A 144179-nucleotide genomic window follows, 5' to 3' on the forward strand; every position below is an offset into this window, starting at 1 on the left:
ATTGATAGACGCACAATTAATCTCATTGAGAAACTGCACATAGAGTGTGAAATGCTTTAGAAGCTACTAATGTCATGAATGTGCCTGCCGCTCCAAATCATCCTTTGCTAAACACTAAGGCCCATAACACCTAGTGTGCATGCATTTAGCAAAAATAGATCCGAACCTACATATCCATGACCATACTTGCCAACGCTTATGGCTAACATTATGCTCATTGCCCATAGGGAAAGAATTGAATCCTTTCCCCTGCAATTATGTGAAAGCCATGCTAACATATTTGGATTACAATAGAATATGAAAATGAATCACATTTAGGTACCAAATGAAAATTTCTCATTACATGTGTAAACAACCATCCGTTAAAGTTGTTTAACAATACTTGTAACCTTAACAAGCCTTACCAAGTCAAAAAATTCTAGCCACCATTGAAATTGTTCCCGATATGATATGCTCAAAATGGTCTAACAAACGGATGTGACTAGCACCTAAGCACACTATCGTTACATATAATTGAATTAAGGGACGTCAGTGTCAGTCCCAGATACTCATCTCCACATGTGGAATATCTCATGTAAGGATGTCCCGAAAAAATGTAATCCATCAAGTACAAGATGTACTTGTGTGTGGAGGTGACTATAAACACTCAGCGACATGAGTGAGAGGGAGCCTCATAAACCGTGCTCCACTCTGGCTAAACTGAACTCCATGAGTTCCTATACCATGTTGTATCCCTTGTGACAACATGTGCCAAACAAAATCCAACCATGTAGGTCCATAACTGCATAATGCAAAAATGTACTGGGGACACTACGACCCAAAACTCTTTACCACTACATGACCTTGTCATGTCTTTGAAGAGCGATATGGATGAAAGCATTCAAGCTTATATATCCTACTTAATCAAGTAGTATTGAACTGGTAACCCTGGGTGTCGCTTTTGCAATTCAAACCTCTTGGTTAAAATCTGCAATGCCAAACCCCTTGGTTACACTGCATGGAAACCGTTCAATTTAGCAGTTAACAATGACCAACACACTCTATCGTGTTCAAAAGTTTGGAATCAACTTGGAAAGTTGAATTTTTTCACTACCCCTTGGTAGATTGTAGATTACAACTGGGATCGGATCAAACCATGACCCTCAACACCTATGGAGTGATTGTGTATAAGCTTGGGTCATACCCCTGAAAGTACCACTCCTAGAAACACAATCAATGCTGCAATTAAGCAATAGTTCTTCTCAAGTTGGAATCTTGTTCACAACTAGATCTTGAAATAATCTTATCTCTCTATGAACAAAAGAGAAAGATGTCCAACACCCCAAAGATGGTAGTCATACTAAATTTTCTTGGGTGTTCAAACAAGAGTGAGGCTCTCTTAGTCTATTCATGTCATTCCATGAATTAATGGCTTGATAGCAAGGCCATGCCTACTTACTAACCACAAAAAACATCAACCATATTGGTTGCACCTTGTTCCAATGATGTAAAGTACTCCCCACTATAGAGATATACAACAATCATAAACCGCTCTACCAGCCTCAATTCTTCCTGAACAGAGACTGATATCATAGCGAAAGTGTAAACAATGAATCCAACTGTATTGGCACGCCATGCATGTATGTCAAAAAAATAAAGCGATAAGCCCTTGGCTTCATTGATGATCTCAACAGTGTGAGCCAATGCCAAATGTGCCTTGCACGATGTGTACTGGCATGGATACATCACAATTCGTCATTGCTAAATGTAATTGTGAGCTTATATCCTATTATTGCTAGTTTTCTAAACCTATGTGCCATTATCCTTAATCCTAGTCAATGGATAGGACTTTGGTACGGAATGGACACCTTACTTCTCTCTAAGTCTATCAAAGCACTTTGCTTTGCCAGCAGAGATATCTTTTTCAAATGAAAAGTTAAAAACAAAAAAACAAGTAGAACTAGAAATTGTCTAACCTTGCACCCCTTGGAGAGCAATTGCCTTTTCTTGAATGTGGATTATGGCCATGTATGCTGATAAATTTAGAGTTTTTTGGATGGACCCTGCATGCCCTCGTGGTTCATACCGACCTCTAGTGAAAAATGAAGGAGACATGTTGCAAAGTTTCCCCAAGTTCATATGTTGATAGCATATTTCAAACTTTGAAAACTTCTATGCAATATGCTCTAAAGTGAAGCCTTGCTTCGTAGAAGTCCATTGAAAAGATGAGACTGAACGAACCCTGAGTGCTCATAGCTAACACGTGCTCCTGTTGGCACACAAACTCCAAAGCACAAGAAGATTGACCTTGTCAAGCTTGCATAGAGAGTTGGCCTTGCCGAATCATACCTCTTATTGAGAATCTTGAGATTTCCCAATTGTAACAATAGATAGCTCAAGAAACATAGCTATCAAACGTCATCTAACTGCCAAACTCTGCTTGATTGAAGCAATCTTTGCTTGTCAAGTTGGCACTGTAAAAAATTTCCTTCAAGATTTGAAACTTAAGTTTAATGTACTTACCAATTTTATGTAATCATTGTCCTTGGCATCGGAGTTCGTATTCCCCTTGGTATGGCTGGCTTATACATAATGTTGCATATGTAAAGAAACCGTGCCACAACCTAGAAAATTGTCTTGATCAATGTAAGTGCATAAACATTTTGCCCACGAAAACCATGTCCTTGCAAATATTCAACCCCAAAACTTGGAGATGTAGAAAGAGAGACTCTTGTCAGCTTTGTGAATTGCAACAAATGGTCGGCCATGCCGTGCACCTTTGCTACCCGTCAGCCTTGCCGAGCACCTTTGCCGCCTTTGGTAAACAAAGAAAATTGACCCGGCACATAAGCTTTGCTCGTGAGAGGCTTTATATGGAGCCTTGCTCCTAGGTCCAACTATGATCACATGTAATGCCTTGCGATGTTCATCAAGCATGGTATTCCTCTGCAAAACAAACTTGAGATCAAGCTAAACAAAAATAGACCTGCTTACCCACGACTGTGTTGACCAATTGCGTTTGTCCTTCTCAATGCTTGATTATGTACTCCATAATCAAAACATGACCAATGTACCTTGGTCGTATGGACGTTGTCAAACACAACCAATACATTGTGGCCAATCTGACGGGCCTTCCATTGTCGATACACCCATATGATATCCTACTTCCATGCTAAAATCATGACTAGAGAGATTTAAAATAAGATTGAGTTGGTTAATCCTTGATTGTGTCGAGTAAGATGCAATAATGGAAGCAAAAAAAAAAAAAAACTACCACGAGTGCCTATCAACCAAGCGTACCTTGAAATGATAAAACATTCGGAACCTTGCCGACTGCAATTTGTAGAATTCAAGTATACCTTGATTCGATGACCATGATTTCTTGCTTCCTTTTGTATCTTTTCCATTGCACATATGTTTGCTAACTTGCTGAAGATTTTTGTATACTTCGTGTAATTGGGTCATAGCCTCGAGCTCCTCGTGCTACAATCATGCCGACAAGCATTAGCTCATCCCACATCATAACACGTCAAGGTTATTACCTATGGAGATCACCCCCTGAAGGGTTTTTGGGCGCTTTAAAGGCTAAAAATAGAGGCACCCAATGTGAAGGCAATGTTGAAGCACGGCCTCCACAACACAACAACCTACACCCTGTGTACTTTTGCTCGCCACTGTTGCTACAAGCTCCTGCAGGATGCACTCAAGAGACAAAAAGTCCTCCCAGCTGGCAAGGCAAACCTACCAAGCCAGGTTTTATGTAGATCCGCCATGGCCCCTCTTCCACGTAAGCGGCTGCTCCCGTGGTCTTCGGCTTTTGACTTCCTTGCTTACATATATATGAAAGCCATGCTTCCCACGCCCATCTTCAACCCACAACCATCCTTTTTTGCTTGGCTTCAATCATGCTTCGCATGAGCAACCGCATGGTGCCCTAGTAGTAGGCAGTCAACCTTCTTCTTGTTCGAGATCCCCCCTCCATCTCCAAAGAGCTCTCCATGGCGAGAGAGAGAGAGAGAGAGAGAGAGAGAGAGAGAGAGAGAGAGAGAGAGAGAGAGAGAGAGAGAGAGAGGACAAATGTCCATGAGAGATTGGAGAGAGAAGGCAAGCATCCCTAGAGATCCATGCTTTTCCTCCTCCTGTATCACCATTCTCCCCTAACCTCTAATACCAGTGTAAGAGATTGGGGTAGCACATGCAAATAACCACACAACCATGCCCTATATAGGCCCTTCGCTTTGCTATATATAGGACCCCCTTTACCACATGTCTGTCATGACCCTTGGCTTGCCCGGTCTTACCCTAGGCCTGATAGTACATATATATTCACCCTCCACTTGGTTATTTCTTGAGTACGCTTTCATTCATACACATTCAGGGGTAGCACTAGTTGCTAGGTACCTCTGGATGCAGTCCATCTCAAGGCTTAAACTCCATGCTAGGTCAAGTGATGAGAACTCCTCCCCTATGCAAATGCTTCCGCAACTCTTATGTATATTGAAATTGTATAAAAGCGTAAATTGTATATATCTTATAGACCCCTTGGGAGGGGTATCTCTCAAAAACAACATTCTGTTTCTTAAATTGTTTTTGAGTTCTCATATTGTTTTGTGCATAGAATGCTATTTTAGACCTACAGTGGGCCAATGTGGTCTTTTAGACCCCTCAGGATACTTAGGTGTGCTTAAAGATCCATTTGGATATCAATTGCAAAAAATAATTTGAGATAAATCTAGGGTGAAAGTTGAGGTTTTGCTAATGGTTAGTGTACAAAGATCTTCAATGTGTCTAAAGCTGCATAATTTGCCAAAATGCTATATTGGCACAAAACAATCTAAGCTATATTGCCAAAATGCTATATTGGCACAAAACAATGTAAGCTAAGATCATTCTGGGGCCCTTTGAATTTTTGGTAAAATTTTACAATGTTAACTCTTTGTGGCTCTCCTCTCAAGGTCAGGGACCATAGGTTGATAAAACCTTGCCTTCCGCATAAAACGATCTGAGCAACAGAGGGGCTCCAAAATGATATGAACCTTTGCCTGCTATCCAAAACAATGTGAGTCACACACGAAGAGGAGAAGCTCACCCCTCCTCCTCTCTTAGCCATAGCGCCTCCCGAAGAACGGAAGACGACACTAAAATGGGTGCTTCCACGATGGAAACTTGGAAAAAGTGCAATAGTGAGACCAATAGCCAAATGATGAATCAGGACTTTGCCTAGATATACGTGGAATTTGAGACAAAATGAGAAATAATGCCTATTCCAACCTTGGTCTCACCTTCTCATCCCAACCCAACCTCTTGAAAACAAACTTGACAACCTCTACACTGTTATTTCCGCTCTTATCACTTGTATACTTCCATTCAAAGATTTGCTTAAAATCGAGTGTGCATTATCGAAGGATGTAACACAAACAAGCCTAGTGATAGAATACTACATGAAACACGGGTTGGACCAAGAATTCCTTAAACCTACACCAAAATGGAAACAAAAACCAGTGCTAGTCCATAAAATCTCCTACAAAGATGATGATGCCACCAAGGGCAATACCACCCTACCAGTGGAATACAAGGGCCATAATTTTTTGACAATTATGAATATAGGAAGGGCAATACCACCTTGCCAGTGGAATGCAAGGGCCATACTTTCTTGGCAATTCTGGTGGATACACAGCATGAGTGATTATAGAGACCAAAACCACATGGTAAAAATGGAGAGAGGCTGGCTCTCTGCAAAGTGTGGATGGTCCTCCAACTAGCATATGGAAGGCTTAAAACCCCCATATAACTACTAGAAAAAGTCCAAGCCACTAGCTGTGGGGTGTAGTACATTTTCCATAGTATACTTTGGAAGAGCCCCTAACTATCATGTATACTAAATAAACTATTCATGCAGCTCATGGTGGTGCAAGACTAGGGTTATGGCTATCTCTGTTTGCAACATGAGGGCATAGCTATGAGAGTCAATCCCTGGGTTATGGTTATCTTTGTTTGCAACATGAGAAGGTAGCTATGGTGGTGCAAGATTAGGGTTATGGCTATCTTTGTTTGCAACATGAGGGAGTAGCTATGAGATTCAATCCCACAACGCACAATTACAAGGACACAGCACCCACAAGTGGTTATATAGCTACAACTCATTTTTTGTGTGATGAAGACGGCTATGCAATAATCATGATAAGCATGGTGTCAAGCAGCCAAAACCTTGTCGATAGAGAGTGACAACAAATTAATCTTCAGCATGATGAAAACTAATCTTTTAACGTGTCTCCATGGGTATCAATAGGCTTGGAGTCCTCCAGACCAAATCTATGTAGAAATGTCCCAATGTACTTTGTTTGACACAAAGCAATACCTTCATCGAAATACTTAAACATTATGCATACGTCGGCAACATACTAAAGAATGATCAGAACTACACCATCCATATGCTTGACATACAAAGCACTATCCATTGGACTATTCAAAAGAACTATGCGCAACCTAATAAGCATATATTTTCTCTTACTAAGTATGTGGATTTTGCTTTTAACCTATACACTTTTGTTTTTGTGTCCTTTTTTTAACAAGCCACTAGGTTGTGCTACAGACACTTTCTCATGTAAATCAATGTACAAAAATAGAGTATTAATGTCCAATTGATGCAGATTCCAACCATTATGAGCTTCCAATGCACAAAAGCTACAAATTGTTGTTATATAGCAAATGGGAGCAAAAGTGTCAACAAAATCAATACCCTTCTCTCGAGCACAACCTTTTGTCACAAATCGAGTCTTATATCAATCAACACTAGCATTATGCATACGCTTGAACTTGAAAACCTACTTAGTACCAATGAGTTTTTTCCCAGGTTCAAGTTAAACAAAGGTTGCGTGCCACTCTTCATATTGGTATTATATTCACGGATTGCATTGCAACCGTTTTTTTGAACTTAATGCTTCATTAAATGACAAACGTTCTTTCTCATTATACTTGGCACACCCAAATCATAACAATATGATGGATAAGTGGCATGCTAAGAACCTAACCAAAATACAACTAAACAAAAGTGCACTGAATTTACTATCACATAAAGTTTGAACCAGCCATTTTGGCATACCTTTAGCTTGCTCATTTTCAGTCCTATTCTCAACAAGTACATCTTGTACATATGCATCAATAATTGGCTAACCCATAACATCATTTAAAACTTGCATAGGTTGTACATATGCCTTGTTACGACATACATTAAAACTCCCACCATGAAATAGAGGCAACAACATATCATACACATTCTGGAAGATTACATATGTCTCCTTGCTACATGCTTACAAAGGCTGAACTGCATCTTCAACAAAATCTACATCTTGATTGATCAAGGTAAGCTTGCTTTGCAGATGATACAATTTGTAACTTTTCTTTCTATACTATAAAAAAGAATTACATTTCATAGTCTTATCATCTAATTTTCTACGTTTTTGTTGATGGACCAACAACCAAAGACACACGATTGAATTGTAGATGACTTTATTTCCATGCTAAGATTCATATAAACAGGGATAGACTGCAACGCTTCAGTGGGACAATTCTTTAGCACATGTCAAGCCAAAACGTATGCGGCAAAGCTTAGCTATTGATCATGCATCATGCCACCTTCATAAGTGACCTATTTTTTCTCTCACCAATGCCATTTTGTTGAGAGATAAACGATATTATACATCGGTGATTTATCCCATAATTCACCTAAAAAGAAAAAGAATTGACATTGCCTCCCCGGGATCAGAATGAAGGATGTCCATAGAGCAACCAGATACAGTTTCAACCATAACCGATTCTCTCCATAAACAATGTGGAATAGATTAAACCCAGTACAAATCTTTTCAAAGACTCTATAAATGCATAATGCTCTATCTAAGTACTCATCCCAATCCTTTGGATGGCCTTCAACTAGCTTGAACAACATCTTCTCCAAGATTCCATTAAAGCTCTCAACAAGTCCATTACATTGTACAAACCTTTGAATGATGTTCAATGCTTAAGTAAGATTCCTCACCATAGCCAACTCTAAGAGCAACAAAACATTTCAGACGACTGATGTGGATTCTAAACTTATGCCTACCACTGTAGTTACTGGTAGTTGACGATTGTCTTGCAAACTTGTGCAAAGTCTTATACTGGGCCTACTTTAATCACCTCAGAACTCACCAGGAGCTGAGCGTGTTCCCTCCTCTCTCTCTTTTCTCTCTCTCTCTCTCTCTCTCTCTCTCTCTCTCTCTGGCGATGGCGGAGCCATCCAAAGTTCTGCACTTCCGGAATGTGGGTTCGGAGATTTCTGAGGTATGTGAGAGTGCAGGTGCGCCACTGTGTGAGAGAGAGCGAGAGGAAAAAGTTTTAAATTTTGCGCACGCGGAAATGGGGGGGGGGGGGGGGGAGGGGGGAGTGGCGGGGGATTTCTGAGGTATGTGTGCAGGCCACAGAGAGAGAGAGAGAGAGAGAGAGAGAGAGAGAGAGAGAGAGAGAGAGAGAGAGAGAGAGATGTTTTTGTGTATGTGGGTGGGCTTACAGGAGGACCTCAGCCAGCTTGTCAGACCTTTCGGCAAAGTTATAAAACTGGTGATGCTTCGTGCTAAGAATCAGGTACATGCAAGTAAGCACGAGCTGGGATGCAAAGAGCTGCTGAGTGTACTGTTTTTTAACGCACTTTTTGTTTTTATTGTGTGAGAGTGCAGGCTTTGGTTCAGATGCAAGATCTCGCGTCTGCTAGAAGCGTTGTGGAGTACTATGAGAATGCACAAGCAAACGTGAGGTGATCATTTTGCCCTTGGACAATCAGAGGTTATGCTTTTTTGAGCTACAAAAGGGTTATCAGTAGGAATGCATGAGGTTAGAGCAAGTGGCGCTCTAGCTGTTTGTACCAGTTTTCATTTCTGTCTGCATTTATTAGCTTCAAATCTTGTTGTGACTTGGGAGACTTAAACCCATATTTGCAAAAGATGTTTCCTTTCTTTGTGGCTACTAGCAATTTCATGTAGGTGTATTTAACCTTTAGCAAACTTTATAGAAGCCGATAGCAATGTGTACATCAGGCTAGCAGGTTTTCAACTGTATTATAGAGAGAAGGAAAATTGGATAGGGAACAAACTAGTGTACATAGAAGTTAGGAGTTGGACCTTATATGCTCTTTGGTGCACCCAGCACCCTTCAGTAGTTTTTAATGTTTTTTTCCTCAATAAGTATAATAAAAAATCATTTCTTTAGGTACAAAATGCTGCCCATGAGCTACAACTCTCTCAATAAGTTCAGAGACCGCAAATGTACAATGCAAAATAGGCAAGACACGCTGCCCATGAGCTACAACTCTCTCAGTATGTTGAGAGACCACAAATGTCCAATGGAAGAATTGTAACAATGTATTGGATTTTTATGGCTAATGATCCATATTATTGATTGTTGCAAAGGGATTAAGAGCAACAATTAATTAAATTGACAATCAAGAAACCCAAAATTGAGATTGACGCATGGTTAAGGACAAAGTTTCACGAGACCGGCTTTCGTTGGAAGAATTTATGAACCTAGAAACCTTTGAGCATACATTATGTAGAGCTCTCTTGAGAAGTGTTGTGGATGATGAAGTCTTAGAACTTCACAATCCACCACTTTCATAGCTCGAATTACTAAAACAATTGTTGAAAACAATTTGTGGTTTCATTTTGACTCAAGGCTATGGCACTAAGGATTGTTTGTGGTGCAAAGAGAGGGGAAGGATGTGTGGAGGATGCTAGGTGTACAAACTCATGTATTCGGCCATGGCAAGATATTGTGGTAACCTTGTAAGTGTATCCGTTTTAAATTGTCAGCATGAGGTGCTAGGTGGTGAATAACTAAAGTAGACATGAAACATAATAGCAAACTAGTAAAACCACTATCCATGAGAAATTTGCAAAATCCATATGTGAGATGTGGAGTTCTCCTTGGACAAGATTAATTGTAATTTTTTTATTAAATTGAAGTGTCAACTTGCTTGTAGAGTCCACTCTCAAAATCTGAGTACAAGTTATACTGAGGTCTCATATTTAAATCATTTGGTGCTAAAAGCAACCCTTACAAGCTCTATTTTAAAAACTTTTTAGTAAAAGCAATATGTTGAGTACAAAGCATCAACGAGGGTTTCTTTTTATGTTAGCTCTGCCTTGCCACCACCCGTCCTCTTGATTATTTTGAGATTTGCGTTGCGATTTGCGTCGGAAATCACATGCTCATACAATCAACCGATTGTGTTGACACTAATTATTTATGCGTACAATGCTTGCATAAAATGCCTTCATGTTATGTGATTTGCATGCCATTGGTGAAGCTTTAGAATGCTGAAGACTAGTGACTACTGATATGTTTTAATTAGTTTAGTTTAGCGACTTTACTTTTCTTTTAGAGGAAGTATGGCCGATATTAGATTTCTTTCGTGTCAATGTGTTATGCTCATTGACGGTCCCAACTTTGACTCTTGTAGATCCTCAACGTGTAAGGTGCAGCGGAAGTGAATGTCTCAAGATGAGTGCTCCGAATTGTGCTCAAGGGTTCCTTTTACTTACGGAAGGGAGAGCATTCCGTTCCTTTAGTGAGAGAGTGCAAATGATCACAAATAAAGTGGTAAACATTGTGAATGAAGGTGCTGAGACTGAGAGATAGAGAGAGAAGAATACGACACTAGAATGTTGTCAAACCGTCCTCCAAGGGCCCCACTCTCTATGGCGAGAGCGGTCTACTATTGATTGCACAAATCTCTACACTGGTCTGAATGCAATGGTCTCGCCGACGATGTCCACGGCGACGAGACGGGATGAAAACTAAAAACACTAAGGGGCTGAAATCTGCAAATCTTGTATCTGTTGAATTCTGACTCTATGTCGGTGACGACGGCGTGATGATGATGCCCTGAAAACGCAGATGCTGAAATCTGCGAATAGTATCACAAACACTTGCTAGGGCTGGCTGAGCAGACTTGCAGTGACACGTGGCAGTGCAACGTACGGACAGGTTCGCAGATTGCGGCGCAAATCCCGGAAGGCAATGTAGGGAATCCAAGCTGACGTGGCAGATTTCCGTACAGCAGCTGTACTGCAGTTTTTACGTTAAAAAAAAACTGCCAGCTTTTATTTTTATGCAAGGCATTAGAAAGAGAGAGAGCTTTGCTTTATTTTTAAGCCTATTTTAAAAGGGCTTTTGACACTTTTGGGGCTCTGCTTTTGGCATCCCTTGTAAAATCTTTATAAGTGTGGATGGGCCTCCCACTTCTCAAAGCATCTGGACGCAGAGTTTGAGAGTGTGAGTCTCCCACTCCCTTGTACTTTGAGTTGCAGATTAATACAAAAAGAAATACCGAAAGGGGCGCTAGTCTTTGGGGCCAATATCTCTAGGCACGGGACTCCGCCGGGCCGTGTCAAATCCATTGTGAACTGGTTTGAAGTGATTCCTGTCGTGTCGCGGTAGAATCTTGACTTGGAGTGTCCAAGTCTGTTACAGTGGTACCAGAGAACGATCGATTTCTCTTCTACCGGGAAATCCGATCCTTTTTACGCGACACTTATAGATTTAGACAGAGATCAATCGACTTCCTGTGCATCCGGAGATGCGGGAAGAGATCATGAAGAAGATTCACGTGAGGAGTACGACCCACCTTGGCCTACTCATGCGGAGCTTGAAGAGATGGAGCATCGACGATTGATCAACGATGCAACAAAGATGATGCTAAATTTTGCGAAGGACCCAAAATTTGCAAAATTTATGAGCCAGACCTCCTTTGAGGAGGTGCACTCACAGTGGCGGCAAACCACGGAGCCACCCCTCAAACCGGCACTCAAGAAACCTCTTACTCCAAGGATGTTTACAGAGCAAGAATTAGAAGAGATGGTTGAGACACGGATTTCTCAGCTTTTTGACGTGCAGAACAAAGCCCTAAAGCACGACAAAAAGTAGAAGGAAAGGCACTGACTTCCCGAGTTATTTGGGTCGTCAGTCTACATTTGCCTCGGCAAGAAAGCAGAAGCATGTGCGATTTGAAGGAGTACCCAGTTCTTCTTCTTCTTCTGACAGTTCTTCTAGCTCCTCTGATTCGAGCGAAGAAGACAGAAAAGGGAAAAAGCGAAGCAAAAAGCAAAGCTTTGGAAAGGGCAAGAAAAAGGCAAAGAAGTCTAAATCTCGCCCAGTTGTTGACAGTTCTACAGAGGACTCGTCTTCGGATAGTTTGGACTCTGATGACAACAGCTTTTATGCAAAGAAGAATAATTTTTATAAAGCCAACCAATATGACTTTCTGGAGGATAAAAGCAAGAGAGTCCGAGAGTTTAAAGAAGGTGGACAATCAATTAAATTTGACACGTTTTCTGGATATCGAGATGCTTGGAAGGCTTTGGCCTTCATTCAGCAGTTTGACATAGCTTTCTTCTGAGGGCGTTACTCAGAGCACTCCAAGATTCGAAGGGCTACCTCTTACTTCAAGGGCAATGCTCGAACTTGGTGGTCCACGCTTCTATTGAACAAGATAGCGCTAGTTAAATGGCTGAAATTTAAAAGGCTTTTTATTTCTTCTTGGTTGACTTGGGAGTATGAACGCGACATACGAACTGCTTGGAACCATCTTCGGATGACCAAGAAGGATACATTGGACGCATATTGCGAGAGATTCTAGAGATCTTTTCTACTAGCCTCTTCATTTAAGATCTCGTTCAAAGAACAGATTGAGCGGTTTACCTTGGGACTTCCTACAGAGATCCGAGTTCACTGCTTAGAGCAAAAGTCAGATTCCATTCAGGAACTGATGAGTCATGCGAAACGGGGTTTTGCCATTCACCACATATGAAATCATGGCGTAAAGGACCGAACAGACTTCGAACAATGAAAGTAGAAAGAGGAAGAGCAACCCAGAAAAGAAACAAGCTCACTCTTCGAGAGATAGCCCTTTACATCAAAGAGGGGAAGTGCTTTGGATGCGGGGAAACTGGGCATATCTCCGCGAAGTGCCCTAAAAAAGCACCGAAAGAACAGAACGACACGGATGAAGACATGCCAGAGGGTTCGAAAGCAGCTGAGGAACGTGGATGAAAAGGCAAGATGAAAGCAGGACTGGTTCCAGATTGCATGGGTACTGACCCAAGCACGATCGACGAGAGTACAGAACTTTGCCGAGCTTCGGGCAAAGGGAAAGACCAAGAAGCCCTGATTTCTTTTGATGTAGGAGCGAAGGCCAACTTCATTTCACCTGAATTGGTGGCACGGCTCGAGATCACACCTGATCGGATGGGACCACTAGCAGAGGCAGTTCTAGCGGCACCCGACAGGGATGTAGCCATTACACCTATCATTAACAAACTTCGGTTGCATTGCCAGGGGTATTTGGGGCATGAGACTTCTACATAATGCCCTTGGAAGGTTGTGATGTCCTCTTGGGAATTCCCTGGTACCATAAGAACAACGCCGTGGTCGACTATCGGGCGAGAAAAGCGACTTTGACTACAGAAAAGGACCGAACTATTGTACTTGATGTAAAACTTAAGGGCGAGTCTGTCCCTATTGTATCGGCTTTGGCCGTTTCAAAATTAATGAAATCCAGTCTGTTTGTTTACTCGATCTTTTTGAGAGATTTGAATGATGAGAATAGGACAAATCTGTTTGAACTTGATAAAGAACGCCAAGATTTTCTCCACACTCATGCTGATTGCTTTTTAGAGGGCCTGCCAGACGAGTTACCACGAGCTCGTCCTGAGGATCATACCATTGATCTAATACTTGGAAGCACTCCACCGAACCGGCCACCTTATCGTGTGAGCCGAGCCTAGAACAAAGAAATTATGAACCAAGTGAAAGACCTCTTGGAAAAGGGTCTTGTCCAGCCTAGTACTTCACCGTATTGCTCTCCAGTGTTGTTGGTTTTGAAGAAAGACGGATCTTGGAGAATGTGCATTGATTATAGAACTCTCAACAAAATCACCATCAAGAACAGATTTTCGATTCCGAGGATCGATGATATTCTTGACCGACTACAGGAATCCTCGTGTTTTAGCAGGATTGACTTGAAGAGCGGATATCATTAGATCCGAATCGCGCCCGGAGATGTCTACAAGACAGCTTTTCGGACGACTTTTGGGTTATTTGAGTTTTTGGCGATGCCTTTTGGCCTAACCAATGCTCCAATGACATTTAACTGGATGATGGACATGATTTTTTGACAGTATAGACTATTTGTTGGCACTTTCTTTGACGACATCATTGTTTTCTCCAAGAATGAGGGAGTACATAGAGAACATTTGGTATAGGTCTTTCAGGCATTACGAGATCACAAGTTGGTGATTAATGCAAAGAAAATTGAATTTTTCCTACCAGAGATACACTTTTTGGGACACATTGTGTCAGCAGTAGGAGTGCAGATGGAACCGGCCAAGATAGAGACTATTCGTGATTGGCCCGATTTGAAGAATGTCCATGAGGTTAGAACTTAGAAGCTTCATGGGCTTGTGTTCGTACTACTAGCGGTTCATTAGAAAGTTTGCAGAGGTTGCTTCCCCTTTGCATTTGTTGACGCAAAAAGGAGTCTCTTTCTCGTGGGGACCCACAAAGGTGATTGTGTAACGAACTGCTGACGTGTCAAAGCCTAAAGAATGGAGCCAACTTATAGATGTGGCCGAGGGGCCTAAACTGTCACAAAGTGATGACGTGGCTGTCCCATAGCAGAAACCCTAACCCTAATTTCTGCAAGAAACCCTAACTGTTGAAACCCTAATTTTGAAAACCCTAACCCTAAAACCTGCAAACCCTAATTCTAGAAACCCTAATCCTAAAACCTATAAACCCTAATTCTAAAAACCCTAACCCTAAAATTTGCAAACCCTAATTCTGGAAACCTTAACCCTAAAACTATAGAAACCTTAACCCTACCCTTGAGGCCAGCAGGGAGATTTTCAAAAACTGCGTTGGCTGATGACGTGGCAAGTTGTATGGATTTTCCTGATTTACGTTGGCAGCTTTTTGGCTTTGCTTTTGGACCAGATGCTTTTAAGTTTGAAGGCTTTTTACTGTAACTGCTTTTCAGGCCAAGGGCCTTTAAATATGAGGCTAGGGCTCATTCTCTGGCATGCTTCCTGGCGAAGGTGCAGAGTCTGGAGTACCAGCTTGTACTGTGTTGATGCAATATAAAGAAATACCGAAAGGGGCGCCAAGGTTTGGGGCCAAAACTCTCTTGGGTGGAATTCCGCCGCTCCGTGTCTCGTGTCGTCTCTCTCTTTCAGTTCAGTTGTTATTGAAGTGCTAAAAGTCTGTTCAGTCTGTTCTTTTCTATTGTCACGTGGTGCCCATCTTCTGACAGTGGTATCAAAGTATCAAGCATTGTGCTTTTTTGAAAGCATACCGGTCCTACAAAAGAGCAGATAGAGCTATTGACTATTGGAATTTTATTTGAGGTATCTTTGCCCTCCAACCTGGGCTTATTAGCCACTCCCACCCTTACTTCATTGCGCATCGGGCGCGGTCCCGTCTTCACCGCTCATGTCTTACAGGGCATAAGCCAATGAAGATCACTTGCAAGAGAAGGATCTAGATTTGTTTCAAGTCATTGTTTTTCTCAGAAGCAGTGCCATGCAGATGTTGATGTCTACAGCTACCAAGCAGCATACTCCAAGGACTTGGCAAGCTTTCAAGCAAAATTTTTGCCCGAAGTTATATGGTTTCTGACATCTTCCTTCGGAGTGCAACTTTTGGCAGAGGGGTATCCTGAAATGCTTGCTATGGAAACCCTAGCAGATTATATCTTGAAATTTCTCGACATCTCTCAATAGATGTCTCTTCTCGAGTTGATGACCTTGGAGGTTCGGTGCGATTGCTATCTTGGGACTACCATTGCCGCCAAAGAAACACTATCTGTCCAAGAGCTGATGGACCATGCTGTGCTCGGCTACGACCTTACGGAATGAACCTAACCCTAATTTTTGGTGCAAGTTTCAAGATGGAAAGTCAATCGACTTTTTGAGCTCGATTGATGTCGAGATTGCTTTTTAAGTTTGAGTTCTGTTTGATCTTGTTTGGTGATCCTGTTTGGAATTTGTTTGAAATGGATGTATTTGTTTTGGTGCCGATTTGAATTGTTTGACTCTGGTTTGATACTGGTTTCAATGATTGGTGATTTTACTCCCGGGTGGAGAAGTGAGAAATACTGTTTTGGTATTATATGAACCTCGGAACGACGTAGGCCGATGCTTGGGGAGCGTTTTGTTGTATGTTTGGAAACCTCGGAATGACGCAGGCCGATGCCTGGGGAGCGTTCCGTTGTATGCTAGAAAACCTCCGAACGACGCAGGTCGATGCCTGGGGAGCGTTTGGTTGTATAGTCCTCTGAGCTCATGGCCCGGACCTTTTTAGGTTATTTGCGAGGGGAGTGACGAGGTAGTCATTGAGTAGCTTCATACCGCAGATCGTTTGTCTCGGGGGAGTGCTCAGCGGCGCTGTTTGTTGTGTCTTGTAACATGCATATGTAAGCATTTGTGTTGCATTGTGATGTACCAATTACTGAATATTCCTAATTGGATGGGATTGCCTGGGTATGTAATTTTAGTGCATTAAGACACACGTGGAAGATCAGTACGGTCTAGATGGCTAATTTTACTACGTCGGAATATCAAGAGTTCCGATCTGGACGAAAGGAGAAGCTAGCTCCTTGATCAAAACAGCCGAAAGGAGAAGCTAACTCCTTGATCAAAATAGCCGAAAGGAGAAGCTAACTCCTTGATCAAAAGAGAAGAAAGGAGAAGCTAACTCCTTAATAAAAGAGCAAATTGATTGTCCCTCGGAATGTCCCTGGGAATGACCCTCGAAATTTTTGAGCTAAATTGAGTTGTTTTGCAGAGATGCTGTAATCGTAGAAACCCTAACCCTAACCCTAACCCTAACCCTGAGGGCAGCAGGGAGATTACCGAAAATTGCGCTGGCTGATGATGTGGCAGGCTGTACGGATTTCCGTGATTTATGCTGCCAGCTTTTTGGCTTTGCTTTTGGACCAGATGGTTTTAAGTTTGAAGGCTTTTTACTTTAACTGCTTTCAAGCCAAGGGCCTTTAATATGAGGCTAGGGCTTATTCTCTGGCATGCTTCTTGGCGAAGGTGCAGAGTCTGGAGTACCAGCTTGTATCGTGTTGATGCAATATAAAGAAACACCGAAAGGGGCGCCAAGGTTTGGGGCCAATACTCTCTAGGGTGGAATTCCGCCGCTCCGTGTCTCGTGTCGTCTCTCTCTTTCAGTTCAATTGTTATTGAAGTGCTAAAAGTCTGTTGAGTTTGTTCTTTTCTATTGGCACGTGGTGCCCGTCTTGTGACAGACTGCCTTTCAGTCATGAAAGAGAAATTGACTACAGGACCAGTTTTGACTCTGTCGGACTTGTAGAAGTCATTTGAAGTATATTGTCGTAGTCTGGGTGCAGTCTTAATGCAAGAAGGCCATGTCATTGCCTACGAGAGCCGATTGTTCTCAAGGTCGGAATTGACAACACAAATTTATGAGAGCTTTTGGCACTTATCCATGCTCTTACTTAGTGGCGACATTACCTACTCAGAGCAGATTTTACTGTCTTCACAGACCTTCAGAGTTTACGCTACTTCTTGTCACAGAAGCAAGCAACTATCGAAAAGCAGATGTGTGGGCGAACATCTTGTCACAGTTTCACTTCCAGATAGTCCAATGTCCATGTGTAGGGACATAAGAATTTGGTGGCGGATGCTTTGTCCCGGAAGTCGTTGGTTCTGGCTATTTCCGCAATACATCATACGAGCTTCGAGGATATGGTCGATCAGTATGCCATGGATACAGATTTTGCAGATATTTTCACTTGGATACGGAATGGGGAGATAGTAGCGGGATATTCCATTCGGGATGGCTACTTGATGAGGAAAACGATATTGTGCGTCACACAATTGTTGAGGGAAAAGGTTATGACTGAATGCCACTGTCCACCTTTTATGGGTCACCGCAACATTGCTACCACCTTGAAAGGTGTGGAGAAATACTTCTTTTGGCCAAGACTCAAGAAGGACGTGGATGATTTTGTGCGCAGTTGCTTGGTATTCCAGAAGGTCAAGTTTGATAGGCGTAAAGCACAGGGATTGTTACAACCTTTACCCATACCCACCCGCCCCTGGGAAAGTATTGCAATGGATTTCATTTTTGATCTCTCGAGAACACAGAGTGGTCACGATGGTATCTGGACTGTTATTGACAGATTTAGCAAGCAAGCTCATTTCATTCTAGTGAAGAAAATAGTCAAGCCGGATCACTTAGCGAGACTATTTGTGGCCCAGATCTTCAGATTACATGGCATGCCTGAGACGATTGTCTTTGACAAGGACCCCTAATTCACGAGTTTGTTTTGAAAGGCTATTTGAGAGAACATTCGCACGCTGTTGCAGTTCTCGTTATCTTTCCATCCGCAGACTGACGGGCAATCCGAGATTGCCAATTCAGTGGTACTAGATTTATTGAAGTCTTATATCTTGGATCAAAAGACTCAATGGGAAAAGTATTTACCTTTGGTGGAATTTGCCTACGTGACAATTCACAATGCTTTTGTCACGTGACACATCCAACCCTATGTGTCCGTGGACAAGCTACAACATGACCAGGGTTCAGTTCAGTCAAGTCAGTCTAGGATAGGAAGCGATTTGGCACTTTTGTGAGTCTGTTCGCAGACCGTGCGTGTCCATACACTTAGATTAGATGCATATCCTCTGGTTGCACACAGCATGACCATCATATTCGAGTCAGATCCCATCAGTAGCATTTTTACAATGCATAGACCGATTTTCCCTATTTTTGACATTTTTCACTTATTATTTTTAAGTGACTTTTGTTGGAAAGTAGGTAGGGCAATTTTGCTAAGATAATATATAAGCAAACCAGAGTTAGCACTTTCTGACAGAAGAGGCAACAGGAGCATTGCTCAACAGGCACCTTCTCAAGCAAGAAGACTTTGGCGATTTCAGCCCACAGATCAGCGATTCCCTCATGCATACTAGCGTTTTGGGCAACCTCTGGCCAGCGTTTTCAGCACGGGACTTCGGCAAGCAAAGGACTAGCAAATGTAGTGTTTTCAAATAGCCTCCGTAGCGTTTTTGCACAGCCATACCAGTGATTTTCAGCAGGAGATTTCAGCCTTTAGACAGCGTTTTGCAAACTCTGCATCAGCCTTTTACATGCAGCCATTCCAGCATTTTCAGCATGGTGTTTCTGTTAGCAAGGGGACACCAAAACAAGGACAGACCCAGCCAGCAGATCGGCGTTTTTAACTCAGCCAGTCAGCGTTTTTGATCCAGCACATCAGCGTATGTAGCAGCAGGAACCAGCGTTTTGCAATAGCATATTCAGCCAAAGGACCATCGGACTTAGCGGATAAAGGACAACCCGACAAGAAACATCCCAAAGCATTCAGTTTTCAGCCATAGTCTCGTCCTCGTCATCCACACCGTCGACCTCGACATAGCCCCATTAGATTTGCATCAGCATCTTGTACCAGTTTGTGCAAACAATAGTAGACCACTCTTGCCATCGAGAGTGGGGCCTTCGTAGGAGGGTTTTACACCGTCCCGGTGTCGTATTGTCTTCTCTCTCTATCTCTCAGTCTTAGCTGTAAAACCGGCCTGTTAACTTCAAAAAGGGCGGTAGACTTTACTTCAAACCTTGATTTAGCTTTCACCCATTGTTAGTCGTCTATTCTACCTGTGCTATAATGACACAAGAGAGGGGAATGGGATACAGATGCTAGAATGCATCTCTATGCGAGTCAGACACTAGATTGGCCCCTAAATAGGCGCCCCTTTCGGTATTTCTTTATTCTTTGAGAGGGTAAATTTACAAAGTAGAGTCCTGGGAATCCTTTGTCTATATCCAACTAGATACCACTTGATTTGGCCAAATTTCGGCAGCATAACAGCCCCAAAACTTGCGCGAAACCAATTCCCCTGCTGGAACTCACTTCCACTCGCATAAACCCTCTGATTCCAACTCAAAAAGAGCAATTACAGCTCGTTGGAATTTCTGTTTTTTTTCACTTGTTTTGAGCCCCAACACTTCCCAAAAGTGTTCTCTGACAATTGGGCACTGTTCCCAATGCACCTGGCATCCAAACGGTTGCAAAACAGTAAATTTCAGACCGCTGTATTTTCTGGTTAGGACCTGTTTTTGACCTAATTTCAGCTATCAACTGTCCCTGCACTGTTCCCAATGCTTTGGACTACGTGCCCCTTGATTCTGGCATGATTCCGAGCACAAAACAGTCCCAAAACAGCCCAAAATCAGCAATAGAACAGTGCTGATTTTTGTGTGTTTACTTGAGAGGTTATCACTCTCTCGTTTCCCTGCTTTGGAGTAGCAGTTAGCTACTCCTGTTCTTTTTCAGGGAGGCTCTTGCCTCAGCAATAGAGCATCAAACCACAAGACTGTACATGGTCAATCTGATGAGCCCACTAGAGGGGCATAACCATAAAGAATAGGGGAGAGAGAGAGCAATGAGAGGTGCGCAGGTCATGGCATCTTGCACCTCATTGTACATAGAGGGTAAGCCAGCACTCCATTGAAGCTCTCCCACCTGTGACAGCACTAAAAAACGAGCTCATGCTGAAAATCACGTTTTTGCCTTCTCTTTAAGTAGTAAACTGGCCTCAGAGTGCCAAGTGTCACTCATTTGTGCATTTTCCCGCTTTAGATCCTCGGGTCTAAAAATATCTTACCTGCAGCCTCTGTTGACTTGGCCACAGAGTAACAAAATGATCCCCATGTCAAACTGCACGTAATGACGTGAAACATTTTGCCGTCCAAAAATAGCAGTCCCTAAAATTTAGGAGTTTTTGCCATTACATTCTTTTAGGTCATCTGACCCTCTTTGTACACTGCAGCCACACCCAGAACTGAAATGTAGCCTATGTAGCAAAGGATTCCGCTTTGGCTGGCCAATGACCCCACTTTGGCTAACCATAGTCCTTGTCCAACCTTAGTGCTCTTTAGCCCTCAGGCCTAGACTCTCTCTGAACAGTTCCACATTGGCTATGCAACGTAGGGCAGTTAGATTTCGAGAGGGGTGTTTCCAAAAGGTAAAACAAACGAAATTTCCCAAAGAAAGAGAAAATAAACAAAAATGGAATTGCCACTGGCTGGTGACATACCCCCCCTCTTGAAATCTCAAACGTCCTCGTTTGCACCTATGTCGTACATGGTCATAGTCAACCCTGGTGTATTCAACACCTCGTCGACACATGTACGACATATACATGCTCATTGTCAACCCTGGTGTATTCAACACCTCGTCGACACATGTATTGCCTGCGCATGAACCCTGTCCCAATGACATAGTGGTAGCTTCGCACTCTGCCATTTCTTTGAGTCATTAACTTTCCAATGAGAAAATGGTAGCGACGCGTTTTGCCATTGTCTTTTAGTACACGTTGGATCCAGTAACACTTTCGAGCATACCCAAACCGACAGTTTAAGATGCAGTTACACATGTACCCTTTAATAGAAGCAATTACTGTATCCTTGACAAACTGACAAGAAATACTCACTTCTATAGCACTAACCAAACTTTTGGACATTCCATAAGAGCAATTGCCAAACTGACAATCTGTACAGCTCTAACATTCATGTAGCATGCACTTCATTTGAGCTCATTGTAAGTAACATGTACATCATTTCTTTCAGAAGCCATTGTCACACTGACGATCCATGTAGCTCTGAATCTCAAGGGGTCAAGGTAGGTTGCAAACCAAGGTTTTAAGTTCCCATACTTATAGTGACTCTGCAAGTTCACTTTTTTCCATCCACTTGACATCCAGAGGTGAATAGCTTTTGAACTTTACCAAACAGCACCTTACAACCTTGCCTTTTCTTTTCTTTCTTTATTTGCCAAAATCTCTTCCGGGACCAAGATCTCGTCAAGTTCCTTGACTTCCGGCTGATCTTCAACTGGCATATCTTCTGGCACATCACCCACATAGGGTCTGAGAAGACTCACGTGAAACGCATTGTGAATCTTCCAACTCTCAGGCAATTTCAGCCTTTATGCAATATCATTGATTTGCATACTGAGCATCGAGAACAATCTTTCTCTGCTCTTCATCTTGATCTTTGGAGATTAACCTGTGATCTACCCTTATGCTGTCACTTTTATTGGGTTGAGAATTCTCTTTTTGACCCAATTTTGGCAGCATAACTGTAGTAGAAATCTTCACAACCAAAAATCCACATATCCAAGTGATTATCCACGCATAATAGAGCACTTTTGCAAACCTATCCTGGAAATTCAGCACGCTGAATTCTCTGTTTTTAGCTCCTAAAATGCTCCAGATCACTTGTATTACTGTCCTCTAGCTTCCCCGAAGCTCTTGGGACAAAAAGGCATCAAATAGGGTCAAAATCGTAAATCTGCAGAAAAATACAGCAAGTTGTATTTTCTTCTTTCGGGCTCTGTTTTGCGTGCCAATCACACCAATTCGTAGCCTTTGATCTTCTGCATCAGTAGGACTACTTGCCCTTTGATTTACACGAGATTTCTCGCAAGAAATCTTGTTAAATCATCCTGTACCTGTTTTGAATTAGCCTTTAGCTAATTCGGTACCTGTATGAAATCATTCCAAGTGGAAGGAGTCTGTCCTTGTAACAACAGTGTATTCCACCACTGACTTGCATTTTTTTTTCCAGAAAAGTGGCAGCTTTCCTGACTTTAATTGTTCCTTCCAACAAATGCTTTGTCAAACTGTTCGAGGAAAGAGAAAACCTTTGTCCTCTCATCAAAGCCATTGAATGTGTCAATGGACTCACTGATCATCTTCTTTGTATGGCTTTAGCTTATCCATTGACTCCAAATTGTTAAAAGAGACAGTTTGCATAATGGTACACCTATGGGAGCCATCTGTACTCCCTGGCCAGTAACATGTTGATGTCCAGGTGTCATATTCACTGATGGGATTGAAAAACCAGCCATACCCAAGTTGCCTTGTGACACCCCAAACTGACCTTGTGTGCCCTGAAATCCTGGGTGCAAACCAATGTTTGCATACATGGGGTTGGGCACCATGCCTTGCATACCCCTAAACACTGTTCCTGGCATGCCAAAACTGCCTTGAACTTGATGTGCTATTGATGAAGATTGTATGAACTCCATAAATCTTGGATTCTCCATCAATTGCTTGAACATGGTCACAACAGTAACAACCTGCAAAGCTTTCTCTGCTTGGCTTGAACTCTCGCCAATTTCATGTGCAGTTGGAATAAGCTGTCTATCCTCTGAAGAGGAACCCTCTTCCTTGTTGCCATCCATCCTGTATCCAAAGAAAGACTCGTAGCCTTTCTCACCTGTAAATCCAAAGAAAGACTCGTAACTTTTCTCACCTGTATCCAAAGAAAGACTCTCGTAGCCTTTCTCACTTGTAAATCCACTCGATCTACTTTCAAACTCTCTGTGTTTTCAAGAAACTCTCTATGTCTTTAACCCAAACTAACCAAGGCTCACTTTCTGAGGAAAAAGTGATTTAATCCCGTCGATGGAACCATGTAAACGGCGTGTTAACTTCAAAAAGGGCGGTAGACTTTACTTCAAACCTTGATTTAGCTTTCACCCATTATTAGTCGTCTATTCTACTTGTGCTATAATGACACAAGAGAGGGGAATGGGATACAGATGCTAGAATGCATCTGTATGTGAGTCAGACACTAGATTGGCCCCTAAATAGGCGTCCCTTTCGGTATTTCTTTATTCTTTGAGAGGGTAAATTTACAAAGTAGAGTTGGGAATCCTTTGTCTATATCCAACTAGATACCACTTGATTTGGCCAAATTTCGGTAGCATAACAGCCCCAAAACTTGCGCGAAACCAATTCCCCTGCTGGAACTCACTTCCACTGGCATAAACCTCTAATTCCAACTCAAAAAGAGCAATTACAGCTCGCTGGAATTTCTGTTTTTTTTTCACTTGTTTTGAGCCCCAACACTTCCCAAAAGTGTTCTCTGACAATTGGGCACTGTTCCCAATGCATCTAGAAGTGTTCTCTGACAATTGGGCACTGTTCCCAATGCATCTGGCATCCAAACGGCTGCAAAACAGTAAATTTCAGACCGCTGTATTTTTTGGTTAGGACCTGTTTTTGACTTAATTTCAACTGTCAACTGTCCCTGCACTGTTCCCAATGCCTTGGACTACGTGCCCCTTGATTCTGGCATGATTCCGAGCACAAAACAGTCTCAAAACAGCCCAAAATCAGCAATAAAACAGTGCTGATTTTTGTGTGTTTACTTGAGAGGTTTTCACCCTCTCGTTTCCCTGCTTTGGAGTAGCAGTTAGCTACTCCTGTTCCTGTTCAGGGAGGCTCTTGCCTCAGCAATAGAGAATCAAATCACAAGACTGTACATGGTCAATGTGATGAGCCCACTAGAGGGGCATAACCATAAAGAATAGGGGAGGGAGAGAGCAGTGAGAGGTGCGTAGGTCATGACATCCTGCCCCTCACTGTACATAGAGGGTAAGCCAACACTCCATTGAAGCTCTCCCACCTGTGACGGCACTCAAAAAACGAGCTCACAGCTGAAAATCACGTTTTTGCCTTTTCTTTAAGTAGTAAACTGGCCTCAGAGTGCCAAGTGTCACTCATTTGTGCATTTTTCCTCTTTAGACTCTCGGGTCTAAAAATATCTCACCTGCAGCCTCTGTTGACTTGGCCACAGAGTAACAAAATGATCCCCATGTCAAACTGCACGTAATGACGCGAAGACATTTTGCCGTCCAAAAATACCAGTCCCTAAAATTTAGGAGTTTTTGCCATTACATTCTTTTAGGTCATCTGACCCTCTTTGTACATTGCAGCCACACCCAGAACTGAAATGTAGCCTATGTAGCAAAGGATTCCGCTTTGACTGGCCAATGACCCCACTTTGGCTAACCGTAGTCCTTGTCCAACCTTAGTGCTCTTTAGCCCTCAGGCATGGACTCTCTCTGAACAGTTCCACACTGGCTATGCAATGCAAGGCAGTTAGATTTCCAGAGGGGTGTTTCCAAAAGGTAAAACAAACGAAATTCCTTAAAAAAAGAGAAAATAAACAAAAATGGAATTGCCACTGGCGTGGCTGGTGACATCAGCACCTTCACGCACAGTGTCTATTCACTTTGTTTGTGATCACTTGCACTCTCTCATTAAAGAACGGAAGGCTCTCGCTTCCGTAAGAAAAAGGAACCTTGAGCACAGTTCGGAGCACTCATCTTGAGCAAAGTTCAACATTCACTTCCGTTGCACCTTACATTGGTATCAGAGCTTTGGCAGTGTTCTGTATCACTCAAGGAAAGAACCACAAGAACCACATAATTTTTTTTGCTTGTTGCGATCGCACGTAACCTAAGTCCTCTTGGGTGCGTCGATTCCTAATCGTGTTTTTGAAGAGTGATAGGAAACCCAAGAAAGAAGGGCTTGTCCAGCCTCCCCTTGTGCCTCTTTTCACTCATTGAGAGCGGACCGTGCACTTAGTGGCCGGCCAATTGACCTGAGGTGGGAAAAAGCAACCTTGGTGCGAGCGTAAGGCCGCCAAGGGGTGCGCCCGCGGAAAAGAGCAGAACTCGGGTGAAGAGAAGTTCCTTCTCTAACACAGATTGCAAGTGAAAGAAGAACCTCAAGAACCTCAAGAACTTAAGATCCCCAAGAACCCAAGAACCCAAGACCCACAAGAACCCAAGTTCCTCGTGAACTTAAGAACCCAAGACCACAAGAACCCACGACTTCAATGGATGGTCATCACTCGAAGCGGAAAGGATACTTCGCTTGGAGGTGATGAGCATGAGAGAGGCGAAGAAGAATTTTCCCCACGAGGAGGTTCCCCCTTCCCCATCTACGCCAAGGATTGCACCAGATTCTATGGAGGAATTGGAGCAGTTGTTTATGGAAAGAAAGGTAGAACGCGAAGAAAGAAAAGCAGAAAGAGAAGCAGAAAAAAGGCCTACGAAGAACGAAGGGCAGCCATAGATCGTGAATATGAAGAAAGAGTGGCAGCCATAGAGCGTGAAGCACGATTGGAAGCCAAAGAAAGACGAGCAGAATTTGATTGCGAGAACAAAGCAAGAAAAGACAAGAGCGACCAACACATGAAAGAGTTCTTGCGACTCTTTCAATTGTGCAGGCACCGTTTGAACAGAATCCGGAAAAGGAGACTCTCTCCGTCTCTTCTTCTCCAAAGCATGACACGTGATTTGCATGATTATGAGCATGATGATTTGAATGACAATGATTGACATGATGATAAACATGATGAATTGCATGATAATGATGAGCATGATGATTTGGATGATAAGGACAAGCATGATGATTTGCATGTGATTTCTCACAAGCATGATGATTTACAAGATAAAGATGATGTGATTGTTCACAAGGATGATGGCTTAGTTGATGCTTTTTCTGGGAAAGCTAACCTTGTTGCAGATTCGATCGATCACAAAGAATCGATCTTGGCTTTTGAGTCGAGGTCCCCCCCCCCAGGCAGATTCGATCAAACACGACGAACCGATCTTGGCTGTCGAGCCTAGGTCCAAAGAACCCTCACAGGAAGTACTATGTGTTCGAATGATTCGTCAGCACGCATTGTTCGAGTGTTTCATTCGTGATTGTTTCCTGTATTTTAGTCAGCGTCTTTATGTGATCCCTTTTCCTAGGCATGACATATTGTACGTTGAGCACGTTTCACTCATGAATGAGCACGGATGTATGCGGCTTTTTCATGCCAAGCTGAAAAGTATGCATTCAAGGACGTCACATTCCATGTCTCTTGTCACAAGACGGGCACCACGTGTCAATAGAAACGAATTGACTGAACAAACTTTTAGCACTTCAATAACAATTGAACTGAACGAGAGAGACGACACGCGACACGGAGTGGCGGAATTCCACCCCAAAGAGTATTGGCCCCAAACCTTGGCGCCCCTTTCGGTATTTCTTTATATTGCATCAACACAGTACAAGCCGGTACTCGAGACTCTGCACCTTCGCTAGGAAGCATGCTAGAGAATGAGCCCTAACCTCATATTTAAAGGCCCTTGGCGTAAAAAGCAATTACAGTGAAAAGCCTTCAAACTCAAAAGCATCTGGTCCAAAAAGCAATGCCAAAAAACTGCCAGCATAAGTCACGGAAATTCGTATAGCTGCCACGTCATCATGCCAACGCAAAACGCGGAAATCTGTACAGCATGCCACGTCATCATGTCAGCGTAATTTTTGAAAAACTACCATGTCATCAGTTTGCGGGTCCTGCTTTATTTTAATCCTTTATGTCACTTGGATCCCCATCGGACGGGGTCTCCATAAGTTGGTAGGACTTCTTCTTCTGTTACTTGTTCTCTTAGGGTTTAGGCCCCTCGGCCAGCATCTGCAAGTTGGCTCCATTCTTTAGGGTTCTGACACGTCAGCAGTTTGTGACATTCTCTTCCTTGGTACGACACATTTGTAGAAAGAGCACAAGAAAGTATGAGCACCAAGCATAGGCATTTCCGTTGGGAATTGCCACAGTTAATTGATTTAGTTCAGAAAGACAAGATTCAATCTCATGGTTTGCGTTTGTGTGGTGAACGGTTTGGCACTCCGTCTATTTGTTCATCTACATTGCATGCACAGCTTGTTTAAAGGAATAGAATTTTTCCAGTCACTTTACATGGTATGGGTATGTTCATGGTTTTGTGTTTGAAGTGGTTTTAGGAATTTTCATCCTCGGAGATTCTTGAAGAAGGTAGACGCATGACTATAGACGAAGTGGAAGCATTGAAGATGACTTTGTGTCGCTTTCGGCGCGGCCCAAAGAAGCAAGCGTTGTAGACCTTTATGAAGTTCAAGTATCGCACGATCCACACATCAGAGTGGACCGATGAAGAGTCCTTCACAGGATTCCGCATGCTATTACCGATCTCCCTCGACGCCATACAGTTCGGTACCTGTACCTCACTTTGAAAAGGAGGGGAGTCACGTGACACATCCAACCCTATGTGTCCGTGGACAAGCTACAGCATGACCAAGGTTCGGTTCAGTTCAGTCAAGTCAGTCTAGGATAGGAAGTGATTTGGCACTTTTGTGAGTGTTCGCAGACCGTGCATGTCAAAACACTTAGATTAGATGCATATCCTCTGGTTGCACACAGCATGACCATCAGATACGAGTCAGATCCCATCAATAGCATTTTTAGAATGCATAGACCTATTTTCCCTAATTTTGACATTTTTCACTTATTATTTTTAAGTAACTTTTGTTGGAAAGTAGGTAGGGCAATTTTGCTAAGATAATATATAAGCAAACCAGAGTTAGCACTTTTTGGCAGAAGAGGCAACAGGAGCATTGCTCAACAGACACCTTCTCAAGCAAGACCAACTGCAAGAAGACTTTGGCGATTTCAGCCCATAGATCAACGATTCCCTCATGCATGCTAGCGTTTTGGGCAACCTCTGGCCAGCGTTTTCAGCAGGGGATTTCGGCAAGCAAAGGACCGGCAAACACAATGTTTTCAAACAGCCTCAACAGCGTTTTTAACACTTGCTGTCTAACGTTTTTGCACAGCCATACCAGCGATTTTCAGCAGGAGATTTCAGCCTTTAGACAGCATTTTGCAAACTCTGCATCAGCGTTTTACATGCAGCCATTCCAGCGTTTTCAGCATGGTGTTTCTGCCAGCAAGGGGACAGCGAAACAAAGACAAAACCAGCCAGCAGATCAGCGTTTTTAACTCAGCCAGTCAGCGTTTTTGATCCAGCACATCAGCGTATGTAGCAGGAACCAGCGTTTTGCAATAGCATATTCAGCCGAAGGACCATCGGACTTAGCGGATAAAGGACAACCCGACAAAAAGCATCCCAAAGCATTCAGCGTTTTTGATCCAGCACATCAGCGTATGTAGCAGTAGGAACCAGCGTTTTGCAATAGCATATTCAGCCGAAGGACCATCGGACTTAGCGGATAAAGGACAACCTGACAAGAAGCATCCCAAAACATTCAATTTTCAGCCATAGTCTCGTCCTCGTCGTCCACACCCTCGACCTCGACATAGCCCCATTAGATTTGCATCAGCATCTTGTACCAGTTTGTGCAACCAATAGTAGACCACTCTCGCCATCGAGAGTGGGACCTTTGGAGGAGGGTTTTGCAACGTCCCGGTGTCGTATTCTCTTCTCTCTCTACCTTCACTCACAGTGTCTATTCACTTTGTTTGTGATCACTTGCATTCTCTCATTAAAGAACGGAAGGCTCTCCCTTCCTTAAGAAAAAGGAACCTTGAGCACAGTTCAGAGCACTCATCTTGAGCAAAGTTCAACATTCACTTCCGTTGCATCTTAGAGCTTTTCATGTGAGTCTCTTGAAGCCTTTTAAAGGCGACGTGTCCGAAGATGGGGAGTCTGATGAGCAACCTGAAGTGGAAGAACCTTGTTCCAGAATAGATATTGGCACATAAGGACAGAAAGATTAAGGGTAAAGTGATAAGGCGGTTCTTGGTTAAATGCAAGAACTATCTTGCATTGGATGCGAAGTGGATGGAGGAGGAGGACCTAGCAAATACTCCTCAGATCGTGAATCTTCACCCTGAAGCATTTGGATTAAGATAGTCTATTCTAGATGGAACCCCGAACTTAGCTTGGGCGGAATCTGGTGCAGCGGGTATGCACAAGAGGGGAGTTGCTTCGCTCCTTTGTCAACAGATTGCCTCGATTTTTGATACTAAAGTCACTGATGTCTCTTTGAGTTTCAGGGATACTGTGAGCTGACAGTATTCTGCTGTATGACTTTATGAATTGGAATTCCCGATAATATGATACTGATTTATTCTTGACTTGTTTAAGTGCAGGAACTGATAGACGAAATGACTGTAGCATTTTGGTCTGAATGATCTCGATAGACATGGTTGCAATAGGGATTAGTCAATCGGGCATCTATGAGGTCCTGAGTGGATCTAGATACGATTGCTAATTGCGTTGGCGATAAACCATGGTCTGAGATCCAAATGAATTTGTGAATGTGATTTGTCATGTGATGTCCTGTGATGTCAAGTGATATCCTGTGATGTCGTGTGATGCGATTGTCAATTGGTACATGTGCTAGATGTTTGTTCCTAGTGCGTTGGTACTAACAGTCAGTGTCTGCTAAGACAATTTATGGCTTCTATCTGTCTTGCAGGCATATCGAGGGTGATTACAAGGCTTTCAAGAGAGGGTATGTCACAGACTGGTGACGTGGTTGCCCATGGTACACGCACACTTGCTAGGGCTGGTTGAATTGCTGACATGGCAATAGACCTGCAGTGACACGTGGTAGTGCAGCGTATGGATAGGCCCGTAGATTGTGGCGCAAATCTCGGAAGGCAGCGTACGGAATCCATGTTGATGTGACAGATTTTCGTACGGCAGCGGTACAGTTTTAACGTAAAAAAAAGTTGCCAGCTTTAATTTTTACGCAAGGCATTAGAAAGAGAGAGCGCTTTGGTTTATTTTTAAGCCTATTTTAAAAGGGCTTTTGATTTACAGCTTTTGGGGCTCTGCTTTTGGCATCCCTTGTAAAATCTTTATAAGTGTGGGCATGCCTCTCACTTCTCAGAGCAGCTGGACGCGGAGTTTGAGAGTGAGAGTCTCCCACTCCCTTGTGCTTTGAGTTGCAGATTAATACAAAAAGAAATACAGAAAGAGGCTCCAGTCTTTGGCGCCAATATCTCTAGGCACGGAACTCCACCGGGCTGTGTCGAATCAATTGTGAACTGTGAGCTGTTTTGAAGTGAAATTCTTGTCGTGTCGCGGTAGAATCTTGACTTGGAGTGTCCAAGTCTGTTACAAATAGCGAGCTGAATCTGCAAACTCTAGCTGATCTGACCGTGCGGCGAGAATCTGCTGCGGGAAGGTGAGATCTGCGAGGTTTGGGGGCGGCGGTACGGAACCTAATTGCTGAAAATGCAAAACGTTGATGTAGAAAGTGGTTCTGTCGCCAAGGAACTGCAAAACGCTAGGCTGATTTGTTGTTCCACAAACGCTAGGGTTGATGTTGATATTTGCTGCAAAACGCTTGGGAATTTGCTTTCGCTAGGCTGATCTGCAACTTGCAAAACGTTGGGGCTGATCTGCAAATGCTGAAAATGCTAGGCTGTTCTTGATGGCTGAAAACGCTAGGTTGTTCTGCCGGGGGTCTTGCTGAGAAGGTGCACTGCCAGACACTTAGTCCTTGCTGCCTCTTCTGCCAGAAAGTGCTAGCGCTAGCTTTTCTTATATACTAACTTACCAACTTTGCCCTACTAATAGAGTCATTGATGCCATCTATTCTAGGCCAAAGTCGCACAGCATGGTTACGCCAGTGTTCTGGGTCCTTGCTGTGCCCGGAGGGATCGGCGAAGACGCGAGAAGCATGATCCTTCCAAATGTCTCGGATCTTCTCTTCGTCCGCCTGCAGCTCGCCGTTCTGGTCTCTTAGGGTTGAGCGGGCCCTCCTTTTCTGCTCCCCCCTAGAACGGCTTTCATATGCTTCCACCAAGCATACCATTCCTTGCGTCTTGCCAATTCGAAGCTCTTGAGCATGAATCGTTTGAGAGCCTCTCTCTCGCTTCTCTTCGTTTCAGCTCGCGCCTCTTTTCGGCACTCAACAAACTTCCTCCACGCCCTATCTTCACTAGAGGAATCACTCTCTGCATGCCGCAGAGACTTCCAAGCTTCCCGTCTTTGGTTGATGGATCTCTGGGCTCTCGGGTCTAGCCTAAAGCCTCTATTTGGCCTCTTGGGGGGCCTTACGGAGAACGCACCAACATCTCGTGAGACTCTTTCAGCCGCCTCCTCAAAGCTCTTCGACTGGCGGTTCACCGCCGCCTGCGTGATTTCCCCTTCCTCCGTTGCTTCTGGTAGGGAATCCCAGAAGTTGTGATGCAAAAAGAGTTGAGCCGCCGGTTCAATTCTAGTCGCATCAATGGAGGGGGGGGGGGGGGGGTGGTGGGGGAGGCTCCACACACACCGCATCACAAACCAACTTCACCTTAACAAGCCAATGGTCCGACAAATCCACCGCTCTCTGGACACTGGCATGGTCGAGGAACTGAAGGGCCAGATCATTGGCCAAAAAGAAGTCAATGTCTGATCGCCCTTTACCACGGGAAGAGTGATACGAGAGTCCAGAGCCTCTCGTTTGGACAATCTTAAAATCAAGGTCTTCACTCCCCAGCCATCTCTTCATCGGGCGCCGTCTAAGATTCCAATCCCCTCCTACCAGGAGAGGAAGGCCCTTTCTGCCCAACCTACGAAGCTTCGAAGCTAACGCGCTTAAAACGTCTGCTCGCTCATCCACTAATTGCCTCTGCGGGACATAAACATTTCTGTAAATCCAACCGTCCTTCATATTTAAAGGAAAGAGTTGGACAAACAAGGAGTTTACGTCCGACATTCCCAACTCAAAGGCTCTGAGTTCCTGGGAGACCAAGGTCAGAAGTCCCCTGGCCCCTGGCTTATCAGATCCTGGCACTTGGAATGTCGAATACCCCGCCATTCTAAGGGGCCATGCACCCTGGAATAGTCGAGTCTCTTGGAGACCCACCACATTCCAAGTCTTTTGTAACATTACGTACTCCAACTCCCCCCGCTTCGACCGGAGTCCATTAATGTTAAGCGTGGCAAAGATCGGCGATTTCAACACTTCCATCGCCGGCATCAAACGGTTCCTACCTCTCCTTACGAAAGGAAGCGAGATCTTAGCAAACCACCTAAGCCTACTCTCCGCTTGGATATTCTGGAGGATATCTAGGGCTGCTTGTTTACTAGAAGTGAAAACATCGAAGCGGGTGCTCCCCGTCCGATTGTTAAGGAATCGATCCAAAAGCTCAATACTTGCAAACAGGGAGGTTGATCTTAGTGCGCGCTTCAAGGCCTTGCTGAATGACACTTCGTTGTGTTCATTAGCGCCCCAAATGCACAGCTTGCCAACCGTCCCTCCCAAGCCTGCTTCTCATCATTACCCGTTCCTCTCTAGCCGGTCTGCTTGGGGCGGCGACCGGGTCAATCTCGGGTATCAACAAGGATCTTAGCCTGTTGTTTTGAAGTTGATCGGCATTCATGACCTCAATGTACCGTACTTCCCTTGTTGAGCTCTGTCCATCCTGGTCTATGCCCCCGCCCCTCAGCTCCTCAGACGGTTGCCCGTCCGAGTTAACTGTGAGGCGTCCAGTCTCAGCCATAGCTAGTGAGTTTCGCTGCCCCGCTACGCACTGGTTCATCCCGTCCTTCCCGGTTTCTGTGAGTTCGGGTTCATCGTAGCAACGACCAGCGGGGCCCCGCTCCCCACTTTCTGGGGTGCTGTCGATCGTTGTACTCGGAGCGGCTCCTAGCGCCCGCCTCCCCGAGGGTACCTGGTAGCAGCCCTCTTCCACGTCAGCCCAGATACCCTTAACTGGTGCTCCTGGATCGTTGATATAATATGGTTGTGAATTCATAGAAAAGATACGACTATACTTAACGAACAGGTTGCTCACCTTTAATTTGGAGGGGTCCGGGTTAGGTACGTCGTTCTCGGGGGATCGACAACCCACTTTCCGGACTGTGGTTGTCCTGCATGTAAGATTTCATGGTCACAACTGCCAACGTGTTGACGAATCAACTCCATCCTCTAGACTCGTGGATTCACATGTAGTATCGGTACAATCCGCACAACGTTCGCTTCTCAATCGGTGGGCGAGGCCGAGGGACAAGCGGGTCCTTGATCTGGGTGTGGTCCATAACGGTCCCGTGGTTAGCAAGACTTTAGAATCCACACCCTATTGTAACTCATCACGTAGTTGGTACACTTGCGGGTGGATCACCAAGCCCGAGGGTCCATGATTTTGGCTCGAAGTAGAGGGTGTTTCGTGAAATGGGATGGGTCAGGGGAACTCGGCGCCTCACCTCACCCGTCTCCCGTTTCACAGCGCACCCACCCTTCCACAAGCGTTGACTGTTCCGTGGAGGGTGACATTGGCACCGCCCCGAGGGAGGGTGAATCGTGAAATGGAGTGGGTCAGGGGAACTCGTCGCCTCACCTCACCCGTCCCCTGTTTCACAACCCACTAGTCCGTCTCAGGACGTCACCGCCACCCCTTTAGTTTGGAGTTTACTCTCTCCATGAGTCAAGGGGGGGACCAGCGGAAAGGTTACACAGGGAGCGCCTTCAAGCGACATAAAGCAGCTGGGATAGATGGCATTCCCCCTGAATTTTTCAAGATCCTTATGCAAGATAAGGGAACTAGATCGGATCGATTTAAACCAAATACAGACATGGGAAGAGCAGTCTTCAAACTGCTGTGTACTTGGTTTGATTCAGGGAAGTTGCCGGAGGCATCATCTACCTCGGTAGTGGTGTATATCCCAAAGAAGGGTGATCTTTCTAATCCGGACAACTACAGAGGGATATCTCTTATTCCAATCTCTCTGAAGCTCTTGACCTCACTCGTGATCAATAGGATCTCAATGAAACTTGAGGAAAGAAACTTCTTCTTGCGTGGTCAAGCCGGATTTCGGACTCAGGAGGAATGTGTGGCACAAGTGATTGCCTTGAAGGAGATTGTGCTCAGACGAAAGGTTGTTAAGAAACCGACGTTTGCGGCATATATTGACTTTGAAAAGGCATACGATACAGTGCCACACGAGGCGCTCTTTTTAAAGATGGAAGCCATAGGGATTGGAGGTCGTTGCTTGAATTTCTTTCGAGCCTTGTACCAATCTTCCAAGGTCAGAGTGCGGGTGGGAGCGAAGTTGAGTGAGGAGGTCCAAATCGCCCGTGGCGTGTGTCAAGGGTGTCCCGCGTCGCCTACTCTCTTTAATATTTTCATTAATGACATCCTGGATGAGAGTGCGACTGACCTTGTGGTGGCTATTCCAGGCCTACTCCTGAAGATCCAGGGCCTGCTTTTTGCAGATGATTTACTTTTATTTGCGGAGTCTAAGGAGGAGTTGCAGGCTAGTTTAGATAGATTGCATAGTTGGGCAGAGAAGTGGGGGATGAAGTTCGGCATAAAGAAATGCCAGGCGACCGTGTTTAACGGGGACCTTGAGGAACTTATTGCCTTCAAGCCTCACATCGGACCTGAGGAGATTCAGGTAGCTTCGGAGTATAGATACTTGGGCATATTAATAGACAATGAAGTCTTGATCGATACTATCCTTAAAGATAGGATTGAAAGTGCACGTAAGTCTCTGTATGCCCATAAACATCTTCTGTGCTCTAAGAAAATTCCGATGTGGTCAAGGTTGGCCTTTCTCAAGGCGTGCGTCTTCCCAGTGGCGACTTATGGAGCGGAGATTATGGGTTCACATGACATGAGGAAGTTGAATCCATTAGAGACGCTTATAGCAACTGGAATGAGGTGGGTAGTCGGTAAGGCCGCGAAGTCGAGTTTTGTGGCAGCAGCAACTCTTCACCGGGAGTTAGGGCTCCTCCCCGTACTAGCTTACTGTGCAGGGCAGAGGGTACGAGCTTTTACCAAATACGCAGGTCTAAAGACTTGGATTGTAGATTTGGTTAACAATATACCAGACTGGAACCAATTCAAGAAGTGGACTTGGTGTAAAAGGACAAAGTTTTGGGGGGAGAGGTATATCAACGGCGCTTCTGTTGAAACCGCAAGACAGGAGAGCTGGAAGCTTTGGGAACACTCACATCAATGTGTCTCCCTTGATCCTTATATCGAGAGGAAGTATGAGGACACGCGTGGATACCTCTTTAGGCAGAGCATTGGGAAGAACCCCGGTGGGATGGAGGAGAAAGTCTTGTTACTAGCAAGAGTGGATGGCTTAATGCTTAAGGATAAGATTGAACGGGCACAGTCGAGGACTTGCCCGTTGTGCGGAATGGAAGAAGGTTCAAGGTCACTTACGCACCTGTTGGTACAGTGCCCAGAACTGGACAATCTCAGAAGCTCAATACGACCCTGTTTGGAACATGCTAGACGGCTGTTAAACAATCCTAGCGGTGAAGATACCGAAGTGTTACTCCTGGGAGGGGAGATTAGCGGAAAGTGATTGCCAGGTTGGGTTGTCCCTCTTGGTGCCCATAATGGTCGTCGTGGACCGCAGCTGAGGAGTGCCTATGCGGATAACGTTGCAGCATTCCTCTGCGGGGCCATACCGCGATACTACAATGCTTTGGCCCATGAGGGTGTTTGAAGCTCGTAGGGCTTGTAGTTATTGCGTACGGTGCAGTCTCGCCTAACATGGTCTTGGGGCTTTCCGAGTGGGCCTTGGTGACCATGGTTGGCCGGATCGGGATGCCTCCTTTGAGCTGACGCCCACTTTGGGTATGGCAGTCCTATCGGACATCCGCTGGACGGGGGCCTTTTTCTACTAGGCGAAAATCCTGGAGTACCTGGGCAGGATTCAACACGGTCTGTGAGTTACAAGGGTTTGTCCCTCTCTCTCAGCCTTGGTCCTTAAGTGCATCATTGAATTCGTTTGGTGATTTCCCGACGTTATCCTCGGGTGGCGTGACTAACAAGGGAACATGGACTGACTAACATGGCATGAAAAGACTTTTTACTCCCCCGAGGGGGAAACTTGCTTCCATTCCCCGTTGACATGCCATGATACGACATGGAGGCGCTTTTCCCCTTGTCGGCAAGTCCGTAAGATAACTTGTCTTTGACTCGTTTGCGTGCACGCGAAGCAAAGGCAGTTCCTTGCTGGCTTGCCGGCTCTAGCCCAAAAAAGTAAAAAGTAAAAAGTACATTATGGCATGCCTATAAAAGGGAACACATAAAGACGGTGACTAAAATATAAGAAACTGTCACGAATGAAACACTCGAACAATGCGTACTGACTAATCATGCGCATACACAATACTTCCTGTGGGTGTTTCTTAGAACTTGACTCAAGAGCCAAGATTGGTTCTTCGTGATTGATTGAATCTGCAATGAGGTTAGCTTCACTAGAAAAAGCATAAACTAAACCATCATCCTTGTGAACAATCACATCTTTATCCTGCAAATCATCATACTTCAGAATAATCACATCTAGATCATGCAAATCATGTGTGTCGTGCTTTGGAGAAGACAAGACCGAGAGAGTCTCCTTCTCCTGATTCTTTTTAAGCTTCGCCTGCACATTAGAAATGAGAGATGAAGAATGAACAACTTCCTCCCCATGAATGACAATGGGAGAGTCGCTTTTGGCATTGAAAGTGAAAGTATTCGCTGCCCAATCAATGAGAGGGTTATGCTTGCGAAACCATCGAATGCCTAAAAGCATATCACATCCTGAAAGAGGAGATACTACAATTTTTTTGCGGAAGGACGCTTGTTGAACAGTGAACAACACATTGAGGCACTCTTTGTGTGATGAGAGAGTCCATACCGGGAGCGAAGCCCGACACCTCGAAAGGAGATGTCTTGCTAACCTCCAAGCGGACTCTTTCGACAAGAGTCACTTATCACATTATGCATACTGCCTTGATCAAACAATATGACAAAATGCTAACCCTTCACATGACCATAACACTTAATGAGAGACTCATCAATGGGCGGATCATGAGAAACTTGGGTCACACTCGTGTTCTCATTTATGGCATTAACAGAGGATGTGGGTTCTGTGGGTTCTTTAGATTCGTTAGCTTCAATCTTAGGACATGTTCTTTTTATGTGATCCTTGATGTGACAATGATAACATCGACCTTCCTTAGAATTAATGCTTTGTTCTTCTGACATGATGTATCCTCCTAAAATTCCTTGTGTTGCTTTTTCATATGGAGTGAGCTTAGGTTTAGCAATTGTGTTAGCTTTACCCTTAGATTCATTGTGTTAATTCTTTCCTGAGAGACTAGAGGAAGATTGGTTAGAAGAGTTATCAGTCTTACCATTCTTATCGTTCGTACCGTTGTGAGGGTTCCGAGAGGTACTTTGAGACGACTTGTTCTCCTTAGGCTTTCCCTTATTGTGCTTCATCTCCTGTGCGAGAGCAATCGCTACCGCCTTGTTGAGATCGATTGGATCGAGTACCTTGATATCATACTTGATATACTTGTCCAATCCAAAAAGAAATGCCTCCTTGTGCTTACCATCCGATTTGCATAATTGGGAGCCGGGCTGCAAAACACGATTAGAGAAAGACATGACTGGCATACCATTTTGCTTGAGGCTACGCCAATCGTCCTTCAACAGTGCTAGGTATTGTGGTGGCATAAACCGCGCCTTGAGCTTGTCTTGGAAGTCGGCCCAATTGAAGGAAAGGGGCGCGTTTTCGTTGGCTTCCTCTAGGTGCGCGGCCAACTGTGTCTCTTGCCATGAGGGGTACCAATTAATGGCATCACCGACAAGGTACATGGTTGCCGTCAAAACCTTGCTATTCCCTGTCTTCTTAGTTGTCGCAAAATAAGCATTAAATTGATGCAACCAAGAATAAATGACACTAGCATCCATCTTACCGTCATACTTACTGAACGTGATGGCGGGGTTGTTGGAGTTCGAGTCTCTGCTACTTGATGAACTACCAACATCTTTGACCGGCTCGGGTTTCGAGGTAAGTACCTGTAGGACCAACTCTTGCATGCGTTGGTCTTTGCGTCTCATGCTCTAACTCCAACGCCGCTCGTTTATCTTCGGCCGCCAAGCGCGCTTGCTCGCGCTCATGCTCACGCTCCAAGGCTAACCGTCTTTCTTCGCGCTCACGATCCAATTCTGCCTTTCTTTCTTCGTCCGCCAAGCGCGCTTGCTCGCGCTCACGCTCTAAGGCTGCTGTTCTTTCTTCGCGTTCGCGATCCAATTCTGCCTCTCTTTCTTCGTGCTCACGCTCCAAGGCGGCGCATTGCGCTTCTTGTTGTATCATCATGTCCATCATCGTCTTGACCAAAGCCTCCATAGGATTTGGTGCAATCCTTGGGGAGGGTCGAAAAAACCTCCTGGTGGGGAAAATTCTTCTTCGCCATTTCCATGCTCATCACCTCCATGCGAAGTATCCATTCCGCTTTGGGTGATGACCATACACTGAAGTCGTGAGTTCTTGAGTTCACGAGGAACTTGGGTTCTTGTGGTTCTTGAGTTCTTGAGGGTCTTGAGTTCTTGAGGTTCTTCTTTAGCTTTCAATCTGTGTTAGAGAAGGATCTTCTCTTACCCGAGCTCTTCTCTTTCCCGCGAGCATACCCCTTGGCGGCCTTGCGCTCACACCAAGGTTGCTTTTTCCCACCTCACGTCGATTGGCCGGCCACTGAGTGCACGGTCCGCTCTCAATGAGTGAAAAGAGAAACAAGGGGAGGTTGGACAAGCCCGTCTTTCTTGGGTTTCTTGTCACTCTTCAAAAACACGATTAGGAATCGACACGCCCAAGTGGACTTGGGTTACGTGCAACCGCAACAAGAAAAATAAATAAATTCTTGTGGTTCTTTCCTTGAGTGATACAGAACACTGCCAAAGCTCTGATACCAATGTAAGGTGCAACGGAAGTGAATGTTGAACTTTGCTCAAGATGAGTGCTCTGAACTGTGCTCAAGGATTCCTTTTACTTACGGAAGGGAGAGCCTTCCGTTCCTTTAGTGGGAGAGTGCAAATGATCACAAACAAAGTGGTAAACACTGTGAATGAAGGTGCTGAGATTGAGAGATAGAGAGAGAAGAATACGACACTAGAATGTTGTCAAACCCTCCTCCAAGGGCCCCACTCTCTATTGCGAGAGCGGTCTACTATTGATTACACAAATCTCTACAATGGTTTGAATGCAATGATCTTACCGACGATGACGACAACGACGAGATGTACAATGGTCTGAATGCAATGGTCTTGCCAACGATGACGAGACGGGCTGAAAACTGAAAACGCTTAGGGGCTGAAATCTGCAAATCTTGTATCTTCTGAATTCTGACTCTTATGTCGGTGACGACGGCGATGATGACGACGCGACGACGATGCGCTGAAAACGCAGATGCTGAAATTTGCGAATAGCGGGCTGAATTTGCAAACTTTGGTTGAGCCGACCGTGCGGCGAGGATCTGTTGCGGGAAGGTGAGATCTGCGAGGTTTGGGGGCGGCTGTACGGATCCTAACTGCTGAGAATGCAAAACACGGATGCAGAAAGTGGTTTGGTCGCCAAGGAGCTTCAAAATGTGCCTGGCGTTGGAGCCCTATAAGGAGGCCGGCTTTGAACAAACACGCGGATACCTGCTGCAGCTCAATAGGAGCAATATAGTGAATAGGAAGGAGGAGAGAATGCTGGCTCTCGCGAGAGTAGGTGGGCTCAAACTGGCGGATAGCTACATGCGCGGACACAGGATTTGCACGCTGTGCTACCAGTTAGAGGGTCGTTCGCTTTCGCATTTGCTAATGAACTGTTCGGCGGTTGATGAAGCCAGGGGGAGGTGGCTAAACCGATTCAACTACACCTTCAACGTAATCGACCCTTCGTTGGACCCTGAAGAAAGGACCGTTATCCTCCTTGGTGGGGAGGCTCGCGGGAAGCGAATGCCCTTTTGGGTACGCCGTGATCTGCACTTGAGGGATGGAACCGCAGGGCACGTGCCTGTGGCGAAGTTCCTCGGTGAAGTTGTACCTCGGTATTTGGGTGCTCTGCATAGGTGGATGGGGAGATAATGCTCCCCTTCCTATGCTATTATTTTGAATCGATCCCTTCCGGGGGAAATGACGTAATTCTCCCCAAGCGAAGCCAGATGAGCTACAAGAGCGCCCAAGTGCCATTCCCCCCCCCCCCCCCCCCCCCCCCCGGGGGGGTCAACTTCACCTAAAAGGGGTTGGGAGGTGCAAACGAGAGACACCACCAAACTCAACGGACGCCACCTATGAGCCGACGCCCTTCCAAGCGGGTATGGCATTTCCTAGGGGAAAACCGTCGGGTTTCAAAGGCAGTTTAGTGAGGTGAGCGATAAGTTACCTAGAGGAGGCAACTCCAAAGGGAAGACCGAAGCAAGTCCTGCAGTACCTGGGCCTCTGAACAAAGGTACTTGGTCGTTGTCGCGGCCAAATCAAGTTGGCGAAATGGGTCTCTCAAGGGATTAGTCATGGCCCGAAGAGTGTAGATAATTCTGGACTCTCGTAGTCCAGAGGAAACTAGTGACAAAGCGTCTGCCTTCGGTTTCTGGGTGCATAGTCGTGGTCGTTCTTCTTGTATACTTTTTTGGTGTATGAGGGGAGCGGCCGGGCGTGCCCTACCCGACTCCGAAAACAAAACAAAACAAAAAAACTGCGAAACGCTAGGCTGATTTGTTGTTCCACAAACGCTAGGGCTGATGTTGATATCTGGTGCAAAACGCTAGGGAATCTGCTGTCGCCAGGCTGATCTGTAACTTGCAAAACGTTGGGGCTGATTTGCAAATGCTGAAAATGCTAGGCTGTTTTTGATGGCTGAAAACGCTAGGTTGTTCCGCCGGGGGTCTTGCTGAGAAGGTGCACTGCCAAACACTTGGTCCCTGCTGCCTCTTCTGCTAGAAAGTGCTAGCGCTAGCTTTTCTTATATACTGACTTACCAACTTTGCCCTACCCAGTTTCCCAACAAAGTCACTTAATAATAATAAGTGAAAAATGGCTAAAATAGGGAAAATGGGTTCTATGCACTGTAAAATGCTCTGATGGGTATCTACTGTAATCTGATGATCATGCTGTGTGCAACCAAAGGAAATGCAACTACTCTAAGTGTCTGGATATGCACGGTCTTCGAACAGACTCACAAAGGTGCCAGAACACTTCCTAAGCTAACTGAACCCTGGACCTGAAGTAGCTTGTCCACATGCACATAGGGTTAGATGTGCACGTGACACAACCGTTTGAGAGATTTTTAGGATACTCTAAGACGTATATGATCCTAATGTTTGCACTCTCCTTTGTGTACTTTCTTGAAGCCTCTTATGCTACACAATAACTGTCTAGATTCTCTCTCCTCTGTTCTTCTTCTCTTTCTAAATTTCATTTTTCTTGCTCTCGACTATTTTACTCAACCAGTTTTCTCGTCTTTGGAGTACTTTCCAAACTTGCTCCTCTCTCTACATGATAGAGAAGGATTTCTTGTTGGTTACTTTTCTGGAAAAAACATTTGCTTTTTTTCTTTCTCTAAAAAGCACTTACTTTCGAAAAGCATTCTACTTTACAGCCCTCCCGCGAGCATTTGTAATTCCTAACTTGAAGGATACTATGTATGTTCCTTGTGAACCCAAGTTGGTCACTAACCAAAGAATAAAGCAACATAAAATTCGTCGAACCTCTTATATAGAGTATTCTATCAAGTGGTGATGTAGACTTGAGTAAGTTGCGTCTTGGGAGTCAGTGAGGTCTTTGTGCCACAATGTGATGATGTGGCAGTGCCCTACCAATCCGAGAGAGAGAGAGAGAGAGAGAGAGAGAGAGAGAGAGAGAGAGAGAGAGAGAGAGAGAGAGAGAGAGAGAGAGAGAGAGAGAGAGAGAGAGGACTTTCATCTTGCAAGGCCGTCAAGTAGCTGAGGACTCACATTGATTGGGCTAGATGGGACGATGGACTGGCAAGCTCTTTATGTCGTTGGTTAGATGCTTCCGTGGTTGGGGCACAAGTTATTGGCGCAACCTACGGGAATCGTAGAGGGGTTTTTGCCCATACGAGAGATTGATAAGGCCATTCCACGTGATTGGCGTGCCTTGATTGACGGGCAAATTGCTCTCCCTTCCCATCAAGGATGGTGGGTGTACTTTGATTCCATCTCCGGAGACCCGATTCTTGCTCAGCAGGGGACTCTAGTCTTTAGCATTGCTATGATTGGCCATCATGGACGTCACATCAGATTGGACTTTAATGTTGAGGTTTCACCTGATCGGAGGTTGACTGCCCATTGGCAGCCTGCTAGAGTGGTTGGCTCTTTTCAGAGGAGATCTGTGTCGATCCTGTTTTCACTACTGAGGAGGCTCTACTTTGGAAACTATGGATTTGGCAGGGCAAGCCCCTTGTTCAATTGGACTGGGATCCAGGAGAGTGGCAATGGCCTTCATTGAGTGATGAGATGACGCCCCTCTATCCTTTTTTGAGACATGGTCTCCCTTGGAAGGAGGCTCCTTTTGCGCATCCGGCATCCACCTCATCGATCACGCCAATCTGAGGTGTGGCAGGATCAACGCATCTTCCTAGCTTTCCAACGACATTTTTGGTCATGCATCTGGACCCTCCGGATCAGCCGCCGCAGGATATGTTTTTTCATGTGGATGCTAGCACATGCTGGATTGGCCGTAGGTACTTGGTCAGCAGTCATTGGTCATGATCCGATTTGTGAGAGATGTACTCTGGAGCCTGAGTCTTTGAGACTGTTTCTGGATTTGAACTTTGTCCATATGCGCAGCTAGTGTGGATGGCAGTTTGTTGTTTGTCGTTTAGAGTGGGCATCCATAATGGGTTTGTGTTGTGGGGGGTAGTTGCATGGCTTTTGCAATTTCCGATGTCACACCTTTTGCAGGGCTTGCCGACAGATCCGGTCTTTCTGCTTACTCCCTTAGGATATCGACCAGGTACTTTACAAATGATACCAGTTGGATTTCTACCACCGTGACACAGTTTTCACCACGATACGTAGCATCACACTTTGGACATCCCCTACATCCGGATTCTTCAGTAGGCTCCTCCAAGGCAGCGGAGCAGTGTTGCTGCGCCTTTCTTCACAGATGCGCGATAGCGTCAGTTCTTTTCCGTTGCGATTCCCGTGGTCCCGTTCCGTCCCGTCAACGCGTCCGTGCACCCGTCGCCCCGCGCCGTCCCGTCAACGCGTCCTGAGCACACCGTCGGCCCCGTCCGCGCTACTGGGGCCTCAAGCACCCGTCGGTACGTGCCGTCCCGTCAACGCGTCACGAGCACATCGTCGGCCCCGTCGGTGCTACCGGCTTGGTTAAGCACTCGTCGTCCCATTCCGTCCCGTCAACGCGTCCCGAGCACACCGTCGGCTCCGTCCACGCTACCGGCTCGGTTAAGCACCCGTCGTCCCGTTCCGTCCCGTCAACGCGTCCGTGCACCCGTCGGCCCACGCCATCCCGTCAACGCGTCCCGAGGACACCGTCGGCCCCATCCGCGCTACCGGGGCCTCAAGCACCCGTCGGCCCGCGCCGTCCCGTCAACACGTGCCGTGCACATCATCGGCCCGTCAACACGTCCCGAGCACACCGTTGGCCGCGTCCGCACTCCCGGGGCCTCAAGCATCCGTCGGCCCCCGCCGTCCCGTCAACGCGTCTCGAGCAACCCGTCGGCCCCGTCTGCGTTACCGGCTCGGTTAAGCACCCGTCGCCCCGTTCCGTCCCGTCAACGCTCAAGGCCCTGCACTCTGCAGCCTGCGCGCCCTGCACTTTGCTTGCCGCACGCGCCCTGCACTTTGCTTGCCGCACGCGCCCGGACTGCCCTGTTCCGCGCCCTGCTCCCTGCCTGTCGTGCGCTTAGCCTGCTGCCTGCGTGTGCTCTACTGCCTGCACTCCCTTGCTGCCTGCGCGTGCTCTGCTGTCGGCGTAACCCTAATTCCTTGCAGCCCTAACAGTCAGCTTTTTCGAAACCCTAATTCCACGAAACCCTAAAAATCCAAAAACCCTAACTGTCCCAAACCCTCACCGCGCGCCTCTTTCAATCGCCTGCAAGCGAAAGAGAGAAAGAGAGAGAGAGAGAGAGAAAGTGTCCAACCTTCAATTCAGGTCGTGCTTTTCCCGTTTGCCAGTTTCGCCCATTCTTCATGGCGGCTTTGTCGGTCTCGAGTGCTACACGGCGCTCCATCACCACTTGCCTGTCGCGTGGACTGTACTGGCGATCTGTTGACACACATTGACTCCAAGAGGAGTTTGACAGTCGACACCTTATTCCCAGATTCCCTCTGACCCTCTCCTTCCCAGATATGCCTCTTCATTTTATTGATGAGCATCTCCTTCAGATGATTGCTGCTCACTTTGGCACAGTAGTTCCAGGATCCTGCATCTTCTCATCTGGACCACCTCGCATTCAGGTCTTGGTGTTGGGGGATACTTCATTACCAGATTCAGTTACTGTGGCTGTGCGCGATCGAGACTACTCTTGCCGAATGGTAGTCACTGGCCGTCCAGGGCAGTGCTTACGCTGTCACGAGATGGGACACTTGGCGCGAGAATGCCCCACACTGCCACGCCATCGGCGACAACAGCAGCAGGCTCGTGGCACTCATGCTCAGCCACGTGGTCAGCGCCAACAAGCGGCTCCTCCTACTACTACTCGAGCACCTCCTCAGCCTGCAGGTGCTCCTAGAGCTTCGACCCTCCATGTTCCTCCCTCCGCTTCAGCTCCTTCTGAGGCAGCATGGCAGACAGTGGGTCGTAACCATTCCTTCCGTCCTCGTCCGCAACCTCGAATGCATGCAGCCCCTAGTGTTACCTCTCCTGCTCCCTCTCAAGTTTCCACCACCCCCTTACCTCCTGCTTCTCCTCACCAATCTTCTTCTTCAGCACAGGATCACTTACCTCTGCTACCAGCTCCTCCTTCACCTGCTGTTCCTCCACTCGCTCCGTCCCCTCTTCCCGAGGCTCCTATTCCCATGCAGATGGATCATTCACCGCTACTACCTCTCCCTCCTCCTCCTCTTCCTCCTATCCTTGCTCTCCCCCCTCCACCTTCTGGTCCCCCACCTCCCTCAGCAGCTCATACTTACGTCCCACGCAGTTTTCTCAGCTCTTGCCCTCTTTCCTGGGGCACTCATCGGGCTGAGATGTGCGGTGACTCAGACGGACCATTGCGGGTACAACTCTATCTTATGCGTCACAAGACAGGTTGTGTTCCTTCTTTGATTGGCAGTCGCTCTCAGCCTACGCATTCCTTTTTCCTTCCATTCCACGCTGCTCAGGAATGGTCCAAGGATCAGGTTCTCCATTTTGTGCACGCCCAGACTATGGCTCAGCTACATTTATGGTTGTCTACTTCTGCCCCCGATGTTTTGTCTCCTCACTATCCTTCATGTATTGGTGCTATGGAGTGGAGTGATGTTTATGCTTGCTATTCACTGCCTATGGTCATTCATGTATCCTCAGATGTGGTGCTTCCTATGTCTATGCGCATTTGGGGTGTCAAGGCTGCAGCATCGGTAATGCAATGTAAACAAGCTGAGGTTCGCAGTTGGTGCAATGAGACACCATATTTTAGAGAGGGCTTGCGGGTTGCTTTCCTACCGCGTGAAGCTCACCCCTTGGATGGTCCAGCTGCCTCCAAGAAGATGCGTAGTTAGTCAGATACTATACCTACTCTTTCATGCAGTCTATGGATTTACATGTACTTTCTTGGAATGCTAATGGTTTACAGACTTCTCGGGTAAAAGGTTCTCGTAAGCTTTTACTTCGCAGAGATTTACACACTCATGTAGTGGGCACTGTGGATATACTACTAGTACAGGAGCATAAGATTGCCACTCCTTTTGGCAATCTCATGCCATCGGGCGCCCGCACTTTTTGGGAGCTTTCTTTGGGCCTTCATGGTCAGAGTTGCGGTGTATGCATCTCAGTGGGGCCACGTTACTTGGCCTCAGTTCAGCAGCATGGCACACTAGTCGCTGGCAGAGCAGTTTATGTTTCTATTCGGTTTCGGGAATCTATCATTGGTTTTATGTCAGTTTACGCACCCACTACCCCTCGGGAGAGGGCTACTTTTTGGTCCTCCTTGGCTGTTGCTCTACTTGCTGTAGACTCTTGGGTTGTTGGAGGTGACTTCAACAACATTGAGAGTGACTTTGATTGGCGAGCCACTACACCTCCCGTTCTATCATCCATTTCTCCCGATGAGCAGCTAGCTTGGGATCGATTTCTTCTAGCTATTCAAGGTGTTGACGCCTGGCACATACCCTCTTTTGGTCATCACCCTGCTACTCTTCATTACTCTTGGGGTTTCAGCGACAGCAGGGGAGATTATTAGAGCGACTTGATCGTTTTTACATTGGCCCTTGGGCAGCAGCTCTAGGCGGATTTACTACTATATGGAGAGGAACCAGCCTCTCAGATCATTTTCCCACATCATTATTTATCTCCTTCACTCGATCCTCTGCTCAGAGACGAGGCTGCCGCATCCCTGACAGTGTTCTCACCACTCAAGTATTGCAGCAGCAGATTCATGACTTGTGGTCCACGGATACTTCTTATTGTGGACCCCCTGGAGAGTTTCTTGCTCATTGTATTTCTCAGTCTAGTATTTACTGCCGTGATCAAACTGCTATCATTCATCGTCAGTTGAGAGTACGCGAGTCTGATCTTCACATCCCTCTTGGTTCCACTCAGCGCTTGCTTAAGGAGTGGCCTGAGGATGCTTATCTCGCTGCTAGACAGACAGAGCTCACAGAAGAGATTCGTCGCGTACAGGAGGCTAGGTCTGAGTTCACGCATCATGCTTCAGTGTCTCATTGGATAGCTAAAGCTGATCGAATGAATAAAGACTTCTTCGCGCCGCATAAAGAACGCCCTTCTGGCACCACTCTGTGGACTTTGTGCGATGCTCAAGGGACACTACATATGCATCCTGATGTTATTCTTGATATGTCTGTAGATTATTTTGAGACAGTTTTCACTGTTGATGTATGCACTCCTGAGGTTTTACTTGCCCGTGAGAAAATCTGGCAGCACACTCGACATCGTTGTACAGACACTATGGCAGAGATCTTGTTGGCGCCGTTCACACTTACAGAGCTCCATGTTGCTATAGAGAGTCTTGATCCATCCTCCTGTCTAGGCGAGGATGGCCTCACTAGAGCCTTCTTTTTGACATATTGGGATGTATTGCATATACCACTGCTTCGCGGTTGTAAGGACATCTTTGCATCAGGATATATGCATCCGGCTCTTTGTTCAGGTCTCATATCTCTTATTCCGAAGGGGGGTGACACCACTCAGCTCCGACAGTGGAGACCTATTACCCTACTCCCTTCGGTCTATAAGATATTAGCGTTACTGATCAGCCATCGCTTACGGTCGTTCTTACCAGATATTATTCATACTTCTCAGACAGGCTTCGGTATGGATCGATGCATCCTGGATAATATCTTCACTTTTTATGAGGTAGTAGAGTGGGCAAGATCATCTTCTGAACTTCTCGCTTTTTTCATCCTAGACTTTGAGAAAGCATACGATCGTGTTGACTGGGACTTTCTCGAAGGATCTTTAGCCAGGATGGGTTTCCCTTTGAGATGGATTTCAGGTACTTCCGCTCTCTTCAGAACTGTCAGCAGCGCTATTACTATTGGTGGCTGTGTCAGTCGCAGTTTTGAGCTTTCTCGATCTGTCCGTCAGGGATGTCCTTTAGCAGCATATCTATATCTGTTTGTGGGAGAGACTATGTCTGACTTTCTTCGTGCTCAGAGTCATGCATTTTGGGGATTGACCATGCCAGTACCTACAGCTCCAGACCTTATCGATCAAGAGTTTGCTGATGACACTATGCTCATGTTGCGCTATTTGCTATCCGCTCTTGATGCAATGCGGGAGGCCCTACAGGTTTTTTGCATTGCCAGTGGTGCACGCATTAACTGGCATAAATCCTTTGGGTTATTGGTTGGCAGTGATGACATACCTACTTGGGGGGTAGCTAATGGTTTCACATGGCTACAGCAGGGTCAAACATGCAGATACCTGGGCTTTCAGGTTGGATTTGATGTTTCCTCGCAGCAGCAGTTTGCACCCGTACTACAGTCTATTCGCAGGAAGCTATGCCATTGGTCTTCACGTCATCTGTCGTTGGCTGGCCGTGCATTGGTCGCCAACCAAGTCATTCTGGCTACAATATGGTATACGGCTTCTTGTTGGATGTTACATTCTGGTGTGATAGCTCAGCTCCGCCGAGTAGTAAGGAACTTTTTATGGAGTGGCACAGATGGGACTATTGATACTCGTGCTAGAGTTCGCTGGTCCACGATCATTCGTCCTACGTCAGAGGGAGGCCTTGGCATCATTGATCCAGAGTTACAGAGCCGCGCACTTCTTACCAAGCTTATTGTTCGGGGTCTTTTTCCCGGCCAAGAACCTTGGAAGATGCTTCTTCAGGTTGCTCTTTGCACAGTGACTCCACGACTCGGCACTAGAGACGGTCATACTTGGCATTCAGGGTATCGTTTTCTCTTTACGGATGCTCCCTTGTCCACTTCCACCCTCTCACCCTTTCTCCGATCGCTCCTTCAGATTTGGGTTTCCATGAGACGGACTATCGTACGCTCACCTCCCTCATGTTGTGAGGAGATTGAGCGCCAGCCTCTCATTTGGAATGCTACAGTTCTTGATTCTTCGGTTAATCCACCTCGTCAACTTGGAGAGAGGACTCACATTGATTGGGCTGCTTGGGACTCTGGCCCTGCTGCCTCTATGCGGTTGTTTTATGAGACGTATGCTGGATGCAGATTTTGTGGCAGAACATTATGACATTGGTCGCGGGGTGCCAGACAGACTGCTTGAGATCGATTCTGCCGTTCCTTCACAGTGGGATGCAGTCATGCGCGGCACGGTTCAGATGCCCCCTCATTGTGGCTGGGAAGACCTCTTTGACCAGAGCACTCTCTTATTAGTTCGTTTGGACACCATGCTATTCACAGTTGATACTGACACCTCTCAGGGGATTCATGCTAGATTGACATATGTTGCCACTTCTCCACTACTTATCTCCTCCAGCGCCCGATGGGAGGCCATACGAGTAGTTGGCTCACGCGGGAAGCGTCGTTGTGTTGACCCCCGTTTTGCTTCCGCTGATGCTGCACTTTGGAGGCTTTGGGTGTGGGAGGGCCGTGCCCTATCGCAGCTTTATTGGGACCCAGGAGAGTGGCATTGGCCTCACTCAGATCCCACAGGTGCACCTGTATCCTTCTTTGAGTACACTGTCAGGATTGGAAGATTAGCTTTGATGAGACAGCAACCACAGCAGCCCACTCGTATGCGTTTCTGGTTACATTCAAGCCTCTCTCATGCCTATTTGCAGCAGTTTCGCGATCTGGGATTTACATGTTGCTCGTTGTATTTCCTTTTTCATGTGGATGATTGCTCATGCGGGACTACCAGTTGGGACTTGGCTAGCTACTATGGGTCATGATCCGTTATGTACTCGCTGCCCTTTGCGCCAACTTGAGTCACCTGCCCACTGTCTTTGGTCATGCTCAGCTTCCCATGTAGTGTGGCTTGCAGTTTGCTCTCTACTCAGCAGATCAGGTGTTCAACATGGATTTCTTACTTGGGGATCTGTCTCATGGTTGATGTCGATGCCCGGCCCGCATCTTTTCTACGAGGGCTCAGCCACAGATCCAGCCTTCATGCTTACCTCGACTGGTTATCGACGAGGGACTTTGGCTATGCTACCACAGATTGCTTGGCAGGGAGATACGCAGACACGTGATGCAGTTTTCTCAGTCATCACTAGTATTACACTATGGAATATTTTGAGAGCTCGTTGTCTTCACATTCTCAGTGCGGCTCCACAGCTCCTTCAGGATATCCTCACTGCCATTTGGCTAGACACCATTCACACCCTGATTTGGCAGTGGGATTCGTCCTCCGGTACATCTAGAGCAGCCGAGGCTCGTCGATTTGCCTTCCTTCGGCGTTGGGCACGATCCCCACTCTTCTTCACACTGACAGGTGGTCAGATTACTTGGCATTATGCCCCTCCTCAGTGGTTTCTCCTCCACTCCTCACACCGACCACCATGAGATTGTTCTAGTCCAGTAGTCACTATAGTGGCTCTCCTCCTTTCATTCAGCTTGTACACCCCACGTGATAGGCTATTTTGGCATCCGCTGGGATTATTTTGTACTCAGTAATATATAGCCCTGACTTTTTCCAGAGAGAGAGAGAGAGAGAGAGAGAGAGAGAGAGAGAGAGAGAGAGAGAGAGAGAGAGAGAGAGAGAGAGAGAGAGAGAGAGAGAGAGAGAGAGAGAGAGAGAGAGAGAGAGAGAGAGAGAGAGAGAGAGAGAGAGAGAGAGAGAGAGTACTTCCTCTGGGTGGGGATAGGCCATTGTGCATCTCCAGAGGTCTTTTATGTGCACAGAATACAACCCCCCTTTTTCGCCCCCCCACACACACACACAGATTGTTCTAGAAGAGTTGTCACTATAGTGACTATCACCCTTACATTCAGCTTGTACACCCCACGTGATAGGCCTTTTTTGGCATCCGCTGGGGATTATATTGTACTCAGTAATATACAGCCCTGATTTTTCAAAAAAAAAAAGAGAGAGAGAGAGAGAGAGAGAGAGAGAGAGAGAGAGAGAGAGAGAGAGAGAGAGAGAGAGAGAGAGAGAGAGAGAGAGAGAGAGAGAGAGAGAGAGAGAGTTAGTTGTACAGATGGCTGCTTGGAAAAGGTGTCGCAAATCGCATCCCAATTCACGAGTTTGGCGTGGTAGTATGGACGGTCACTTTTTAAAGAGAGAGGGAAAGCCAGAAGACAAACCAAAGACATTAAAGGTAGCTGGGAGCAAAGAATGGAAATACCAAAGCGGGACTTGTAACAGATTTCATGGGGACGCCCAAGGATTGAGAGTATTGAGGTCACAAAGTGATGACGCGGCATGACCTAAAGGACAAACTCCGGACACAGAGGGGTCAGAGCCCTACTGAAAGATGCAGAAGAAGCTGTACCAACTTGCAAAATTGATCTGAGAAGCCAAAAATGGAAGGACATCCAAATTTATAAGTTGTGCTAACTTATGGGGTCCTGTCCCGTGGGGCCCAAGGGATTAAAGGCTAAAGAAAAGATGTGAAAAGGTTGATGACGTGGCAGTCGTACAAACCTCCTCGATTTGCGCTGTTGACGTGGCACTTGTACAGATTTTTGCAAATTGCGCTAACAGCCCTAGCGCTAGCTTTTGGGGCCCAGATGCTTTTAAACTTGAAGCTTTTCATATGTACTGCTTTTGGAAGGCCTAGGGCCTATAAACAAAGTGCAAGGGCCTCAGTTTTAGGAAGATAAGCTTTGGAGCACTGCTGAGACGAGGACCCTCGGACATTGTACTTTGTGAAGCATTAATAATAAAGAAATACCGAAAGGGGCGCTAGTCCTTGGGGCCAATCTCTCGTGGAGCGGAACTACGCCGTGCTCTGTCATCTCTCTCTCTTAGTTTTGTTTAGTTCTTTCAGTTTGCTCTCGTGTGTTGTGGTAGATTCCCGACTTGGAGTGTCCAAGTCTGTTACAGTGGTATTAGAGCTTAGTCGCTTATGCGGAGTAGGTCTTGAATTTAACCAAGAACCGTCATTTCGCTTTACCTTCTTTCTTTTTGTGCCAATTTCTGTTTTGGAACGAGTATCTGCTCGTTTTCGTCCATTTCGGGTTGCTCATCATCGGGCACATCGCCTTCAAAAAGGCTGCAAGAGACTCACATGAAAAACATTGTGAATCCTCCAAGTATCTGGCAGCTTAAGTCCAAAGGAGACATCATTTAATTTTTTAGAAAATCTAGAAAGGTCCACACTATCTCATGCTAAGCTTTCAAGAAAGCCGCTCCTTTTTCTTTTTCTTTCTCGGGCGTGCCTTCCCAAAATGTAAGAGCACCCAATAATTCTCCTTCAATTTCAAATCACGACCAAGTCGATCTGCTACCTTTTTTTGAGATTTCTCGAAAGCCTTCCTGACCAAGTCCCTCGTGAACTGGTCGGCTTAAAAGAAAAAATCTTATCTTTCGTGCTAAGGAAGGGTGGAACCTTCATAGCAAATTCAATAATCTCAAATGGCACCTTCCCCATCAAAGAGTTAATCGTGTTTCTGTAGGCATATTCAACCAAAGGTAAAAACCTTTCCCATCTAGTCTTCTGATCCAACGAAGAAGACTTCAACAAATCCAGTACCACTGAATTAGCAATCTCTGATTGCCCGTTAGTCTGCGGGTGGAACGATGACGAGAATTGCAACCGCATGCCTATGTTCTCCCAAATAGCCGTCCGAAACAAACTCGTGAACCTGGGGTTGCTGTTGGAGACAATCGTGTTAGGCATGCCATGTAATTTGAAGATCTGGGCAATAAACAATCGTGCCCACACTGAGTCTTCGGGAGATCGAAAATGAAATCCATTGTAATACTTTTCCAGAGGCGGGTGGGTATGGGTAAAGGCTGTAACAATCCCTTTGCTTTATGCGTGTCAAACTTGATTTTCTGGCATACCAAGCAATTGCGCACAAACTCGTCCACATCCTTCTTGAGTCTCGGCCAAAAGAAGTATCTCTCTACCCCTGTCAAGGTGGTAACAATGCCGTGGTGACCCGTAGAAGGCGGACAGTGGCATTCGGTTAGAACCTTTTTCCTCAATGATTGTGTAACACACAACATCGTTTTTTGCTATGCAGAATAGAATAGTCCGCTACTACCTCCCCATTTTGTATTCAACTGAATACATCTGCAAAATCTGTATCTGTGGCGTATTGACCGACCATATCCTCGAAGATTCTATGATGTATCGCGGAAATAGCCAGAACCAATGGCTTCTGGGACAAAGTATGTGCCACCGGTTTCTTCTGTCCCTGCACATGGACAATCCGGAAGTAAAACTGTGACAAGATGTTTGCCCACCGCATCTGCTTTTCCGAGAGTTGCTTCTGTGACAAGAAGTAGCATAGACTCCAACCATCTGTGCAAACCGTAAAATCGGCTCCGAGTAGGTAATGTCGCCACTGAGTAAGAGCATGGATAGCCGCCAAAAGCTCTTTCTCACATATCTGTCCTGTCAATTTCCGGCCTTGAAAACAATCGGCTCTCATAGGCAATGACATTGGCCTTCTTGCAATAAGACCGTATCCAGACTACGACCACAAGTATCACAATATACTTTAAACGACTTCTGCAAATCCTGCAAAATAAAAAAAACTGGTCCTGTAGTCAACTTCTGTTTCATTTCCTGAAAGGCAGTCACTTCTGTGGATCCCCCACGAGAAAAGGACTCCTTTCTATGTCGACAATTGCAAAGGGGTAAACAACCTCTGCAAACTTTCTGATGAACCGTCGGTAGTAAGAACATAAGCCCAAGAAGCTTTCAATTTCATGGACATTCTTCAATTCGGGCCAATCACGGATAGTCTCTATCTTGGCCGGGTCCATCTGCACTCTTGCTGCTGAGACAATGTGTCCCGAACATGTGTATCTCTGGGTTTGGCTCACACGATAAGGTGGCCGGTTCGGTTGTGTGATTCCAAGTATCAGATCAATGGTATGATCCTCAGGACGAGCTGGTGGCAACTCGTCTTGCAGGCCCTTTGAAAAGCAATCGGCATGAGTGTGGATAAAAATCTTGGCGTTCTTAGTTCAGGTCAAAAACATATTCGACTTTCATTCATCGTTCAGTTCTCTCCCAAAAGAGAAAAAAAGTGAGTAAAGAAACTGAAGTTTATCAAGTATAATCTCTGAGGCCTTCTTTTGTCAAAGTCGCTTTCTCGGCTAGGTAGTCAACCATGGCGTTGTTCTTGTGGTACCAAGGGATTTCGAGTAGGACGTCACAATCTGGCAAAGAAAATACGTAGAAATCCTCGTGCCTAGTCACCCCTGTCATTGCAAACGAAGTTTGGCAATGATCGGTGTAATGGCAACATCTCGTCCGGGTGTCACTCGAACTACCTCCGCCTGTGGCCTCAGCCTGTCGGACGTAATTCCAAATCGAGCCGCCAATTCAAGTGAAAAGAAGTTGGCCTTGGCTCCTTCAAAAGTGCTTCCTGATCTTTCCCTTTGCCTTGAAAATGGCAAAGTTTGTACTTTCATTCATTTGATTCGGTTCAGGCTCCACGCAATGTGGTACCAGTTTTACTTTTTTTTTTTAATCTGCCTTTTTTGCCACGTCCCTCAGTTGCTTTGGAGCTTTTTGGCCTTTCTTCATCCTGTTCATTCGGTGCCTTGTTAGGGCACTTCGCGGAGATATGTCCAGTTTCCCCGCATTCAAAACACTTCCCCTCTTTGATATAGCTGATCCTCTCTCGACGAGTGAGCTGGGGCCGTGCATCCTTTTCTTTCGTTTCTGGGGTGCTCTTCTTCTTTCTACTTTCATTTTCCGAAGTCTGTTCAGTTCTCTGCGTCATGATTTCATCTCTGGGGTAGGTCAAACTGCTAGTGTGAATGGCAAAACCCCGTTTTGAATGACTCATCAACTCCTGAATGGAAGCTGACTTTTGTTCTAAGCAATGATCTCGGATCTCTGTAGGAAGACCCAAGGTAAACTGCTCAATCTGTTCTTTGAACGAGATCTTCTTAAATGAAGAGGTGGGTAGAAAAGAGCTCCAAAATCTCTCGCAATAAGCGTCCACTGTATCCTTCTTGGTCATCCGAAGATGGCTCTAAGCAGTTCGTATGTTGCGTTCATACTCTCGAGTCAACCAAGAAGAAATAAAAAGCCTTTTGAATTTCAGCCATTTAACTAGCGTTGTCTTGTTTAATAGAAGCGTGGACCACCAAGTTCGAGTATTTCCCTTAAAGTAAGAGGCAACCCTCCGAATCTTGGAGTGCTCTGAGTAACGCCCTCCTGAGAAAGCTATGTCAAACTGTTGTATAAAAGACAAAGCTTTCGAAGCATATCTATAACCAGAAAACGTGTCAATTTTAATTGACTGTTCACCTTCCTTAAACTCTCGGACTTTCTTGCTTTTATCTTCTAGAAAGTCATACTGGTTGGCTTTATAAAAATTCTTTTTCTTGCTGTAAAAGCTGTTGTCATGAGAGTCCAAACTATCTGAAAATGAGTCCTCTGTAGAACTGTCAACCACGGGGCGAGATTTAGGCTTCTTTGCCTTTTTCTTGCCCTTTTCAAAGCTTTGCTTTTTGCTTCGCTTTTTGCCTTTTCTGTCTTCGTCGCTCGAGTCAGAGGAGCTAGAAGAACTGTTAGAAGAAGAAGAAGAAGAAGAAGAAATCGAACACGCTTCTTTTGTTTTCTTGCTGACTCAAATGTAGATTGACGACCCAAATAACTCGGGAAGTCAGCGCCATTCTTCTGCTTTTTGTCGTGCTTTTTAGCTTTGTTCTGCGCGTCAAAAAGCTGAGCAATTCGTGCATCAACCGCCTCTTCTAATTCTTGCTCTGTGTACATCCTCGGAGTAGGAGGTTTCTTCAGGGCCAGTTTGAGGGGTGACTCTGTGGTCTGCCGCCACTGTGAGTGCACCTCGTCGAAGGAGGTCCGGCTCATAAATTTTGCAAATTTCGGGTCCTTCGCAAAATTTAACATCATCTTTGTTGCATCGCCAATCAATCGTCGACACTCCATCGCTTCGATCTCCGCCTGACTAGGCCGAGGTAGGCCGTACTCCTCGTGTGAATCTTCGTTGTGATCTCTTCTCGCTTCTCCGGATGCAGAGGAAGTCGATTGATCTTTGTCTGAAGCCATAAGTGCTGCATAAAAAGGATCGGATTTCCCGTAGAAGAGAAATCGGCCGTGCTCTGATACCATCGTAACAGACTTGGACACTCCTAGTAGAGAATCTACCGCGACACCACAATAAATCACTTCAAAACAGTTCACAGTTCACAATCGATTCGACACTGGCCCGACGGAGTTCCGTGCCTATAGATATTGGCCCCAAAGATTGGCGCCCCTTTCGGTATTTCTTTTTGTATTAATCTGCAACTCAAAGTACAAGCGAGTAGTCGGGACTCACTCTCAGACTCTGCGTCCAGATGCTCTGAGAAGTGAGAGCCCAAACTACTAATCTATAGATTTACAAGGGATGCTAAGAGCAGAGCCCCAAAAGGTGAAAATCAAAAGCCTTGCCAAAAATAAAGCAAAAGCTTTCTGTCTCTCACAAGCTCTCTTGAGCCTAAATAAAGCAAAAACGAAAGAGCTCTCTCTCTCTCTCTCTCTCCCCCCCCCGCAATTTGCGTAGCCAAATAAAGCAGGGCTGTTTTGCGTAGCTAAAAAGCTGGCCAAAGATTTCCACGCAAACTGCTTTTCTTCCGTACACTGTTGCCACGTTAGCAACCCGCGTTCTCAGCCGCATTTTGCGTCGCAATGTGCGGGCCTGTCCGTACGCTAGGCAGCCACGTCACCATTTCTGCTAGTATTTCCACGTCAAAGGGAAGGTGTGTGTGTGTGTGTACTGGGCAGCCACCATAGCAGCTAAAAAACACGTTTTTTAAATAGAGTACAGAACGGGACGTTTTAAAACGTTCAGTACGTTGCTTTGTTAAAAAACGTGGGCAGTTTAGAGACTTTGATAAAAGTTGACTTGCCTTACAGTTTAGGGTCTATAGATGTCAACTTTTCATTTAATTATGTGCAACATTTGCCTTCAATAAATTATATACCTTTGTGTGGACCCATGTAATATAATACTTGTAAAAATATTTATATTTGAAAAAAACCGACGTATTTTATTTTGAACCTCAAAAAATACGTCTAGTACGCGTTTTAAACGCGCCGTATAAAACGTCCCGTCCCATACCTTAGCTGCTATGGCAGCCACGTCACCAGTTTGTGACGGAGTTCTCCTCCAAATCAGCCCCCTTATCGAGTTAGTCTAATGCAGCAAGAGGAAATCCTCAAGCAGGTCAATGAACTTTTGGAGAAGGGTCTAATAAGGCCTAGCACTTCTCCATATTGTTCACCTGTCTTGTTAGTACAGAAAAAGGATTGCACATTCCGTATGTGCATAGATTATAGATCTTTAAACAAGATCACAATCAAGAATCGATTCCCAATCCCTGGGATTGATGACATTTTTGATAAGCTACAAGGAGCCAGTGTCTTTCGTCGTAAAGACTTTTTTTCTCGAGAAAAAGATCTTTAGTCGTAAAGACTTGAAGAGCAGGTATCATCAAATCCGCATAGCTCCTCAGGGTGTGCATAAGACTTGATTTAGAACAACCTTCGTGTTGTATGAATTCTTAGTATGGCTTTTGGACTCACTAATGCACCAACCACATTCAATAGAATGATGGATAGAATCTTGCATTCATATAGAAGATTTACAGAAGTCTTCTTTGATGACGTCTTAATCTTCTCAGAGACGGAAGAAGAACACTACAACTTGGGCCATATAGTATCTCACAACAAAGTGGGAATGGACCCTGATAAGATTCAAGCAGTTGTAGAATGGCCTAGACCAACTACAGTACATGATGTACGAAGTTTTCTCGGCCTCTGTTCCTATTATCGGCGTTTTATTTGAGCCTTTGCCGCCATTGCGGGTCCTCTCCATGATCTGACAAATGAGTGGATTCCCTTCTATTGGGGACCTGGACAAAAACAAGCTTTCGAAAAGCTTAAGTATCTACTCAATCACGGACCTGTTCTCACCTTCCATGATCTTCGCAAACCTTTCGAGGTGTACCGTGATGCATCTGGAGATTGTGTAGGAGCAGTTTTGAACCAAGAGGGTCACGCCATAGCCTACGAAAGTCGACGCCTTAAAGATGCCGAATTACATGCTTCCATTTATGAGAAAGAGCTGATGGTAATAATTCATGCTCTTTCCATATGGAAACATTATTTGTCAGGAGCTGATTTTATAATGAAGATAGATCATGAGAGTCTTCGCTACTTTCTCACACACAGAAAATCATAAAATCAAATGAGATGGGCCAATTTTCTTTCAATGTTCCATTTTTAGATTTTACACACTTCTCGAACAAAGGATGCGGTTGCAGATGCTCTCTCCAAGCGTCCAAAGATCAATGCAATGACATCTATTTATCATGAGGAACTAGAATCTCTCAGTGAGATGTATCCTCAAGATCCAGAATTCGCAACAATGTGGCCAGATCTTCAAGCTGGTTATTCAAGGCCATCTTATTCCACCAGGGATAATACACTATATCATCAACAATCAATATGTATAGCTCAACCCTTAAGACAAAAGGTGATGGATGGAGCACATAATTGTTAGGTGCAACGGAATGAATGTTGTATTTTCTCAAGATTAGTGATCTTTATTGCTCAAGGTTCCTTTTAGTTCTTAGGGAAGGAGAGAGCCTTCCGTCTTATGGAGAGTGCTATGATCACGAACAAAAGTGAGTGGATTGTGCGTGCAGTGAATGAGATTGAGAGAAGGAGAGAGAAGAGATACGACACCCAAGAGGTTGTAAAACCCTCCTCCGAAGGCCCCACTCTCGTCGGCGAGAGTGGTCTACTTTGATTGCACAAAGGTGTACAATGCGAATGCAATGGACTGATGCAATGGGACTATGCTGATGACGACGACGGTGATGACGACGACGACTCGATGGCTGAAATCTGTAGGCTTCTAATCACTGAATTTGGGGACTGTTTCGGTGGCTGAAAATGACTGTTTTGGCTGCGTTTTCTTGGGCTAAACTTGGGGGATCATCTGCAACTGAATGGGGCTGATTTGCTACTGTTCTAACTGCTGAAAACCTGCGTTTGTCAATGGCTGAATTCTGCGTTTTTGTCAAGGTTGGAAACGCTGGAATAAAGCTGCAAAAACGCTGATGCCAAGGGGTGCTTTTGCTATAGGCTAGGTGAATCTGCAACCGCTAGGTGACTTGGGGCTTGATGACGATCAAGCATGGGCTGAAACTGCTGAGAAAACTGAGGTCTTGCTGGCGTTTTTGGATGAAAAACGCTGGCTGAAAGTAGGGCCTTTCTGCAAATGAAAACGCTAATGCTGATGGTCCTTGCGCGGCATCAATCTGCTAGAGAAGAAACGCCAGAGATGGTGGTTGCTGCTGGGAACAGAAACGCTAGGGGTCTGTGGGGGGTACTGCTGAGAAGTTGCCCGCTGAGCGGGAAGCTCCTGCTGCCTCTTCTGCCAGAAAGTTTGAACTTTGGTTTGCTTATATATTAACTTAGCAAAATTGCCCTACCTACTTTTGTAGGAAAGTCACTTAAAAATAATAAGTGAAAATCCCAATAAATAGAAAAATAGTCTAAATGCACTGGAAAATTCCCCTAACTGATGCTAATGGATTCTGATGGGAATTCCGATGATCATGCTGTGTGCAACTGGAGGATATGCATCTAAGCTAAGTGACTGGGCATGCACGGTCTACGAATAGACTCACAAAAGTGCCAGATCACTGCTAATCTAGACTTGACTTGACTTGACTGAACCGTGCTGTGGTGTAGCTTGTCCACGGACACATAGGGTTGGGATGTGTCACGTGACATCCCCTCCTTTTCAAAGTGAGATACTGGTACCGAATTGTATGGCGTCGAGGGAGATCGCCAACAGCATCCGGAATCCTTGAAGGGACTCTTCGCCGGCCCACTCTGATGTGTGGGTCATGCGGTACTTGAACTTCATAAAGGTCTGCAACGCTTGCTTCTTTGGGCCACACCGAAAGCGACACAAAGTCTTCTGAATCTCCTTTCTTGCTTCAACTTCGTCTAGAGTCCTCCTTCTTCCGTCTTCAAGAATCTCCATGGCTGAAAATTCCTGAAACAATCTCCAACACAAAACCATGAACATACCTATTCCATGTAAAGTGAAGGAAAACAATCTTGTCTTCTCTGAAGACTGTGGATGCAATGTAGATGAACATCGAGACGGAGTGACAACCCATTCATCAAACACATGCAAACAATGCGTTCTGTTTGATCAAAATCAATCAACTGTGGCAAATCACAATGGAAATGCCCATGCTTGGTACTCATCCTATCATGTACTCGTTCGAAAACTGTGTCATGCCAAGGAAGATACATGGAATGCGACTTCCTTACATACAAACTTTTCAACTTTTCACGAACAATCCGCATACATTCGTGCTCATCCATGAGAGAAACGTGCTCAACATACAATATGTCATGCCTAGAACAAGGGATCACATAACGATGTTGACTAAAATACAGGAAACCGTCACGAATGAAACACTCTAACAATGCGTGCGTATCAATCATGCGAACACACAATACTTCCTGTGAGGGTTCTTTGGACCAAGGCTCGAGAGCCAAGATCGCTTCTTCGGAATCTATCGAATCGTCTTGTGGGGGATCTGTGGACCTCGACTCGAAAGCCAAGATCGATTCTTGGTGATTGATTGAATCTACAACGAGGTTAGCTTTGCTAGAAAAAGCATTAACTAACACCTCATCGTGGTGAACAATCACATCTTCTTCATGCAAGTCATCATGCTGGTCTTTGTTATCCAAATCATCATGCAAATCATTATCCTTCAAATCATCATGCTTCACACAATCATGCAAATCCTGTGTGTCATGCTGTGGAGAAAGAGAGACTGAGAGAATCTCCTTATCCCGAATCCTTTCAACCTTGTCCTGCATAGTAGCAATGAGAGATGGAGAAGGAGCAATGTCCTCTCCATGAAAGACAATAGGAGAATCACTTTCGACATTGATAGTTACAGTGTTAGCCTTAAATTTCATGAGAGCGTCATTATCACGAAACCATCGAATGCCTAAAATCATATCACATCCTGAGAGAGGAGAAACAACAAATCTTCTAGTGAAGGCAGTCTGTCGAATTGCAAACAACACATCAAGGCATTCCTCAGTGATGAGAGCGTCCATACCAGGACGAAAGCCAGAGACCTCGATAGGAGATCTCGGACTAACTTCGAGGCGGGCTCTCTCAACAAGAGAGGAATTGATCACATCATGCATACTACCTGGGTCAAACAATATGACAAAACGGTGCCCCGACGTACGACCATAACATTTAATGAGAGAATCATCAATGGGAGGGTCCTGAGAAACTGTGGGCACAATCGTGTTATCATTCATTGCATTGACAGATGTAGCGGGTGCTGTGGGTTCTTTAGATTCATTCGATTCAAGCTTAGGACATGTTCGTTTTATGTGACCCTTAATGTGACAATGAAAACAACGACCTCCTTAGAATAAGTGCTTTGTTCTTCCGACGTGATGTATCCTCCTACAATTCCTTGTGCTACCTTTTCATCTGGAGTAAGCTTAGGTTTAGCGGTTGTGTTAGCCTTACCCTTAGATTCATTGGAAGAATTCTTTGTTGAGATACTGTTGGAAGATTGGTTAGAAGAGTTATCATTTTTACCATTCTTACTGTTCTTACCGTTCTGAGGAGCCTGCGAGGTACTTGTGGAAGTCTTGTTCTCCTTAGGCTTGCCCTTGTTGTGCTTCATCTCCTACGCGAGAGCAATCGCTACTGCCTTGTTGAGATCGATTGGATCGAATACCTCGACATCGTACTTGATATACTCGTCCAATCCAAAGAGAAAAGCCTCTTTGCACTCATCATCCGACATGCGTAATTGGGTACCTAGCTGCAAAACACGATTAGAAAAAGACATAACCGGCATACCATTTTGCTTGAGAGCGTGCCAATCGTCCTTCAATCGTGCGAGGTACTGAGGTGGCATAAACCGCGCCTTGAGCTTGTCTTGGAAATCAGCCCAACTAAAAGAGAGGGGCGTGAAATCGTCGGGCTGCCTCTAGGTGCGCGGCTAGCTGTGCCTCTTGCCAAGCGTGGTACCAATTAATGGCATCACCGGCAAGGTACATAGCTGCCGTCAAAACTTTGCTATTGCTTGTCTTCTTAGTTGTCACAAAATAAGCATTAAATTGATGCAACCAAGAATGAATAACAGTAGCATCCATCTTACCGTCATACTTATTGAAAATCAACTTTTCTGTAACTGGGTGGTTGGAATCCGCGTCGTGGCTTGCGCCACTTGACGAACTCCCACGATCTTTGGGTGGTTCGGTCTTCAAGGCGAGAACTTGGGCAAGCAACTCTTGAGTGCGTAGCTCTCGTCGAGCTTCACGCTCGGCCTCCAATACTGCGTTTCTTGTTGCCACTTCTTCCTTCCTTAGTTCTTTTCTTTATTTTCTTGCGTCGCGCTCGCGTTCTAAAGCAAGGCGCTTGTCTTCTTGTCTATCCATCATAGCCATCATCTGCTTCATCATTGCCTCCATAGGGTCTGGCGTAAATGGCGAAGGGGGAGGGTTGGAAAAACCTCCCGGTGGGGAGAATCCTTCTTCGCCTCTCTCATGCTCATCACCTGAATGCAAAGTATCCATGCCGCTTCGGGTGACGACCATGCACTATGGTCTTGGGGTCTTAAGCTCGCGAGGAACTTGGTTCTTGAGGGTCTTGAGGTTCTTGAGGTCCTTGATTCGTGAGAATCTTGGGTTCTTGAGGTTCTTGAGTCTTGAGGGTCTTGGGTTCTTGAGGCTTTCTTTTGCTTGCAAATCGCGTTGGAGAAGGATCTTCTCTTCACCCGAGTTCTACCCTTTTCTGCGGGCGCACCCCTTGGAGGCCTTGCGCTCACACCAAGGTTGCTTTTTCCCACCTCACGTCGATTGGCCGGCCGCTAAGTGCACGGTCCGCTCTCAATGAGTGAAAAGAGACACAAGGGGAGGCTGGACAAGCCCTTTTTTCTTGGGATTCTTGTCACTCTTCAACAAAACACGATTAGGAATCGCCACGCCCAAGTAAACTTGGGTTCGTGCGATCGCAACAAGCAAAAAAAATTCTTGTGGTTCTTGTGGTTCTTTCCTTGAGTAATGCAGAACACTCCCAAAGCTCTGATACCAATGTTAGGTGCAGCGGAATGAATGTTGTATTTTCTCAAGATTAGTGATCTTTATTGCTCAAGGTTCCTTTTAGTCTTAGGGAAGGAGAGAGCCTTCCGTCTTATGGAGAGTGCTATGATCACGAACAAAGTGAGCGGATTGTGCGTGCAAGTGAATGAGATTGAGAGAAGGAGAGAGAAGAGATACGACACCCGAGAGGTTGTAAAACCCTCCTCCGAAGGCCCCACTCTCGTCGGCGAGAGTGGTCTACTTTGATTGCACAACGGTGTACAATGCGAATGCAATGGACTGATGCAATGGGACTATTCCGATGACGACGACGGTGATGACGACGACGACTCGATGGCTGAAATCTGTAGGCTTCTAATCGCTGAATTTGGGGACTGTTTCGGTGGCTGAAAATGACTGTTTTGGCTGCGTTTTCTTTGGCTAAACTTGGGGGATCATCTGCAACTGAATGGGGATGATCTGCTACTGTTCTAACTGCTGAAAATCTGTGTTTGTCAATGGTTGAATTCTGCGTTTTTGTCAAGGTTGGAAACGCTGGAATAAAGCTGCAAAAACGCTGATGCCAAGGGGTCCTTTTGCTGCAGGCTAGGTGAATCTGCAACCGCTAGGTGACTTGGGGGTTGATGACGATCAAGCATGGGCTGAAACTGCTGAAAAAACTGAGGTCTTGCTGGCTTTTTTGGATGAAAAACGCTGGCTGAAAGTAGGGCCTTTCTGCAAATGAAAACGCTAATGCTGATGGTCCTTGCGCGGCATCAATCTGCTAGAGAAGAAACGCTAGAGATGGTGGTTGCTGTTGGGAACAGAAACGCTAGGGGTCTGTGGGGGGTACTGTTGAGAAGTTGCTTGTTGAGCGGGAAGCTCCTGCTACCTCTTCTGCCAGAAAGTGTGAACTTTGGTTTGCTTATATATTAACTTAGCAAAATTGCCCTACCTACTTTTGTAGGAAAGTCACTTAAAAATAATAAGTGAATCTCCCAATAAATAGGAAAATAGGCTAAATGCACTGGAAAATTTCCCTAACTGATGCTAATGGATTCTGATGGGAATTCCGATGATCATGCTGTGTGCAACTGGAGGATATGCATCTAAGCTAAGTGACTGGGCATGCACGGTCTACGAATAGACTCACAAAAGTGCCAGATCACTGCTAATCTAGACTTGACTTGACTTGACTGAACCGTGCTGTGGTGTAGCTTGTCCACGGACACATAGCGTTGGGATGTGTCACGTGACAATAATTCTCCCTATGCTAGGAATTGGGGAGTTGCTACTACCACTAGTGCTCTTGAAAGATATTTGTTTTGGCCAACACTCAGGGCGGAGATTGAAAAATATGTATGCGAGTGTTTATTATGCCAAAAAGTGAAATATGATCGACATAAAATTTATGGCAAGCTTCAGCCACTCACTGTGCCTAACACGCCATGGGAAAGTATTGCCATGGATTTTATTACGGATCTTCCTAGATCCAAGAATGGAAATGATGCAATCTGGACTATAATAGACAGATTTAGTAAGCAAGCACATTTCCTTCCAGTTAAGAAGACGATCAAAGCTGATCACATGGCTAGAATATTTCTAGCTCATATTTTTATACATCATGGATTGCCAAAGACTATTGTTAGCGATAGAGATCCTTGCATGACTAGTCTATTTTGGCAAGCATTGTTCGAGAATTTGGGAACACAACTTATTTTTCATCAGCTTATCATCCTCAAAGAGATGGTCAAAGCAAAATCGCTAATGGCACCATAGCAACTAAAATACGCTTATTTTATTTAGAATACACGACGTCTCGTATTGAAACATACAAAGACTATTGTTAGCGATAGAGATCCTTGCATGACTAGTCTATTTTGGCAAGCATTGTTCAAGAATTTGGGAACACAACTTATTTTTCATCAGCTTATCATCCTCAAACAGATGGTCAAAGCGAAATCGCTAATGGCACCATAGCAGCTAAAATACACGTATTTTATTTAGAATACACGACGTCTCGTATTGAAACATACAATATGTTTCGTAATGTTTTCTATCCTAACGTTTTTTGCTCAAAACGTATGTCTTTTTCTAATCGATCAATAGTGTTTTAGAGCTTCATGGTGCTTGTTTATGTATGCTATGGCTAAATATTGAAGAGTCGTTGAGGAGGTCCATGAACTGCTTCATTTGTTCTTATTAAAGTATCATACCTAAAAAAGTTGACCTATTTTATTTTTGATTCTCAAAATATGACTCGTACGCGTATTGTACACCGCGTATTAAACGTCCCGTCCCGTACCGTAGCTGCTACGAATGCCACTGTTTTAGATCTTCTCAAGTGCTAGGTTTTGGAAAGACAATCCGAATGGGAACAATACTTACCCTTAGTTAAGTTTGCGTATAATAATACCATACATTCTTCAACTGGTAAAGCTCCCTTCGAAATTGTTTATGGAAAGCCACTCTCACTTCCTATTATGGTTACCAAAGAAAACTTCTTTGCGGCAGACGAATTTGTGCGCGATATTGATACCGCCTACAAGCAAGTAAAGCAAGCGATTCTTTGTACTCAAGAGCAACAGAAGAGAAAAGCAGACAACACAAAAGGAATCTCAATCTTGAAAAAGGACAATACGTCCTGCTTAAGTTTGAGAAAGCTAGATTGAAAAAGCGGGTTGGAAAAGGGAATGTTGTTAAACTTTCCCATAGATTTTACGGCTCTTTCAAGATTACAGATAAAGTCAATGAAGTGACTCTTTAGATTAGATTTACCTTTTCATTGGCGCATCCATAATGCTTTTCATGTAAGTCTCCTCCGACCATAAATTGGTTCTCCTCTAGCGGCTCCAGTACAAGAAGATTCTCCAGAAGTCGAAGAGACTGAGGAAATCCTTTTACCAGAACAGATAATACACCACTTCGAGAGACAACTGAAGTCCGGGAGACTACATCGAAAGTATTTAGTCAAGTTCAAGAATTACACCCCTTTAGATGCAAAGTCGATGACTGAGTCTGATCTCAAGGACTACCCAGATATCTTACACAATTAGTCGTATAGCGAACTTGTAGACTTCAGATTGTGAAATTTTTGTCCGAAATACAACCAATTGGTATGGTGCTAATTCTTTCCATCTTTTGTGGTGCGTATGCCCTATCAACTATCTCATTTTTGTGCTAATTTTTTCGATTTAATGCTTCTTTTAGTGCTAGGCTTGATTATGTTAGTACCTAGTTGTACACCCACTATTGGGCATTGACGATGTTAGTGGGGATGTCGTGATATGTAGTCAATACTATGCATGATGGAGCTGATGGTTATATTGTCTTGTGGGTGACTATCATGGGTCTATACCTTGCACTTTTCTTCAAGCGTGAATTTGGGCTTATCCTGGATTCATCTAGGTATATATCTTGCACAATTTTGTTGACGCTCTACAGTTGAGGTCAACTGTTTAGAATCAAGAGGGATGTAACAATGTCAGATTTTGTAAATAATTAATTTATTTTTGAGGTCAACTGTTTAGAATCAAGAGGGATGTAACAATGTCAGATTTTGTAAATAATTAATTTATTTACGAGGAAATAGTTATCTAATTAGTTGTGTGCACATTAGAATACAACTAGCAGTTCTAGGACCTCAAGTGCGCCCAAACTTGGGCGAGAGTACCTCAAGGAGACCCTAGCGGAAAATACCTTGAATCCCTAGTGACTGGGAAATCGGGTCTTCAATAAGGGGTGATTTCAGGTTCAGAAAATTACGCGTGTCAGTGCGAGCACATGAATGAGATGGGGTCCTTAGAATAGTAACCCTAAGGCTTGAATTATTTTTAAGGCCTTAGGATGAGTCAATTAAACTAATTTAAATTGTTTGTGCCATACCAGATGGCCGGACAAGTGCGAACAGGTAATGCCAGAGCAGCGCCGGTACGGCATTGTGCTGGGGAGCAGCTAATGTTTTTATTAGTAGTATCCATGTGTGCAATTGTGAGTTAATTTTCACATTTTATTAATAGCCTAGGAACTTTTCAAATGTGAAAGTTGAATGGTTTTAAAGCTATTAAGTAAGTGTGTCACTTGGCACACTTACCAATGCAAAGTGACTCTCTCACTCTCACTCTCACCCTTCCTCATCCTCTAGCGTCCCCTCTACTGTCTGGCTATATAGGAGTACCCCCTCTCCCTCTTCATAGGTTGGCAGTGCGCCTACCCCTCCCAAAGTGAGCGTGCTCTACGCACCAGAGTTCTCCATTGAAGCTAGAGAATTAGCCCTTGTGGTGTATGTGGAGTCCTGGAGCTCCCTTCACCTAGAACAAGGTTTCTCTTGATCATAGGCTGTTGTGGGGGAAGATTCATTGCGAAAAGTAGAAGGAAACTCTTTTTCTTTCACGCCTAGCTGCTGCAAATTATCTGTTTTTCAGCCCCTAATCACCTCTATTAGGGTGAATTTCAGCAAAGTTCTCATAGAATCTAGTTCTTCTCTACCTACACTACGCGTACACAAAGTTTGGTGCGATTCCATCGCGAAAAAGGTCTCTATTTTAGCATTGGAACGTGCTCAATTAACATTTTCAGGTTATGTGCAGAAAATTGCAGCAAGCATGTGTGCGTGCATTTTGTGTGTTTCTCCCTTGTTTTTATTGCAGGAATGATTATGCATAGAGGGACACGGTTAGCGGAAGGTAGACTCTCATTTATGAGAGCTTCCGTGGAGTTTTGGGAAGATAGACTCTCGCTTACGAGAGCTTCCCAAAATCTCACAGCAGAAGGAAAATCCTCTCAATAGTCAGAGAGTAGTTTTTTCACTCTCTCTCGGTCAGAAGTAGAAAAGAAAGAATAAAGGACGGGCTTTTGCTCTGTTCGTGTGCTTGTAAAGATTCTCCCTTAGTAATAAAGATATTCTCTTTATGGAGGGGGGGGGGGATCAACCCATCTTCTGGTCCCCAATGAAGTGTCAAGTTCTCTCTCTCTCTCTCTCTCTCTCTCTCTCTCGCAAACTCTCTCGAGTATTTGAAGTGCAATTAAAAAGTCAGTTTACGCTTCCGTATTCTTGTGACACATAAAGTCACTCGTCAGAATGCTGTCAGCCCCATCGGTATTCCTGAAATCCAAAGGAAAGTGAGTGACTTTATTCCATCCAGGTAATGTGTGACAAAGGAGCGGAGTCCCCCTTGTGCAGTTGTAATAGACTTGGACACCCCAAGTCGAGAATCTGGCACGACACATGTGAGAGAAACTGAAAACCACTTAATAATTTTAATAACAACTGAGAGAGACGACGCGACCCGACGTAGTTCCATGTAATGTGTGACAAAGGAGCGGAGTCCCCCTTGTGCAGTTGTAATAGACTTGGACACCCCAAGTCGAGAATCTGGCACGACACATGTGAGAGGAACTGAAAACCACTTAATAATTTTAATCACAACTGAGAGAGACGACGCGACCCGACGTAGTTCCATGCCGAGAGGTATTGGCCCCAAAGTCTGGCGTCCCTTTCGGTATTTCTTTTTATATTAATTCTTGGCAAAGTACAATGCCCAAGGGTCCTCTCTCTACTCAGTGCTCCCAAGCTAATTTGAGGGAGAGAGGCCCTAGCAATCCTTTTTTAAGGCCTTTGGCCCAAAAGTAGTACAAGAGAAGCTTCAAGTTCTAAAAGCATTGGCTCCAAAAGCTTCAACACTAGCTCCGAAAGTTGCTTCTGAGACAAGAAGTAGCATAACTTCTGATGATCGGTGAACATAGTAAATTCGGCTCTGGGGTAGAAAATGTTGCCACTGTGCAAGTGCTTGGATAATTGCCAAAAGCTCTTTCTCATAAATATGTGCAACCCGTTCAGGACGGTGAGAATATCCTACCCTTGTAAGCTATAACATGGCCCTCCTGCATCAAGAATGCTCCCAAACTGCGACCACACGCATCACAATAAGCCTCAAAGGGCTTTTGTAAGTCTGGCAAAGCAAATATTGGACCCATTGCCAACTTTTCCTTGAGAGTCTGAAAGGTTGCAATCTTTGACGGTCCCAAGTAAAAGGGACTCCCTTTGTGAGTCAACACATTCAAAGGAGAAACTATCTCTGCAAATTTTTGAATGAACCGCCGATAATATGAGCACAAACCCAAAAAGCTTCAAACTTCATGAACATTTTTCAAATCGGGCTAATCACGAATGGTCTCAACTTTGGTCGGGTCTATCTTTATACCTTTCGCTGAGACGATGTGTCCCAAAAAGTGTATCTGTGGCAAGAAAAACTCGCTCTTTTTCGTGTTTACTACAAATTTATGTTACCGCAATGCCTTGAAAACCTGTAACAGATGTTGTCTGTGCTCTGCCTCACTCTTGGAGGGGACGATGATGTCGTCGAAAAAGGGGCCCACAAATGATCGGTACTCTCTGAAAATTCTATTCATCATGTGGTCGAATGTAGCCGGAGCGTTCGTGAGACCAAAGGGCATCACCAAATACTGGTACAAACCAAAAGTCGTCCTGAAAGCTGTCTTGTAGACATCCCTAGGAGCTAAAGCAAGTAGAACCTTGAAGTCTGTCTAGTATATCATCGATCCTCGGAATAGGGAATCTGTTCTTGATGGTGATTTTATCAAGAGCTCTATAGTCAATGCACATTCTCCAAGATCCATCTTTCTTTAAAACTAGCAACACAGGCGAACAGAATATTAGGCTGGATGAGACTCTTCTCAAGAAGTTCTTTTAGCTAGTTCATTATTTCTTCATTTTGGGCTCGGCTAACTCAAAAAGGTGGCTGGTTCGGTGGTGTATTACCGGGAACAAGTCAGTCGTGTGATCTTCAGGACGTGAAGGAGGTAACTCGCCTGGTAAGCCTTCAGAAAACAATCAGCTTGAGCTTGCAGAAAATCTTGTCGTTCCTTTGATTATCATTCAGTTCTTTCAAGAAGATCGAGTAAACAAAAAGACTGGATTTCATTAATTTGAAACTGTTGAAGCCGATACAAGTGGGACGGACGGACTCGCCCTTTAGTTTTGCATCAAGTACAATTTCTTTGCCCTTCCCATTCTTCAGGATGTCTTTCCTTGCCCTATAATTGACCACGGCACTATTCTTGTGGAACCAAGGGATAGGACATCACACCCTTCCAAAGGCATTATGTAAAAGTCATTGTGTCCTAAATACCCTTGACAATGCAACCGAAGTTTGCCAATGACAGGTGTAATGGCGACATCCCGTCCGGTTGTCGCTAGAACTGCCTCGGCTGGTGGCCCCATTTCCTTGGGCATAATTCCAAGTCGAGCCACCAATTTGGCTGAAATGAAGTTGGCCTTGGCTCCTGCATCAAAGAAAATAAGGGCTTCCTAGCCTCGTACTTTTCCCCATTCTCTGCAAAGTTCAATGCTTTCGTCCATCCAATCAGGGTCGGTCCCCACAAAGTCTAGTACCAATCCCGCTTTCATCTTTCTTTTTCTGAAGTTTTCCTTTTCTTCTGTTATCGTTGTTCGAATTTTGTCCGGTCCTTGTTATCAAGAGTTGATCAGTGGGATACGTAAGAGTACCCGCATGCATTACAAACCCTTGCTTAGCATGTCCCATCAATTGTTGTATGGACTCGAACTTTTGCAATAAACAGTAATCCCGTAGCTCTTTAGGTAGACCACAACAAACTTTCTCAATCTGCTGCTTAAAGGTGATCTTTTTGAAACAAGAGACGGGCAGAAAAGCATCCCAAAATTTTTGGCAGTAAATGTCTAAAGTATCTTCCTTGGTCATCCGAAGATGATTCCAAGCGGTGATTACATCACATTCGTACTCCTAAGCGAGCCAGGAAGAAGTAAAAGATCGCTTAAACTATAGCCACTTCGTTGGTGTTTCCTTTCGTAAAGTAGGGTAGACCACCATGTTTGCGCGTTTCCCTTCAGATAAGATGCTACCCTCCTGACCTTGGAGTGCTCCTTCTAGTTGGGTACCCTTCCTTTGGTAGAAGGGGATGACCCTTCACCTTCCATACCCTCACCCCCTCCTCCTGCCCCAGATAATACCCCCCGAACACTCGCCTCTTTACTCCCTGATTAGCTTTTGGTCTACGTATCAAATTAGGTGGATTTTTATGTACTCTAATGCAAAAAACAATTCTTCAGGAAGTTTTCAAGTATACGTTGTTTTTTCAGGTTCTTGCAAGCAAGCACCCCCCCCCCTCCCCAACAATTTACGAAATTTCCGTACATAATTCCTTGGCATTACAATGTAGATCTGTTATTGGATTGTGATGCAGCTGCTACCAGATCTGCATCATAATTAATCATGGCTGATTCAATTCAAGAAATTTCTTTTTGGAAAAAGCTCTTTACATTGCTACTTGGGTCTTCTTGTCAAGAGTGTTGTTGGTGCAGCAGCGATGTCTAGGCTGAGCAACTTGTTGGTTCTTTCAGAGGGCGAAATGTCTACATCCAGTTTTCTTCTCATACAGAGCTTACTGTTCCAGAGCAGTCTGGACAACCTCGGAGACAACATGAGCAGGTATTTCGATTCTTCTTTTTCTCCTTGAGGACTCTCTATTGTCTCCTCCTCTGCCTTTCTATATTCTGTTCTATTCTTCTTTTCTTCACCGTGTTTTCTTGCTGGCATTTGCATGATTTGAACTCCAGGATTCGCTACCCAACCGTATTCTTCTTGTCACTATTCACAACCCCTTGTATCCTATTACAGTGGACGTGCTGCATCAAGTATTTTCTCCTTACGGATTTGTCGAGAAGATTGTCACATTTCAAAAAACAGCTGGTTAGCTACAGTCTTGTCTTTCTCTCGTTTCTTGTCATCATTTTAGTGCTTTCCAAGACTAGAGAATGTTTCCTTTCTTCCTTTTGTTGGATTTGTGCTCGAAGTGTTTTATATTAAGTATTTGAGAGGCTGGCAATATTTACAGCTATGGAGCGTTGCTAAATCTTGAACACCTGCACTAATTTGTGATTCTCTCATAACCGTTAGAGTACTTTCTGGTAGGGGTCCAAGCTCTGGTGCAGTTCTCCTCACAACAAGGAGCGATGCAAGCAAGAAACACTGTGCAGGTAATTACACAGCATTGTTGAAGTTTCCTTGAGTCGCATGTCAAGTGTACATCACATGCTCTTTGCTCTGGCAGGGCCGGAATATTTATGACGGGTGCTGTACATTAGACATACAATTCTCAAAGTGAGGATCTATGTGCTTCGGAAGAGGGAGATCTTTTGCCTTCTTTGCTTGTGCACTAATGTTATTTTCATGTTCTGGTTTCAGCCTTTCAGAATTACAGGTTCAATTAAACAATGATCGTACAAGGTAAGGCACTTGAACGCTTGATAACTTTGGCCTAATTAGGCTTTATGTTTAACTAATTTTAAAGTTGAAGCAGGGATTATACAAATGCGTCATTGCCGCCTGATTCTGGAATGGCAAGTTCTGAGTTTTGCCATTTTATTGTCTTTGCACTATTTGATAAGCATAAATAAAACTTTAGCTGCCTTTTGAATCTTGCAGCCGTTTTATGGAGAGAATGGGAACATTTATGGCATGCAGCCGGCAGTTTCTCGTCCAGGTACTTCATGTTTTGAAGGAGCTAATGATAGATAAGCCTCCTGTTGAAGAAAAGGAAGCTAATTGTTGTTTTTCACTGTTTCAGTGCCCTATCAACAGGTGTGATCCTTTTCTTCAGGATTACTTGAGGTCTGCCTCTATGTTAAATATCCTGCTTTGAGTTCTAATTCTTGCTGGTTTAGATGCCTCTTGGTGGAAGCTCTGCAGCAGCTGCTATGTTTGGGGGCGTTCTGCCCCCTGGAATATCTGGTAGCAATGACAGATCCACACTTATTGTATCCAATCTCAATGCTGAGGTACATCACGTGAGCGCTCATCTGCAGTAGCTTTTATTTGACAAAGAACCATCTAGATTGTCCTTTGTTTGAGATGCTTGTTCTGATGATCTACTTTGTGCAGCAAATGGATGCAGACAAATTGTTTAATCTGTTCTCCAATTATGGAAATATATTGCGCATTAAGTTTCTTCACAACAAGCCTGACCATGCTCTTGTACAAATGGGTGATGGACTGCAAGCTGAACTTGCTGTACATTTCTTAAAGGTAAGCAGTCAAATCCTGATTCATGTGTGCACTAGTTGTTGTTATGGTTAGTGTGTAATTTAGGAAGGTACATTTGCAGGGCGCATTGCTGTTCGGAATCAGGATGGAGGTCAACTATTCAAAACACTCTCAGATAAACCCCTCCTCAGATACACATGATTATTCTTGTTCAAACCTGAATCGATTTAACCGGAATGTGTCCAAAAATTTGCGGTACTGCTGTGCTCCAACCAAAATGATTCATGTTTCTAGCCTCCCAAATGATGCGACCGAGGTGGATATCACTGCACACCTTGCACCCCATGGAAATATCACTGAGGCAAAGGTTTTCGAGGCCAATGGAAAAAAGCAGGCGCTTGTGTTGTTTGAGAGTGAGGAGGAGGCAACTGAAGCGCTTGTATGCAAGCATGCAAGCCTTTTTCAGGGGCAAACCATTCGACTGGCTTTCTCAAAGTCAACAGCTGTGTAGCAAAGATAAAGCTTTAGACCAACACCGTATGGTTGAGGAAGTTGGCTAGCTTTTGTAACCTATCATTTTTGAAATTTGGTTTTTCCAGAACCAATACATAGAAAAGATTCTAGGCTTTCTCAAATAGCAAAAAAGCAAGCTCTTTGAATGTTAGCAGAGCTTTGATAGTGTGTTGCCATTTGAGCTGCACAGAAAAGATTGAAATTTTGTAATTAGCTTTAGATTTGTGATTGGGTGGATTAAAAGCTTGTCTGGAGCTGGCTGGAGTTTGTCTTGACTCATTTTATCCAGTAAACTTGGTTGTTTGACAATTGATGCCATAAAGATGGAATGTATTTTAGCTGATGGAGTAGATGGTGTATGAGGTGCAGTTGTTTTAACTTGCCATACGTAATGACAAATTACTTGAGTCAAATTACTCTTATGCAATATCATATCAGGACTTGATATTTTAGGGCAATGCCTCAAAAGAGTGTCAATGTAACTAGACCCGTGAAGATCAAAGTTGTGGCATGTGTGAGTGTGCGCGTGCGCGCACAAGAAAGGGTGTGGGGAGATTGAGGCTGCTCATCCTTGTTGGTTTTAATGTTGAGAAGTACTGTCTTGAGACTAGTACTGATATGTGTGGTTTATTTTTGATGTTGAGAAGCACTATATTGTGCCTAGTACAGGTGGCCTGCCTAGCTAATGCAGGCGAGACGTCTACAGTGCACGAGTGGATGATGTCCGTGATGGTAGGTGTTTATTGCTGAACTCGAGTGAGTTTTTACATGCTTTTTGCGTCATTTTATTTTGTAGGCAAGCTTACAGATGGTGGTTGTACCCGAGGACACGAAGGCTTTTGAGAGGGTGCAGAAGTTCTTGGTTGATTGGATTCTAAAAAGTTGTCTGCCGGTTGGGCATGCTTAGCTGCTTACCTAGCAATTGCGAATCCTCAGCATTATAGTCCTTGAAGCTTTGTAAGTACAGTGGTTTAACTGTAGTTATCCTGAACTACATGATTCTGTAAGAAGGTGATCTTAACCTGTATATTTTATTGTAGTTTATTTTGTAAAAGTTGCCGTCAATTGGCAGCTCCATTATGAGCTTGTGTATATGCATTCGAAGTAAAAATTCTCTGATCAGCTAATTGGTTGCCTGAAGGATTTGATTCATGTTCAGTTCCCACATTGTGGTCTGAATCTCTGCTGGAAGTTAGGATTAAGAAGAATTTCAGGCTCATTTGGTCTCAGATCTTGATTCATTGCAACAAAGTAGTTACGCTGGTGCGTATGGAGTTTATTTTTGCTACGTTGTGTGAGTAGTCCATTTTTGGTCCTGCAACTTCTTGCGTAATCGATTTAACTTTCTCCCCATAGTCCAATGAGTTTTGAAAGAAACTACCATGATTTCTTGGTATTTAGCTTCAGTGGCTTGAATTCCTCTTAGGTACACTATTCAACAACCCCTTACATACACTTGCTCCAGTCAACTGGTTATTCTCGTTGGTTCAATTTTCATGCGTTTGCTAGTGTGCGAATTGTCGGCTAAAATTATAGATCATATTCTTGGTTGCTTGTGGGCTTGAGGCTTAAATTGACATGCAGAAACATAATCATGAGTTATATGGTGCATTTGGTGATGTTCATTGGAGTGTGAAATTTAATGCACGTGAACGTGCAGGTGCGCATGTCCAGCATAACAAAGGACAATATTCCACTGGTGAGTGTTTTGGACTTGCATATTTTATGTATCATAGGAAAGAGAAATAGTCGGCTTTTCTTGAGAATAAACTTCCATTGTAAATGTAGAAGACCTGACAACCTTGTAATCTTTCAAGCTATACTACCTGGGTCCATCACAGTTTTTTGGGTTGCCAATTGTAGCTCATCCCCTTTATTAGACATGGTTTTCACGGTCTTGCTGTTGTCAGTACTTTGAAGTGATAAACTTCCATTGTAAATGTAGAAGCCTTGACAGCCTTGTAATCTTTCAAGCTATACTACCTGGGTCCATCACAGTTTTTTGGGTTGCCAATTGTAGCTCATCCCCTTTATTAGACATGGTTTTCGCGGTCTTGCTGTTGTCAGTACTTTGAAGTGATATGGCTATATAGTTTTTCTCTTTTCCGCTTCCGCATTTCTGTCTTCGTCTGCTCCTAATATTCTCAACATGCATGCGTAATTTTTTTTGACTTTAGTCACTTTAAAACCTGAAATTTACAAAATTAGTAAAACGGCCCGAGTATGAAATGTGCTCGTTTTCCTGCAGCCTAAGTAACAACCTCTGAGGGGGATCTCTTGAAGGTCGTGTTTATGTATATGTGGTCTTTTTGATACATGTGATCTTAAGATATGTGGTCTTTTTGTTCATATCTTAAGATGCATGTGATCGCCTACAAATGATAGATATCTGTCTGCAAATGGTCTAATGCGGACACATGCTTGAATCTTCCTTGAGAGAAGCATCAAGGTGGAGGCATCTTGTTTCCAAGCGTCTTTGTTCTCGTCCTGCGGTGAAGTGAGAGCCATTGGTAGGAAATGAGCAATCCCTTCTTGGCTAGGCTTTAGTGAGACGCTCAAACAGCTTTCTGAGCTGAGCTTAACTTTTACATGCCATTAGATTAAAAATCAATTTCAATGGTTATATCATGTTATGAACTTCTACTCTTTTCTTACAGCAAGCACCGTGTCCAATTTATGAGACTCGCAACCATCCTTAAAGACAGTAGTACGATTGCCAAAATCGGGATTCAGGGCCATTTTAGTGGCCATAATCACTTCAGCACTTCCCAATCATTGCATCCTATCTCTGCACATTGCAGGAATTTGCACAATCAATTATTCTGACCATACAATCAATTATCTGACTACGATTGCTGTGTAGCATACTAGCCTCCCTCCCCGATTTTGATGGGAAATGTCCCTTGGTGACCTTTGCTTGCAATGTGCTCCCACCATGGCTCTTGGGCTCCGGAGGTCGCATGCAATACAGGGAATTGTTACCAAGGGATACTTACGTCCATGAAGCTCGTTTTGCTAGTTTTTGACTTCAATTCTTGCTTGGACAAGTACTCATGGTTCCACACCCTATCGCTGCATTAACTTTTGATACATGCATATGGCAAAAGTTCATGGGGATGGAAAACGGAGTTTGGCATGTGATTTTTTCTCGAGGTTGGCCAAGGTCCGAAAAAATATTCAGAATACAATTTTTTCCAAGAACTTGGGAAATCTACACATGGAAACTTGTAGAGGTAAATTGACTATAATTGAAGGTTAAATTTCATTAAATTTTGTTGATAAACCTAGATTTTTCGGAGCATTGATTAGAAGCTATGTAAAAGCTTTGGTAGTTCAAACCACAATAAATTTAACATGCAAGGGACTTGCTTTAAGTAGTCTAAATGCTCGTCAAAAACCAACCAAACAATGCTAAAGTTTCTATCATGCAAATCGAAGAGGCAGTCGAAGTTGGGACAACACAATAAAGGTTGCTTTGATTTGTGAGCCCTGTATATATGTACATGCACATGTAGGCACCATTGTTGTTACGGTGTCATTGTTGATTGCATGTGAATTTTGTAGCTATACACCTAATGTTTGGGGATAATAATTTCCCTACATTTTTCCCTTTTAAAATTTGCACAAATGTCCCATTTTTAAGAATTTCACACTATTTTCTTGTTATATTAGGTGGGCTTTACTCTTTTCTTCTTGCTCTCAACCAACATTTTTGAATGGGTATAGGCATGTGTAAGTTGAGCTTAATGCCATTAGTTGGGTTGGATAATTGTCTTGAATTCTTGTTTGTCCCTCTCTTGTTTTCCCTCTAACTAGATTTAATGGATAACCTGATGATGGTTGCATGACCATTATGTGGCACAGACAGTAAAAAGGACACTAAAGATATTTTGACAAAATAGTCTTGATAATAAATAGCAGATTGCCTTTGAATATCTAGTTTGTACACTTTCTGTCTACACCATGTGTACTACAAAGGTTGCAAAGCATGAGTCACTTTTCCTTGTTGGCAGCCTCAAAAGACTATGCAACTAGTCATGCTTTGTACCAGGACGATGACAACAACCTTAGGGCTCCCTTAGCTTTTTCCATTAATGTACTACACTTTGTCTTTGTTCTCTAGAGCATCTTTTCTCCTTGATCTTTGAGTGCGCATTTCAACAATCTAAAAGCCTAACAATGATATCAAAGTAGTTATAGGCTTTGTGGTTACATCATTGACACTCTCTAAGCTCAATCTTCCCATTTGGGATGAGCTTTGTGGGGCATTTGCAAGGCAAAAAATTCTTTTGAGCTAGGCATTACCCTTGTTTTAACCTCCATTTTTATTTTGGCTACCCATGCAATTTTGTCCTTTTGTGTTAAAAGTTTTGGTAGTGCTCTTTTTAAGACAAATTTAGGAATTTTAGGAATTATTCAAGTCCCATTTTTTATAATGTTGCTAAAAAATTAATTATCTTTTTGTAGTTTCAACTATCATCTATTTGTGGGCATACTCAATTAAATTCCTTTTTTTGTTTAGATAGCACCTACATTTTGACATACCTTAGCTATTTGTATGGGATCCTCACTTAATAATATTCTCTAGATGATGTGATGTACTCTGCTCTATTCATAACATAATGAGGACTTTAGAGTTCTTGGACGTCATTTTGATGCTTATTAATGAGTTCAATTTAGGGCATTTGGAGGTCTTTTTGGAAGGAGTTTGATCCTTGTTACCTATTGAAAATCCATACAGCTAAGAAATTGTTAAAACTAATGGTCTTTTTGGTGGGGAAAAACATATATTTGATTGTAATTAGACGTGAAAAATGAATTTATACATGGAAACCAAGTAAGTAGCATAGAGATTTTAGGTATAACAAGCGCTTTCTAAAGTACCAAGAATCTAGCATGGCATGTACAAAAAGGTGTGTAGGCTCGAACTTAAGTTCGAGCCTCCACACTTGGCTCTCGAATGGAGCCTCTACTAGGTACAAAAGTGGTAGAGGGTAAAGCTCTACTTGATAGAAGAATGTGTGGAGGCTCGAACTTAAGTTCAAGCCTCTACGCTTGCTAGATACAAAGAGGGAAATATAAAATAGATGTGTGTGTGTGTGTGTGTGTGTGTTTGAGAGTGAGAGAGAGAGAGAGAGAGAGAGAGAGAGAGAGAGAGAGAGATCTTGATAATAGAGGGAAATTTCTTGCTAGCATTGTGCCTTGAAAATGCTTTTACACTGTTTGCGTGCAAAAGCTTGTCTTAGATGGGGAAAGTTTCTTTATATAACCAAGAGAGATAGTGTGACTTAAGAGAGGGCTTAAAGTGTGGCAATCAATATGTGTCTCCCGTCCAGCTACATGTTTGCCTTATATGAGCTTCTTCAATCATCTCTAGTATGCTATTAGTGATGAGCAAGGAAACAAACCTATGCATAAGGTTGCACCTTTGTTGGCGCTCTTAGCACCACATGTTTGATAGCTCAAGACAACACCTATCAACTTTACTAGCTTTGTCACCAAGTTCAAGAACAAACTATATTGTCCCCTTTGACTAGCAGGCAGACGAACACTAATTTGATAACTGATGTAAGTAGAGAGAGAGAGAGAGAGAGAGAGAGAGAGAGAGAGAGAGAGAGAGAGAGAGAGAGAGAGAGAGAGAGAGAGGCGCCAACCCCATTGTGCCAAGCCTTGCAAGGATGCATGTGATGCTGCATCAATTCAAATCTTAGGTGAGAGAGAAGAAGCAGAGCTCGCATGCTGCAGTTGGTACCCTCACCCTCCATGAACAGGAAGATCAAGTAGCATTGCATGCAGCACGAAAGGCTTTGATAGCTCAACACGACATGCTTCTGTGAAGCGATAGCTCAGCACAACATGATCTATGAATGAAATCGAATGCAAGCCGATTGTTGGGGTTCCAAAACCATTGTCAAAGATTGTTCTGAAATCTTTTCAGCTGCACATGACTAATGATCAGTGAGCTCAAAACAAGAGAGCAGGAAAGTGGAGATAGCAAGAAAAAAGAGCTCTTACTGTGCAAGATTGTGGTGTCACACATGACAAACAGATCGGCTCGCATGCGAATCCGCATCCTCCAAGAGCACGAATAGCTTTCCTGCAGGCAAAGCTTTTTTGTGTAGTAGTGTTGTTCCCAATTGACTCGCCCACCTGCATTGCTGAAGGCCAGTGCTTTCATAGCTTGTTAGATAGCAGTGACAACATGCCCCGCTCCTTGCTGTCATATTCGACGTCCGACAAGTTTGAAATTCAAATTACAGTGAAGTGGAACTCGCAATAAAGTGAACCCTACAGCCTTGCAAATTTGACTCTCAATCATAGAAGTAAAGGGAACCCTACTTTTGAGGCAAGCCTTGGATCGGTCTCAAGTTCGAGTAACAAGCCTTGCAAGCATGCTAAAAGAGATCCAACCCTAAACCCTTGGAAGCAAGCCTTGGATCGTTCGAATGAGCATGCTTGCAACCTGAAGTTCAAATGAGCAAGTCTTGCAACATGCTAAAAGGGATCGAACCCTAAAGCCAGCCTTGGATCGGCCTCAAGTTCGAATGAACACGCCTTGCAAGAATGCTAAAAGGGATCAATCTCAAGTTTGAATGAGCAAGCCTCGAAAGCATGCATTGGCATTTGGACTTTGATAGTATCATGTGGCCTTCGGTGGAATTTGGGAGCATGCTCCAACCTTGGAAGCATGCTTTGGTGTTTGGAGTTGGGGAGTATTCTATGGCCTTTCGCAGAATCTAGGAGCATTCTTTGGACTTTGGACACTCCACTTTAGAGTGCTTATACAATAGCCTCCAAAGGCTCAACATTTTCCTGTCACAAAAATTTGGTTCTAGAAAACACGAGGATTAAAGTTTTTGCCATCAATAAATTGTTGCATGTCTATAGTGTGTAGACTGTGTATTGTAACACTTCTTGTTTTGTCTTTGTCATCAATAGAACAAGGATAACCACATGGTTGAATACCATGTACATTTGACGAGGCTCAACCTAGAGTTTGGGCTTTGAGTTGTGTTTTGCCACGATAGCTACTACTAGAGAATCACGCTTCAGGATGAAGGTTCAAGAGTATTCATTTCTAAACAAGTTTGTAGTTTTGAGTTTCAAAATATTATCGTCATAAGTGATTTTACTAGTCCATGCAAACCACTGAAAACCTCCTCTTAAGAAATAGAGAACAACAAGAATTGTCCCGTTTTTGTGCATTTTTCCCAAAATTCCTAAATATGTCTTTTTTGTAGAAATGGGTGCCTTTCCGTCTATTTTGGGGTGTGCTATATAGCATAGGTTGATTTGGACTCATTATTCGTTTATATAAACAACCTTGCATTAAGTGAAATCAATGACCAGGACTGATTTGACATTGCATGAGGGCTTGTTGCGAGCACACTGCCACCTTTGATGACTTTTTATGCACATTCACTTTTATATAATGGTGGGCTATCAAGGAAGTAAGATGGTAATAGCTACCAACTATGGGCCTACATGATGCATCATGTAGAAGTTTCTAAGGGTCTATGGAATGTTACACATGGTATTGAAGTTCCCCTAAGGTACATAAACATTGCATAGCAAAGTTTAAATGTTATCGTGGAAGATTCTTTGCAAGTTTTAGGGTAGCTTCATGTTTTGTTGTACTATAGTGAAGGTGTTGCAAAAGTTGTGAACCTACTCTTGAGCTTGTTTGATGGAATGAGTAGCTAGAGATCAAAGATATGAATAAAGGTGACTCCACAAACAATTTTGGGCGTTAAGGTGAGTGTTTGAAGGAGCAGTTAGTTAGTCTTGCAATTAAGATTGCGGCAAAGGAAATATGCCGCAATCTAGCTATTGCAAGAAATCCAAAGACGTATGAGATGAATGTAAAGCTTTGCATGTGCTATTTATTGCAAGATGGTTAGTCTTGTAATTCAAGATTAGCTTGTATTGGATGCTGCAAAAGAGACTCAGAAGAGACACTTCAATGTTCTTATTGCAGATGCCTCACCTTTACATGATGTAAAAGAGGCTAAGAAGAGAGATGCTAATATTTTTGTTGCAGATGTATCTCCTCCTAATGTAAAAATAAAAAATACTGCACTAAGAACAAATTGTGCAGTACTAATATGACCCTTCCGTGCATGATGCCTATTTTCTAGTTGCTACAACTTTACATGTTTGGCATTTTGAGATTGGTGCATCATTTGTCACATGTTCACATCTCTTAAGTGTGTGGCTATGAGAGATACAACCACTTGTCTCAAGAATTCTTGTTATCCCATCAAGGTAGTTGGTAAGTTATGCTTACCACTACAAATGACAGCTCTTTTGGACTTTGATCTTATGTATGCGTGAGATGAAAATGATCTATCTTTGTATTTACTCATGCCAGTTTTTTCATTGCTTCAAACGTTGTGGAAGACACATGTATAATTCATGATCTTAGCTATGCTTATTGAGTTTTGGCATTTAGTAGCTTGTGGGTTGTATTAAGTTAGTATATTTGGAAAAGTGACTATTGCACATGTCGTTTCTGACTCAAAGATTGTGTTTTAGGCACTAAAGTTTAGCATGAACACTGTGGTGAAACCACATTGTGTTCAATTGATTTTCACCGATTTTTTTTTTGCTTGCAAAAAAATTGGCACAATTGCCACATTGCCTTGCTTGCACCTTCTACCTATGTATATGAATGGGGGACATTTAGTATAGGACGCTTTAATAAGAGCCACAAACAAATTTTAGATTGTGCATACTAGTGATGCTTTTGGGTGTAAAATATAAAATCATATGGTCATTGCCTTTAGTTTGTAGAAATCATTGGTAATCACTCAAGGAGGCATGGGTATGTACTCTTAAAACAAAGGTGAAAATGTAACTGTGTATTAAGCAATCAACTGCTAGAGCTAAAAATATGGTCATTGCCTTTAGTTTGTAGAAATCAGTGGTAATCACTCACGGAGGCATAGGTATGTACTCTAAAAACAAAGGTGAAAATGTAACCGTGTATTAAGCAATCGATTGCTAGAGCTAAAAATATGCTAGGATTGAGATATGGACACCCTTTGTTCTTGTTGGGGGGGGGGGGGGTGTTAAGACAATTTGATATAATTTTGGTTGAGTGTGGCATAGAATACCAATGTATAGCGGCTTACAAGATGATATTTTGAGGAAAAAAAGGTGTCATAAAAATAACATGATGTATGGTTATTTGGACTATGTAATTGCGCTATTTCAGAATCACAAAAAATTGGATGAAAAGGTTGCAAAAATGTATCTTTGCTTGGTACAATTTGGAAAGAGAGGATTAAAGATTTGTAAAAAAATGTACTTTAATTATCAAAGACGTAGTATACTTGGAAGATGCTATGCAATCTATGCTTTCATGTACTAAGTAGACAGATTTACACACATTACATGTATGACACTTTGTTTCCTCTTTTTAATGGTGGAAAATCACATGTAGAGTGTAACGAGGCAAAAAATTAGCCACTCTGAACTTTTAGAAGATCTACGGATTAACCTATTGCTTATGTGGATGTATCAAATTTACTTGGTGAAAAGAGAGAAAAAAGATAAGGATATAGAGATATGACTGGTGCAACCTATATTTGATTCTCATTGGATGCACCCTGCCCCCTGGTTGATTGTATTTGTTCAAGCCCTCACCATGCAGCTTATCTCTTAGATTGTTATAAGGTAGCAATTTTAAGTATCAATTCTCAAGAGAGTCTTGTTTTTATGGACAAGGCAGTAAATATAAAAAGTTGGTTGGTCATAATGCACTCAAAGCTTGATGTCGTTGCGAAGAGTGACACGAGTGATTACCATGTGAAAAAAGGTCACTAGTACTAAGTGGATTCATAAGCAAACATATCCTAGATGGAGGCATTATATGCTGTATGGCTAGGGTTGTGAAAAAAGGTTAAGTTCACAAATAAAGCTTTGATTTTGATGAGACCTTTTCTTCAAGTTGTTTAATGATTATCATTTAAAAGGTATTCCTGATGGATTAAAAAAAATTAAAAGGTGCTCCTAATTCAAAGATTCCACTAAAAAACAAGAAAAGTGATGCGTTAATCTATAGCACGTAATGACAGACAATGACGAAGCACATAGATTTGTAGCAATATTATATAAGACATATGAATACAACCTCGCGCGCGCGCGAGAGAGAGAGAGAGAGAGAGAGAGAGAGAGAGAGAGAGAGAGCCCAAGGAAAATGCTAAAGAGAACTTAGAAGAAAACGATAAAGGAAAAATGAAAGAGCAGAGAAACACCTATTTATATGGACATAAAAGGGCTTTTGACTTTCCATCTTCATTTGTTTTTTGACTTTCCACCTTCATTCGTCTTTTGACTTTCCACCTTCATCTGTCTTCTTATTTCCTAAACTCACCCTTCACTTATGCACTTAATATGTTTTGAAAGAATTTTTTTTTTCCTGAGGTTGGGGAGACCTAATAGTATGTTTGTATGAAAAAATCATTGTACATCAATTGGATATAAAGCATTTTTTCCTGGGAATTTTCTTAAGGAAGTGCATGTAATGAAACCTCATGATTTGTACAAAGAAGGCAAGGGAAAAAGCGTGTAGGATAAAGAAAGCTTTGTAGGGCTAGAATAAGTCTCTCTTGTTTGGTATGAGAAAATTTATGTTGCTTGATTGCATATAGTATTCAAATACTCCAATTGAGGGTGAATTTTATGCTAAGCTTTCAAATGATGATCAGGTGAAATATATATCTTACATCATTGTGCTCCCTATGGATGTCATGTTACTCGTCATCAAAATGCATCATTACTTAGGCATTCAATTCAAGTAGTAAAATGTCAGTATTTCTATGTGTCAAACTATACTAAAACTTTGCTCCACAGTTTCAACTTTGATGGCTGCAAACATATTGCTACTGTTATGGACATAAAGTATGAATTGAGTCATTATGTTGCCAAAGCCTAATTTGATGTTTTTCTCTGTAAAAAAGGTTGGGTGCCTTAATTTATGCATGCATTACAAGGATAGAAATTCAATTTACAATCTTGCAAGTGAGAAAATTAATGCATATTCTAGGATCAAACATCTTTTGCTACATGAAAAACATATGTACTTTTTCATTCCAAGGGGCAATCCTTGCTATAGAAAATACATGCTTTTAAAAAAAAAGGTGGGTTGCTATGGTCTTTGTGTAAACATGGTAAGTGCCTGGTTGGTAAAGGGTACAACTACATAATTATTATGTATGAGGCATGTAAGATCAAAATTATCATTAAGTATTTTTAATGTTCACTCCTAGAAGGAAAGTACATAAGGGGTGGCCTTGGCTTGGAGATCCTCATAGAGAGGCCATTATCAAGGCAATAGAAAACATCATCCCTTCCACACCAACAAAGGCAACTGGTGATGCTATATTTGGTACCCCCAAAAGATTATTTTCGAGGGAAGAAATGAGTGACTTGAGTAAAGCAATGTCTTGATCAAGCAGTTGTTGTAGTGAGTGAAGTAAACTACAAACATAATCTAGAATATCTTTATGTGATTTTTGATAAAGGAAGGTCCAATCCACCACGAAAACCCAAAGATTGCTAAGACCACTTTGACAACAATGGCCTTGCATTTGGAGAGGTGGAAATAGAGGAGCATCCCACCCATTGGGCATTGAGAAGAGTTCCAACTAGGAGCCAATGAAGTATAATCATTGGGATGGTAGAAAGAAGTGCAACACTTTGATTTGGATAGGATACTTTTGGAGCAATTATCACCTGGCTCAATGAAAGGAGTAAAATATTGGCATTGTTGCAACACCAAAGTTAGGAATAGATAGAAGATTGGCAACACTTTTAATCTCCATGCAATGTTCTGACCATTTGGCCATTTGTTGGGGGTACACAATTTTAGTTGGAAAAAGAAAGAGCATTGGTGCTTGCTAGTTTCAATATTGGGGTGAATTCTATAAACATTCAAGAGATGAGCGCTGATGCAAATACAATCTCCTTAGGTTGTCATAGATGAAAGATTTTCCTATTAGAAAAGTATATGCAACAGCCGGAAGGGTGGTGTCCCTGTGAAATACACAACAATACCATGCTACGATCGATGAAAGAAATAGATCTCCATGCCTGGAAACACATATACACACATCATGCGTGACAAAACTCATATGAGAGAGAGAGAGAGAGAGAGAGAGAGAGAGAGAGAGAGAGAGAGAGAGAGAGGGAGAGAGAAGAAATCATGATAGCCCATGCAGGTGCATCTCCTAGAGCGGAGTGCTACACAAGCACCGTGGGAGAGGAGTGAAGATAGAAGAAGAGCACATACACTGGAACTCCCCGTACAAGAGTGAGAATTTTCCTCTTGTACGCATTTATTTATAGATTGATCAATGGAAAAATGATTACAAATTGTTGGCCCCGACATAAAGTGACCATAGCTCATAAAGGGCTCTTTAATTACAAGATACCCATAGATTTGCTATCCTTTGGCATAGTCCATAGCTTTGCTACCTATCAACTACAGTAAATACATATTTATCCACTTCCATCACATACCTCTCCATTAAAAAAGCAACTTACCTCAATTGCTAAGCTAAGAATCTGCAAACCATTGTAAAAAATAATGGTTAAAATTATGTGTCAAAAATATCATGTATCAACATTAAAATTCATAAACTTAAACAAACACAATTGCTTAGGCTTGTTGTCATCTACATATTGCATATTCTAGTGTCCCATACCACGTGAATAAGCAATATATGTCATATCTTGATGGATGAGGATATCATTGGTCACAATTATCCTTCAATAACCAATTTTCATAAATTTCAAGTCCAATCCCTTAAACACTATCGACAGAAAATCATCATAGAGAAAATCCAAATCCGAATCTCTTCATTTTAGTGATCCGCAAAATCAAGCCACGGTCAATGATGGCCAGCATGATTTTGTGATCAATGTTGCCTAAATTGGCAAATCGACACCAATTGATTGTGCTTCAGAGATTGGTGAATCTGGACTTGTGTTACCTAAATCGGAAAACTGCACTTAATATTGTTTAAACTAGTGAATTTGTTGTTAATATGGTGCCTAAAGCAGTGAATCTGTATTATTAATTGGTGTTTCCTATATTGGAAAATATACAATTGGAATTTACACACTGCCTAAATTGGTGAATGTGTGTATATGTGACCAATGTACCAGACAAGGCATAAAAGACAAAACATTTACTATCTATTTGATACCAAATTGGAGTAATTATTACAAAGCATGTTAGCTCATGTGAGTGGATGTATCAAGTTATCTTAGTAGAAATTCCCTTCAATGCTAATTACTTCAATTTGATACCAAATTGGAGTAATTATTACAAAGCACGTTAGCTTATGTGAGTAGATGTATCAATTTATCTTAGTAGAAATTCCATGCAATGCAAGTATAAGCCATGCCATTAGAGATCGTGATTCATAGGTAATAAGATACTATAGGTAAGGAAAATATAGAAATTCCATTCACTGCAAGTATAGACCACACCGTTAGAGATGGTTGGGTTCATAGGTAATAAGATAATATAGGTAAGGAAAATATGAAAAGAGGAGTGACTCGTATTTGATGTACATACATGGGAGATATTCTGCATCTAAAAATATATGTATCATTGTATGCGTGTGGAGAGGGGTACAAGTAGGAGAGAGCTTCAACTATCAAACTCGCACCAAAGTATAGTTAACAATTCCAAAACATGTTGATTTATGCTAATAATTGTCTATGGAATAAAACAATATGCCACCTTGTTTAAGATAAATCAATTTATGTCAAAAACTACTTAAAAAGAATAGCAGTGCCACTTAGCCTCTATAGTAATACAGCTGCAAAAAGGACTCAATACTAAATATTGAACATGATTCCACATGGGGGGCTTTTAGGACTATTCACACCAAAGTTGAAAATTCAAGGGATTACAGACACCTGCAAACATATCTTTTGATCATGAAGATAGGAATGACTTGTAAATCACTAGAATAATGCTCATACATAAATCTCGGTTAATAGAAATTGTTAGCATGCATCATGCAATCTCAACATCTACATTAAATAACAACTAGAAAAGAGAAAATTATGCTTGAACACAAACAAACAAATAAAAAGAACAATACCTACTTATAGAAACATAAATTTTTGAAAACCTAGCAGGAAGAAAATTTTTACAATTATGTAGAAATATTTGTTGCCTCTTAATCTATGAAGATGAATGTGGTTCAAGACATCACAAAAAATGTTCATCCTAAAAGATAGCCACCCTCTTCCAATAAAAAGCTAGGAAAATTTTGAACAATAGTAATATGGTTATGAGGAGATTGGATATCCATAGTCCTCAATATGGACGCAATCAAATAGAAGGAAACTTTTTAATTGGAACATCAATAACCTTTTCATGTTTAGCAGGTCCAAAAGAGAAAAGTGAAAAACATGAAGAACGCTTGTTACCATATACATGTGGTAGTGATGTGTGTGAACACACTTAGGATCATTGGGGCATTTTTTCCCTCACTAGGAGGTTTTTCCCCCCGTGCATTATATATACGCCCATCACCCTAGGGCTATCTATCTTTCTATTTCACACTAAGTAATACACTCTCTGTTGTGTGCCTTGAGCTTCCTTCGTCTTCTCCAAGTTGTGTGTGTTTCCCTGCAACCCTAATTTCAGCAATTGGTATCAGAGCAGGTTGCATCCTTCCGTGCTCACTCGCTAGTAGCTCCAACACATGCCTGCTCACTTTCTTTGATTTCTGTGAGCGTCAGCAGGTCAAAAAATATTTCGGGCTCATTTTTGATTCGGGCTCATTTCTGCCTTTGTTTCCACTATAGATAGTACTACGCATGCTATTTTGTCATTTTGTGCAAAATTTTTGTGACTTTCGTTTTCTACATAACAATCCCTTACAATCTTCTACGGTTTGTGCTATATAGCACATGTTGTTACCACTTTGTTTCTCCTCTATTCAAGAAGTTTTCACATCAGTTGTGCAACATTTGCTATGGCTGACAACAACACAGATGTGTTCAAGATGTTTTCTGCCGAGGATAGATTGGATGGGGATAATTACCCTATGTGGGCTTATATAATGCAATATGTTCTTGTGGATCAAATTTGGAATATTGTGCATGGCATTGATGTACATCCTGGTTCTGAGGATGTAGGCGGTGTTGAGGATGCTGCAGGTTTTGGTGGCAGGATTGTTGCTGCCAGAGCTGTTTTGCCTGTGACAGAGCAAGCTCGTTGGGATGTAAAAAATGCGTAGACTTATGAAATGATTGCTTTGTCTGTGAAGTGCACTGTTTCTCCTCACAATCATTCAACAAAATTTGCAAAACAAGCTTGGGATATTCTGGCTGGTCTTTGTGCAAGTCACAATGAGGCAAAAATTGCATTGCTGTGTAAAGACCCGGGGTTGAAGATTATGCATGAGGAAGATGATATGTACACTTTCCTAGCTAGTGTCATGGATATTAATGAGAAACTTATTTCTACGGGTGAAGTCATTTCTAACAGTTCCCTTGTGCAAACTATTCTTGATGCTTAGCCACAATCTTACTAGACTTTTGCTAGTACTTGGAGACTTATGACCCAAGGAAATCCTGAAGTTGTCAAGTTTAATGCATTATGCACATTGCTGTTGCAAGAGTCACTTTAGGACTAGGCAAAGGTGCAGTTGAACTTGCCTTTATTTTTGCTCAAAGAAAAGGTGGTAACAACAATGTAGCCACTTCTCATGGTTCTTCTACAAGTGGTAAATCACTTGGTCCAAATGCTTCTTTACTGGCAAAAATTCGTCTGGAAATTCTGGTGATAAGTGCAAAAAGAAGATGTGTTGCCATTATTGTAAAGCTAATGATCACTTGATCAAGCAATGTCCTAAGTTGAAGGCAAAAGAGGCTAAGAAGAAAGAGGTTGGTTCCACTACAAATACTGGTTCCACTACAAATGCAACTATTGTTGAGTCTTTTGTAAAAGGAGATTGTGATACTGATGTTAATGCTAAATGGGCTTTTAGTGTAGAGTGCACTTATGATCCTGCTGTCCATGCTACAGATTCACATGTGTGGTATTTTGATAGTGTGCTACAAACCACATTACCTCACATCATGATTTGTTTACCTCTCTTGAGTCTATCCAACAATGATATAATGTAATCAAAATCTATAGTAATCAAAGAACTACCATGGGATACAATCCAGGTACTTATAGTACTCAAACAAGTACTCTTTACTATCTTCAAGAGGTACTTTGAACTACCTAAATAGGTAATGTAAAAGTACCTATGATATGAGTATGATACATAGTATAGGTACTTTTAGAGAGACTAAGTGGTTGATCTTTAAATCAAGCTAGAGGCTAAAGTCCCATTTATAATGAGCATGTTTTCCAAGCTCAAAAGACTCAATACAAGATGATCTATTGTCTTACAATGTCTCTCAGATCTCTCTTTCTGTGTTCTCTGCATATTCTTTGTTGAACTAGTATATTGGAACATTTTTATATACATGAAACTCTCAATTTTGAGCATAAATCATGGATCCCTTTTCTAGGTTGATGCACCACAATGTGGGGAACATTTCTTCTTCACACTTACAAAGAGATCATGGAAGTATCACTTGGTAGGTAGTCCAAGTTCATAAGAAGCTATTTGGTGGCAGATCAGGTAGGGGGCATGCGAACGCCTTCTAGAAAAATCTGCTCGTTAAGAAATCTGTCTCAATACCATGCACTTAAACAATTTAAACAAGAACTTTGTGTTGAAGCTAACTTAGTATGTCATATATTTACTTGAAAATCTCTGTGACACTTGTGTCAGACCATCCATAAATAGATTGTGGGTTAAACATTGCCAAAGCTATACGATTTTTTTTTTTTTTTGTGCACCATTGTAAAGCAGCATGCGAGCAAGAGTTTGCATCATCTCTCCTTCCTCTTTGTCATTCTCATGCCGTCGATGTGGATGGGATGATTGAGGTTGAGAGGTAGTGTTGCCTTGAATGCTTTCTCTACTTGGATTTCAATGATGGGCTCCATGTCAAAGAAGGCATCCAACATTTTATCCATCTCAGCTTCTTGGAAAGTGACATTGAGTGGTTGTGGGTAGACTCCACCGGTGGCGGTTCATTTGATATTTGCCTCCTATATTGAGTCCATAATGAAATTGGAGCAATATTGAAGAGTGGGGGTTGACCTATTGTCTCTTGACCATGAGAATGATAATGCAGATCTTGTGGCTGTTCTATGGGAAAAAGACCATTCTTGCATATATGCTGACCACAAATCTTTTGTTTTTGAAAGATTTTATGCTTACATAGCACACTAGGACACGCCATCCCATCTTCCATAATCAATCTAAAGATTACACAACAAATTAACAAGTAATAGCGAGTGCAATCTGTTATTACAATATATAACATTTAACACATTACAATGAACAAATGGGTAGCTAACCCTAAGCAAATTGAAACTGCCAAACCGTAACCTGCTAACCCTAAGCGGCTTGAAACTTCCAAACCATAAGCTGCTAGCCCTACACTGCTATCCCTTTAGAGCTTCTACATTGGCACAATGTAAACTACCTTGCATTCTCTAGCCATGCCCGATCCCCGTACACCTTGGTTTAGAGATGCACAAAGATTAGGACCACTGGGTTATAATCTTGTCTTTATTGGTCAATGCCTATATTCATGGGTGCAACATATGTACACACCCATGTCTACATGTGGAGTGGGCAAACTCTAACACTCTAACAATCTAACCCTAACACTCTAACCTAAAAATCCAAACCAAAAGCCTAATACAACTCTAAGCCGATTTAGAGCATCCAAATCAGAATCCACTAACATTCAGCCGGTTTAGAGCAGCCAAATCAAAAGTCGCTAACACAAAATCAAAATGATGAGGGAACCATTGTTCAACCTCTTTGTGTACAAGCAGTGATCCTCTTGGCTCCGTACGTAACCCTAGGAATGAATGTACTTATCAAACTTGATGTACCATTGCCTTGAGCCGCCTTGCTTTAATCCATACAAAGCATTCTATAGTCTACACACCAATTTTGGCCGTGTTGGCTTCTCAGACTTTATAGCAAAACCTTCTAGATGCTTCATGTAAACATCCTCTTCAAGATCTCCATGAAGAAATGTTGTGGCCACCATTTCCACTACATGCAATATTGCGTAGGCTCTTTTGTCATTTTGTGCAAAAATTCTGACAGTGTCGTTTTTTGCATAACAGGTTCCTTACAGTCTTCTATGGTTTGTGCTATATAGCATGTGTTGTTCTCGCTTTTCTTCTCCTCTTTTCACGCAGTTTTCACATTAGGTGCAACATTTACCATGTGGAACAAAATGGCCAAATCAATATGACCCTAAGTCGATTTAGATCGGCCAACCCTAAGCACCTTTACACAGCCAACCTTAATAGCTTTACTCGATCAACTCTTAGCAGCCAAACCAAAAGCCACTAACCCTAAGCGTTTAGCCCTAAGTGGATTGAAATGGACAAATCATAAGCTCCTAACTCCAATTGGCTAGCCCTAAGTGGATTGAAATTGCCAAACTAGTGCGCTTAGAGTGGCCAACCCCAAGCACCTTTACACAATCAACCCTAAGCTTTAGAATTGAAGCAAAACCTGCCGAAAAACACAAACGCAACATTTGATATGCACACACACAAATACACGCTCACTCTAACATTAAAAAAAAAAGCATACCTTTTTTCTCCAAGAGGGTGTGTGAGTGGAAATACAAGGTTGGGTAAGGCCTAATACAACATATCTACAAGTATGGAGGAGAAGCATAGACGAGGAGAAAGGAGAAGAGTAGGAAAATGTGAAAATGAGCCCATGAGGTTTGTTTTACAATAGGGCATCGTAATAAGCATCCATATGGTCGTCAAAAAATGCATCGGAATAGGTATCGACATGTTCGTCAAAAAAGAATTAGTATGACCGTCAATATTTGACAATTTGATTTTTTATTATTATTTGAGACTCCCTCCAATTCTAGCAATGCATATATTGCACCCGCCAATGGCATCGGTATCTTGGCGGTGGTACTGAAATGATCTCTTGTAGTGCAAAATCAAAAAACATATGAGATCGACACCAATCAAGGCTAAAATATGTAGGGGATAGGGGAAGAGTGGGAGGTGCCATCCTGCAAGTAGCATGAGATGATAGTTCATAGGGTAGAAAACATAGAACTACAATTGCAGACTTCCCCTGATTGATCTAGGTGCTCTCAAAGATCAGATGATTAAATTAAATGAATACTTGCAGAAAGGGAACTAGTTGATGACACAATCTTTTGTGCCATTTAATCCAAATGTGCCTTCCTTATCTAGGGATAGTGGAGCTGTATATAGAGAGGCTACTATACCTTCTCTTGATACCCAATCAAGACCTAGAGAAAACCCTATCCTCAAAGACATGAAACCTCCTCAATTTAATGGTAAACAGAAGGATAAAAATAAAGATTATATCTATACTTTCCTACAAAAATGGCAAGACCTTCACAGGTCAAAAAACACTCCACTTGAGTACCAACCACTAGCCTGCTAGTCTATCATTGGGGCCAAAATCCCATAAATGGTGGATGAGCTTTGAGGCATCAAGAAAGATTCCAAGGGATTGGGCTCAATTTGAGAGCATGTTTGTGAAAGAATTTCTCCCTAAAAATGAGCTAGAAAGAAATGGGGAAGATTGGGATAAAGCTATGCAATGGGGTAGGCCTTTTCTTACTTACATTATAGAGTATAGAGAAATTTTTCTCCGACTTCAGTAATGGAGGAATTTCACAAAACTAGAGGGTTTATACGGGGATTAGATTCACACTTCAAGCAAGAGGTAAAAGGAAGTGCACCTAAAACTTTGAAGGAAGCAATTGAATTTACACAACTTTATGAAGATAATCGCTTGACAACTTCTAATCCCACTCAGACTGAGCCCAAGTCCACAAATATGGGGCTATCACAACCTTTTCTAAAAGGAAAAAGGAAATTTCCATTTAAAAAGGAGGGTAAACCAATGTTTAAAAAGAGGGTTGCACCAGGACCTAGGCTAAACCAAGAGGACTTTGCAAAGGCTAAAAAATAAAACTTGTGCTTCACTTGTTTGTCACCCAACCATTCTCAATGGAATTCTCCAAAGAACAAAAGATGATGAAAAGGATAAAGGTCATGATAAGAGTCATAAAGATAGAAAAATCCATGTGGTCCAAATACTTCCAATAAATGGTAATGAAAAGTATACATTTTCAGAAGTGTTCCATGAGGATAAAGAGCATCATTGTTGCTTGTCAACTAGCATGTGGAAATCAAGTTTCAGTCACACGAGCTTGTGAAATTGCATAGGATTGTTAATGGAAAAGGGGTAAGGGTCATGATAGATGACTCTACCACACATAATTTGTAAACTATCCTCTTGTCATGTAATTAAAACTTTCTCAACAACCAAGTGCTCACCAATATGTTGTTTCCATAATGCATGGTTATGAGATACTTTGGTATCCAATTTGGAAGTTGAGATACAAGGATATAAAGACATGCTTGACTTTCAAATTATAAATGTGGATCATGTGGACTTGTTTTTGGGAAGGGAATGGTTGTGTGGCCCTAGGGACCTTCTTTGAAACAAAGTTACCAACAAAACTCGAAATTGAAAAATAAGATAAAAAAGGTGATCATGATGTACAAAATAGTCCTTTGATATGTTCTTGTAATTAAAAGGTCTTGTGAAGTATATATGCTTTGGTGTTGATCTATTGTAAATATGGACTCCGATGTGGAAATGAAAGATCAAGTTTTCTACTTGTCTTTGTCTTCTCATAGTGATTATGAAAGTGATTTGAAAGTCTTGCTAGAGGAATTTAAAGATGTTTTTCCTATTGATTTTCCAAAAGGTTTACCTTCTAAAAGAGGTGAATTAGATCATGCTATTCATTTAGTTAAAGATGCAAAGCCTGTCTGTAAACCACCTTATAGATTAAGACAAGCACAACACTTAGAAGTAGAAAAGTAAGTGCAAGACTATGTAGTTAAAAATAAAATAGACTTAAGAACCTAGAAGAGATGTAGATCTTCTTAGGAATGTTTGGATTCTATCATAGGTTCATTATGCCAAGGTAGCAGTCACATGATTGGCCAACTCAAAGGAAAGAGAAAAACCTTTGAGTGGGGGAAAAATCAAAAGAAAAGTAAGAAAAAATTAAAGGTAGCAATAGCTATAGCTCCAATTTTATACATAATGGATCCCAATAAACCCTTTATGGTCAAGAGGGTCGACCAATAGCATTTGAAAGTAAAAAGCTAGACCATTCACGACAAAATTACTCAGTATATGAGAGGGAGTTGTATGCTATTGTCCATGCATTGAAGAAATGGAAGCACTATTTATATGGTGCTAATGTTATGATAATGTTTGATTAGGAAAGCATTAAGTGGCTTTCTAAACAAATAGAATTGAAAGGTCGGAAGGCCATATGGGTTGAACTCTTACAAAATTTTGATTATGAGCTTAGGTATCACAAAGGGAAATACAATGTGGTAGCAGATTCCCTTCGCATGATGCCTATAATAAATGAATTGAGTTTTAGTCGATTCAATAGTGATCTACTTGAATTGTTTAGAGGGAAATTACAAGTTGACCCTGCATATTCCAACATATGGGAAACCATTCAGAAGGGGATCCAGAACAAGATGTTTCAAGTGAGAATGAAGCATTGATGGGTGCTTTAGAGGGATTCAAGTGGAAGAATTTTTCCATAGATGATGGCTATCTACTCTACAAAGGTAGAGTATGTGTCCCAAAAGATGACGAGATTAGGTGATAGATACTCTATGATTGTCATGATAATCCAAGTGCGGGACACCCAAGTGTGAACAAGACTTGTAGTCTTGTTAAGAGGCAATCTTATTGGTATGGTATGTATAAGGTCATCCTAGAATATGTACTTAAATTTGGTAAATGCCAAATCAATAAGGCTAAAAGTATTAAGATGAAAGGATTACTCTATCCATTAAATATTCCTTTAGGAAAATGAGAGAGTATCTCCATGGATTTTATAGTTGGATTACCTAGAACACAGAGGGAATACGACTCTATGTGGGTGATAGTGGATAGATTAACCAAAATGTCTAGGCTTATTCCAATCAAATCTAATATTGAAAACACCTAAATTAGCTAGTTTGTTTGTAGAAAACCTCCATCCACTATATGTTTTACCAGAAGACATTGTGTCAGAGACAGGAAGTTTAATAGCCATTTTTGGAGAGCTATGTTTAAGAGATTAGACACTAAACTAAGCATGAGTACACTTGAGTATCCTCAAATAGATGGTCAGATTGAAGGAGTTAATCAAATTTTAGAAGATATGCTACAAGCATATGTAAGGAAATGGAAAACTAATTGAGAAAAGTACGTACCTATAGTAGAGTTTTCATATAATAGTGCTAATCACTCTTCCTCTAGATATAGTCCATTTATGTTAATGTATGGGTTTCAGCCTAGAGCTCTTTATGTAGTAGGATTGCAAAAGGAAAAGGTTCAGGCAGCTAAAGACTTTTTAGAAGACATGAATGAAATGCTTTAAAAAGGCTCAAGATAGAGCAAATACATATAGTGAACTGCATAGAAGGCCTCTTACCTTTGAGGAAGGGGAGCAAGTCTATTTAAAAGTGCCTGAAAAGTCTAAAACCATGAAGACAGAACCATGTCCAATATTATGACCAAGGTATTGTTGACCTTTCACAATATTAAATAAAGTTGGAGATATGGCTTACAAACTCCAATTACTTTAGACAAGTGGCATACATTCGCCAGTATTCCACATACATAGACTAAAAAAAGTTGGGACAATTTGATAATCTTATTCAAGATGATCAGATAGTGGAACTCATAGATACTCAATCTCTTCCACATGAGCCAGAGAAAATACTAGACACTAGAGAAAAAAGAACTAGAAATACAATTTATAAAGATGTTTAGTTAAGTGGAATATTGTGATGAAGAGAGTTCCACATGGGAGCGAGTAAGCACTCTTAGAAAAAGGTTCCCCAACTTTTGTAATCTTTCGAGTCCAATGGAATTGTCAAGGAAAAAAATTCTTCTTAAGGGGGAAGGAATGTGAAGTCTCCTATGGTTTGGGGCATGTGCACATCAAAGGCTAGGGGTTATGGCAAAGTGTGGGGGCCGCCTCTAAATGGATAAGGATTATTAAAAATTCAAAGTCTCGGCAATTATAGGAGATTGCCCATGCATCTCAATGGCAACTCCATGAAGAGGGGTCCGACAAAGACTAGTGTGTGCAACAATATATGTGGTCTCTCTCTCTCTCTCTCTCTCTCTCTCTCTCTCTCTCTCTCTCTCTCTCTCTCCCCATAGCTTTGACAGATAGCCCATGACTAGCCCAAAACACTCGAAATAGATAGCAAGAATAGCCCATGCATCTCAATGGCAAGGCCATGAAGAGGGTTGTGACAGAGCCTAGTGTGCACAGCCTTATAGGTTCTCTCTCTCTCTCTCTCTCTCTCTCTCTCTCTCTCTCTCTCTCTCTCTCTCTCTTCATAGGTCTGACAGATAGCCCGAAACACTTGAAACAAGAATCCCCTATTTTTTGTGATTTTGTTTACCTTAATATAACTTTATGTTGTTATTATTCTGCCCTATTTCCCCCCCTTTTTGATCACTTGAAAGGAATATGTGAAGCATGGTTTCCTTTCTACTTATGGTTGTGAATACAGTAGGGAGTCTTTCTAGGTAAATAGATACACAAACCTTGCTCTAGAGTCATATCCTTATGTATTTTCCAAAGTTTGTATTTGTATACTTCTTTGATGCAAATAAACATCCAAGTGGTCTTGATTGCTATTGACGGCTAGGTCAACAACACGGCATAACTCAACAAAGCCTTATTCTCTGAGAGTTATAGAATGCTACGGATTATGGTTATAAACATCATTTTTAATAAGTAGCTAGTCTAGTTGCAGAAGCCGGGATGCAATGGCGCTTCTAGATTATAAATACCAGAGAGTGTGAGCTTCATCCTGGCGCTACTCCCCGCTCATTCATCACATTATAGATCCAACTGCACCATTGCACTAGCCTTGGCAAGAGCTTCGCTCGACGCTAAGCATTCCTTGCGGAACGGAGCGAACGTGCTCGCGCATCTACGAGCTATCTGCGGTTGTAAGTATATCAAATGATGTCTATTTTCTGCGTGCAAGTAGTCATTAGAATCGTGGTAGCAAAAGCTACGCATAGGTACTCACAGATTTTAGTTTTGGGCACTTTAAAAATCCGGCTCTGTCTTTATATGTGTTTCTTGCATATGGATCTAGAGCTAGGGTTTTGAGTGTAGAGGCTTAGGGACATGTGTATCCTAGTGAGGAGATGGTGTTCCTTAAGTTTCGTATGATTCTGGCATGACTTGATGGGTTTCCTTCCGTTGTGTGTATGTGGGCTAGGTGGTGTAGTTGAGAGCAGTGAGACTCAAGATTGTAGTTTAGTTGTCCTTCCAGAGTGTTGTGTGTGTAGGATGGTCTCAGCCTGACAAGCTAAAGAGATTTCCTCCGTGTGCCTATTGTGTCATCTGTGTCCTCGATTGATATTATGTTGATCTAGGTTGTGTTACATGCACTTTATGGCTGGTGTGATTCGCTCCTGCAACATTGGTGCCATTGCCGGGGATGCAAGGACGTAGGTAGGTATTCCCACTAACACTCGTGTGATGGGTGCTTTCGGTTTGGCTAAAGAAAGCATTTTTCTTAAGTGGATCCGGAAGAGGTTATTTCTGAGATCAAGTGGATAGCCAAGAAGCGTGTGTCTTGCTGAGGGTCTGCGACTAGGTAGATTTAGTTAGGATTTGTAGATTAGAGTAGCTGTTGTGGTGGGCAAGTAGTTTGTGAGGTGATAAAAGCGATTTCTAGTCTGTGTGTGGCATTGAAGCGTTTTTCTACTCATAGATGCAAAACCCCATATGATTTATAGGAGTAGCTTTAGGTAAGTGATTTGATTGTGATCTAAAGCTATTCATCATCGATCTATTTGCTCAAGTGCTTGTTTGCATTCATGAGCACTGAAAAGTCTGTTTTTGAGGGAAAAATGCAAAAAATGCTTTATATTGACATTTTTTCATGACTGATTGGTGTCGTGTATATAAGAGGGCACGTGCAAGGGTTCTGTGCTGAAAAACTGTGATTCTCTACACTTGGACTTCATACGCGTATAAAGTCTCAAGAGCCATCTGGAGACCAAAACTGAAAAATTTGACTGCATTAGTGTGTTTAGAAGGGGGGTTTTACCCCAAGTATACATTGAAACTAGAGTTTTGACCAACTCTTGACACCTAAAAGGCAAAAGACGGAGTGTCGAAAACGGTTAAAAGAGAAACTTGAGATTCTAAGCACATTTTTGCATGAAAATTGCTAGAAGTGCTTGAAATATAGTGCTAGAGGCTTGGGGATGCTTGTGAATGAGTTCTGTCCAAAAATTCTCAGCAGACATCATACGCGTATGAAGTCTCAAGGGTGATTTTGGCAACAATTTTGAACTTTTGACATTATACCCATCTTGTGCATGTTGTGTTGAGCACACACACCAAGTTTCATGTCATTTGGACTTATAGACTGAGACTTAAGGGGATTTTACTCTTTCAGAGAATTTCCTTGTAAAATTGATGAATTTAAGCATTTTTGACATGCAAAATCTGTTGTGAGCACATATTCTTCATCTACACACTAAGGGGCATGTCTGGTAGAAATAAAATTAAAATCTAAGTTGTAGACTTTATACGCGTATGAAGTCTCATAGGCCAGATCTGAGGTCAAAAGTTACAATTGAGTGTACCCTTGTGATCGACAGCATTTAGGAAGCATATACGCCAAATTTCATCAAATTTGGATCACTTTTGAGCTTCCAAAGACCATAAGATGCATATAAGCAAGTGAATTCCTATATTGGCCTTAACTTGCTAAAAAAGTATCAAAATTGAATTTTGAAACTTGTTGTGAGTTGCCAGTATAGTGAGGAACCTTTGGAGTGAAATTCACTTCATTTTGATTAGTTGGACACCATACGCGTATGAAGTCTAAAGGGCACTTTTAGAGACCAAAATTGAAATCTGAGCATATCAGGGTGTAAAGAACCAAAAGACAAGCTCATAGACCAAATTTTGTCAAACTCTGAGCACATAGACTTTATACGCGTATGAAGTCCCAAGGCCAGATCTGAAAGTCAAATTTCAATTTTGACCACATAGGGGGTTTGGAAATGATGTGTTAAGCTTTCTTGCAAAATTTCAACTCATTTGGACACATACTTTTGCACTTAAAGAGGATTTTGCTGATATAAGACTGTAAAGGTGAAAAAGAGGTGATTTTGAGCAATTTTGATATCCAAAATTTGCTTTGATCACATATTCTTGTTGTATGCATCAAGGAGTACCTTGGGTAGAAATCTAAGTGAGTTCTGAGCCAAAAGACTTTATACATGTATAAAGTCTCATAGGCTATATTTGGGTCAAAACAGACATTTGAGTATACTCAGTGTCCTAAAGCATAAAACAAGTCCCTAGCCAAAATTTCATAGAATTTGGAGCTCATTTTGGCTTGCAAAGAGCAAAAGAAAAAAAACTGCAGATTTAGGCTTATATTGATCTTAACTTGCTCAAATATATCCAAATTGAATTTTGAAACTTTCTGAGAGTTGCTTGAGTGATAAGGTATCAGTGGAACAAAAGTCACCTCATTCTGCGACAAAAGACTTTATATGTATATAATGTCTCAAGTGTCAAAATAAAATGATAAAAGTGACTTTCTGGTGGGTGGGGTGCCAAGATTGCTAGGGAATGTAGTTGCAAGAGTTAAGGTTCTTTTGCAAGCAATGAAAATCAAAATCCCTGAGTGAAAAAAGGAGGGTCCCTTGAACAAAGGAATGTCAAGGATGGAAGCTTCTATGGAAGAAATGACCAGGGAAATTTTGATGTGGTTTTTGAGTGGTGACCCATAAAGCTTGAGGATATTTTCAAGACTCTCAGGGGAGCCTTGCAAGATTCCAAAGGCATCATCGATGTATCTTTCGAAAAAGAGGAGAGAGGGATGGGAGGGGAGGTTGATACTATCCTCTAAATGACATAGAAAAAGGCAAGCATAGATGTCAACAAAATTGGAACCCATGGCAGTACCTTTTATTTGTTGCCAACAATTACCCTGGAAGCAGATGTAGTGGTGCTTAAGGACAAGAGAGGCCAAAGAAAGGATGAGACTCGTTTTGGTGAAGGAAAAATGGTGCTGGATAGAGTCGGAGAGGGCAAGCAAACCTTGTTGGACCGGAATGATAGGGTATACATATTCCACAGCAAATGTGAAAAGAAGGACATTCGAAGGAAGGACCAGAGAGGACATATCCTTGATGAGTGAGAAAGAGTCTTTAAGGTGTTGTTTCTTTGTGAGAAGGATAGGAAGAAGCTGGTAGTGAAGCCAAATAGAGGTATGCTCCAAAACATATCCTTTGTGAAAGCAAATGGGGCGTCCTACTAAGGAGGGTTTGTGGATTTTAGGAATCAAAAAGAAAGGACAAGGTTTGGGTTCAGAAGAAAGAGGCCTAAGGATAAAAACCCGCTCTTTAGATGAAAGAAGAGCGCTATTGGCAAGAATGGAGGAGAGAAGAGAGGAGACAAAGGAGAGGGGAGCTGAAACCACATGGGTGTAGGTAGAGGAATCTAGGATATGATTGGAAGCTTCCTCTACATACCAGGATTTGGGTAAGATGACAGGTCCTAAATTTTTGTCACATCTGGCTTGATGATAATAGAAGGATCATTTTTTAAGGAAAGAAAGGATTTCTTTAGAAAAGAAGAAGGTGAAAAGCGAGAAGAAGAGAATGAATTTTTCCAACAAGAGTTAAGTTGTGAAGAGAGAGAGAAGGAAATATTTTTGAGATAAAGAGAGGGAGCTGGTGGGTACCATGAGGCATTGGGGGGGGGGGGAAAGGAGTTGGGGGTGGAGCGACTTCTTTAAAAAAGAGCTTGAGTTGGTAGCTTCTTTCTAAGTTCGCTAGAGAATGTTTTAACGAGGAGAGAGTAGGAGGGGAGGGGGGAGGAATATATTTAAGGCCTAAACCAAGAGTTTTATTTTCACAAAGAGAGAGAGCACGATTCGAGAGGTTGTGGCAAGCTAAGTTTGTGACTTTGTTTTCTAATTCATACATCGATTGCTTTCCTAGAATGATCACTTTGAAAAGAGAAGGGTTAGTAAGAGGAAGCCAATACTTGAATCTTCTCTTAGAGACACCATTAGGGGAAAGAGTGGAGCGAGGCGTTTTGGGGAAGTGGGCATGTGCAAGGGTTCTGTGCTGAAAGACTGTAATTCTGTAAACTTGGACTTTATACATGTATAAAGTCTCAAGTGCTATCTAAAGACCAAAACTGAAAAATTTGACTGCACCAGTGTGTTGAGAAGGGGGGTTTTACTCCAAGTATACATTGAAACTAGAGTTTTGACCAACTCTTGACACCACAAAGGCAAAAGGCGGAGTGTCGAAAACGGGAAAAAGAGAAACTTGAGATTCTGAGCATATTTTTTGCATGAAAATTGCTAGAAGTGCTTGAAATATAGTGCTAGAGGCTTGGGGATGCTTGTGAATGAGTTTTATACAAAAATTCATCAGCAGACATTATACGTGTATGAAGTCTCAAGGGTGATTTTGGTAATAATTTTGAACTTTTGACATTATACCCATCTTGTGCATGTTGTGTTGAGCACACACCTCTAGTTTCATGTGATTTGGACTTATAGATTGAGAGTTAAGGGGATTTTACTCTTTCAGAGAATTTCCTTGTCAAGTTGATGATTTTAAGCATTTTTGACATCCAAAATCTATTGTGAGCACATATTCTTGATCTACACACTAAGGGGCATGTCTGGTAGAAATAAAATTAAAATCTAAGCAGGAGACTTTAAATGCGTATGAAGTCTCATAGGCCAGATCTGAGGTCAAAAGTTACAATTGAGTATACCCTTGTGATCTATAGCATTTAGGAAGCATATAGGCCAAATTTCATCAAATTTGGATCACTTATGAGCTTCCAAAGACCATAAGACGCATATAGGCAAGTGAATGCATGTATTGGCCTTAACTTGCTAAAAAAGTATCAAAATTGAATTATGAAACTTGTTGTGAGTTGCCAGTATAGTGAGGAACCTCTGGAGTGAAATTCACTTCATTTTGATAAGTTAGACATCATACGCGTATGAAGTCTAAAGGGCACTTTTAGAGACCAAAATTGAAATTTGAGCATACCAAGGTGTAAAGCACCACAAGACAAGCTCACAGACCTATGTCTGTCAAATTCTGAGCACATATAGACTTTATATGCATATGAAGTCTCAAGACCAGGTCTACAAATTTCAATTTTGACCACATAGGGGGTTTGGAAATGATGTGTTAAGCTTGCTTGCAAAATTTAAGTCATTTGGACACGTACTTTTGCACTTAAAGTGAATTTTGCAGATACAAGACTGTAAAGGTGAAAAAGAGGTGATTTTGAGCAATTTTGATATCCAAAATTTGCTGTGATCACATATTCTTGTTGTATGCATCAAGGAGTACCTTGGGTAGAAATCTAAGTGAATTCTGAGCCAAAAGACTTTATACGAGTATAAAGTCTCATAGGCCATATTTGGGTCAAAAGAGACATTTGAGTATACCTCAATGTCCTAGAGTATAAAACAAGTCCCTAGCCAAAATTTCATAGAATTTGGAGCTCATTTGGGCTTGCAAAGAGCAAAAGACAGAAAACTGGAGATTCAGGCTTATATTGATCTTAACTTGCTCAAAATATGTCCAAAGTGAATTTTGAAACTTTCTTAGAGTTGCTTGAGTGATAAGGAATCAGTGGAACAAAAGTCACCTCATTCTTCCACAAAAGACTTTATACGCATATAATGTCTCAAGTGTGAAAATAAAGGTCAAATTCAGAAACTGAAACTTGCAGTGGGTAGAGGACATCAAGGAGAGCTCACATACCAAATTTTGTCAAATTTTGAGCACATAGACTTCATATGCGTATGATGTCTCTAGCCCTAATTTGGAGGTGAAAACTCACAGTGAGCTTCTAGAAGTGTTAAGCACTATAAAGTAAGCCTAGTGACCAAGTTTCAACAAATTTGGGTCACATTTGGTGAAGGTACAAGAAAAAATGCTTGATCTTGAAACTGTTTTGAGCGCTGTTTTAAGTACAGTTCACCAAAACTGCTCTAACTTTTGATAGACAAGTCCAAATTGAGTCGAGTATAGCCAGGATGAAAGCTTGCCGGCAATAGGAATATTTTATGCACTAAAGCGAGCAAAACTTATCATTCAATGAAAAAGGTGTGAAGAGAAAAAGGATGGGGAGGGGGGGAAGGGGGGAGGGAAGGGGAACAAGAGAATTAACACTAAACGTGTTTCGATATTACAAAGCTCATCAGTCGTGTTAATTCTTTTACAAGGGTTGGGGGCTTTTAAATAAGGGTTGGGGGTTCCAAACTCAAAGTGGGTACCAAGGTGAGGATTAAGAGGAGGGTAGAAGTATAATTGGTACAAAGAAGTAAATATTGGCATCTTTTGGTACAAAGAAGTAAGTATATGCTTTATTTAGTACTAAGTGCACCATTTGGGGGATCATATCAAGATAAGGGAGGCTAGAATGATGAAGGAAAAAATTTCAAAAATAGGGGGAGAAATCATTTATTTTAGGGAGGTACTGAAAAGGAAAAATATAGGATACGAAAATAAAATAAAATCATGACACCAAACTAAGAGGGGTTGTGTGTGTGTGGTGATGGGGGGGGGGGGGGGGGGGGGGGGGGTTTAAAGAGGGGTGTGAGAATTGGAGGTAAGCATCTTCCCGACATTGGGTGCATTGAGCCAACAAATTAGAGGCTTCGGGAGCTTGGATAGTTCGGGTTTGAGTTGAAGGGTGAGAGGTTTGATCATGGTAGGTGAGAGATTGAGATTGCGCGTAAAAAGTGAAAAGGGAATTTTGACCACAAAGGGGGGTCTTTTGTTTTGGGTTTCTTTATAAGGAGAGAATCTCTATTATTGTAAGAGATAAGGGAGAAACATTTTAGAAGGAGAGCTTGGGGGTAACCCCTTGCTCTAAGACTTTGGAAAAAAAGGTTACGAATGGTAAGGAAGCCTACCAGGGAGCTCTCTCTAATGATATATCTTTCTAGCTCTGAAATGATAAAAGCAACTTTCTGGTGGGTGGGGTGAATTTTAGAGCTGAATTTTTCCAGGTTTCCTAGATCCAAACTTTTGGGGTACCCAAAACTAGTTTCCAGAGACCAAAAGAGTCACAAATTCCTGACTTCTAAGAGACCTGATCAAGGGCAAAAGGGGATAACTTGCACTAAGCCAAGGTGCTTGTTAAGGGCTATCAAAGTAGAGAGTGGATCTAACTTTAAGAAAGCTAAGATCATCACGATGGAAAGCCAACCTACCAATCCTTTTGTAGATATGACCAGAGTATGGCAAGCCAAGCTAGAAGTGTTGAAATGCCAATCCATCCACATTTTGACACAAACCCACACAATGCACTAGAAAGAGGTGGATGTTTGGTCAATGAAGGACCACAAATACCTCCACCAAACACGAGAATTCCTACAAGAATTCCAAAGAAGGAGCCACCTGGATTCCCTTCTAAAGCGATAACAAGAGATGAAATGATCACAGAGATGGCAGACATGCCTCCTCAAGTGAATCTGGATAATGGATCGTGGCTGTACCCAGATGCAACCATAGAACATGACTTTTATAGAGGTGGAATTACGGCCACAACAGGACCATATATATCATCACCACCCCCTATAACTTACTCTTATCCAAACCAGAGCAGAACCTTGAGAAGATACGATACTGAGAGTGGAAAATCTTCTCAGAGGAGTGATTCACCAAGAATCCAACCCACATTAAACCCATAGGTATCTAGTGACCAAATGAATCTTATAGAAGGATTAGCTCAGTACTTGCTCCTCTCGTTAAATCTGACCTCCAAGAACCTCTATGATGCAAAATTGAGAGAAAATGGACAAACCATACGAGAGAGAAGAGTGTTACTATGGCATGGGATATGCTGAGGAGAGGTATGTATAACCTATTCCAGTAGCATCTACTCCACCTAGATACACTACTCACAATGTGTCAGGACCAATAGGAGTTGCAAGACCACAGTATGTCTTAGGACAACAACGTCCACTACCAGGTCCTAGAATGCCTATAAACATGAGATATACACAAATGATGGAAGCATATAGCGCTAGTACCAGCTACAATGTATTATAACAACCAAAACGAGTATTTCCCTTTGAAGCGACAAAAAATGAGAGAAATACATGGAATGGTGAGGCTGGTACAACCTCCACCTCCTGCGTTTTGACCTAAAGAAAGAAGAAGCGACATGGAAGAAAGGACATTGCGGCTCATTGCGAATAGAGGCTTAGCAAGGTCAAAGCCTGTATATAGCCAAGAGGAATTGGAAGAAGAAGCTCCTCAACCAGAGGTAGATTGTCACAAAAGCCATGGCAACCACTTGGTCAAACAATGTCCACAAATGAAGATCACACAAGTAAATGACTATTGTCTTGAATGTGGAGTCATTCACTTGATCCCTAACTGTCCAAAAAACCCAAACTGAGTCATAAAGATCACAACAAATGTCTCAAGAATTGTTCAGCTACCCAGTAGCTCAAAAAATTACAACTTCGTACCAGTTCAAGTAGTTACGAGAGTGCAAGCTCAAAAGGAACCTGTTGAGAACCCAGAGACAAAGAAAACGGAATTGACACGAGTCTAGAGATGGGTGAAACAAAGACCAATGCACCTAGTCAAAAGACCCAATGCAAACAAAACAACTGGAAACCTAGAAAGGCTAGGATGAAAGCACATAGGGAACAAGATCATAAATCCCTAGCTAAAGAGCTTACCCAAGCTAAAGAGATGATAAGACAGCATGAGGAGAGGGTTGCATCTTCTCTTGTGGAGGCATCTCAACCTCCAACAAAACCATCAGCAGAAAGTGAGCCAAAAAGTGCTAGTTCGGGAGGGTTAATGTTGGTCGAGAAGGTTAATGAGCATTTAGACGACCTCTAAAAGACTATAAAACACGGTTCAAAAACAACCAAACCCAAGAGTAGAGATGGATGACATATCCATATGCGGAACTAGAAAAGGATAGGCTTGAAATGTGCAAGAAAATGATTCAAAAAGCCAAAGCTTTACTAGAACAACAAGTTGAAAAACCTGAGGGTGTGTCGATCCGTTTCCCACCTACACCAGTAATACCACCAAACGAGGAACGAAAAAAGCTAGATTCCAGTCATGAGCACGAACCAAAGCTCAAGGACCCCACATCAGAGCCAGGATAGTGTTGAATACCACAGATAACTCTTTCGAGGGATTTCACATAACTATACCTGATAGCTATAAAGAAATAGATGGTCTTGACGAATTGTGGAAACAAGTGAGAGAGGCCAATGAAGCAAGTGAGATAAGCAAACGAGTAAACCAATCGGGTGATGGAAGAGGATTTTCTCTTCCACCAATAAAGGAATTTGAGGCTGGATCTCAAATGAATCTAGAAGTGGAATTGTATTGGGGAGACAAAGGATCTATTCAATCTATGGATAGTCAACCCAATTCGCTAAGAACACTACCATTCTATATGGGAGAGTACGAGGCCAAGTCAGACGTTGTTGCAGTCCCATCACAGAGACTGTCTCCCAACAAGGTCATCACTTCAAAAGGATTGATAGACATTTTGTCAAAACCAGTCACCTGTAGAATAACGTTGGCCGAGTTGCTCATAATACGACCAAACATGTGGGCTACTATGGGAAAATGCCTAGAGAAATTTGGTGTTAAAAAACCAATGATTGAAATCAAGGAAGGGATCAAAGAGCTTGAAATGCCTCAACTAAACACTAGGTCAGTGCCGTTAAACAAGGTAGGCGAGTACTATGAGGGAGAAGATGGGAACACCACTCTCCTGTGGAATTTCAAGGTGCTCTTTGGCAGACATCATCAGAAAACCTCGACATCAGAAACCCTTGAGTTAATTATTCAAGACCCAACTCTTGCACAATATAATGGTATTAATTACATTGATTTTCAAAGCATGGTAGAGCCAACCAAGGCTATGCATAGACACGATTGTTCAACCCATCACACAGTCGTCCCGGAGTACGCTATCTAGGAGGGGTGGAAAGGCACTAAGTAATTAAGGGCAATGCTTGAAGAGGGAGGAAAAAGTTTGATGTTAACATGTGATTTTTTGTAAAATTACCTAATAATGCCCTTGTAATTCATCAATAGGGGAAAATTAATTGATAATATCTCCCCGGTGAGTGTAAATAGTGTATATACTATCAAAAAATCATTAAAAAATAGTCCTTTTTGGTTATTTTTCATCATTTTTCTTGATATAGAGACTTGAAAATGGAAAAGTCCAACAAAAAAATAGTAAAGCTGTGTTTTTCAACAGATTTTCTTAATTATTGGATTTTTACTTTGCTTTTTTAGTGCATTTTGTTATTTTCTTTGATTTTTCAATAAACAGGTCAAAATTTAATAATAAATAGCAAATAAGCTTAGATGGAAAAATTGAAGATACGTTGATGATAAAAAAGACAAGGCAGACAGGCACAAAAGATTTCAATCAAATCGGCAGATGGAAGCGGGAAGCCTAATTTAAGCAGCCATACCTACTTTTGCAGAATTCTTGTAGAATGAGCTACAGGAATCCGATTGGGAAAATTTTTAAGTCTAACATAGATTTCACGGCCTAGTAGGACTAACAGGGAAAGTTGGGAAAAAATGGTTCGAGAAGTCCGAGTATAGATACCCAAGGTAGACTAAAATCACCTCATTTCCACTTGTTGCCTTTGGAGAGAAAGCTTTTCGACCTTCTTCGCGTGCATTTTCTGGAGTCTACAGTCGCCTGTTTTTAGCGCCGTCTCACATGAGACATGAGGGGTAAGTTCTGTACTTATCAATGATCCAAATTGTATGGCCAATAGCTAGTCTAAACCCCTAGAAAAAACCCTAGAATCCGAGCAGTACAAGAAGACCTACGACCAAAAATCGACCATAGCGGCCTGTAAGCTCAACCAAATGAGATGCGACTTGAACTATAGCCTGCCCCAGCATAATTGAACACTTATATATCAACAGTTGACCATTTGGCAAGGGTCAAGGGGTTCCCAAGTAGAAAAGCTAGGTTTTTGGCAGATTTTGACTCCACAGACAGCTTACATACGAGGTCTATACACAATGTATATGATTGGTTTCATAAAATCAATCAAGCGAAGCCCTCGAAAAGCAGAAAATGGCTCAAAGACTACAAAGCGTCAAATTTGACATATAGGGTCAAACTGTCTCCAAATGGGCCAAAATTGGATGAATTGCTTCTAGACTATGTAGCGGACAAGTCCATAGCTTCAAAAATGACTAACCAACTCTACAAGCCATGTAGTCACAAAAAGGAGTGATTTCAGAGTCAACAAGCACGAAGAGAATGCCGGCAAGACCAAGCTTTACCAAATTTAATTTAGAGTGCACGAAGACCTACGACCAAAAATCGACCATAGCGGCCTATCAGCTCAACCAAATGAGATGCGACTTGAACTATAGCATGCCCCAATATAATTGAACACTTATATATCAACAGTTGACCATTTGGCAAGGGTCAAGGGGGTCCCAGGTAGAAGAGCTAGGTTTTTGGCAGATTTACTCCATAGACAGCTTACATACGAGGTCTATACACAATGTATATGATTGGTTTCATAAAATCAATCAAGCGAAGCTCTCGAAAAGCAGAAAACGGCTCAAAGACTACAAAGCGTCAAATTTGACATACAGGGTCAAACTGATTCCAAATGGGCCAAAATTGGATGAATTGCTTCTAGACTATGTAGCGGACAAGTCCATAGCTTCAAAAATGACTAACCAACTCTACAAGCCATGTAGTCACAAAAAGGAGTGATTTCAGAGTCAACAAGCACGAAGTGAATGTCGGCAAGACCAAACTTTACCAAATTCAATTTAGGACTTGTTTTAGGTGCTTAGAATGTGTTTATGTCAAAATTTTCAAGTTTTGCAAGAAAACGTTGCCTGCTGTAAATAAGAGAATATTTACTTTTGCAATATTTTGGCTTGAAAATGGTATCATCACCTCACCTATCACTTGTACACACCTATTACATGCCAAATTTCAAGTATGAGACAAAATGATCAATTATAACTTGGGAAATTACCAAAAAATGCAAAGAAGTTCTTTCAAACCAATTTCTGAGTTATGAACCACCATTTTTGATCCAAATCACCTCATATCACATATACAGGGTCTACACCATGCGTAGAACCAAGTTGCACCAAAAAATGTTCATTTTGATTAAAAAGTTAATAATCGTGATTATTTACTTTTTGACCAAGATGGGGAAAAATTGCAATTGTGCCATCATGGGACCAAAGTACATGATGTCCTAAGCCCACTAACCAAGTTTGAACAAATTTGGAGCTCAAAATCTCAAAATTTCTTCACGTCTACTGTTTCAGAGATCTAAAGCCCAAATCTGGCACCATTTTCATCCTGTGCACCCAAATGAGCCCACACTTTACTCAGAGTGTCTAATTGATATATACTTCAAGCCTATGGTGCCACATTTGCAAAAATTTGACAAAATTACTCAGTTGTAAATAATCACGATTATTTACTAATGTTGCAATTTTTTGCATGGACTTCAAGAATTTGATCTTTACATGTTTTTATGCATCTATGCATGTTGAAAAATTGATTTGAAGCAAATTGGACTCAATTTGTTAGCACTTCAGATTGAAGGAAATTTCAGGGAGAAATCCGCCAAATTTTCTAACTTTGACACTCTATTCACTTGCAGAGAAGGACAAGAAGAGGGTCTCCCAAAAGGAGAAGCTGCAAGAGCTACCACCATACCAACTGGACCCCAGTTCAATAAAAGCAGCCACAACGACCTATCTATCAAAGGAACAGTTGGAGGAAAACAACACCACAGTATTCATAGGTAGATTCAAAAGCGAAGAAGGACATCAAGTAGAACTGCAACTTCTACCAAAAGAGGTCTATGATGCCGCAACAAAACCCGAGACAAAAGAAGCCAACAGAAGGCTTGGGCTCAGAGAGTTCTACGAACAAGATCCATATGGAGTAGATTTTCAAAAAGCTTATGAGCTCCTATCCACAATCAAGGAAGATGGAATAGCCCAGATCTCTGATCAGCAAGGGAACAAGGTAGAAGTGGACATTACAAAAGAGATAGTGGCTGAAGCTCTCAAATTTCTGACAGAAGGAATGACCATGAGGGTAAAAGACAAAAAAATAGTAGGCACCTTCACCAAGGAAACCACTGCTGCAACATTTACCGATCTCATCCAGAAACAGGTGGAAGAACCTGCAAGATTATATCATCAATACTTTCGCTTCCTCGCAAAGAGACCGCCAAGGTACATGACACCCAATCATGCAATTGCGACCACATTTACACAAGTGTTAAAGTCACCAACCAGGCAACCCATCGACCACGCATAGTATGTTCTGTCCACACACTGAAGGGAACAAAGAAAGTTGGTAAGATAACATATCTAAGAGAACCTGAGGTACTTACAAGAATTTCCTACCATGCTATTGGCATGGCAGATAATTTGCCACCTGCCGAGATCAGAATATGTGGATTGTGTCTGCACAACCATCCCCTCGAGCCACAAGATCCACCAAAATAACTTACAAATTCAATGAAGAATCCACCGAGAGCTCTCCAGAACGGCATAGCAGTGAAAACTCCAACAATGAGGAAAGAAAAGCACGCATCGAAGAGATGAAAAGAAAAGCAGTGGCTGCATATCAAGAGGAGCCTCAACAGAAACATGCAAGGTTTGAGAGAAGAAGCACTCTTATGAATGAAGCCACCAAGCTCAAGGCAAGGACCCTGCAAAGTGGGTACCTATAGAAGTAAAAGGACCAAGAACAAAGCACCCTGCACAAAGATAAGCAAAAGATCCAAAGGATCTATTAGAAAGAATGTATTAGGAGGCAAAGGCATTAAAGCTGAAAGAAGCCCAAGAAGCAGAAAGAAGAGCTAGAGCAGATGCTACCGAACAAGAAAAACAAGCAGAAGAAGCAACCACACAAGGCGAGACTCAACATGAACAAGGTGACATGTCTCCCAGACCTTCTTCATCTGCTACTATGGAACATCATGATCATCCCATGCCAAGCCCTCCACCATCACCAGCAGATAGAACCACACAAGCTGAGCCCACTAAGAAAAAGAGCCTGAACAGAAAGAATCAATTACTCAGGACCAAGCCAAAGCAAAAGAACTAGAGCCGAAAAGGGCAGCAAGTCCTACACCAGAGGAGTCAACAAGATTTGAGCAAACAAAGGAACAGGAAACAGAGGAAGCCCCTTCTACCTCCACCCAACAAGAAACGGCCGAGGCATCCACGAAGACTCAAGATGACAAAGCAAAATAGGGCCAACCACAGCCTCAAGGGCAAGAACAACCAGCCGCCAGGCCGTCGCCGAGAGAGTCACAAGAGACTGTCGAAATGTCTAGGTAGCTCACAAGAAGTGAAGACTGGCAGACCAATGATGAGGTCATTCTGAAAGTCAATGAATATGCAAAGCAAATGCAGGATATGACAAAAAAAATCCGATATGCAGCACTTAGCTGCAGCACAAAGGCTACACAATTGGAGATGGTGATTGATGCTCTCCAAGGAGAGTTAGAAGACAAATTAAATGTCATCACTAATCTGCAAACATAAGTCTAGGTATTGAAAGCTGAAGCTAGACAACACAAGCTAGCACGAGACAAACAACAAAAGAAAATGGAGGAGTTAGGTGAACTTCTCATGATGTTGACATATGCTTGCAAAACCAAAGACGAACAGCTGACAGAGATTACTAACAAACTTTTAACTACAAATTTGTAAGATCAGAAGATTCAAGTACATCTAGATGTAGTGAATGCCTCCTTGCAATATTCAGAACAGAGGATCAACAATCAGGCAACCTTTTTGCGATCGATTAGAGAAATCCCACAGTTGCCTTGATCAAAGGAACAGACAAAGTGTACAAAGCACTGGAGAAAAAGAACAAAGATATTGAGCTAGAGCTAAAGCTGGAGTAGTCACAATGTAGAGACCTCGCATTAATGCGGGTACAACAAGAAGAAAAGCTGCGCAAGGAAATAGTCGAGCTAAAGAGAGTCAACCAGCTGCTGAGAGATGGACGTCAAAAGATGCTTGAAGAAATAGGCACGTCAGAGCAGCCACATATTGATATTCCCTCAGTCTCTTTTGCTGAAATGGAAACACAGCAGTAGTAGAAGGGCTAGGTGGCAAAGAAGATTTCCAAGTACCATTAACAGAAGCTGATGAAGTGCCCATGGTCCAACTATCAAAAGCTGAGGAAGAAGTACTTAAAGAAAGGATTACCCAGAGGCAGATGAGCAGCGTGAAGCAGCGATGGATTGGGAGTTGAGAGTTCTTCAATCTGTCAATCTTACTCAACTTGCTCCCAATCAAATCAATGCACATTGGCATCAACAATCCCTACCATATCCCTTGATAAAGGTGGAGTTTCTCAAGGTCAAGGAAGACTTTATGAGGACATGCAAGTAGAAGGCGCAGATGAAGACCACCCTAAGTGGACGAAGATCTGGCTAAACAAGAATCCAAGATACCTGATTCTGTTCACAAGAGCACCTGCGGCAGTTCAAAAAGATCCAGCTTTTTGTCATGTACCAAGAGTAAGGACATGGCAAGCACATGAGACAATAACAAAGAAGCGGCCAACATGGCTGAATTACCCAAGATTGCGAGCTCCAGAAAAGGGATCGCCGACAGAAGAATACATGGTGAAAACCCTAACGAGCGCCATGTCATTCTTCAAAAGTCTACCTGATCTTTCATGCGCTATGCTTTCTAAAATTTGTCGAATGCTGCTCACCTACATTGAAGTATTTTATGAGCCAAAACAAGGAGGAGCCTCGTGGATGTCTTTCCTTGAGGGAAATAAGGGCTTATGCTACGATCTCACTGGTCAACCTTCCTAAGAATTCCTCTATGGCTTCTACGACCACTGCATATTCTTACCTTCTCATAATATGTTGGCGTTTAAAGAAACATTCTACATAGGGTTTTTCACTTGGCGAACAAAGATTTTTGGGTCAGTGATTAGCAACCTGACTTCAAGATTTGTAGGCTACTCCGTAGTCGAGCTTAAAAACAGATCACTATGCAGTTTTTGCAGGTGCCAGACAAAGAGAGAAAGATAAGATACGAAACGACTCTACATGCACTTAAAGACCGCCTCACCAGCCATCAACCCAAATACTATTTCAACCCATAAAGTTGTGTCAAGGGACGACACAGGCGAGGAGGGGGGGAATGTTAGCAGCAAGCTAACTTGGATATCATCATTGTAAAAACACTTATTATTTTGATAAATCGGGAATATTGTAACTCTTATTTTTTGGATAAATCTTTGTAATTGATGAGCCGGGGCTACAAGCTTCTAGATTGTATCAACCTGTCTTTATCCATCTTCAGTTAGAGCTCCCATATTATTAGTTTTGACCATCAAAAACCTTGGCTAAGGTATAAAAGCCAATTTTTGTAAGTTATTTTTCAAGTTTTTGGATAATGAAATACATAGCGTGAGCTAAAGGCGCTCACTTGTCTCCTTCTCGCGCTTCCTACTCCCTCCCCGATTGTCACATTGCAATCGCGTCTGTTGCATTGCAACCGCAGATAAGAGCTTTACGCATTGATGTAAGCATTTCACAGTATTCTGTAGCTTTTGGTGTCGCCGACCCGCGGCCTAATTTCATTATAAGTAGGAATTTACACTTCAAAATTAAAAACTAAGCATAGACGAGGTATTGGGGCATCATTGCTAGGGATTTATATGCATTCTGGGTCGAAAACGGATAGGTCAAAAATCCACTGCTGTTAATAATCATGATTTTTTCACTTGACCTAAAGTGGGATTTGACACCATAAGCATGTGTTCTTAGGTCTTATAAACTTGTCCTAGGAGTTTTGTTATGTTTGGATGTCATTTGATGCTGTAACGGATGTGATTTGTTTACCAATGAGCATTGGCTTTTGGTGATTTCAGTCACTTGAGTGTAGCTTGAGTTAGATGCAAGTTGTTTGTTGTTTTTTGAGAGATTGACAACCTCTTGTAGCCTCTATGCAATAGTCGAGTCAGCTTCATCCCATGGATTGACAATTTAATCGTGGTTCTCGCTAAATCTGCAATAAGATAGGAGTGAGGTTAGACACCCGTCCCACACCTCAACAACCAACAATTAGTTGAAGGTGTTTGTTGAAGTTACAACAAAGAAAAGTGCCACAAATGAAAGGCAAGAGGAAGGGGCCAAAAAGGTGGAGCAATACAATAAAGAGGGAGGACTCCTTCATCATGGTGGTGGGAGAGAGACCTAAGAGACTAGCTCTATATCCCATGTACAGAACACTTATATAGACAATTCATATGCTAAACCAGTGGACTCGTGTACTTGATTAAATGCAATGCACTATTTACCATATTATGGTGTTCATCTCTTTACTTGCTCTTCCCTTGTCATTTTCTTGAAGTACTTTATGTTGTCATTGAATTAGTGGTTAATTGTGTGCACTTGTCTTGAAATACTAAAGTTTCCCCCATTTTCTAGGCTCCACAAAAATTCACGTCAAGGCTCAGGTGAGCCAGGAATTCAGTAGTTGACACGTTCTTGTACATAATTGGATTTCAACACTGGCTAGTGAAAGGATGGTCACAAGGCACCATAAAGCAAAGGAAAGCTCATTATTTATACATCTAAATAAAGGACATTCAAATCTAAAATGTGGACACATTAGGAGATTTTGGAGGTCTTTTGGAGGGCCTTTTAGAAGAGAGAGGAAAAGGCGCTCCTCCAATGAAAGAAGAGCTTACGTTACTCAGAAAAATAGATTGATATTAAAAAAAATAAAATAAAGGTGTTAGTGGTCCTTGAAAACGGACGCCTTTTCATTCAATGTGAATGTCTTTTTCATGAGGTAGACGACGCTCATTTAATGTGGCTTTCGTCATCATTGAAATTTAAAAAAATCACAAAACTGTCAATTGATGTTGGAATTTGAAGCTTTTGACACCGTCAATGCGTCCGAAACGTCCAAAAACCTAAAAAACACCTATCTATTTGCCTCAATTTGTTACCCGGAGAGGGGGAAATCGCCAAAAAACCCCTAAAAAGGGGATTTTGGATCATGGCGCGCAAGGGACCGTCTGGAGAATTCTAAATGACCCTCTACGTGCCGTGATCCACTTTTTTTTATTTTTTGCCTCATGGCACGTGGAGAGCCATTTGGAATTTTCCAGATGGCCCCCCCGCGCGCAATGAGGTAAAATCTCCTTTTTAGGGGTATTTTGATAATTTCTCCCTCTCTGGCTGTCAAATTGAGGCAAGTAGATAGACGTTTTTTAAGTTTTTGGTCATTTTGGATGCATTGGCGGTATCAAAAACTTTAAATTCTAACACCAACTGATAATTTTGTGATTTTTTAAATTTTAATTTATGACGAAAGCTATATTGAATGAGCGTCGTGTACTCCATGAAGACGACACACACATTGAATGAAAAAGTGACCATTTTCAAGGATTTTTGAAAAGTTAGGTTCACTTTTCAGAGTGTTCAGTTGTCCTTTTGGACGTACACAACAAGTGCAAGTATATTTTAAGAACATTTTCTAGAGAGAGAAATAGAATTTCTTAGAAGGCCCTCCAAATGACCTCCGAAATTTCCTAATGACACATGTGGTTCTAATAGTGCAATCAACCTTTATAGACATTAGGAAGAGAATGGATATACGAGGGCCTTCTTATTTTGGGAGTTTACGGTAGTAAAACTTAATCAATCTTTGACCAAAGGATAGAATGGTGGGGTGTGTTAACACTAGTCTTAGGACGGATGTATAAAAGTTCCTTAGGCCAAGTTTGTGGTGACCCTCAAGACATATGCAGAAAAGTGCCTTGGATCAACTGAAGTAGCTTATGATAGATTTTGGTATTTTGATCATAAATTTTGTATATAATATGAAATAATCATGGAAGTATGGTTTTAGTATGTGAAAAAAAGATAAAACTCATATTTGTCTTCAAAAGACTCAAAAGAAGGAATTTTTTAAAAATGGAAGTTATGCATTAAGTTGAATTTATTGTTGAGCCATCAATACTTATTGAGACATTGTAGAAGCTTCAAAACTCTATCATTGAATTTTTAGATAATTTTGAGCCTACTTAAAAACATATACGACCTACATTAATGATTTAGTAAAATTTCTACGATTTAACAAATTTTTTCTTAAAAATGGACAAGGAAATGTGTTAATATAGAGCCTAATTTAACCTTGTAATTTTGGGGATTTTCTTTTTGCAAGATTTTCTTTTCATGCTTTTGTAATTGTGGCAGTGTGTTTCAAGATTTTTGCCTATATCTCAATGCAATTTTGGTGTGTGTCACAATGTCATGGTTTATGGTTTAAGATATGCCAACCCTTTGCTCCATCAACAAAAGTTTTTGAAAGTATCTCTATTCAAGAACATCTTGAATGTAATCATTAGAGAGTGAAATTGTTAGAGGATATGTATAGCAAGGGAGAAAAGCCCATAAGGGGATTGATTAGGTAGCTAGTGTGAAACAAAAAACAACATATGTAAGGCCCCTGTTATGAGAAGAAGCCATCGTGCATGAAAAAAATCACTTGTCAAAAAAACAAAAATCAATCCAGATTCCACGGTCTAATGGGTGGCGGTCAATGGTCAGTGGATGTCGTTTAATAGGCCGGCTTCTGTGAACGGTACCTCTTGTCTAATGAAGTCAGCAGGACACCATTAATATCAAGGATTAGAGCTGGCTTACTCTCAAACAATATGTTCCCAGGATCCTCCCATGGATGAGACACCATCCCATCATCGTTCCTAACATAATCTGCAACACCACCTGCACTTCCTCCATCCTCCCTTTGTTGAGACACCGTCCCATCATCGTGCCTTACATAATCTATACCACCTGCACCAGCTGCACAACCTCCATCACCACCTGCATCCACAGATGCATCACCATCTTCCTGAGGTGGTTCAGACTTTTCATTGGTAATCTCGATGTCCTCACCTACACCAACTGCCCCACCTGCACAACTTGCTTCACCACCTGCATCCACATATGCATCACCATCTTCCCAAGGTGATCAGACTTTTCAATGATAATGTCCGTGTCTTCACTTGCATTGCCTGCACCACCTGCATCCACAGATTTGTCACCATCTTCCCGAGGTGGTTCAGACTTATCAATTGTAATCTCCGTGTCATCACTTGCACCACCTGCACCAACTGCACAACTTGCATCACCACCTGCATCCACAGATGCATCACGATTTTCCCTTCCTGGTTCAGACTTTTTCATGCTAATCTCCATGTCCTCACTTGTACTGAGGACAAAAAACTCTGTGTTTTTATCCTCTTGGTCATCAATGCTGCTAGCACATGGTACTTGGCCCTCAACTCTAAATGAACCATCTACATCAGGAGGGTCTTCTATAGTAGACTGTGCTATCATACTTATTATGTGATCAAGATTGTCAATGTTGCTAGTGGCAGCATCTGAACATAAAAACAATAATGAGATAAACAACAATGATGGACAACGCAAAAAAAATTTGATTTTGGCTTTCTTAATTCATAGGAAATGGAGAATTGTTACAAAGCCAAAAATGGCGATAGGATTTAGGAAAAGATCCGAAAATGGGGATAGGCTACAAAGCAAAAATATCGAGACTTTGTTTGGAGTCTTTTTCTGACTCTGGTTGTTGTAGCACCTTTTCTTCCATATTCCATGTTACTATTTTCTTCAGTCTGTATGGCTAATTGGTCCTTTGATGTCTTTGTTTGCCCTTTTGCATCCTCTGAAGGATTTTTGGCAGCTCCATCTGCAAGAGAGAAGAAACAATCAACAAGAATGAACCTTAAACAATACTATCTACCTTTAGGAAAAAACAAAACGAGAAATAACACCTGTCATCTTTCTCTTTCTTTCACTTTGCATCATTTGTATGGTCTGCAGGATGGAGGGACTGGTGTCTCTAGCTGACACTTCATTGTCCTTCATTGATGAAGGAGCATTTTCTGTTTAATCTCCATTGGAGGGACTGGTGTCTTTGGCTGACACTTCATTGTCCTTCATTGATGAAGGAGCATTTTCTGCTTGATCTCCATTCTCAGGACTATACTTCTCTAGCACACCTTCCTTCTCAACTGTATTCTCTAGCTCAGCCTCTGCATTCATGAAAAGTATCAAGGAATCAAGAACTTGCTGTTTCAAGTTACATGTAGCTACAACATGACAATGGAATCTACCAGGCATGATAGTGGAAGCTACCAGGCAAGCACTGATAGCTACCATCACTATCCTGGTAGCTACCAATGCCATCTTGGTAGTTGGTTGACTAAGAGCTACCAAGATGACATAGGGGCCACCAATGCTATCCTAGTAGTAAGAAATCTAACAGTGGTGGTTAACATAATAAAAGCTTGGCAACAACCTTTATCTAAAACATCTTCCTTCTCAGCATGTACCAACACCTTGAATTTTGTTCTTCACAATAAGAAATTAAGAACAAGTTTTCAAGTTACATGCAGGGTCAGCATGACAATAAAAGCTACCAAGAAAGCACTAATAAGCTACCAGTACTACCAAATGCTATCCTAGTAGCTACCTTGCCCCCTGCCATCATGGTAGCTACAAATGCTATCATGGTAGCTACCAATGTTATCCTGGTAGCTACCTTGTCCCTTGCAGGACTTCCTTGGCAGAATGGCATCTCATGGCAAAATGGCAGCTACCAATGCAATCCTGGTAGCCACCTTGTCACTTGCAGGACTTCCTTGGCAGAATGGCAGTTCATGGAAGAATGGCAGCTACCAATGCAATCCTGGTAGCCACCTTGTCAATTGTAGGACATCCTTGGCAGAATGGCAGCTCATGGAACAATGGTAGCTACCACTATTATACTGGTAGCTACCAGGGTTGACACTGAGAACTTCCTTGTCACCAGCAGGAGTTCCATGGTAAAACAGTAGCTAATGGAAGAATGGTAGCTACCTTGCCACCAGCAAGACTTCCATGGGAGAATAGTAGCTCATGGAAGAATGGTAGCCACAGCCATACTGGTAGCTAGCTGTACCAGGATTAGCATGACAGCTGCCACTATGAGAGTGGTAGCTACCAGTATTGTACTAGTAGCTACCAGTCTTGTATTGGTAGCTACAATTAGCAAGGTTCCCTTGATAACAGAAACACCAAAAAAATTGATAAATTTAAGCTCAATGCTACAAAATGCAGCAGGGTGTATACCATGGTCCATGCTTAAGGGCATTGATGAGGGTTTGGTGTCTGATTGCACTCCTTGGAAATTGGCATTCATAGTGCCGAGGATCACCAAAGACCGCATGGTATGCGAAATTGGTTGCATGCATCCCATCTCCATGTATGTTTCTTTGCTTGCAACAAGATGGCCAAAATAGTATATGTGAAAGGCATGATTGCAGGGCATCAAAAACATGCCAAGTGCATCATCGTCGTACATCATCAACCCACAAGCACTGCAAACTTTGTCCAAAGGTAAGGTGCCCATATCCACATGTGGAACTTTCAGCGGAGGTGCAGACAACAAAACTGTACTTCTTTTGACCTGCATGGTCTTCACAAAATCCATCCGCGCCTATGCACACTCCTCCACTTCCTGTGTAAAATCTCTCTCCTTTAGAGCACTATCCACAACATCAAGTGGTGCCTTCTCCTCAACTACCACTTGCAATGTTTGCAGTGTTAGCGACAACCTGCCGACATTATTTTTAAGCTGCTCCACCTTCATTGCATCCACAGCATCGTCGCTACCTTCTGCCTTTAGTAATGCAGCCTCTGCATCTTTCAACTGGCCTCTGAGCTTTTCCACTAGGAGGTTGGCACCTTCATTTCGGTGCACATCATCCTGAAGAAATTCCAGCTTCTTAAAAGCTTCATTATACTCTGACAATGCAAAATAATGCTTGCTTACAACCATGTTGTAAACAGTATCTAACTCTGTAAGAGACAGCGGACCAAATAAATTATTTTTCTACACATCATCCACTGTATCGATCGGAGTTTCCTGGGGTGGCAGAGGAGGAATGGAAAGCTACCCATCGCTTCTTCTTTGCATGTAATTTGCCTGGATCCATATTTGTGACAATTCTGAAAACAAGGCCTAGTCAACCTGTCCCTTCAACTGCTCATATAGAAAGCCTCTAGCAAATCCTTTAGTCACCTCCATACCATAATTTCCAGGAGGTTCTTGATACACGGATGTGAACAATACATAAAACTTGTTCCAGAGCTCTGGCTTCACATCTCTACATTTTACTTTGTTGCCCCTCTTTGGCACCTCCTTAAAGCATTTCAACCAATCTTTGTTGGTGAAATCTGCCTCAGTCAGCAGTCGAGCATCCACTCCAGAGTTGGGGAGGTTGTATACTTCATGTGCTTGATGCTTTGTCATGAAAAAAACTGTCTTCCTTTCAAATGGCACATATGGAGTGCACCAACAGCCTTTGCCCTGTAAAATACAGGGAAAAACATAAGACCGTAGTTGTTTCCATACGGCAAACGCATACGGGTATGGAAGTATGATTGGAGTATGGTTCAACACTTAAGCTTGAAACATACATGGCCATAAATTTACTGAAAACTTAGATAACTTATGCATGGTGAGCATTTATAATATCACAATTTTATAGAAGTTTTCACATTAAACATCAATTGTTGCATTGAGCAGGAGTAGAAGCAGGCTGGGCATGTGCATGAATAGGTGGTACAACTACCTGTGTCCCAGACAGATAGCTACCATGTAACTACCACCTTGGTATTTCTTTGCTAAATGAACTTTTTGATTGGTAGGTAGCTGGCTAACATAATGCTACCAACTTGTTATGTTTTTTGCAGAATGATGAATGCTACAATCTTGATGATCTCTGATGCACTTTCCCTATATTAAATGAGTGTTGCAAGTGGTAGCTACCACACTGATAGAGTATCACTGATTCATGCTTCTTCATAGCACTATGATTTGCAATCCATACGAGTACGGTCCCAACTATGCACAAGACATGAATGCATGTGCAGCAAGCCAATTGAAGTTCGGTAAAAAATGCAATGTGCACAAATATATCTGCTTTAATGCATGCATGCATGCATGCCTCTACATAGGTTTTCAATGCAAGCTTGAATGCATGCATGCATGCCTCTACACGGGTTTTCAATGCAAGCTCAAATGCATGCACATTAGCTTATGGAGCTTGAATGCATCTACAAACATCTAGCCTCTAACTTAGGTTTGCTTCAAGCAAGCTTAAGAGAGATTACATGGACCTTGGAAACAAGTTACAACAATAAATTGTGCAGAGACAGCCAGCAACACTAAGATGCAGTAGTACCTCAGTGTTGGGGGTTATAACATCTGCCATTTTTGAATGTTTCTTTGCTATAGGAGTGCAGGGCTTTGGTGAAGGAGTCAAGACCTTCTTCTTCCTCTTTCCAGTAGGAGAGTCTGAGTGAATTAGGCGAGGGAGATGAATGACGGACCCTCTTTCGCCTCCCAGTAATTGTGGTTGATTTTGCTTTAGCTGCAGGAGCTGCTCGGCCACCTGAGTTGCCCCCCCTCTGCAGCCGTTATCGAGCAGGAGGCATCATGATTGTGGAGTAAGGTGGCCCCCCCGCGCTACTTTCACACACACAATTGAAACTAAAAAGATAATTTTTAAAGCTTTTAAATCCAGCTCGCTGCTCAAGCCTTTTGATGAACAATTTTCAAATAAAACCTTATAAAAGATTCTCAATTTTTACTCACCTAGCTACCAACCAGCCCACCCCCTTGCTACCACCCCCAAAAATGGATAGCTAGTGTACCACATATTCATGCATCCACCCTATGGGCCTTCTTTGTCTGCTTGAGTCATGCATGTGGGCTCAAAAGAGAGTATTATTGATGGTAGATAAGGTGAAAGTAGAGTTTAAGGAAGGGGAGAGAGAGAGAGAGAGAGAGAGAGAGAGAGAGAGAGAGAGAGAGAGAGAGAGAGAGTTTTTACTATGCGCATGTCTTGAGGTGAGGTGTCTTTTATGGTTAGGTCAATGACTATTTTGTGTTAGTACATTAGTGGTTAGTGTTAGTAATCACTAAAAAGTTAATGATATATTACAATGGGTAGAATGAGGTGGGTGGTTGAAGGAAGATGGGTGAATGAAGTGAGGGAATCCTTGTGATGGTGACGGTTTGAAGAAGTTTTTAACTTACTTGTGTAGGTTCTGAAAAATGAATGTCGATCCTCTTCTTCTTCTTCTTCTTCTCTTCTTACGTTGTCGTCGCCAAGGTTGAATCACCACGATGAAAATGCTGATGTTGGTTGATGAGAATCCCCAATTAACAGAGATTAAGCATGGCTTTACATGCTGAATTTTATGTATATAGAGAAAAGGTAAGAAGAAATTATAATTTAGAGGTAATAGAGAGAGGCATAGAGATGGTGTATGTATATGTAGAATTCATATGAGAGCTATGGAAGTGAGAGGGGAGGTTAATGGTGAAGAAGGTGAGAGAAACCATGGAAGTTGCAGGTTTGAGTGATGAATGGAGAGGAATGTGTGTGTGTGTGTGTGTGTGTGTGTGTGGGGGGGGGGGGGGGGGGGGGGGGTGAATGGAGGTGAGAGAAGACTAGGGTGACTTGTGAGAAAAAGTGGGTAGATTGGGGTCAACCAAAAAAATCATATCTCACCGGTGGAAGCTCCAAAATTATGAAACATTTTGAGGTGATTATTCAACTTGTGAGCTAAATTTATTATTTTGGTCACTTTCTCAAATTTGGAGTAGAGGTGGACGCCAAAAATACCATCAAAATGCCTATTTTTTCTCATACAAAAGTCTTCAGTAGCCCCCCTTTTGATGAATTTGCATAATCCTCCAAGAGTGATCCCCTCATTGCATGAAAGCATGACCTAATAGATTTTTGAGGTTTGAAAATATGCATGGATTAGGATTATTCACAAATATGATATATGGATATGATGAAAAAAAACACGTTAGTATATAAACAAGTCGTGGAATCTAGTGCCAGTTGTATATAAATATAAAATGGAAAAAATATATATATGAAAATATAGCGAATCAAATGACGGGTCCTCATTTGTTTTATTGATTTAGGACTATTTACAAGAAGTAAGAAAAATACATGTAGAAAATGATAATTTAGTAAAAAGAAATGACTGGGTGAAAGGTATTTTTGTGGTTTTTTCTCGGAGTGGGTTCACACCAAGATTTGGAGAGGCTTGCATGAAAATATTTTTTATATAATAAAGAGTATGTACAATGGTAAGAGAATTATGGTAATGGTTTACATAACATACTGAGGTAAATAATGTCTACCTAGGAAAAATATTTAAATACCAAAATAATTATAAAAATATCTATATTTAGGCCCAATGAAATATTTACACACAAATGAGCCATAATATTTTTATTTTTATTTTCATTTATTTTTTTGGCTCAACTAGCCCAGTGACTAGCTAGTTGAGGGTTTTAAAGGAGATATGGGAAAAGTCCACTAACTCACACACGCCTATTTACAATAAAAAGGTAGGAATAGCCATAGTGTTTGGGTGATTTTGATAGGGTGAGGTAGCTCACTATGGCAATTTGGATAGCCAAAAAAGGACTATCAGTATGTCACTCCATCATGGTATATCATGGTGGCTATCAGTGTGTCACTCCAACAGTGCCATATCCAGGGTCTCGTCTCTTCAATAAGGTATATATACGACTACAACCATGGCAACCATTCTCACACATGACACTATGTACATTGTAGGATTTGGTCCCACATTACAAAACGCATAAAAAATGATGTGAACATTTATATTTCACATTGTAAATGTGCCACGATATGACAAGGTACAAAAGATCTATTTGACCAAGTCAAATATGGATTTTGTGCACCGTGGCGCACCAGCTGTCTTTTGAACTCTTGGGAACCCAAAAACCCTCCAAAGTGATTCTTTGGTGCATATGCAACCCGATTTGGCCATAATTTGCCTCAAAAACATGGCCTCACATGAAAAATCCTCTTTCCAACCACAAAAACACATCACATAGGCCTAATTTGTGTCATGGTGCTCGAACTATCATCACACCTCCCTAGGACTCAACATACCCCTTGCGCATGATTTTTTTGATGATCTAGAAATTGTAGACATAGGAGGGGTGTCTTCTGGGTATAAAGGGGATGCACTTGCATTCTTGGACTGGTGCCTTGTGCACTTTGATGTATTTGTGTGGACCTGCTGCATGAAGACTAAAGCAGAAAATGTATTGAGTGCCTGCTTTCCTTATCAGTTTTCCCAATTCAAGGAAATTTTTGCACAACAGGATTGTGTAAGAGATGCTAGAATCAAGATAATTGGTGGAAAGCCTGTATTTTACAAGAAGCTAAGTGACTTCTGGGAGAAAAGAGGTCAGTACACTGCTACATCCACCATTCTAGTGGATGACACACAGTACAAGTAGATGTGGAATCCTCCACGCACTTTCTTCATTGTGAAGAATATGGAAAATTAGAATCCCACTGAGATTCAAGGATATCTTACAACAATTGTAAGATCTTGGTTCACGGCTTGGCTTTGTGCGGAAGATTGCCTTAAGTATGCCAAGGATTGTGCACTGCCGAGACCGATCGATAACCTAAGCATTAGGATCTCAAAGCAATGGCGTCTAGAGTATTACGGCTAGATATATTATCCTGACATGTAACCATGATAAGTGATGTAAACAGTCAACCATTTACTGACTTATGGAGTATTTTGCTCACTTGTAATGATGACACGATGTAGTAAAGCAGCTTCCAATGCTCAATGTAGTAAAGCATCTTTTGTTAACTTGTACACTTGTTTACGTTTTCACATTGTTCATCATTGCACCTCCACAATTGCACAATTACAAGTGCTTAACACAGCTTCCAATACCAGGAAATTTTAAGGGCAACTACCAGTTTGCATAGTAGCTACCCTTGTAGCTACTTAGCTACACTTGTAGCTACTTAGCTACACTTGTTTAATTTTTCTATGTCTGTTGTGGAGATGATTTATTTCTTATGGCTTATTGTACACACGGGAGTACTGGTGGGCACTTGGGTTGGTTCTAGTGGTCATGCTCGTTCATGCATCAGATGTATTCAGCATTTACCAGAGTCACCTATCCATTGTCTCTTAGTACTCGCACATGCAACCTCGAACGTTCAAAAAGTGCTGCCGCGTTTGCACGCCCCTGTGCTTATTCTGAACGGCTCCTTATCGCCCCCAATGTGATGACCCCCCGCCCCCTTCACGACGTTCAGCTATAACGGTGCCGATGGCGAAGGCGGGAGAGAAGGAGGATCCTTCAAAAGACTGCTAACACCTGCTGCTGCAGGCCTGCAAAAGCTGACCTTATCCTCTGTCAACACAACTGTTGAGCAACCGCCTGCTGTGCATGTGCAAGATCCATCATCGGTTGGCTGTCCGGTCAGGGGCATCAAACCCTTGAATAGCATGCTGCATGTGCGAGTCTCATCTGGAGTTGCCCTCATCTCCTTTTTTAGGGAAAGGCTTTCGACAGAGTGTTCATGCTATCTGCCTCAGGATATCACATAGGCATTTTAGACACGATTCAAGCAATTGCAAAACAGCGTGATGCTCAGCACAGAGATTACGGAGATTCCCCCAAAGAAAAAAAAGAAGAAAAGATGTTGAAGGGCCATCAAAAGCAGCTTAGATTAGAACTAGGAATGCTATACATAAAAAGGAGTGTTATTGTAAATAGCCTCATATGTTTCTGAGGGAAGTAAGAATTTTCTTGTACGTCCCACTTTCTGCATTGGGAACTTAATAGCTCGTACAAGGTGGGATTGCAAGGTGGCTTCAGGCTCATAATTTAATAGCTTGAACTCATAGGGATTTTCTTTTGCTTGTTCGTACCAAACTCCTTTGACAACGAATGAGCCGGCATTGCAAACATTCCCCCATGCATCTCTTAGAAAAGCTTTAGTTTGAGTCTTTTCTGTTGTACATTTCAAGACATAGAAATCCACAAGCTCCTTAGAGGAGCTATAACAGCAAAATTGTCACCAACATGAAGTGCATCACTCAACGCATCATGGTGTCCTTCATATGCAAACTCTTCAATCTCATCATCATCTTCGACATCATCTGTAGGTTCAAGGGTAACATAATTCCATGCAGAAACGTGTGATTTGTTCGAACATCTCCTCCAGCTGCCTTGCAAACATTCCCCCATGCAACAAATGAGCCGGCATTGCAAACATTCCCCCATGCATCTCTTAGCAAAGCTTTAGTTTGAGTCTTTTCTGCTGTACATTTCAAGACATAGAAATCCAAAAGCTCCTTAGAGGAGCTATAACAATAAAATTGTCACCAACATGAAGTGCATCACTCAACGCATCATGGTGTCCTTCATATGCAAACTCTTCAATCTCATCATCATCTTCGACATCATCTGTAGGTTCAAGGGTAACATAATTCCATGCAGAAATGTGTGATTTGTTCGAACACCTCCCCCAGGTGCCTTGCAAACAAGCACTACAAAAGCATGAGAATTGCCGATACCTAAGAAGTTTTCCACTTGTTAAGGAGTAGCCGCTGCCACAATGTAACCCACGTGCATTAGGCATAGATTTAAAATCCCGAAGTTGGCTTCTATCCACATCGCCTACTTTGACCTCCCAGAACAGTTGAGTAGCTGGTCGTACCTGCGAAGAATACGTGGCTGTAGCATCATTGGACATGGTTTCTCTCAAAAATGGGACCACATTTGTTGCACATTGTAATTTCACACAGTGTGGCTTTAGCTACTCTTGAGTGAGATGCCTCTTAATAACAGCACCTGCACCATCATGTTCGCCCTTCCCATGACCTGAACCTGAAAAGTGATGTGTCATTTTCAAACTTGTCAGAGTTCCATATCGAGCAAAAAAATAAAAAGGCCTCTTTGCTTTGAACTGCGAGACTGCTCCATCTGACCAGACCCAATGTTCTTTGAGCGATATGTCTAGCTCTTTCAACCAACCATAATGGAGCATAAAGCAATGCTGGACAAAAAGAGTATCATGGATTTTATCATCAGATATATAGAAATGATAGTATTTTTGGACACTACCTGCAATCCTCACATATGTGATGTGAACGAAGATTGTCACCTGGCTAGAAAACCAATGCATCGATTGGATCTTGTTCTGTTCTTTGAAAGTGTAATTTTCAGCGAAATCCACCACTGACACTACCACACTGGATCTTGTTCTGTTCTTTGAAAGTGTAATTTTCAGTGAAATCCACCACTGACACTACCACATCTTCAGGGAAGATACGTAGACAATCTTTAAACTGCTCGGCCTGCCACCTGTAAACAAAATTGTTCTTTATAAACTTACTCAGATGATCCTTGAACAGTATGAAAAGTTGCCCGCATTGCATCTCCTTGTGAGAAAGAACTTTTCTTTTCTTCTTTTTCCGTGAATCTATTTTGCCAACTTCAAGGTCTTCAAAAATCTTAACTGTTACCATGCGTGCACCATTTAACTCTTCAATCGGGCAAATTGGTAGCTTCTTTGAAGGCCCACACGAAGAGCATTCGCCAATCAAACACTTCAGTGCAAAAAAATTTAACCCGCTAGCCTTCCAGCATAAAACTGACTCCCAAAGCTTTGTAAGGCTAGGGCACTGATTTGTCTGAGCACTACATTTCAAATATGCACCAAAAATATCACATTGACAACTACACTCTTTCCCATGCACACCATAAGAAATCTGCCTTATATGGTTTACAACATCCCTCAAGAATGACATTTGAATATGAGTGATGCAACAACAGCTATAGCGATCTCGAAGCTTGCGTACAAAATAAGGTTTCAGCTTTTCAAATGTCCTTTGGTGAATTTGTACCTCTGGGTGACTCTATTTGAAGGCAAGAAAGAATTCTACCTGCATTAAATAATGATATTCAGTACACTTATTGGCAAAATCATAACTTATTGTTGACATGCAAAACTGAGATCAATCTAGTGGGAGCTAGTATAAGAATGGTAACTAATAATTTTGTGATCAGTGGAAGGAGAAAAGTTACAAGAGCCCGAGTCTAGTAGTAGAAAGCACTCTAAGACCTGGTTGTTATCACACTACCTAAGGGTAGCTCCCAGGTTAACAGTGGTAGCTACCAGGTTGACAGTGACAGCTACGAGGTTGACAAAGATAGCGACCAATCCACAATGATTGCCATGGCAAGCTGGTAGCTTCCACCAAGATTGCCATGGCAGACTGGTAGCTTCCACCAGGATTGCATGGCAGAGTGGAAGCTATTACTCTCAGAATGGTAACTAATATTTTGTGATGAGTGGAAGGAGAAATGTTACAAGAGCTCAGCTGAGTCTAATAGTAGGAAGCACTCTAAGACTTGTGGCTACCTTTACCATGAGTAGCACTGTAAGGCTGGTTGTTATCAGACTACCTAAGGGTAGCTACCAGGTTGACATTGATAGCTACCATGTTGATAATGATAGCTACCAATCCACCAGGATTGCCATGGCAAACTGGTAGCTTCCACCAAGGTTGCCATGGCAGACTGGTAGCTTCCACCAGGATTGCATGGTAGACTGGAAGATATTACTCTCAGAGTGATAGCTCCAGCTAGCACTAGGATACTAATAGCTACCAAGTTGAAAATAATAGCTACCAGTACAACAATACTACCATGGCAATATGGTAGAAAGCACTATCAGACTGGTGGCTACCTTATCATGACTATGAGACTATAAACTAGCAGGTTGAACGTGGTAGCCATCAAATTTACCAAGAACACCATGGCAGATTGGTAGCAACCCCTATCAGACTAGTAGCTACCTTTACCGAGGACAACATGGACGCTACCAAAGTCTAACAGTGGTAATTATAAGGATCACAGTGGTAGCTACCAGTCATGTATAGTAAGCTACCTATTTGGTAGTGGTAGTTACTAGGTCTAAAGCAATGTGCAGAGTGAGCCACATAGATTCATACATTACAGGACTTTCCTTCCCTCAACTATCCACAAATGCTGCATACAATGCAGGTTCCTCAGCTAAGTACACCTGTGAACTCAATGCATAGCGTTCTCTCCTAGTTCAGCTCTTATCTGTACATGCTGAGTGCCCTATTGGCATACATACGCCCCCAGTGCTGCCTACTTTTCTTTTGATTTTTGCTATCTGCACTGATTTCCCTAATCGGGTCTACAATAAGCAAACTGTACAACAGTCAACTAAAGTACAACCAAACTAGTGTCATAATTGTCAATGAAAATAAGCTTGTACTTACTCAAGAAGTCAAAACAAACCTGGGGTTGCTCAAGAAGATGCACTGGGTGTTTATCGAATACTTTGTGTGCAATACGCTTTCGACACACATCCTTTTTGTTGGGCGATACGCAAGTATTTTGAGTCCATAAGCTCACCATTGTGGCCTTCACTTCCTTTGTAATTACATTATTTGTGTATGGTTGTCGCCCACACAAATGCAATGGCAGTTCTGTATGATTATGTTTCAATCGAGATCTAGCTGCATAGAAGTTCCTTCGATGGATACCAAGAAGCCTCGATGCAGCTGCTATATTTGGTTTTATGCTTGTGGAATTCATAACCATCATGATACTCGCTCGTTTAATAAACAAATTTGCCGATCTTTTTGGTCTCTTGATTACCTTGAGAGTGTTGTGCATTCCATTAATCAATACCCTCTGCTCATCATTGGAAGCCTCACCTCCTGTAGATTGAATTTTCAGGTCTCTCAATGCTCGATGCTTGAAAATGCTCTTGATGATTTCCTCCTTTGCCTTGTTGTCAAGACCCTCTCTGCACTGTTTGAAAAACTTGATCACCTGTGCAGTAATTTTGCGGTGCTGAAATTCATTAATATCGACCTGTTTAATTCTAGCTTCCCTTTCTTTGATTCTAGATCGCGATATGCACGCTTTTGGTTTGCTTCATAATCCTTGATTACACTCTGTTTGCATGAGCTGCACTTGACTGAGTCACAACAAAGGCATGTGCTACTTGTTAAACTCACAACATCCTCAACTGGAATGATTTCCACCATCTTGTGAGTCTTTGAGAGGTGGAAAGAGGATGCCAAAGTGGGTACCCTGTCCAAAGCTAAGTCCTAAACACCAACTAGAGATTCGCATGCAATGTGTGTGTGTGTGTGTGTGTGTGTGTGTGTGTGTGTGTGTGTGTGTGTGTGTGTGTGTGTGTGTGAGAGAGAGAGAGAGAGAGAGAGAGAGAGAGAGAGAGAGAGAGAGAGAGAGCAGTAATCGAGGAAGGCAAGCTACTCTGAGAGAGAGTGAGTGCTCAGCTATGGAGATGGGAACTGTAGAGAGAGAGAGAGAGAGAAAGAGAGAGAGAGAGAGAAAGAGAGAGAGAGAGAACAGTTATGGAGGCTTTCAGCTTCAACACAGGGGGGAGAGAGAGAGAGAGAGAGTAACAAAAAGGTGTAACAACCTTCGATTGTGGTCTCTGTCACGTTTTTTAAAATATCATTATTAAATTCACTCAAAAGTTTCCCTCCACCTTTAGATTTGGGAGGTAGCTACCAGCATGCTAGTGTGTCCGAGACACAGGTAGTAAGTCCACCTATTCATGCATCCACCCCACAATGTTTTGATATTCAAACGAAATCCTAATCTTGATTTGATTAGCATTTAAATACGATTATCAATAACCTTAATAAGGGGTCTCCAACCTATAAATAGGCCCCTCTCCTTCTTGTAAATCCCCCAAGCTCTCACATAGCACCCAAACACTATACGCGAGGAGAGATGTAGGTGTAGTCATCACCTTGTGAGCTTCACACTTGGTGTGAGAGAAGCTTTGATCCTACACATTGCAAAGTGAGAGTATGAGGGTCGAACCACTATTTAACATGCTCTTTCACTATCAACAATTGAGGTTATGGTGCTTCAAGGGCGTGCTTGGCTTCAAGATCTTTGTCCTTCCACTTGTGTAAAGCTCTTTGGCAAATGCAGGGTGACTTGTGTCTTTTAAGTTCTATCATTTGAGCTTGTTTGAGAAAGTGCTTAGTGTGTTTTCATCATCAAATTTGTGTCCATTGTAAGAGGGTATTGTGGTGAGAGGGCTCCCACACCCTAAGACAGTGTGCGTGTAAGTTGGAAATGTTTAGCATTCACTACACATTGGGTTAGTTTTTGTACAAGATTTATGGGAGCATTGTAGCGAACCATCTCCACTTGCAAGTTATAAATAAGGTATTATGCAAGTTTCCTTTCTCCCTCGCTTCCCTTTGCTCTAGCTCTCTCTTGCTCCATTTGGTGTTGGTCTTGGTGTGAGATTGCTTGTGTGTATTTTTGTTGCACCTCTTCTTGGTTGTGACAAAATCTCTCTTGCGTCCTAGTTCGCATCCCATAACTAGGTGGCGTCCCTTCACTTGTTTGAATATTGGTTTGTTATTGTTTTTTCTTGCTTGTGGTTGCCCCTTTCCCAATTGAGCAGCACGGGAGCCTTGAGGGGTGTTTAGAGGTCGCCTCTCTTGTTGCCCACCCTGGACTCAATCTTGGTGCCCCCATTGAGAAGACTTGGTGTCTATTGTTGTTGCATATTGCATGAATGCTTAGCTTGTATGACCCATTGGCAAAAAGTGCATATCATTGTAAGCACTAAACTATAATTTTAATGAGTAATTCGTAGAATTTTGGGCCCTCTTAGGTTGGCCGAGATAAACACTTCCATAAATCCTTTTATTTTTCCTCTCATTAGGTACAACATTAGTTTGGACATCTATATTTTTATTTTGTTTTAAGCATTAGGTCATGCATAGACCATGCATAATGGCCCAAGAATAGAGGTTTCTCTCTTTCATTTTACTTCACACGTTAGAATAAACGTTGCAATTAGTAGAAAGATTCATTTTCAACAACGTATGGTGTTCATGTTTGGTGCCCAAAGAGTAGGAGAAATTATCGCTTCACCAAACCCTATCATAGTGCCTCTTGTTGACTATCATAGATCATTTGATGTGCATATTTTTATTTTGTTGTAGATTGGAATTTAGAAAACATTATTGTGCAAATCTTTTTAAGAAAGGAAAAAACGTGTTGTCACTTTGAAATTGATTCAATGGAGACCCAACGCCAAATGTCAAGATAACTTCTCTTTTTTGGAGAGCCTAGCGAGGATGCCGAGCTATTTCTAGCGGATTTCAAAATGGCTTGCCGCATAAAAAGAGTGATAGGAGATGAGGAATGCTTAGAAATATTTGAGGTAGTTTTGAGGAAGGATTCCAGCACTTGGTTTGACTCTCTATCTCATGAGGTTAAGGGAAGCTTATGGCAAGACATCATTTCGCACAAGCAAAAAGACTTAGATGACTACTACATGTATAAACAAGAGTTTCTACGTCTTTGGGCTTTATGGGTGAGAAATGTTGCTAACCTTGGTAATGGTGTAGAGCTCCTAAAGAAGGAGAGGTTTATAGCTGGTCTCTTTCCAACACTCAAGATAAAAGTTGAGGCGGGTGCACCTGCTATCTTTGATGCAGCTGAAACTAGGGCTCTTGAGAAGTATAGAAAGCTCAAGTGCCTAAGGGGAGAGGTTCCAATAGAGAGTCCTAGACCCAAGGAAAAATTGCAAACATTAACATCTAGAGAGACTCCTGAGGTGATTGAAAAGTTAAATGAATCCTTAAGCAACTTGTTAATTCATCTTGCACAAGTTGTAGGTCCCAAGGGACAAACAAAGAAAGCAGAGGAGTGGGAGCCACAACCTAGGCGACTTTTGCAATGTTGGAATTACGGAGAGTCTAGACATGGGATGTATATTTGTCCTTGGCCCCGTGGGGAGCCAGGGAGACCTTGCTCGAATTACCTAGTGATGAATGTGGTTGAAGTAACTGGTCAACAAACAAGGATTCTACAAAGACCAAATGGACCAAGGCCACCTCCACGAGGAGTGGAAGGAGTTTCACCTTTTCCAGATCCAAATGTGCATGTGGTAGAGGTAGCAAATTCAAATGAGGTTGACATGGAAGAAAATGGTATTAAGTGTGGCCATGGAAAAGGTAAGGAGAAAGAATGAGTCACATCACAGATTGACAGTGGACGAGGCAAGAAGGCAAAGGAGACCAAGGAAGCCAAGAGGACTCGACGTTGTATCAACTTCCAAAATTTCCCTCTTGGACATGGTATGGCTCCATACAATCTGTTGAAAGACATGAGAGGTAATGGCCTTGATATCTCATGCCCTCAGTTTCTTGCATAATGGCCACAAGTTAGGAGGGATTTAATGAAGGCAGTTAGCACTAAGAGAAAGATAAAAGAGAATGTGTGTGTTGTGAAGATTGCACAAGCTGAAATGAATGAGGATATTACACATGTGCTAGATTGTTACATCAAAGGAAATTTACTTGGAGTCGGTCCCCTCTCCAAAAGGCTTTTGTATTACAGATTCTTTCATAAAGAGAGACTTGGTACAATACAATCTTTGTGTTCCTTGGGAACTAGGTGATGCTATGCTGATGGAAAGCTTCATGCATCACGAGCATAACATAACCTTTGTAAAAGCATTAACCATCCCCGGCCTCAGTCCCAAGGCCTCAAACACCTTTGAAGGTGGAGAGAGCTAGCAAGGAATGAGGGTAGGGAAGAGGAAGAAGAATCATTCATAGGAGTGTGTGTGTGTGTGTGTGTGTGTGTGTGTGTGTGTGTAGCCCTTTTTTGAAGCATTCAATGCTTGCCCAACAACATTGAAGGCATCCTTACAGTTGTATTTCCAGAAATTGGTGTCAAAGTAGGCTTTGGCATCCCGAGTAGCATTGCTCTCACCGTTTTAGCTCAATTTCTCAGATTGAGGTGACTTTTGGTGAACATTTGTAGGGTGATATATCGTTTGAAAAAAATCTTTGATCTAGATAGTATCAATATTTTATTTCAAGCTTATTTCAGCCTTTGTTTTCATAGTGAATAATGTTGTGCAAGAAATTTTGTCTTTTTGTGCATGTTTTTTGAGTTGCAAACTTCTACATCACTCACTTTGTAATTTAATGTCGACTGTGCTATCTGGCATAGGTTGGTTTTGTGCAATTTTTCTTTTAAAGAAGCAATGTTTGCATCATGTGTGGCCATTGACCATGGTTAAGAACAACAATACTTTCTACATGATGTTCTTTGATGAGGAGAAACTGGATGGGGACAAATACCCACTTTGGGCATACACAATGTAGCATGTCCTTATTGCATATGGCATCTAGAACATTGTGTGTGGTTATTATGCAAGACCACGTTTTGATGATACAAGTTCCAACAATGATAGTGTAGATTATAACAATTCTACTAGTGTTGGTTTGTCTATTATTGAGTAGGCACATCAAGATCCTAAGGATGCATAGTTCATGTGTTTATTGTGCTCTTTGGTAAGCATTCCATTGCATCAAAGACCTATTTAGGAATTTTGGAAATTATCCAAGTCCAATTTTATGAAAAAGACTTGAAATCTTAGTATTCTTGTCCGATTTTGATCTATCAATTTTTTGCACACACACTTTGTGCCATCTACAAATGCGTCCCTCAATAGACTACTATATAGGCAAATTCATATACACTTTGGCATTGTCGGAATCATATTCTAGTAACTTGTTCTAATTGCACAACATCATTGTTGTGAACTTAAAACATCAAATACATAATAGTATTTTTGAGACATTGAGATTATTGCAGTGACAATATCAATGCTTGCAAATATATAAACATTGAAAAGAAGGATGTTGGAATTGAAGAGATCTCAAAAGCATGTGGTGTTTAGAAATAGTGGAATAACAAATAAAATCTGATACAATTATTAACATGACCTCTATGTTGTGTGACAGTCCATCTTTATGAAAAGAAAAAGTCCCTCATAAATGTGGTAACAATTGGCTCAATGAACACATATGATTCCTTAAACATTGTGTTTTCTCATGTATTGCTCTAGAACGTACCATGTTTCTCAATTGCAAGCTACTTCATTTACTAGAGTACTGCAAGTATACTTTTGCTTGTCCTTTACAAAAATGCATCCAAGTTATTATGCAGTAATTGTTCTCCCTAAAAAATAATTAGTTCCTATGCCAATTGATTCCAAAATATTGGGAAATTCAAGTAAGTTTGAAGCATACTCCCAGGGCATCATTAAAGATTAGGATATTGTTCCCATTCAAGTTATGATATATTTTTCACAGTTGATCCAAGTTCTTGCTGTATACAAATCAATATCCAATAAAAATTTATGTCTTTTGACATGCCTCTTACTCCATAAGAACATGAAACTTTTGAATGTGTTGTGGAAAGCATAACTAAAGAATGTGTCAATTCTTGCACAATCTAATAGTGCTCTAGAGCATTTGTATTCTCCTCAATTAGGTGCATATGTTTCCCCAATTTGGGCATAAATCACCATTTTGCATCTATGGTCTTAAGCACAACAGCACTAAGTTCAATTTTCAATACCCTTCTGTATCTTCTCCCATTTGGGATAAGTGGAATCCTTTTCCATCTAGGCCTATAAGTCTTCATGGACTTGTGACATGTCAATAGTAAATGTTTTTCACATTTGAAACTAAAAAAATAGATTCCAAGTTGTTGTGTTCCAAACAAAATTCAATAAACAGTGAGAATGGATTGCAAACATTAATTAAAAAAATAAACAAAAGACACTTCTAGCAAGATTGGAGTACAATGGCATCCTATTCCTTCAATATATTTGTTTATAGGTATGGTTCATGTCCAACAGAAGAATTTTTCACCCAAGTAAGCACATTGTTTTGTCAAAAAACTAAGTGTATCTTCTAGACCCCCTATACAAACTGGCTCCAAAATGCTATCTACCCAGTAGGTCTTGATTTTTGTGAAGATCCCATAATTTAGACTATATGTTAAAGTTCACTGAAGGTTTTCTTTGACCTTACCAAAAACTAATATGGGATGAATTGATATTTCATCATATTATCATCCCATGTTTTATAACACTACACATTGTCCTACCCATAAGTTCAAATAAGCCTTTTTTTTATCAAGACTATTGGCAAGATTTTACTAACTTCTTGTGCTTGCTTGTTCCATGCATGCATTTGATGAGAGTCCATGCTGATGGATTTTTTGTTAATCATCTTTCATTTCTATTTTCTTATCAAGATTATTGGCAAGATTTTACTTAACTTCTTGTGTCTAGCAAATAGATCCTAAACATGATTTTACAAAATCCATCAAAATGGACTCTCATCAAATGCAGGCATGAGGCTTAAATGGTTTTATCCTTAATTTGTGGGTAATCACTTTATTAGGCAACATGGGTGGCATTTTATTTTGGTTTTCAATGCTTGCGTTACCCATATGCAGGTATGAACTTATCAATATTATTTTTGCAAGATTTTACTTAACTATCTTTTCTTGTTCCATGCATGCCTTTGATGAGACTCAATTTTGATAGATTTTTTGTTATACATCTTTTGGGTTATGTTCAATTGGTTCTACCTTCAATTTCTGGGCAATCACCTTATTAGGCAACATGGTGATGTTTTATTTATGGCTTAGAATGCTTGCATGAACCCACATGCAACTATGAATAACTAAGCATGAAACCTGCAGAGCTCATGGTGATGTTTTATTTATGGCTTACAATGCTTGCATGTACCCACATGCATCTATGAATATCTAAGCATGAAACCTACAGAGCTCACATTTTGGAGTGGAAGAAACTAGACTGAAAATGTGATGTTTTTGAAATTACAGGCAAATATAGCCTTATGCAAGCCAAGTATTGAAATACCATTAAAAAATCAAAGGGTAAAATCTTAAAGCTTGTAAACAAGCTAGGAAAAGATCAAAAATATTTGATACAAGATATTTGACATGGGTAAATGTAGGGCCAAAGATTATCAAAGTTGTCCTCTCATTGTGTAGAATGAACTAGCTCTTCTAGATTAACATCAAAGGCTTGATGAGATGTTTCCACAAGATTTGAGCTTCTAGGTACTGAAAAAGTAATTCTGAGGTATTTGGGACAAAGATTAGGCAAAAGATCATATAGCTAGAGCTAATGTGATGCTCTCCCAAATCTCTACAACTATACATAGAGACTTTGAAGTTTGAGGATTTGACAACTGCTAAATAAAGATATTTGAAGGGAGCCTATGATCTCTCTCTCTCTCTCTCTCTCTCTCTCTCTCTCTCTCTCTCTCTCTCTCTCTCTCTCTCTCTCTCTCTCTCTCTCTCTCTCTCTGTGTGTGTGTGTGGAAAGCATCCTTATATAACATTTTCTATACAATCACAGATTATGCATGATCGTGACATAATCATGGCCATGATGCTTCTATGCAGCTACAAGATCCTCGTAGATGCATTGTTTAAGAAGGGGCCAAGGTAGTTGTGAGACATACATCTTTTTGTCAAACAAAACAACATTGCGGGTTGACCATATGAAGGTGAGCATCCATGCTCGCATCGGCAAGAAATTAACCGTCAGAGCTTGATCAACAACCTGTATCGTGCCAAATGTAATGTGGTAATTAGTGACCTTTCTTTGCCAAGCATTATTCCAAAGGTCCTGTAGACCAGTCCACCACTGATGCACCTGGGAGAAATTCCATAGCATGTGCCGCATTGTCTCCAGTTTGCCACAGTGCGGGCAAAGGCCAGTGCCAAAGTTTTTGCGTTTGAGTGATTCCCCTATGCGTAGGGCTCCAGTTAGTATTCTCCATAAGAATACTTTATGCCGTAGAGGGTAAGGTAGCGACCAAATCTGAGACAAATCTATTGAGCCACCATTTAGTAGGTCTCTGCAGACCCCACATGCAATTACATTTACTCTGGATTTTCGAAGGAGGAAAAAGAATGGAGTAGAAATCGGCAGTTTTACATGTCCACCAGTTGGCATTGGAAATTGTGAGAGCCCAATCTCTATATCATTGTGACAGATTTTCTATACAAGGGATTTGAAGGTGAGATACATGCGCACAAATTTGGCCCCAAGTGTCTTGAAAGGAGTTACCCAGACTGTACATTCGATGAACGTGAAAAAAGGGAATATGTTGGTTGTTAGAGTCCAGGCATTGCTTGATTAGGCTGATCCCTTTCTTGTGAAGATATAATGCTTTTCTCCCCAAGAATAAGGCAGTTGGTTTCTTGAACACAAATCTCCAATACACATTCTCCATAGCTAGAGAATTACCAGTGTAGCGCATGCGACCATTCCATATAGAGTAAGAGCATACTAGCTTCCAACTACTAACTAGTAGTTGGGCTGTTTTGGAGGGGATTTTGACAGGAATTGTTGTAAATAGTTTATTCGATGAAGATGCATTCCAAGTTCCATGATAGTATGCTACAAATTTTTCAAAAAAAAAAACACATAATTTGGACCAGACAGTATCCCTGCAAAGCATATGCTTCAACATTGTGGCCCTCCTAGCCTGCATATGCGTGTGTAGATCCAAAATATCGAGCCCCCCTTGGCCAACGGTTTATTCAATATGCGACCAAGCAATCCATGCAGAGTGCAATTTGCCCCAAAAAATAATAAAAATACATGATTGAAAGGCAACCGAAGAAGTTTTTGGGCCACGCAATCAGGAGAAAGAAAAACATTATGTAGGGCAGAAGTATAGATTGAACTATCCGAAGACAAACGTGTATCATCTATTCCTGACAATGCCATGAGGCTACATTGTGTTGGACCCTGTGTAAGACCCAAGAGGTTTGTTGGCCAATGGTTACATCTACCCCAAGAGGGTATCCCAGGTTCCTGAATATAGTGCCTTTCAGGATTCGTTTGCCTGCCCAGATCAACTGATCAAATTTTTCAGCATTTAAGTCGATGAGACACGATTTCCCAAGATTCAGATTCAATCCTGCAGCAAAGGAGAATAACCCCAAGTATGACATACAGTTGGCTAGATTGACATTAGTAGCTTTCAAAAAGGAGACAATGTCATTAAATGTTCAGCGCCAATCCTTACACCTTGTATACTCCCAGCATCAGCTTGTATTTGTAAAAATCTGTAAAGAGGGTGTGTTGCCATAGAAAACATCGAGGGGCTTAGAGGGCATCCTTGTTTGACTGACCTGCAAATCTCAAGCCTGTCTAAAAGTTCCCATTGATGATAACTCTAGAGACAGCTCCCTCCCTAAGAAAGTATATACATCTAGCAATTTTGGGCCCAAATCCAATCTTAAACATAACCAACGAGATAAAATCCCATTGTACCGTATCGAATGCCTTGGCATAATCTAGCTGAAGCAAGACAGCTCCCTGGTTGGTAGACTTAGTGGTCTCAATGCCTAGCATCACAGTAAGAATGTTGTCATATATGGATCTACCACCTATAAAACCTGATTGTACAGGGTGTGAATTTTTGCAGAAAGGGAGAGAGACGAGTAGCAATGGCTTTAGCCAAAAATTTATACAGTATGGGCATCATAGTGATGGACCTCCAATGAGCTAGAGTAGTACATAATGCTTGTATGGGTATAAGTTTAATGGTACCCTTCTTGAGAGAGGGATCCATGTGTTGACTAGACCAAATGAGGTTGATAAGCGAGGTAATCATGAATTCCAACTTGTCCCAAAATTTGACTATAAATTCCTTAGATAGTCCACAAATTCCTGGTGTTTTGTCATTAGGAAGTTTCTCGAGAGCCCATTTTAGCTCTTCTCTTTGAAAGGGCAGTTCGAGCCGCTTGGAGTCCGCATTGCTAACACATGGATCTACACTATGAAGTAGAATTGCAATCACTTGTTGTCTTTCTGTAGAGGTTTCAGGACCTTGATTTAGAATCCCCTCATAGTACTTTTTACATTCCACCATCAGCTCTTTGGGTTGAGTGAGAGTTCTCCCATCGTCAACTATTAATTGAGTTATGCATTCCCGTTTGTGCTTTTGCTTAAGTCTATAGAAGAAACCCCTGGAGGATCCAGAAGTGTCCTTGAGCTCTGCTTGATGACAAAGAAATATTTCTCTTTTAGCCATGTCTGAGTCATGCAATCTCAAAATTTGTCTTGCTTCAGCTAGAGTATGCAATTGAGTCTCATTGAGACGAGAAACATATGTCTGCATAATGTTCTTGATAGTGACCAAAGCATGCTGCACTTTACATTTTTTTTGCCTGGCTACATATTTTCCCACATGTTGTATACATTCTTGCATGCCATCGCAAAAATAATTACAGGCGCATAACGCATTCAATTCCCCTTGACGTATCTCATCAATAAGAGCATTTACATCAAAAACATATATGCGATGGTGAAGCAATGTGTTGTTAACCATAAGTGGTCTCATAAATCCAGCATCAGATATCCATTTGTTCACAATCAGCCAATGTGAGAAAAACAGGGAAGTCGTCAAAAAGGGACATTTGTATATCCACTCTAACTTGTGCTGTAGAGGGCAGCCAATCTTGCAATATGAAGTAGAATCAATAGAGTCGCGAACAAGAGGATAAGTGGGCCTGAGAGTGAAATGTGAAGGGTTGATATGTGCGGTCAGTAGATTTCTACAAATTGGACAGAAGGCAGAGGGAGTGCATGTCCTCCCAAGAATCCCGCTCAACCTAAGAGAGAATAGTAGCAGGAGAAGTAGTGTCCTCGAAGTGACATACCATATTGAAATCCCCTCCTAAGAGGCCTTGGGAGAGCTCACAATGTTTTAGCCATTGCCATAGTAGCTGTGTATAAGAACTTGCATTATTGTTTGCATATACATTAACCAAGGTCAAAGGCCCCCAAGGGGATGTGATCAAGAATACAGAGCAACGACCGGTGGAGTGGTCTAATAGCCAAATGGGTTGCAAAGAATTTTTTATACTTGTCAATACACCTGACTAGGAGGAGGAACGACCTCTGTAGAAACATTGATACCCTCTGTAATGCAGGGTTTGACCAGCTCAATGATGAAGTTTATGCTATTGTACCAAACATACATCTAAATCCATAGAAAGAAGCCAGTGGTTGAAAGTGTAGATTTGGGAGGGATCATTTAACCCTTTCACATTGTAAGAGGCTAATTTCATTGAGAGCTTTGAACAATTTGTGTGTCTCCTTCGCTATCAGTGTCCACCATATTGACTTCAAATTGAGTCGCAGATCTATCTTGGGAGTTTATATTGCCTTGTTGTTTTTTGGCCGACTCGTGCTGAACCAAAATGGTATCACATCTGCTAAAGTCTCTAGGGATGGCATGTCCTCCATGAGGGCATTATAAAAGTTCATGGATGTATAGCCTGATGAAAAAACTCTGCTTTTGAAGGTTTTCCTAGATGGAGTAAAGCCTTCATTATCTATTGCTACCCGTTTTCCCTTGTCCGGAATACGTCTAGCGTTAGCTCATGTTGAGGGTATTGAGGAGTTGGAACCTGGGGTTTTAAACAAGGCTGTTTTCCCCTTGAAATTGACCAATTTGTTGCTAGGATTGGTGGGTTTAGCTACCTTGCATAGGTGGGCGTGATAGGGGTATTGGGTTTAGGGTTTGGAGAAGCATTTCTCTCTGTCTGAGGAGTTTTCCCAAAGATTTTCTCCCGAGAGGAACCATCGTTTTGCTTCCAAGATAATAGGGGATGAAATCTACTGTAGGAGAGACAATTGTGGGGCAGTTCTTGGAGAAGTGGCCCAATTGACCTCAATGAAAGCAAGAGCCTATAAGACTACCCTACTTCAAATAGATGACCAACTTTTCAACTGTCTTGAGTTCAATTTTGAGAATCTCTAGAAACTTGTGGTCGGTTTGCCAAAGGATGCAGGCTTTATTGCGGTTCAAGCAGTGAATTGTGGGGGAGAACAAGACTTTCCCCAATGATTCAACCTGCTCCCCTAAACAAGACCAAAGGAAGGTGGGAAGATCAACAAATTCAACCCAAACTAGGCATTTGGTCAAAAGCTCATCTTTAATCTGCTTAATGGGTTGCCAAGGTATAATGTGCACTATCTGGCCATAGAGCACAATGATGGACGTAGATAGGAAGGCTAACTAGTTCTTTTTTCTGTAAACAGTATCTCAAACAATCCTATACCTAAGTAAAATATCTTATCCACAGCATCCCTCTTGAAGCCAATGTCGATATTGTACCCAATATCTTGAATTGTAGGTAATTTCCCTGTGAAGAAGAGAACCACAACCCTATCTTTGAATATGGACAGGTGCGGCCACACTGCTATTGGCTTCAAAGTAACCTTATGCTCACCTTTGATGTTGGCGTCAAGAGTTAGTACATCGCATAAAATGCTAGTATTTGACTGAGGAAGTACCTAAGACTGCGTGATTGGAGGCATGGCGAGGGTCCAACTAGAAAGCGGGAGGGAGGGGAGGAGTCATGACCAAAAAGCACGCGGCTGGGAGTGACTGGGGCACTCGTCAAAGCATGTGAAGGTCTACGTAGCCTTATCCGACATTCTCTGCTTCCCGCATCTCTCTCTCTCTCTCTCTCTCTCTCTCTCTCTATATATATATATATATATATATATATATATATATATATATATATATATATATATATATATATAAAATCACCAAAAAAACCTATTTTGTTTGTTCTTCTTTGACAAATACATTCTTTCAAAAAAAAGTCCAAAACGTGTGTGATCAAAGGGAAAAGTAATGTTAGTGTTTTCCATGTAATACACCCAAGAGTCAAGTTAAAGTGGAAAAATCACATCTTTTGCAAAAGAGAATCTTTTCTTCCATTCAAAAAAATTGGTATTACCAAAAGCATTACTTTAGTAGAAGTAGCAAACCTCAATGTTTGAAACTTAGCTTTTAACTTTTGTTGTAAAATCATGAAGATTTTATGTAAAGGTGACTCCACATACATAAATGAGACAAAATAAATATGGGTTTTGAATGAAGCCATTGGGAGTGGCCACTTGGCATGACCTAGTGAAGGGGATCGGGGGGCACCACAGACGGAGAGTGAGAGAGAGAAGGAGACACACGACACACAGATATGGGTGGGGAGACTCAAAGAGTGAGCAGCCCCCTATACACTTATGCTATGTATTAGGTATACAAGTCAGTGGGCGCCCAGACTCTGGGCGGCCGGGCAAGGCACAGG

The 144179-nt window shown here is 42.2% G+C and overlaps 1 protein-coding gene and 1 pseudogene across 2 annotated transcripts; both read left to right on the forward strand.

The window, feature by feature from the left end:
• The first annotated feature begins 8116 nt into the window (after nt 1–8116).
• Nucleotides 8117–74204, forward strand: LOC147438162 (polypyrimidine tract-binding protein homolog 3-like). Of its 2 annotated transcripts, none has more exons than XM_086487496.1 (14): nt 8117–8298; nt 8527–8598; nt 8691–8767; nt 71712–71799; nt 71928–72060; nt 72268–72347; nt 72422–72471; nt 72556–72597; nt 72671–72710; nt 72796–72853; nt 72938–72951; nt 73035–73148; nt 73252–73395; nt 73475–74204. In XM_086487496.1, the coding sequence occupies exons 1-14, from the start codon at nt 8242–8244 to the stop codon at nt 73862–73864; spliced, it is 1359 nt and encodes a 452-aa protein (XP_086343622.1). In that variant the 5' UTR covers nt 8117–8241; the 3' UTR covers nt 73865–74204. The 2 variants fall into 2 exon arrangements, with proteins under 2 accessions (XP_086343622.1, XP_086343623.1); XM_086487497.1 differs by having other exon boundaries at nt 8118–8298; nt 72283–72347.
• Nucleotides 74205–96357: 22153 nt separating this feature from the next.
• LOC147438163 (uncharacterized) lies at nt 96358–97002 on the forward strand (annotated as a pseudogene).
• Nucleotides 97003–144179: the final 47177 nt, after the last annotated feature.

Source organism: Adiantum capillus-veneris, chromosome 17 (assembly GCF_014529385.1).
Source record: "Adiantum capillus-veneris isolate H3 chromosome 17, ASM1452938v2, whole genome shotgun sequence".
Taxonomy (NCBI): Eukaryota; Viridiplantae; Streptophyta; class Polypodiopsida; order Polypodiales; family Pteridaceae; genus Adiantum; species Adiantum capillus-veneris.

Coding starts and splice junctions, on each gene's coding strand:
- LOC147438162 (XM_086487496.1), top strand. CDS start 8,242: ATGGCGGAGCCATCCAAAGTTCTGCACTTCCGGAATGTGGGTTCGGAG. Junction 72,472..72,555: donor TTAGACATACAATTCTCAAA/GTGAGGATCTAT, acceptor TTCTGGTTTCAG/CCTTTCAGAATTACAGGTTC. Junction 72,598..72,670: donor TTAAACAATGATCGTACAAG/GTAAGGCACTTG, acceptor AAGTTGAAGCAG/GGATTATACAAATGCGTCAT.